This window comes from Ovis aries, chromosome 10, assembly GCF_016772045.2.
Source record: "Ovis aries strain OAR_USU_Benz2616 breed Rambouillet chromosome 10, ARS-UI_Ramb_v3.0, whole genome shotgun sequence".
In the NCBI taxonomy this organism is placed as follows: Eukaryota; Metazoa; Chordata; class Mammalia; order Artiodactyla; family Bovidae; genus Ovis; species Ovis aries.
The window spans coordinates 57,891,417-58,035,595 of record NC_056063.1 but is presented as its reverse complement, the minus strand read 5'-3'; positions in this window follow the sequence as shown (position 1 = coordinate 58,035,595).

Genomic DNA, 144,179 nt, shown 5'->3' with positions numbered 1-144,179 from the left:
AATTTTCATTTTTATCTTTTTGTATTTTAACACTGCTACAACCATGACCAAGCCAGGCTTCAGCAATACGTGAACCGTGAACTTCCAGATGTTCAAGCTGGTTTTAGAAAAGGCAGAGGAACCAGAGATCAAATTGCCAACATCCGCTGAATCATTGAAAAAGCATTAGAGCTCCAGAAAAACATCTATTTCTGCTTTATTGAATATGCCAAAGCTTTTGAGTGTGTGGATGACACAGTCAACAAACTGTGGAAAATTCTGAAAGAGATGGGAATACCAGACCACCTGACATGCCTCTTAAGAAACCTATATACAGGTCAGGAAGCAACAGTTAGAACTGGACATGGTTCCAAATAGGAAAAGGAGTAAATCAAGGCTGTATATTGTCACCCTGCTTATTTAACTTCTATGCAGAGTACATCATGAGAAACTCTGGGCTGGAAGAAGCACAAGCTGGAATCAAGATTGCCAGGAGAAATATCAATAACCTCAGATATGCAGGTGACACCACCCTTATGGCAGAAAGTGAAGAAGAACTAAAAAGCCTCTTGATGAAAGTGAAAGAAGAGAGTGAAAAAGTTGGCTTAAAGCTCAACATACCAAAAATGAAGATCATGGCATCTGGTCCCATCACTTCATGGGAAATAGATGGGGAAACAGTCAGACTTTATTTTGGGGGCTCCAAAATCACTGCCGATGGTGATTGCAGCCATGAAATTAAAAGACACTTACTCCTTGGAAGGAAAGTTATGATGAACCTAGACAGCATTTTAAAAAGCAGAGACATTATTTTGCCAACAAAGTTCCATCTAGTTAAGGCTATGGTTTTTCCAGTAGTCATGTATGGATGTGAGAGTTGGACTGTGAAGAAAGCTGAGCACCAAAGAATTGATGGTTTTGAACTGTGGTGTTGGGGAAGACTCTTGAGAGTCCTTTGGACTTCAAGGAGATTCAATCAGTCCATCCTAAAGGAGATCAGTCTTGGGTGTTCCATTGAAGGACTGATGCTAAAGCTGAAACTATAATACTTTGGCTACCTCATGTGAAGAGTTGACTCATTGGAAAAGACTGTGATGCTGGGAGGGCTTGGGGGCAGGAGGAGAAGGGGACGACAAAGGATGAGATGGCTGGATGGCATCACCTACTCAACGGACATGAGTGAGTAAACTGTGGGAGTTGGTGATGTACAGGGAGGCCTAGTGTGCTGCAATTCATTGAGTGGCAAAGAGTTGGCCATGACTGAGTGACCAAACTGAACTAAAAGAAGGTTGAGGAAAGATAAAAAGTACAAAGAAAGTGGATCAGTTATGAAATGAATAGGAAAAATAAGGAGGTACAAGAAGAAATAAAGGGAAAAGAGAAGATGAAAGAAAGAGGAAAAAGTGGAAGTCACTATGATTTATATTTGTTTAAGGGAGCTCTGGAAACGTTTTGCCTAAATACTGTTTGCATAAGTACTCAGATCTTATTTTTAAAATCTTTGCTGATATATTTGTCTATTAAAGTAAATTAGTGGAACATTATGATTCATTTCTTGCAGTATTTTGATTTGTATTTTAGTATTGATATAACGATCATTTTCCTTCTAGAGCAGTTTTCCTTCAGCAAGCTCTTTTCTTTTCTTGAGTTCTTTTAAGACTGAAAGATATTTAGTTATGACATAAACACGTATACTAAAAATTGAGGAAATAGTCTAATTCATTTAAATAATCCATTTATTTCTGAAAGTTTATTGTTGCAATTCCATTGAAGACACTTATTTTCAGCAACATTTTTTTTTAATGCTTTAAAGATATGGGTATTTTCTATAGTTGTCCCCAAATTCCATATGCTTATATATAAAAAAAATTCTTTAGAAAATAGGCTTCATATACTTAGAAAAGGCTGTTATTTCTTTTGCTTTCTTTGTATAACACAATCTTTTATAACATAGTTGTTCATATTCTTTGAACACCAGATACATGACACTTTGTTTACGTAAAGTTCTCAAGAGAAGTACTCTTAGTGAGTTCACTATCAACTGGGTGACTAGTACCAAATTAAACAAAGGAACATAGTATTTAGCATATTGTGTATACATAAACCAGTCTATCAAAATAGATGGAAAGTTGAGTCACCAGTAGTAATATGCAAGCCATCATGACTCATTTCCCATACTGAAAATATATTAAGCATAAAAGGAATGATCTCAGAAGTAATCTATAAAAATAATTGAGTAAAAAGCAAACTGAAACAGACATTCCTAATTGTTAATACATGATAATAAATGGCATAGAGAAAAATAAGAACAGGGAAAATTTTCTATCATGTGAAATACTAGGGAATTGAAATCTCCAAAAGTAAATTTTTTGCCTATATACAGGGAAAATTTATGCCTGTGTTAATTCATGGGACTCTACGTAAAATGCATTCTTAATAAGTCATTAACGTGCATTATAGGCAAGGCCAAATAAGCATCTTTCACCTTAACATATGCCCGAAGAAAGCTGAGTGCTGAAGAATTGATACTTTTGAACTGTGATGTTGGAGAAGACTCTTGCCGAGTCCCTTGGACTGCAAGGAGGTCCAACCAGTCCATTCTAAAGGAGATCAGTCCTGGGTGTTCATTGGAAGGACTGATGCTGAAGCTGAAGCTGAAACTCCAATACTTTGGCCACCTCATGCAAAGAGTTGACTCTTTGGAAAAACCCTGATGCTGGAAGGGATTGGGGGTAGGGGGAGAAGGGGACGACAGAGAATGAGATGGCTGGATGGCATCACTGACTCGATGGACATTATTTTGGGTGAACTCCAGGAGTTGGTGATGGACAGGGAGGCCTGGCATGCTGCAATTCATGGGGTCACAAGAGTCGGACACGACTGAGCAACTGAACTGAACTGAACTGAACAGCCACAATTTCTACCAAATTGTCCATTTATTTTACAGACTCTCAAACTGATAGAATATGGAAAGTGAGCTTTCTAACATACCTTCAAGATAAATATTAGATGATACTAATATGTCATTGGAAGAATGGAGAAAATAATCTAGAACAACAGACTATTCACTGAGTCATCTAAACCATTAAAAATTAAATTCTACTTTTCTTTCGAAGTAACAACTTGAGTAGGCAGATAAATCACTTCCTTTCCACTTATCTTTGTATACTGAGAAAATCTAACGGGTCCTGTCATTAGTATCGAAAGCTAGTACAGCACACAAACATCCTTCCCCAAACTCAAACAGGTCTTTTCAACAACTTTAAGCTGCATTATTAAATGACACAATCTGTAAAAGAAAATTACTTCATAATTCCTAACACTCTATATATTTTAGTTATTCCGCAGAGATTAAAAAACATTTTAATGGAATTGCTTTCTATAGTCTTGAGAATATACATGAGCTTCACGGACCAGGGACATGGACTTGGGAGTTTGTTAGAAATGCAGAATCTTAAATTCCATCTTTCAATTATTGAACAAGAATTGACATTTTAGCAAAATATGCAGGTGATTAAAGAAACACTACTTTAAATAAAGTTAAACCTAATTCTTCTGACATATATCAATCACTTCTGATAATTTCTTTCATGGGAGTTTAGTAAATGTTTAGTAAATGTTCCTAGTATGTGAAAATGTTAAGACAAAAAAAAAATCAGAATATTCATTGTAGTTAAAAAAACAAAGCAACAGTGCAAACACTTTTTAAAGCATTTTCTGAAGAAACTTTCTTATCTAATTATTTCAACTTTTAAAAAGGAAAAAGGAAATGCAATAAAACATTCAGTTCAGTTCAATTCAGTCGCTCAGTCATGTCCAACTCTTTGCGACCCCATGAATCGCAGCACACCAGGCCTCCCTGTCCATCACCATCTCCTGGAGTTTACTCAGACTCACATCCATTGAGTCCATGATGCCATCCAGCATCTCATCCTCGGTCGTCCCCTTCTCCTCCTGCCCCCAAGCCCTCCCAGCATCACAGTCTTTTTCAATGAGTCAGCTCTTCACATGAGGTGTCCAAAGTACTGGAGCTTCAGCTTTAGCATCATTCCTTCCAAAGAAATCCCAGGGTTGATCTCCTTCAGAATGGATTGGTTGGATCTCCTTGCAGTCCAAGAGACTCTCAAGAGTCTTCTCCAACACCACAGTTCAAAAGCATCAATTCTTCGGTGCTCAGCCTTCTTCACAGTCCAACTCTCATAACCATACATGACCACTGGAAAAACCATAGCCTTGACTAGAAGGACCTTAGTCAGCAAAGTCATGTCTCTGCTTTTGAATATACTATCTAGATTGGTCATAACTTTTCTTCCAAGGAGTAAATGTCTTTTAATTTCATGGCTGCAATCACCATCTGCAGTTAATCAGGTTCAAACCAGCTAAGAGTGTAACGTTAGATTCCTTGAGTCTAGACACAGCAAACTCAGTGCTTAGATGACAAACGCCAAACAGTTCTTAAAATGTACACATATGATAGACATATCACCTGGTGTTTGACAAGAAAATGAATTTAAAAGACTGGCTGATACACTACATTGTTTGATTGTCAGTTTATGGCTTCTTTTGCTAAAACTCACAAAACTGTTACAGATTTTAATATATATTATCTACTTGGGATAAAAGGTGCTGTATTTGGCAAGTGAATAATAATATCAACATTCCCAAAATGTAAGCTTTCTAAAGGAGCTGTGTAAAAATAGACATTCACTTCTACTTTTTGACAGAAAAATGTCAGCTAGATAATGTAAATTGAACAGATATTTTATTTCCAAAGTAGGTTAATCAGGAAACAATAGATTCAACATTATTAAACTACATTATTTAATGTCAATTAGCACTTGAAAGCTCTTGTATTTTTTTTTCCTCTAAAAATTTCCAGTAAAGTCATTTACTTTTCTCTCTAGGATATCCTGGTTTCTATTGGTATAAATGATCAATAATTGATAACTTCATTCCTGGAACAGTAAATTATCTACACCAGTTGTCACAAAAGAAAATAAAATCTCTCACACAAATGTACACACACGTACACACACATCTTTTTAGAATACTCTATTTATACTGCATTTGAATCATTATTTAAAAACCCAAAGTATGTGCAAATATGAATGTATATGTATTTTCTCTTAATGTTATCCATTTACTTGCCAAAGTAGATGACAGAATTCTTCAAAACTTAAATCTGAGGAAATGGAAACTGGAAGATACATATATGTAATTTTGATATAATTCCAATATACTATGAGGTGCTAATAATAGGAATACAGGATTTAAAAAATGTATATATATATATTTATTCATTTTTAATTGATTGATGACTGCTTTACACTATTGATTCAATTTCTGTCATATATCAACATGAATTAGCCATAAGTGTACATATGTCCCCTCCCTCTTGAATCTCCCTCTCATCTCCCACCCATTCCCACCCCTCTAGGTTATTACAGAGCCCCAGTTTGCGTTCCCTGAGTCATACAGCAAATTCCCACTGGCTCTCTATTTACATATGTTAGTGTATATGCACCCATGCTACTCCTCCACTCATCACACCCTCTCCCTCTTCTCCCCCACCCTTGTCCATAAGTATGTTCTCTATGTCTGCATCTCCATTTCTGCTCTGTGAACAGGTTCATCAGTACCACCCTTCTAGATTCCATATATCCATTAATATACAATATTTGTTTTTCTCTTTCTGACTTACTTCACTCTGTATAATAGGCTCTAGGTTCATCCACCTCATTGGAACTGACTCAGATGCATTCCTTCTTATGGCTGAGTAGGAATACTGCATTTTCTTTCATTTTTAACTATATTACACATAATGACCCTACATGAAAAGTCTTAGAAGTTCAATAAGTTTTAATGAACAAAAATACAAAAACACCTAGAGTAAGTAGTTAAGGCAGACAAGTTTGCCTGGGGTGGTAGAGAGAGGGACAGTAGAGAGGAATAAAAAAAGAGGTGAATCCAGGGAATTCAAAGTGGGGATGGAGTCAGAGTCCTAGGAATTAATGCTTAATTAAAGATATGAAGGGAGATTAGAAAGAAATAATGTAGCAGGAAAATAAGTGGAGAAAAGAAGCTGATATTCCTTGGTTTACACGGAAAGCTAATAAAGTCTCAAGACAAGAAACTTGTACCATCTACGTTAGGCCACAGATGCCCGCTTGAATAGCGGGGTGCCCTGCCTTTGTCTCCCTCTCACGTGGGTCTTAGAAGCTTGGGCAAATAAGTAGACAAGGAGAGCCTCTGCATTCCAAGGGATCAGCCTGAAAAAGAGAGAGAGGGGGAGGGAGAAAGAGAGAGTCGATATGGAGGAGGCTAAGCTTGTGCAAAACCCCCATAACTTTATTTTTAAAAGGTGTTTATATACCCTAAGTTTTACAAAATGGGAGATACAGAGTCATGCAGGGGCAGCAGTCCTGACCCTTTCTGTACATCTTTTTGTATACAAAAAGTCTCAGGTGATTTACATTATCTTCTGGCCAAGAGGCCTGTTAACACTTTATGGCTCTCTTCCTTAATGAATGTTAATCTCATTTCCCCTGAAGTGTTTTTCTTTAATCTGCATCACCCTCAAAGCATTAAAGTTACATCCCTATAGAACAAAGTTGCAGTGGGTTATAGCAAAGAAGGTACTTAATTCAAAGATCTATGTTGCTACTTGTTTTTTCCATATACCAACTATATCAACAAATAAAATATATGAAAATTTGGCAGCAAATATTGGCTCAACAAATGAAACCCTTAATCAGTCCTATTCTAATGATTTCGACTCCTCGGAAGCCCCTACATTCCTAGGATGTTTTAAGCTTCCTGTGCCTCTTGTGGTTGGGAGGCTGTGAGCAATCACATGCACAGTTGTAAAAGGTTCGGCAGGCAAGCTAGAAAGCCATTAGAGGGGGTTTTGGATTGAAACATTCGTATTATGCCCAGGAGACTTATTATCTAAAAGCTCTAGATTAACTTTTTCCAGAAAAAGGTGTGTGTGGGGGGGACAGCCCCCTGTTAATATCAGAAAAGTAGGCAAAACACACAATGCAGTAAGCCAGGCAGACTGGTTTTGGGGCAGATGCACGAGCAGATTCAGTGAGGCTCCCTTAAGGCCGGACTTGCCTTTGCCTGTCGGACCCCTTAACCTCAAGACCTTTGCCATGGGCAGGATTCCTCGTGCTGGCTCCCAGCATCGAGGGCTTCCCTGGTGGCTCAGTGGTAAAGAATCTGCCTGCCAATGCAGGAGACATGGGTTTGATCTCTGGTCCAGGAAGATCCCACATGTTGAGGAGCAACTGAGCCCATGTACCACAATTACTGAAGCCCATGCATCCCGGAGTCCATGCTCTGTAGTAAGAAGCCATTGCAATGAGAAGCGCATACACTGCAATTAAAGAAAACCCTGCTTAGCAACAAAGACCCAGCACAGACAATTCCAAGTTTCCTCTCATATTGGGATAAAGGAGAAACAATGTGGTCACTGCTGTAATCAATAATAATCTGTCTTGGTTCTGACATCTAGTATTTACTTTCATAATAATATGAATAAATATAGACATTAAAATTATCAGTTCAAGATTGTCAAATTATACATTTTAAATAGATACAATTTATTGCATACCAATTATACTTCAGTAAAAGTGTAGAAATGTAAATGATTATGAATTTGAGGGTGGTTTGTTCCTCAGGTTTTGACCTGACAAAGAGAAAATAAATCAGTGAATTTTTTTAAAGCAAAGTAGTTAAAGACAACAAACCCATGAAACACCAGTACTATATTAGTATTCATTTCAAATTTAATTTTACTATTCTTTATAGAAAGTCCAGTTCTTCCTAGACCTAATTTACTCTCATATTTTCTAGGTGTACTGTACCATTGATGGGAAACCCATTTGTGAAAACAGAATTTTTCAAAAATCCAGTGTCACAAAGATCAGTTGCTTTTCTTCTTTCCATTGATAAATATGCTCTTGTGGGTTTTGAAAACCAAAGTATTTGAGGTTTGTTCTAGATATATTTAACCTATAGCCATTTACATGTTTTTTAATTAAAAATTATTCAACTTTAAAAAATTAATGACCCAGGTAGGGTCATTATGTGTAATATAGTTAAGAATGGGAAAAATACAGTATTCCTATTTACTGGGACCTCACAGTATATTGGAAAGATAACAAAATCACATTATTGTTAGAAAGGAAACTCGTTGAATAATAAATACTGGAGATTTCTGAGGTCATCTAGTCCCACTGCTTCAATTTGCAGGTGTGGAAGCACCCCACCATATATTTTATTTATTTTCCTGTGTGGATTATATTGAAGAATATCATCATAGAAGGCAATTAGAGGTGATTACAAGAATGGCTGAGCAGTATTTAGAAGCTAGCCAAGATTATTCATCATTCTCAAGTCTAAAACTATATCTTATCTCTACATTAATATGTTGACTTTTTTCAAAAAAAAAAGATTTGTTGGTCCCTAATGTTTATCCCTCTTATTCCATTGTCACAAAACCCTAAGTATGACAGGGAACATGAGAACCTGGAATAATAAATCATCTCTTGTTCTCCTTTGAACCATCTCAGTCCACATAATGAAACTACAGTTAATACTTTGACTGCCTGAATCAAATAGCTGACTCATTGAAAAAGACTCTGCTGCTGGGAAAGATTGAAAGCAAAAGGGGAAGGAGGTGGCAGAGGATAAGATAGTTAGATAGCATTGCTGACTCAATGGACATGAGTTTGTGCAAACTCTGGAAAATACTGAAGGACAGGGAAGCCTGGTGCACTGCAGTCCATGGAGTGGCAAAGAGTCTGACACAACTGAACAACAACTTGGGAAGAGTGCTTCCAGGAAACTTCCTAAGAATAACTAGTATGCTCCATTTAACCCCTTCCTTTTTATTTCCCTTCCTCATCCTTGCAACCTGTAATATATATGTGGTATTTGGGGAATAAAAAAAAAATCTTGGACAATGAGTCAAGGGTCACAAGTCAAGCTTGGTTGAGAAGACAGATTTTTTTTTTTTTCCTCTGTAACAATCATGGAGCCACCATAACAACTAGATTACTCTCAGAGCTTTTATGTTGAAAAGAAATACACTTCTATGAAATATCTTGGATTTTATATCATTGTCAGCTCAACCTAACTTTAGCCAAGAGAGAATTCTGCATCTGGAAGTGGATTGCTACAAAACCTAAAAATGTTGGCATTGGCTTAGTAGAAGTGAACAAGCAATAGTCAGGGAAAAGTTGGAGACAGACTGGAAAACTGATGATCCTTTTTATGAGAGAGGAAACAACAAAACAAAACATATGATTAAGAGTGACTTGTGTCACTGTAGCAGCCAGAACATATTCCAACCAAAGTGTTATTGTGGGAAAATTACAGAAAAATGTTTAATGCTGTTGTATGTTGGCCACATTTTGGTGCTTTCAGCCAAATTCTATGAAAGAGGTAAATTCAGGCTTAATCTGGCCAGAATGTAAGATGAGAAGGTAATAGGGTAGAAAATCAAAAAGGAAGGAGTTTTCTGCCTGTGTGCTACCATCTAAAATTTCTGAATTTGATATTTTGGAGTCCTGAAGGGCTTAAGAAGCCAAAAGAAGTTAACCATGAGTGTTTCTCCCCACCCCCCCACCACCCCCACCACCACCACCCCCACCCCGCCCCTCCACAGTGTATTAGTGTTCACAACTAAGATGTTACTGTAATATACGATTTCAGACCACTGGCTTACAAGGTATTTGAAGTGTTCCTTATCTAGCCGTGTCCATGTATCAGATATACTTTAAGTATTTTCCTGAGAAGCAGAAAAAGTGGAAAAATACACAATGACATAACCTTAATACTCAGAACTACATCCACATAAACTCTTTGGATGATGCTCTTGCAAATAAAAGTTTCTGGGAAAAAGTTAAATTAGAAAAACTGTTTGATTGGAATTAATTTCCAAAAAAATTGAAAAACATGGTCTACAAAATCATATTCACTTTTTAAAGGTACATCTTCAGACTATCAAACATATTTCAGCAGGAGGAAGTCTATAAGAATGTGAAGCCAACACTGGACAACTATCCATTGTTTTTATTTGACACTGTACTGTAATTATTTTCTAATAATACTCAAGAAAGAATGCCCAGAACGAGCCGGGGTCTTAAAGGAAAATATGCAGATCAAGGGGAGGAACTCATAAAAAGACTGGATCTGACAGATGCCATATTAGATGACCAAGGAATTTATTTTGCTCCTGGGAAAGTCTTTGCACTTTCAAGCCAGTAGAATTTAACAATTTCTATAAATGCAAAGAAGAAAAGGAAAGATACCCATTTGAATGCAGAGTTCCAAAGAATAGCAAGGAGAGATAGCCTTCCTTAATGATCAATGCAAAGAAATAGAGGGAAACAATAGAGTGGGAAAGACTAGAGATCTCGTCAAAAAATTACAGATACCAAGGGAACATTGCATGCAAAGATGGACACAATTAAGGACAGAAATGGTATGGACCTAACAGAAGCAGAAGATACTAAGAAGCTGCTGCTGTTGCTGCTATTGCTTCAGTCGTGTTATGGAATTCCAGTTTAGGTATTCAAATCCTAAAAGATGATGCTGTGAAAGTGTTGCACTCAATATGCCAGCAAATTTGGAAAACTCAGCAGTGGCCACAGGACTGGAAAAGGTCAGTTTTCATTCCAGTTCCAAACAAAGGCAATGTCAAAGAATGCTACCCACGATTGCACTAATATCACACACTAACAAAGTAATGCTTGAAATTCTCCAAGCCAGGCTTCAACACTATGTGATCTGTGAAATTCTAGATGTTCAGTCCAGTTCAGTTTAGTTCAGTCGCTCAGTCGTGTCCGACTCTTTGCGACCCCATGAGTAGCAGCACACCAGGCCTCCCTGTCCATCACCAACTCCCGGAGTTCACTCAGACTCGCGTCCATGGAGTCAGTGATGCCATCCAGCCATCTCATCCTCTGTCGTCCCTTCTCCTCCTGCCCCCAATCCCTCCCAGCATCAGAGTCTTTTGTGGGCCACTAGAACTGAGACCCTCTAATATGCATTCCAGTGTTTATTTCTATTATGCAAATATTAGTCAATATTTAGATTTAAATGTCCTCAAAATCTTTCTTTCTCTGTCTTACGACTGAAATTTACAGGGAGAGATTCACATACATGTTATCACTGGATTTATTTCTCTTTTTGTAAGTTTCTGAGAAAAACTTTCAGGCAGGGGAGTGGGGACACCGTCTCATTAACTAAGTACACTGGTTCATTTTACCCTTTTAGAACCATGGAAGGCAACACCACTTAGTCACAGCGAGTGTAGGAGGAATCAGAAGTAGCAATTTGTATAAATGCCTCCTGATCTTAATATCTACCCTTGAAAAAGTTATTCAACTAGTAGTGAAACAGATCAAATTGTGAGTTACTACATCAGTTTTTTAACATTATTTTCTATTTACTTAAGTTTTTGAAATTCAGTCAAGTATAAAAGTATACACTCTTAAGATGTGTTTCTTTCTATATTTGCATGGTATAAAAGCAAGTTTCTTACATTTTTTTGTGAAGAAAACATTGCAATAAGACTTTATTCTAATAAAATTATTGGCCAAAGCAAAGGATTTAAGACTGTTTCAAATAAACTGTTGCATAAAATATTCCAATAAATCTAGGCAGGTAGTAATCAAGAATACAGATAATTTCAAGTAAATGTAAAACTGACAGCTATGTTCAGTGGCTGATAAACTATCTTCACATGCAAAAAAATAAAATAAAATAAAATTAGAAGCCTGGGGAAATGATGATATTCTTATATGAAAAATCAAAAGAATTTCACCTTCTGTAATAACCTGCTGTGAGATCAGAGCAGTGTTAAATCCATCATTTACCTTGAAAACTCTTCTAAATGTGTATTTCCTCAGCCTTTACAGTGAAAGACATAACATGTAAAATCAACAAAGGGCACACCTTCAATCCATGCCACTTTTTATCTCTTAAATTTAATTTAGTGCTTACATTAATCATTGATTCTAATCACTCTGGGCTTCCCTGGTGGATCAGGCAGTAAAGATTCTGCCTGCAATGGTGGAGACCCCGTGTTTGATCCCTGGGTTGGGAAAATCCCCTGGAGAAGAGAATGGCTACCCACTCCCACTCCTGTATTGTTACCTGGAGAATTCCATGGACAGAGGAGCCTGGCAGTCCATGGAGTCGCAACGAGTCAGACACAACAGAACAGCTGATATTTTCACTTAACCTTCTAATCATTCTAACCCTATTCTACTTTTCTTTCCAACCAAATGAGTACTGCAGTTTTCAGTTTCCCCACTGAAAATAATTCAGGTTTTCACCAGAGATAGTATTATTATTACATAAAGACATGGACCTTGGATGAAATCAAAGTACATAAATACTTATCTTGGCAGTGACTAACTGCAAACTTGCAACATTGTGTGACTCAGTTTTTTCATGTGTAAAATGAGGGCAGTCATTTGTATCTAATATATGCAATAAATAATTTTAATATTTGAAATAAATGCTTATTGAAATATAATGTACCTATAGAAAAATGTCTAAATCATAACTATCTGGCATATTTAATATTCATAATGTAAAGTCATTCATACAACCATGATTCAGGTAGAGAAATAGAATGTTACTAGCATGATAGCCACCTCAGACCTCTCATATGTCACTAACCCCTACTTCCAAAAATATCATCACTGATATGGCTGTGACATACTAATTTTTCCTACCCTTGAACTTTATACATTGATATATAGAATATGTAAATTTATGCATCAGACTTCTTGCATAACATTATCTTCAATTAATGGCTAGAAAGACTTGATATACACTTCCTTGATGGCTCAGTGGTAAAGAATCCACCTGCCAATGCAGGAGACATGAGTTCAATCCCTGGGTTGGGAAGATCCCCTGGAGAAGGAAATGGCAACCCACTTCATTATTCTTGCCTGGGAAATCCCACTGGACAGAGGAGCCTAGCAGGCTACAGTCTCTTTTTCAGTTCAGTTCAATTCAGTCGGTCATTTGTGTCCGATTCTTTGTGACCCCATGAATCGCAGCATGCCAGGCCTCCCTGTCCACCACCATCTCCTGGAGTTCACTCAGACTCATGTGTGTTGAGTTGGTGATGCCATCCAGCCATCTCATCCTCTGTCTTCCCCTTCTCCTCCTGCCCCCAAGCCCTCCCAGCATCAGGGTCTTTTCCAATGAGTCAACTCTTCACATGAGGTGGCCAAAGTACTGAAGTTTCAGCTTTAGCATCATTCCTTCCAAAGAAATCCCAGGGCTGATCTCCTTGCAGTCCAAGGGACTCTCAAGAGTCTTCTCCAACACCACAGTTCAAAAGCATCAATTCTTCAGCACTCTGGTTTCTTCACAGTCCAACTCTCACATCCATACATGACCATTGGAAAAACAATAGTTTTGACTAGATGGGCCTTTGTTGGCAAAGTAATATCTCTGCTTTTCAATATGCTATCTGGGTTGGTCATAACTTTCCTTCCAAGGAGTAAGCGTCTTTTAATTTCATGGCTGCAGTCACCATCTGCAGTGATTTTGGAGCCCCCCAAAATAAAGTCTGACACTGTTTCCACTGTTTCCCCATCTATTTTCCCATGAATTGATGGGACCAGATGCCATGATGTTAGTTTTCTGAATGTTGAACTTTAAGCCAACTTTTTGGGGGCCACAAAATAAGAGTAGGACAAAACTTGGCAATTAAACAAGACTTAATATGTATTAATTAAGAATTCCTAATTTATGTTCCTTCTATAAGTGTGCCTTGGTTATTTCTGGCCATCTGTATTCCTTTATAATTTCTCAGAATATATTTGGCTCTCCCCCTCCAAATAGCTATCATTTTTTAATTAAGAATGCATTGAATATACAGATCAACTTAACTGGCATCATTAAATATCTTCTTATTCATGAACATATATATTCTTCCCTTAAATTGGATTTTCCTTCATCTTCCTCAATGATGTTTTGTGGTTTAGTGTTAATTTTGTACTTCTATCATAAAATAGTCAGTTCATTTCAATCACTCAGTCATGTCCAACTCTTTGTGACCCCATGGACTGCAGCACACCAGGGTTTCCTGTCCATCATAAAATAGTTTCTATGGACTTGCCTGGTAGCTCAAACAGTAAAGCATCTTTCTACAATGCAGGAGACCTGGGTTCGATCCCTTGGTTTGGAAGATTCCCTGGAGAATGAAATGGCAACCCACTCCAGTACTCTTGCCTAGAAAATTCCATGGACGGAGAAGCCTGGTGTCCATGGGGTCACAAAGAGTCAGACACGACTGAGCGACTTCACTTCACTTCACATGCATTTGATCACTTTGAAAATACTATATAAATGGTATTCCTTAATTCTCTCATCCTAGATCTACCCTTTTCACCATGAAACTCACCGAGGTTCTACTTCTTATCACTAAAGTTGGTTTTGGACCTACTTAATTGTCTTTACTGTTTTCCCCAGAGAGCCTTATTATTGAATTTAAAAATCAAAGACATTAAGAAGGAAATAATAAAGATTTAACAAATGAGTTTGGTTAATTGGCATAGCTATCATGCAATCTGTTGTTTGAAAACAGTTTAAGGTATAATTTGTTAAATTAGTGTTTATATAACTACTAGTAGAAATCAGAAGCTGTAATTCTATAAATATTCAACTAAAAATAAAAAAATAAAGCCTATAAATGTGCACAGTCCAAAAACAGATCTCTTTGATTTTCAGTGTTTTTTAATGACTAATTTCATCAGTTTAATCTTCAGTCAAATATATAATGAAAACTCCAAAATAGTCCTTAATTTTCCTTATAATATTTCAGTGATTAATAACAGTAATCAGCATAAATTACTAGCATAAATTACTAAGAAATATTTGATAATATCCAAAGCTCAAAATAATGCTTAATGATATCAGAGTGGTTTATAGAGATTTGATAGAGAGGCAGAGTGAGGGAGAAAAGGGAGAGAAACAGGAAGGAGAAAGACAGGAGAAGGAAAAAGGAGAGGTTACTATTTCAAGCATTTCTTTAATATCACTGACTCATAATACCAATAGGGTTCTTTGCACATTAGGAAAGAAAATTTTCAGAAACCTGCTAATGTCAGAGTCATAGTGGGTTAAATAATAACAGATGCTAACAATTTTGCCCTCATTCAGAAAAAAAAAAAAAAGCAGAACCAAATGGTTTTATCCGAATTTGATAATTTAAATATTTCCAATACATGTTATTCTATTTTATTCTGAAAATCCTAAATCCTAACTGATTTTTCTTTAACTGTTCCCAGGCTTCCTCCTACAATAATTCTATATTTATTGTTACTCCTACTTGATAAACTGTGCTAGCTCCAAAGTGCATTTCTTTTCCATTTGTTTCAGCATTTCATGCTGTTTGTTAGTCATTAAAATTTCTCTTTTCTTTATACATATAAAAATCACTTGGGAAGCATGCATTATCATGCTTTCTAAAATAATTTTGGTAAGAAAACACCCAACTGTATTTCTAAATAGCAATTTTCAAAATAAAATTCTGTTCCCTTTAAAAAAAGTCAAGAAATTAAATACTTTGTAGATGGAAAGGTTAGAATAAATTAACCTTAGAATAAATTGCTAGAAAAAATTGTTTCATATTGTTTTAATTTGGCCAGAAAATAATACATGTGTCCTTGACATTTTCATTTGCAGTATTTACTTTGCATATGACTCCAAAGTGGGCTTCCCAGGTGGCACTAGTGGTAAAGAACACTCCTGCCAATGCAGGGGACATAAGAGATGTGGGTTTAATCCATCCATCAGGAAGATCCCCTGGAGGAGGGCATGGAAATACACTGCAGTATTCTTGCCTGGAGAATTCCCATGGACAGAGGAGCTTGGCAGGCTCCATAGGGTAGCAAAGAGTTGAAAACAACTGGAGCTACTTAGCACACGTGCATGCACGCCCATTACTCCAAAGTAAAGAGAAGAAACACCAGCGACTATTCAACCCTGGCAATAATATTTTTATCTGTTTAAATACATGAGTGAAGACAGAAATAACTTGAGAGTATTTAGAAATAACATGCCAAGAATATTTACAATAGTCAATGTAAAGAATTAATTAAGGATTATTATTATGTCCAGAATTGTCCTAGTAATCATGTAATATGATTACTTAATTAAAATGTGAATGTACTTTAGTCGACTATTTTATTTTTACTTTAGTGGCAGCAGTGAAGCCAATAGCCATGATCAGTTCATATATAAATGGGATGATTGAAAAAAAATAACAGTAATTTAAAATCAGTGTCATCTTGGCCAATATTAGACACAAGTCACTTAATGAAGACTATTTCTAAAGACATAATTGCCAAATTCACATTCATCAGATTTAATGATTTTTAAGTAATGGGATACCTTTGGCTTTTTAAAACATTTTTACTCCTTCCATGTATTGTAATACACAAACCTTTGCTTAAATCTACTTTAAACTACTAAAAATAAAAATGTTCTTCATCATATTTAGCAAAATTAAAACTAAAAGTATAATAGTATAATTGTATAGAATATACAGAATATATTGTAGTGTATTGTGTATATATATATATATGTATAAAATATATATCATATAGCATTATTTAGTACAAATGAAGATATTACATATTTTTTTCTATTTGAAAATAGTATTTGTTTGAACTCACAGTACCTGACTTGTAGTTCATTAACTTCACTATTTTGAGTATTTTTGCCTCATTTTGACAATTTTCTTAGTAGTTTGGCTGGTTGTTTAATACAAATAATGACCTTATTAAGTGCAAAACAAACCTTTCCTCATATGGAGCCAATCGCTTACACTTAGTAGTTTGTGTGTGTGTATTCTAAAGAGACTTTATCTTCCCTTTTAATTGCTTTACGAATTTCTTCTCACCTTATTTTTGTTTTCTATCTACTTGCATCTCTTATTAGTTAGAAGACAGATAATCCAACCCCTTTTGGAATTTTCCTTTTCAATTATATATTTTTCTGTTTGTTTCTTTCATTTGAGGGGCAGGTTTCACCTCTATTTATGAAAAAGCATTGAATATGTCATTGACACCTGTCATGTGACTTAAAACTCAACATTTAAAAAACGAAGATCATGGCATCTGGTCCCATCACTCAATGGCAAATAGAAGGGGAAATAATGGAAACAGTGACAGATTTCATTTCTTGGCCTCCAAAATCCCTTCAGATGGTGACTGCAGCCATGAAATTAAAAGATGCTTGCTTCTTGGAAGAAAAGCTATGACAAACCTAGACAGCATATTAAAAAGCAGAGACGTTACTTTGCCAACAAAGGTCCATGTAGTCAAAGCTATGGTTTTTCCAGTAGTCATGTATGGATGTGAGAATTGAACCATAAAGAAGGATGATCACCAAAGAATTGATGCTTTGAACTGTGGAGTTGGAAGAAACTTCTGAGAGTCACTTGGACTGTAATAGATCAAACCAGTCAATCCTAAAATAAATCAACCCTGAATATTTGCTGGCGACTAATGCTGAAGCTGAAGCTCCTATATCTTGGCCACCAGATGTGAAGAAGCTACTTATTGGAGAAGACCTTGATTCTGGGAAAGATAGAAGGCAGGAAGAGAATGGGAATACAGAGGATGAGATGGTTGGTTAGCATCACCAACTCAATGGACATGAGTTTGAGCAAACTCCAAAAGATGGTGAAGGACAGGGAACCCTGGCATGCTGCAGTCTATGGGGTCGCAAAGCAACCAAACAACAGCAACAACATTGAATGTGTCTTCCAAATTTATATGGAATTTTTTAAACAATAATCTTTTACTGTTGAGCATTTCTTCTACTAGCTCACTTTCCTCATTTATGGATGTATATTATTACAAAATCTTTCTGAGATGAAAATTAGTGTTTATTGGAATAGTTGCCCATAATGTTGTTTTAAAATATAGAAATAAAATGTATCAGTTCAGTTCAGTCGCTCAGTTGTGTCCGACTCCTTGTGACCCCATGAATCTCAACATGCCAGGCCTCCTTGTCCACCACCGACTCTTAGAGTTCACCCAAACTCACATCCATTGAGTCAGTGATGCCATCCAGCTGTCTCATTTTCTGTCGTCCCCTTCTCCTCCTACTCCCAATCCCTCCCAGCATCAGGGTCTTTTCCAATAAGTCAGCTCTTTGCATGAGGTGACCAGAGTATTGGAGTTTCAGCTTCAGCAACAGTCCTTCCAATGAACATCCAGAACTGACCTCCTTTCGGATGGACTGGTTGGATCTCCTTGCAGTCCAAGGGACTCTCAAGAGTCTTCTCCAACACCACAGTTCAAAAGCATCAATTCTTTGGTGCTCAGCTTTCTTCCCAGTCCAACTCTCACATCCAAACATTACCACTGGAAAAACCATAGCCTTGACTAGACGGACCTTTGTAGGCAAAGTAATGTCTCTGCTTTTTAATATGCTATCTAGGTTGGTCATAACTTTTCTTCCAATAAAATTTATAACTCCCTCTAAACCTGTTATTTATTATTTTCATACTTCTTCAAGTATGTTTTCAGTGTTGCTGGTTGATTCATATCTAAGAAAGCATTAATAAGAAAAGCTTACTGGGAATTACATGAGCAAGACTGTTTATATTCAGAATGAATGATAGGATGACCATAAAGGTAATTAATCATTATTTTGTAGGATACTGACTTAGATAATGACAGTCCTTAATATTAAACCCATGCATAAGTCATCATTTCTACCACCTATTGCATCCATAGGTATAATTCATAAGATCTTCAATGTCAAAGATGGTATCTGGAAAAGCCATCAGGTCAAGTAGTTCACTAATTTTCATATGCAGTAAATGCTTTTCGGGTATTGATATGTGATACAAAAGATACAACTTGAATTATTATTACTATAGATATACCAGTGAAACTCTTTCCTAGGCCTCTAAAAATACCATTTATTTCCCAATTTCTCTCATTCTTGATTATTGGCACACAGGCCAAACCATTTGGATATGCCCATGATTCCATGTATGTCTTTACTTTGAAGAATCTTTAAACACAAAACATACAACCACACATATTGCTCAAAGAACACCAAAATCTTTTAGGGCCATGTATGAATAGAACTATAGATTTTTTCCTAGCCAGGATAATAACATCTTCTTCCTAAACAAAGGTTAAGATTATTAGCAGCCGCTTGTGAGATTGATATTTCCTAATCTTAGGCTTCCTCAGTGTGACAAAAGAAACCCACTATATTCACAACATCTACCTTAGCCTACCTCTGTATTACTGCCAAGGGATTTTGAGGAAGAAAGGAATGGCTGTTGTGGACACATACCTCAGATATGAGTAATAAAAGCCTTTGTCTCTGAACCAGGAGTCTTCTGTCAAAATCTATGAAATTGTGACAGGATCACTTAAGTTCAAAGTAGGAAAAAATCTTATTTAGCTTATCTTTTCCAATATTTCTGATTTGTATTCATATCTCTGGGCCAGAAACATACATGATCATGCCATTATAATAGAAATAAATTTTTTAGTTTGAAGTTTTTCTTTTTCTTTTAATCGAGCTTTACCAATCCTTTGAAATAAATCACCCAAGGTAGGCAAAAAGACAATTCAAAAATATTTTCATATTTCATTTAAAAGCACTTTTTAGTGTTAATATGAGGATAATGAAATTAGTGGCTGTGTAAGTATGTATGTGAAAGTGTTTGAGAGGAAAATACAGAAATTCAAAAAGTGTTTGGACTGTGAGGCATCATATCAATTATTGGGAATAAGTTAATAACTCACTATATTAAGTAAAATCATAAATTACTGAATGGCATTTAAACAAAAGTTTTCCTTCAACTGGTATAAAAAGAGTCTCTTTAGTATATAGAATTGTGGCATTATTGTTTTTACACTGGAATGAACAGAAAAGTAGTTTCAGATATACAAGAGCTCCCAAGAGTTTGGCCTAGAACTGTTACTGAAAATATCACTTTTTGCTAAGTGATAAAAAGCCTCTTGATGAAAGTGAAAGAAGAGAGTGAAAAAGTTGGCTTAAAGATCAACATTCAGAAAACTAAGATAATGGCATCTGGTCCCATCACTTCATGTGAAATAGATGGGGAAACAGTGGAAACAGTGTCAGACTTTTTGGGGGGGGGGCTCCAAAATCACTGCAGAATGTGACTTCAGCCATGAAACTAAAAGACGCTTACTCCTTGGAAGAAAGTTATGACGAACCTAGATAGCATATTCAAAAGCAGAGACATTACTTTGCCAGCAAAGGTCCGTCTAGTCAAAACTATGGTTTTTCCAGTGGTCATGTATGGATGTGAGAGTTGGAGAGCGAAGAAAGCTGAGCGCCGAAGAATTGATGCTTTTGAACTGTGGTTTTGGAGAAGACTCTTGAGGGTCCCTTGGACTGCAAGGAGATCCAACCAGTCCATTCTGAAGGAGATCAGCCCTGGGATTTCTTTGGAGGGAATGATGCTAAAGCTGAAACTCCAGTACTTTGGCCACCTCATGAGAAGAGTTGACTCATTGGAAAAACTCTGATGCTGGGACGGTTTGGGGGCAGGAGGAGAAGGGGATGACAGAGGATGAGATGGCTGGATGGCATCACTGACTCAATGGATGCGAGTCTGAGTGAACTCCAGGAGTTGGTGATGGACAGGGAGGCCTGGCGTGCTGCGATTCATGGGGTTGCAAAGAGTCAAACACGACTGAGCGACTTAACTGAACTGAAGCATAGTAATGTTAAACAATTATTAAAAATACTAAAAATAGCCTAATGAGGTTTAGAAATCATTATGTTTAAACATTCCAACAAATTATATGCTGATAACTTTAAATCACATTTCTAATATGGAAACATTTTAAAACAATAGTAACAATTTTCTATAGTTCTAAACTAGTATGTCTGTGTGCTTAGTTGTGTTCCACTCTTTGTGACTCCATGGACTGTAGCCACCAGTCTCGTCAGTCCAGGGATTTCCCAGGCAAGAACCCTGTAGTGGGTAGCCGTTTCCTTCTCCAGGGGATCTTCCCAACCCAGGAATTGAACCCACGTCTCCTGGGTCTACACAGCAGACCAGGTAAGGTGCTCTTTACCACAGAGCTATCTGAGAATCTCTCAAAAATAGTAATAAATATCAAATGTATAATTTCACTTACTAACTATATGTAAAATGAGTAACCTACACACCCAGGTGAGCATGATGATAGAAAAATGATTGTCACATCTTGAGAATCTGGGCAGGATGATATTCAGCATTTTAGAGAGCTCTGGAATTCAGCAACAGTGGATGTGGATGATGCTACACATTCTGTTTCTCACTTAGAGCCAGACATCCTGGACTGTAGTGAAGTGGGCCTTAAGAAGCATCACTAGGAACAAAGCTAGAGCAGGTGATGGAATTCCACTTGAGCTATTCAAACTCCTAAAATATGATGCTGTTAAAGTGATGCATTCAATATGCCAGTAAATTTGGGAAACTCAACAGTGGCCACAGGACTGGAAAATGTCAGTTTTCATTCCAAAAGCCAAAGAAAGGCAATACCAAAGAATGTTCAAATTACTGCACAATTGCCCTCATTTCACATGCTAGAAATGGAGAAGGCAATGGCACTCCACTCCAGTATTCTTACCTGGAAAATCCCATGGATGGAGGAGTCTGGTGGGCTGCAGTCCATGGGGTTGTTAAGAGTCAGACACGACTGAGTGACTTCACTTTCACTTTTCACTTTCATGCATTGGAGGAGGAAATGGCAACCCACTCCATTGTTCTTGCCTGGAGAATCCCAGGGATGGGGGAGCCTGGTGGGAGTCGCACAGAATCGGACACAACTGAAGTGACTTAGCAGCATAGCAGCAGCACATGCTAGCAAAGTAACACTCAACCTTCTTCAAGCCAGGCTTCAACATTATGTAAACCTAGAGCTTCCTGATGTTTAAGATGCATTTAGAAAAGGTAGAGGAACCAGAGGTTAAATTGAAAACATCCATTGGATCATAGAAAAAGCAAGAGAGTTCCAGAAAAACATCTGCATCTGTTTTATCGACTATGCCAAAGCCATTGACTGTGTGGATCACAACAAACTAAAGTGAACTACACATTCTGTTAGTGTATAACCTGGCAATTAATTTCATGACTCTGAGAATTGGTGTCCTAATATATAAAATTAAAATAATAAAAGTTTATGCTCCACTTTTTATACAGTTCATTTCAGTTCAGTCACTCAGTCATGTCTGACTCTTTACAACCCCATGGACTGCAGCACACCAAGCCTCCCTGTCCTGTCCATCACCAACTCCCAGAGTTTACTCAGACTCATATCCATCGAGTTGTGATGTCATCCAACCATCTCATCCTCTGTCATCCCTTCCTCCTCCCACCTTCAATCTTTCCCAGCATCAGGATCTTTTCAAAGGAGTCAGTTCTTCACATCAGGTGGCCAAAGCATTGGAGTTTCAGCTTCAGCATCAGTCCTTCCAATAAATATTCAGGACTGATTTCCTTTAGGATAGATGGTTTTGATCTCCTTGCTGTCCAAGGGACTCTCAAGAGGCTTCTCCAACACCACAATTCAAAAGCATCAACTCTTTGGCACTCAGCTTTCTTTGCAGTCCAACTCTTACATCCATACATGACTATTAGAAAAAGCATAGCTTTGACTACATGGACCTTTATTGGCAAATTATAATGTCTCTGCTTTTTAATATGCTGTCTAGTTTGTCTAACATTTCTTCCAAGGAGCAAGAGTCTTTTACTTTCATGGCTGTAGTCACCATCTGCAGTGATTTTGGTAGTGCCCCAAAATGAAGCTTGTCACTATTTCCACTGTTTCCCCATCTATTTTCCATGAAATGATGGGACCAGATGCCATAATACCTTGATCAAATAAGATAATGGATACAGACTCTTCCATATGTTTTGTTTATTTTAGGTTTATAATAAATATATTTTTGTACCATAATTACCTTATACATTTCATCTTCTCTTATTTGTTCATGAACTGCTAAGACACAGAGACATGATCCTGTTCTGTCCTGCAACTCTCTAATATCTAGCACATTCCATGTGTATAATTGATCTTTTTGACAGATCTTATTTTTTAAAACCATGCTGAGAATTCTCATTGAACTTTTAGAGTTAGGTATAAGCAGTTTGTATAGAATCATTTACTTATTTATTACATCAGGCTGAGCAAAATTGCATCATATATGTTTTTAACAATTGCTATGGATAGCATACCTACATTCCTTTCCAAAAGACATAGGCTTAGTATTTATAGTGAAAGTTGCTCAGTCGTGTCTGACTCTTTGCAGCCCGTGGACTGTAGCCCACCAGGCTCCTCCGTCCATGGGATTCTCCAGGCAAGAATACTGGAGTGGGTTGCCATTTCCTTCTCCAGGGGATCTTCCTGACCCAGGCATTGAATCCAGGTCTCCCGCATTGCAGGCAGACGTTTTAACCTCTGAGCCACCAGGGAAGCTTAATACTTAATTATGTCCCTAATCAAGTATTTCAGTTCCTTTACAGGGTTTTCTCATCTGCAATATGAAGATGAACATTTCTATATTTTTGAGTTCTGGATGGGATTAAATTGAAAGAAGTAAAATGTGTCAACCTTTGATATGATGAGAAAAAACATAGATTCTAAATGTCTTAATTAGTAATAACTGTATGATAACAAATAGCACATTTCAAGGGATAATTGACCATAGAACCCTGAGAAAACATGTGATAAAGTTTCCTTACAAATTAGGTTTTTATTTAGAACAAAGAAGAAAACAGAAAATTAAACTAAAAAAGATTGATAATTTTTAAGATAATTAAAAGAAATTGACTTAGCTATAGTTAAGGAAATGGAAACCCACTCCAGTTTTCTTGCCTGGAAAATCCCATGGATGGAGAAGCTCGGTAGGCTATAGTCCATCGGGTTGCAAAGAATTGGACATGACTGAGTGACTTCACTTCACAGTATTTACTATTTAAAAATTCCCAAATCCTTGTTATTTAAATGTAAAGTGAAATGAAAGTCATTCACTGGTGTCTGATTCTTTGTGACCCCATTGACTATAGCCCACCAGGGTCCTCTGTCCATGGAATTCTCCAGGCAAGAATATTGGAGTAGGTAGTCAGTCCCTTCTCCAGGGATCTTCCCAACCCAGGGATGGAACCCTGGTCTCCCACATTGCAGGTGGATTCTTTATCATCTGAGCCACCAGGGAAGCCCATTTAAATGTAAATGGAACACTAAAGATCATGACAGACATGGCATGGTGTGCTCATTGGCTAAATACTTTACATTAATCAATAACAAATGGAACTATCACTTTCTATAGGATAAGTAAAACTACAATAAGATGGTTTCTCTAAAAATAAACTGTAAAATTTTGATTACAGGAACCTAGAATGTAGCTCAAATATGAAATATGAAACATGAAATAAGCAGTTCCTTAAGGAATAGGTTAGTGCCCTTAAGAGTTGTTGAAGATGCTACGTATATAGCTGTTGATGTAAATATAAATCAATTATAGAGATTTATATATCAAATTTTGACTATTATATGACTATATTACAACTCACATTTAGGAAGACCTTGGCCTCAAAATTAATTTTAAGATTAGCTTCGAATGAGTAAAGAGCATTTTGTATTGTACAGAAAAGGTTTAACTTTATCTGAACACTGTGATCCTAGAAAATAGTGAAAGTTAAGAAATCTCCCCACCTTTAGTGCCCCAGAAAATGGGTTACTACAATAACCAGCATTCCTATGTAACTTTGACAAGATTCATGGATGATCCCTTGTTTACCTATGATTATACAGTTGACCTAAAACAAATAGACTGCCTGATATATTTCTTCAGCAAGGACAGGTTTATTTGGAATCAGCTGCTGCTGCTGCTGCTAAGTCACTTCAGCCATGTCTGACTCTGTGTGACTCAATAGATGGCAGCTCACCAGGCTTCCCCATCCCTGGGATTTTCCAGGCAAGAGTACTGGAGTGGGTTGCCATTGCCTTCTCCGATTTGGAATCAGCATAGAATTACAATTCATGATCCACAGCTATGAAGTACCACATGCAAGTCCCACACTTCAAGGAAAGGAGAACAGTTTTACAGAGGGATAGAGGATGGAGGGAGGCCTGTAGTAAAGAGAGTCCATATATTTTCAATTGGATAAATCCTTGCCAGGAAAGAAGTCTCTTCTACCAGTTAAGCTTTGCTACTGTCTCAGAATACGAGAGATTCCCCTTCTAGTCTCTACCTCTATTGGTTTGAGGTATCTGTGATATGGGCTATATACCCAACTGAATTCAGAGTTCCAAAGAATAGCAAGGAAAGGTAAGAAAGCCTTTTTCAAAGAACAGTGCAAAGAAGTAGAGGAAAACAACAGAATGGGAAAGACTAGAGATCTCTGCAAGAAAATTGGAGATATCAAGGGAATATTCCATGCCAGTATGGGCAACATAAAGAACAGAAAGGGTTTGGACCTAAGAAGAGACTAAAAAGATGTGGCAAGAATACACAGATGAAATATAGAAAAAAGTAAAAAAAAAAAAAAGTCTTAATGACCAGGATAACCTTGATGGTGACATCACTCACCAAGAGCAAGACATCCTGGAGTGTGGAGCCAAGTGGGCATTCTGAAGCACTACTACAAGCAAAGCCAGTGGATGTAATTCCAGCTGAGCTATTTGAAATCCTAAAAGATGATGCTGTGAAAGTGCTGTGTTCAATATGTCAACAAATTTGGAAAATTCAGCAGTGGCCAGAGGACTGGAAAAGGTCAGTTTTCATTCCAATCCCAAAGAAGTGTAGTGCCAAAGAATGTTCAAATACCAGGGCTGAGCTAATTTTGCATGCTAGTAAGGTTATGATCAAAATCCTTCAGGCTTGGCTGCAGCACTATGTGAACCGAGAACTACTAGATGTTAAAACCGGATTTAGAAAAGGTGGAGGAATGAGGGATAAAACTGCCAAAATCCGTTGGATAATAGAGAAAGCAAGGGAATTCAAGAAAAAGTATCTACTTCTGTTTCACTGACTATGCTGAACCTTTTGTGTGGGTGACAACAAACTGGAAAATTCTACAAGAGATGGGAATACCAGACCACCTTACCTGTCTCCTGAGATACCTGTTTGCAGGTCAAGAAGCAACTATTAGAATCAGACATGGAACAATGGACTGGTTCCAAACTGGGAAAGGAGAACAGCAAGCCTGGATATTATCACCTGCTTATTTAACTTATACGCAGAGTATATCATGTGAAATGCCAGGCTGGATGAATCACAAGCTGGAATCAAGATTGTTGGGAGAAATATCAATAACCTCAGATATGCAGATGATACCACCCTTATGGCAGAAAGCAAAGAGGAATTTAAAAGCCTCTTGATGAGGGTGAAAGGGGAGAATGAAAAAGCTGGCTTAAAACTCAACATTACAAAATCTAAGATCATGGCATCCAGTCCCATCACTTCATGACAAATAAAAGGGAAAAAAGTAGAAGCAGTCAGATTTTATTTTCTTGGGTTCCAACATCACTGTGGACAGTGACTGCAAACATGAAATTAAAAGACACTTGCTCCTTGGGAGGAAAGCTGTGACCAACCTAGACAGCATATTAAAATGCAAAGACATCACTTTGTCAGTGAAGGTTCATATAGTCAAAGCTGTGGTTTTTCCAATAGTCATGTATGGCTGAGAGTTGGGCCTTACAGAAGGCTGAGTGCTAAAGAATTGATGCTTTCAAAGTATGGTGCTATAGAAGACTCTTGAGTATCCTGGGCAGCAAGGAGATCAAACCAGTTAATCCTAAAGGAAATCAAACTGAATATTCATTGGAAGGACTGATGCTGAAGCTGAAACTCTAATGTTTTGCCCATGTGATAGGCAGAGCGGACTCACTGGAAAAGACTGATTCTGGGAAAGATTCAAGGTAAAACGAGAAGAGGTTTGCAGAGGATGAGATGGTTAGATAACATCATCGACTCAATGGAAATGAATTTAAGCAAATTCTTGGGTAATAGTGAAGGACAGGGAAGTCTGGCATGCTTTAGTCAAAGGGGTCACAGAGTCAGGCACAACTTAGCTACTGAACAGCAAACAATGATCTGTTAGTTTTTTACAGTGCCAAACACAGACTTTTCCTATCCCCATTCTTTATCTCATAACTAATTAGTTAAACTGCTTGTTACTGTTGATCATTTGGCTTTGGCATACTCTTAGCCTAAGCTAGCATGTAGGGCTTCCCTGGTGATTCAGCCAGTAAAGAATCTGCCTGCAGTGCCAGAGATTGGGGTTTGATCCCTGAATCAGGAAGATACCCTGCAGAAGGGAATGGCTACCCACTCTAGTTTTCTTGCCTGGAGAATTCCATGGACAGAGGAGCCTGGTGGGCTGCAGTCCATTGGGTCACAAAGAGTCAGACATGACTGAGTGACTAACACTTTGGTCACTTCAGTCCTTCCTTAAGGAGCCTTACTAAAAAAGGGGGAGCCTCAGGTTAAAACATCTTAGATCTACTATCTTTTCACACAATTTTTTCATCCCACTTATTCACACTTATAATCTCATATACTTCTCTAATTTTATATTCTTACTTCTACTCTCTAATCTTATATTCTTCTCTCTATAAAAGAAAAGCCTTTTGAGAATGACCTCAGCAAAATGGCCAAATAAGACATCCCTGACATGAATTCCTCCTGCAACAACCCTAATTTGGCACCAATCCAAGTGATTTCATGGGATCTGTGGCTTCCAGATACACATATGTATAATCCAGATAAATTTCTTTGCTGTTGTTGTTCAGTCACTAAGTGCTGTTCGACTCTGTGACACCATGGGCTGCTCTGTCCTTCACTTTGTCCCATACTTTGCTCAGATTCAGGTCCACAGAATCAGTGATGTCATCTAACCATCTTATCTTTATTTTCTGCAGCTCCCTGTTCTCTTTCCTTTCAATCTTTCCCAGCATTAGGATCTTTTCCAGTGAGTTGTCTCTTCACATCAGATGGACAAAGTATTAGAGCTTCAGCCTCAGCGTCAGTTTTTCCAATCAATATTCAGGGTTGATGTCCTTTTTAAAAATTATTTTACTATATTTTACTGTTCAATACTGTATTGGTTTTGCCATACATCAACATGAATCCGCCACGGGATTCATCCGCCACGTGTTCCCAATCCTGAAGGCCCTCCCACCTCCCTCCCCATACCATCTCACTGGGTCATCCCAGTGCACCAGCCCCAAGCATCCTGTTTCCTGCATTGAATCTATTGACTAGTTTGCTCCTCCAATTCAAAAGTGTCAATTCATCAGTGATCAGTTCTTTATGGTTCCCTTCTCACGCCCATGCATGACCACTGGAAAAAATGTAGCTTTTGACTGTAGTATATATAGAGAGTCAAATTTCTACTAGGTATTCTCTTCCCCCCCCCGCATGGGTACAGTCTGAAATGTAAAAAACTGGCAATGGTAGAAAAAATGAAGGATGTTTAAAACTGAGTTAATTTGAACATCAGAGCGAATGCATAGCCTATCTAGTATAGGGGTAGGTGTATTATGGCCCATAGTCAAAGTCTGTTTTACTGCGTGTTTTTGCCAAATAAGTTATTTTGCTTCACAGCTGTTATTATTCATCTACAGCTAGTTCTGTGTTGTAAGAGTAGATTTGAGTAGTTACAACAGAGATAGTACATCCCAGAAAGACTGAAATATTTATTGTCTGAAACTTTATAGAAAACAATTGCTGACCTCTGGTCTACTTTAATAGAAATCAGCAAATATTTCTACCAGATTTTGAGGAAAAATGAATCAACCAAAAATTAAAGGGAAACATTATATGTAGTTGGAAAAACAAATTTCTACACCCAAGCTATAATTAGGCCACAAGCGTTCTATGGGTGAATTCTACTAAACCAACAAGTAACAGCAAATTAATTATATTATACACAGTATTATATTTCCAAGAGTGTGATGCAAAAGATAATATTATACAACACTAGTATGACCTAAAATTATATTTGAGCAAAAATATCACAAAAGTTTAAAGTCTCAGTTAAAAAAAAGAACAGATCCTAAAATCTTACATCAAATATTAGAAAATGAAATCCAGTAGAATATTAAAATCATAACCAATTGCAAATTTGGTTAATTTTGGCAAACAAGATCAGTTCAGTAACTGAAAGATTAATTATAGGTGCACTTTTTTAAGGAACATTTTCTATGTTTTCTTACCTGAAGTTTACTTTATTATTTTAGGAAGAAAATTGGCTTTATTCAATCCAGCCAAACTGATTGAATAAATCTAATGTAATCTATGTAGTGAAGTCAAAGTGGGGAGATACAGAAGCCAAGATACCATTCTTCCATGGATATTTTCCCAGAAATATCTGGGTGAGAGACTTCCCTTTAAGAAACACTAATATATACAAAATAGTTAACTAAATAAGAGCTTGGGCTTCCCAGCTGGCTCTGTGGTAAAATATCCACCTGCCATTGCAGGAGATGCAGGAGACACAGGTCTGATACCTAGGTTGAGAAGGTCTCCTGGAGGAGGAAATGGCAGCCCCCTACAATATTCTTGCCTGAAAAATTCTGCAGGCAAAACCTGGCAGGCTACAGTCCATGGGCTCACAAATAATGGAACATGACTGAGTGACTGAGCACACACAGTATGAACTTATGCTATAGCACAGGAAACTCTACTCAGTACTCCATAATGACCTATACATGAAAAGAATCTAAAAAAGTGTGGGACCATATATGTATATAGCTGATTCATTTTACTGTACACCTAAAATTAATACAGTATTATAAATCAACTATATTCCATTTTTTAAGTTAAAAAAAATAAGACAAATAGAGATAGCACTTTACCAAGGGCTTCAAAATCTTGGTCACTGACTAGGAATTATTTGTTGTTGTTAAGTGACTATTTCTTTATGACCCCATGGACTGCAGTATGCCAGGCTTCCCTGTCCTTCACCATCTCCCAGAGTTTGCTCAAAAACATGCTCATTGAGTCGACCATGCCATCCAACCATCCCTGTTCTGTCACCCCCTTTTCTTTCTTCCCTTAATCTTCCCAGCATCAGGGTTTTTTCCAGTGAATAGGCTCTTTGCATCAGGTGTCCAAAGAACTGGAGCTTGAGCTTCAGCTTCTGTATCAGACCTTCCAGGGTTAATTTCCTTTAGTATGTACTGGTTTGATCTCTTTGTTGCCCAAGGGATTCTCGAGAGTCTTCTCCAACACCACAGTTGGATAGTATCAATTCTTTGATCCTCACCATTATGGCCCAACTCTCACATCCATACTTCTGTACTGGAAAACCCATAACTTTGATTATACAGACCTTTGTTGGCAAAGTGATGTCTCTACTTTTCAATATGCTGTCTAGATTAGTCTAGGTTTGTGGGCTTCCTTGGTGGCTCAGATGGTAAAGAATCTGCCTGCATTTCAGGAAACCCAAGTTCATTGCCTTGGTTGGGAAGATCCCCTGGAGAATGGAATGGCTACCTGCTCCAGCATTCTTGCCTGGACAATTCCATGGGCGGAGGAGCCTGGCCAGTTATAGTCCATAGGTTTGCAAAGAGTTGGGTATGGCTGAATGACTAACACACACACTAGGAACTACTGGGTAAAGAAATTTTATTCATTCACTTTAACAGAGTAGGAAATTTATTGCAATATATATTACCTACATACATATATGATGTAAATATGATCATATGAAAGTGAAAATGTTAGTCACTCAATCGTGTTCAACTCTCTGAGACCCCATGGAGTGTAAATCACCAGGCTCCTTTGTCCATGGAATTCTCCAGGCAAGAATTCTGGAATGGGTAGCGATTCCTTTTTCTAGGGGACCTTACCAACCCAGGAACCAATCCCAGTCTCCTGCATTACAGATTCTTTACTGTCAGAGCCATGAGGGAAGCCCATGATGATATACTTTTATATAATAAAACTTAAATAGAGGAAAAGAGAAAAGATTAAGCATTATTTAGTTAAAATTTCTTTAAGCACAATCTCAGCACACATAGAGAAGTCAGGACATACTCATAAAATATCATTAAGTACTAAATATCCTGCATGGTGATTTTTCCAGATCTTATCCCCAATTCATTTCCTCCACTCTCTTACTATACCCTAATTTTCTAAACAAAGTTTGTTAAACTTCAAATTTCAGCCCTATTTCTCCAATATTCTGTCCATGATTAATATAAAGTAAGTCCTCCCCATACCTTCTGATCTGAGAAGGATTCTTACAACAAAACTTAAATTAAATACTGTGCCCTGTGTATGTGTATGTATGTGTATGTGTGTGGGTGTGTACAAAAGGTCACATATTTTTCTTTTACCTTTATCTCATACTTGAATTTTTAAACATGTGCTGTATATGAGCTTCAGGTTTGTTGTGTCCCTTTTACAAATGATAAGTACTGCATAATTTTAAAATCCATATTTATCACTTTATATAATTAATAAATATCTTATTATATAAGGTTGGACTGCAAGGAGATCCAACCAGTCCATTCTGAAGGAGATCAGCCCTGGGATTTCTTTGGAAGGAATGATGCTAAAGCTGAAACTCCAGTACTTTGGCCACCTCATGCGAAGAGTTGACTCATTGGAAAAGACTTTGATGCTGGGAGGGATTGGAGGCAGGAGAGGGGGACGACCGAGGATGAGATGGCTGGATGTCATCACTGACTCGATGGACGTGAGTCTGAGTGAACTCCGGGAGTTGGTGATGGACAGGGAGGCCTGGCATGCTGCGATTCATGGGGTCGCAGAGTAGGACATGACTGAGTGACTGAACTGAACTGAACTGAAGGTATGATTTATATTGCTCTAGTGTTCCATGGTGGGATACCCAAAGATATATTAGAGAACTTTTGCTCTATATATTTACTCCTTGTATTTTTCTAATGATAAAATGAGGGGATATATAAAATTATATTCTTAGAAAATATAGAGCTGCATAACATTATATGCTACTACTATTACTGCTTGCTCTTTAGACATTGACTTCCAAATGCAGTTGTAAGTATGAGAGTAGTAAAAAAATGGATTCATAACATCAAACTGGTTAATTCATTTTGCTTATTTTAAAAGATAACCTAGTTTTCCAAATTAGTGTAATTTTGTTTTCTATTTTATTTATTTGTTTATTTGGTAAATGTGTGGACAAATAAAGAGTTTGACATATTCTTGGAATGAACATAAGTAGATATTATATATATTTATTTAAAATCTATATGTCAGACCTTTTATGTTTAGTTATTGCTTTAAGATCCACTCTAGTGAGTAAATTAATTTACCTGTATTTCAATTTTTCTTTCTAAATATATCAACACTGAATAGGCCAGCTTATTACTAGTATTATTATTATGTGAAGTCAGAAAAGTAAAAGGATACAATGATATGAAGATCCAAATCCACTACTAATGTTTTAAGTGCAGTAATTAAACAAATGACAGGCATCAATTTAATTATAGTTGATAAAAGCACAGGATCCTACACTGTAATAATTTTCAGCACTGTTGGTTTATGACACTTTTGTGTATCTATTATAGCAAAAAATAATTTCCAAGTGTGTATTTCTAGAGCAACAGCTTATGCACTTCTCCAGGAAGTGAGCTGAGTAGATTCTAATGAGCTGTAAAACAGAATCCTTGCTGTAACTAATTTGTACTTAAGAATCGTTTCAGGGAAAAAAAAGATTCTTCATTTATGATATAATTGCATCTAAAATTCAAGGATAATTGAATTTCATAAAACTCAACACTGATAAGTTACCAAAATATTTTTTGTAACCCCATGTTAACCACATGATTCACATTCAGTAGGTAACAGAAAAAAATCATACTATGCCCAGATAGTTTCTTTTGTTTCCATATTTCATCAAAAGGTCTATGATGGCAAAAATCATTATAATTAGGCCATCAATTACAGTGCATAGGCTGGCATTATGAATAAATTAAAAAGCTATGCCTACCCCCCCAAAAAAAAATACTGATAGCATGATATTTCAAGGACCCAAAAATGATGTAATTTGACCTAAAATCACTTTTTTTTGGTAATGATCTTATTAAATATTACTACTATAATCATGCTGGCTTTGTAAAACAAAGTTTCTGTTAATTTTTTGTGTCCTTGTAAATTTTGTGTTATCATGTTGCTCTTTCTTAAATGCATGTGATAGTATATTCAACAGGGCCTGAAGTTTCCTTTGTGGAAATAGTTTCAATTAAAAATTTAATTTCTTCAATAAATATGGGACTATATCTATTTTATATTTTATTAGTTTTTTTCACTGTCTTCAGTTTTATCTAAAATGTCAAACGTATCATCATAATGCTGTACATGAAATACTGTTAGAGGATCTTATTTCATAAAGTCATTCAAGAAATACTTATCAGGGGTTTGAATGGGGATAATAATTCTCTGTTTAGTCTTGATTTCTCACTTAAACCCACTTAAAGTCTGGTGAGAGAACACATTTTCATTATTTTAGCCTAATTTTTGGTATTTATTTGTTAAGGCTTATTTTATGGGCTAGAGAATGGTCACTTTGTGAATTGTTCCATACACACTTCAGTAAATACGTATCAAGCTCTTCTGTAATGTGCTGGGAGCCAGCACGGGAGATCCCATCCATGACAAGGTCATGTGGAGAGGCCTGATGGGCAAGGCGAGTCAGGCCTCAAGGTTCCCCCTGGAATTTCCTGAGCATGTAGGCCAAAAACCAGAATCTGCCTGCCTTATTGTACTGTGCTTTTCCACTCTTCTGACACTCTGGAATAAGTCAACTCAGGGCTTCAGTCTTCCGCATTTGAAAGGAATGTTTCAGTTCAAACCCCTTCTGATAACTCTCTAACTTGCCTAACAAGTTCCCCCGGACTTTTACAGCTTGTGAATTGCTTACAGCCTCCAAAGGCGAGAGGCACAACGCTTAAAGCATCTTAAAGATATAGAGCCTTTTCTAAAGAGCTAAAAATCATATTGGTGACAGATTTCACTGTTGACTCAATGATTGCTGCCAGGCCTCCATCCATATTCTTTATCTTTTTAGGCACTGGGGAGGATATTAATCAATGTAATTGGGGTATGGAAAAGGTATATAGTAGTTTTGATGTTAGCAACACTAAACTTTTGAGTTAATTGCTTTTCTTTTGTTATAAATCACTGTACTCCTTTTACTTGTTATAAATTGCTGTATCTTTGCTATGTAAGAATGTAACTTTATTTAGTGCTTTCTGAGAGCGGCACCAGACTTTGAAAAGAACAACACAAATAAGTCTTCTGGTTAACAAACCTTATCAGAAAAGGACTGTAAAATGTTAATTGGCCCTTTTGGCCAGAAGATGATGTAAATCACCTAAAACTTGTGTACACAACTAGGTATGCAGAGAGAAAAGGCTGGTTTTGATAAGAGTCTGGGCTACTAATGCTGCATAATTTTGTATTACCCATTGATCTCTATGTACAATCAAAAAGGTATAAAAGGCATTTCTAGACAATTGAGGCTGGGCCAGCCATTGGAAGGACTCGTTTCCCCCGTGTCTCTTCTTTACTCTATTTTCTGGCTGAATTCCCATCTGGGGCATGGAGGCTCGCCATATCTACTTTCTTGCCCCAGCTTTTAAGTTCCTTGAGAGAGAGAGCCCAAGGTGGGGCATTCTCCGATATTTAAACAGGTGCCAGTGGCCTAACGTAGATGGTGCAAACTTCTTGTCTCGAAGTTTTATTAGTTTTCCACGTAAACCAAGTTATTCAGCCTCTTTTCTCCACTAAATTTTCCTACTACACTATTTCTTCCTAATCTATTCTTATATAAACAAATAAATAATGTTTTTCTTCACCTACTCCATCTCCCCTTCAAATCACCCTGGATCCACCGGGGCTGGACCCTGGGAGTAACGTTTAACATGCATTCTTTAGATTGATCCTGTGAATCATGTTTATCAAATGTACATGTTTTTGGTTGTCAGTTTACATATACTACAACTTACTGAAAGTGACTTATTAATGTCTCATGGTAGTTTGTGTGAGTTTATTTTTCTCCTAGATCTCTTAATTTTTTTTTTTTGCATAATTAGATATGTTATCTCATGGGACTCAGTGGTAAAGAATCCTCTTGTCAATGCAGGAGATGCAGAAGACTCCAGTTCGATATCTGGGTCAAGAAGATTCCCTGGAGAAGGAAATGGCAATCCACTCCAGTATTCTTGCCTGGATAATTCCATGGACAGAAGAGCCTGGTGGACTATAGTCCATGGTGTCACTAAAGAGTCGGACATGGCTGAGCAACTAAACAACAACAAATATATATTTTTAGTTATTGAAACTGTGTCCTATAGAGTTGAAAAAAAACTCATCCCGAAAACACAGCCCATAGGATTAACAGAAACTTGTGACTAAGAGAAATTCTTGAGCTTGCCTTACAGAACAACAGAGAAGGAAACAGCTTGTTAAAAATCCCTCAGTTTGTAAGACAACAAAACTGATCGAAACCTAATAGAACTATATTCTGAGCATATATCCCATGAAGAAGCACCCATGCAGTGAAGCAACTATCTCACTTTTGTCCTGCCTCCAGTCACCTTCCTTTGCCCCTCTTACCACCCTGTACTTTTCACCCATAAATATCCCAAGCACCTCATCTTCAAGATCAAAAGATTTGTTTTCTGATTTCCTTTCTTGGCTGCTTTATGAATGATGAACTTTTCACTGCTGCAAACCTCAGTACCTCAGTGTTTGGCTTGCTGTATGTCAGACAAGTAAACCTGCTCAGTAGTCATATTACTTTACTAGAGCCGAATCAGCTTGCTTTTGGTTAGTTTCGTTTTATGTTTTGTTTTTTTTTTTTTTCCATTTTTCTTTTCAGCTATCTATACTTATATTAGTGCTTCGATATGATATTCTGAGTACCTTTCTATTTATAGCATCTCATTTAAAATTATCTTGGAACATCCCTGGCAGTCTAGTGGTAAGACTGTATTTTCACTGCAGGGGCTGAAGGTTCAATACCTGGTCTGGGAACTAAGATCTAAGGTGCCACTGGGCATGGCTCCCCAAAATTAAAAAAGTATCTTTTTCTTAATCCTCATTTCTGTCCCTCAGTGTTTATAAGATGATGATTTTTGTAGTTGATTTGTATTTTATCTATTATTTTCATTGCTTTAAATCCACCCATATGGGAAACTGCAATTCTCTTCCTGTCTCTCTTTAGTCTACATCTAATGTTCCAATAAAATATCTATTCTCTCTTGTTACCAGTGACCTCCAATTTTTCACACCAAAGGGTATTCATTTAAATCTCATGAAGTTTGACTGTTCACCACTATTTGTAACAATTATTATCTTTTCTTCACCACTATTTGTAACAATTATTATCTTTCCTTCATGAAAACTTCTCTTTTGGTTTTCAGAACATCCTGATCTCATAGTTTTGTTTCTATAATTGGGTCACTATTCAGTTAATTTTATTCATTTTTTTTCACAATTCTACAAATCTCCTTCAGATCAATCAAAAAAAAAAAAAAACTATGCTTATGATGATTATGTTTACTAATGTTGCTTCATGCTAAGTCACTTCAGTAGTGTCTGACTCTTTGTGACCGTATGAACTGTAGCTTGCCACACTCCTCTATCCATGGGATTCTCCAGACAAAAACACTGGAGTGGGTTGCCATGCCCTCCTCCAGGGGATCTTCCCAACCCAAAGATAATACCCGTGGCTTCTGCATTGCAGGCAAATTCTTTTTTTTTTTTTAATATAAATTTATTTATTTTAATTGGAGGTTAATTACTTTACAATATTGTATTGGTTTTGCCATACATCAACAAGTATCTGTCACAGGTATACGCGTGTTCCCCATCCTGAACCCCTCTCCCTCCTCCCTCCCCGTACCATCCCTCTGGGTTGTCTCAGTGCACCAGCCCCAAGCACCCAGTATCTTGCATTGAACCTGCACTGGCGACTCGTTTCATATATGATATTATAAATGTTTCAATGCCATTCTCCCAAACCATCCCACCCTCTACCTCTCCCACAGAGTCCAAAAGATACACAGATGTATAGAACAGTCTTTTGGACTCTGCAGGCAAATTCTTTACTGCTGAGCCACCAGGGAAGCCCTTACTATGGTTATATGCTTAATGTTAGACTATAGTCACATGGATGATAATAAGGGCCCTGGCTGTTTGTATACCACTGTCTATCAGTGTCAACTGAATAATAAATATTGTATTACATTCCACACTGACAATATTTAAATGAAAGTATTCTACCTCAGATCATCTAACTAATTTGATAAGACCATCAAATCATTAAATGTCATCAGATTATAAATTACATGTTAAATTAAACAAAACCTATGGATAAAATTCTACCTACAACATTTGATAATTCCATAATATTACACCTTTTATGTAATCAAGAACAAAGGGGAAACCAGGGAAGAAATAAAAGATGAAATAAGAGCTAACCTGAAAAGAACATATAAAGCAGTTTACATAAAGCATTGAAGGGAGAGGAATGAGGGACACATGCATATTTTTAATCCATTTTTTGCCCCTAAATTATGTCTTGATCAAGGAAACATTTAAAAATCTGAAAAAAGAAGAATGGCTTTAATTTGTAATGTTAGTATACAGATTGTATCAGATTAGGTGATGGAATCACTAAGTTTTCTTTTTAAGGGATTTCATTATGATGTGAAAGGGAGCTATCCAAAGATAGAATGTTGATTCATAATGAAAAAAAAAAACACAGATATAATTTTAGGTCTTACTTGAATATTTGAAGGAATATATGATCCCACTGCTGTTTTGCTTTTTCAGAATACTTCCAAACACAGGTTTCAGGAAAATTCAGAAATTAGAACAAATCTCTTGTGTTTAGAAGTATTCAGAAGTTATTTAAATTCACGTATCCTAAATATAAAAATGAAAACCCTTCAGAAATAACTAGTAAACAAAATATTTAAATGAAATAGGAGTTACAAATAATAAACTTGAAGAAATCATAGTGAAAGCTATATATATATATATATATATATATATATGCTTTTCATTCATTTATTTTAACAATATTTTCAATTAAATATTCTTATTCTTCTTCTCATTTTGCTTGTCCTCTCATACATATTCATCTCATAAGTTTGCTGTAAATATTTAAGGATATTAATTAAGTCTGACTAGTAAGTTCACCTTTGTTTATACCTAACATTTTTTAATGTATTTATTTTTTAATTGAAGGATAATTGCTTTACAAAATTTTGTTGGGTTCTGCCAAACATCAGCATGAATCAGCCATAGGTAGGTATATAGGTATATAAGTATATATAGGTATATATGTAGGTATACATAGATCCCCTCCCTCTTGAACCTCCCTCCCAACCCTCTAGGTTGTTACACAGCCCTGGTTTGAGTCCCCTGAGTCATACAGCAAATTCCCATTGGCTATCTATTTTACATATGGTAATGTAAGTTTCCATGTTACTCTCTCCATACATCCCACACTCTCCTTCCTCTCTGATCCCATGTCCATAAGTTTGTTTTCTATGTCTGTGCCTCCATTGCTGCCCTACAGATAATTTCATCAGTACCATATTTCTAGATTTCATATATATGCATTAGTAAACAATATTTGTTTTTCTTTTTCTGACTTATTTCACTCTATATAACAGGCTCTAGGTTCAAACACCTCATTAGAACTGACTCAAATATGTCCCTTTGTACAGCTGAGTAATATTCCATTGTGTATAGGTACCACAACCCCTATATCCATTCATCTGCCAGTAGACATCTAGGTTGCTTCCATGGTCTAGTTAGTCTAAATAGTGCTGCAATGAACAATGGGGTACAGATATTATCATTAATTTCCATCTCACTTACGTTTATGTTTGCTTGCAAAATACTTAAGAGAGGAAGTCCCAATTATACTAACAGTAGTAATGGATGATAGAATTTGCTCTAGAAATGACACTTTTTCAGTTGTTATGAGCTTATTTATTTTATAAACATTAAGGCTTGAATCTTTTTGGAAGTTAATAGTTACATTCAATGCACACACAAATAAATGTAAAACAAAATGTAGCTTAAAAAATGTTTTTACACAAAATATGTTTGTAGAACAAGATATGGAAAGGAAATCACTGGACTTGGGTTGTGAAGATATACATTCTAAGATCATATGACGTGAAAAGTGTTGGTTGCTTAGTCATGTCCGACTATTTGCAACCCCATGTTAGCCTGCCAGGCTCCTCTGTTCTTGGAATTCTCCATGCAAGAATACTGTGATAAGTTGGCACTCCCTTCTCCAGGGGGTCTTCCCAAGCCAGGGATTGAACCTGGATCTCCCATATTGCAGGCAGATTCTTTACCATTGGAGCCACCAGGAAATATGCTGCATATTTATTTTCATGACCTTTAATAATATGTTTAACCTTGAAGAGTCTTAGTGTTCTAAGTTTTGACCGGAACCAGAAGGTAGGACTAATCTCATTGCCTAATATTTCACAAATCATAAAGTCCTCATGAATTCTGTTCGCAGTTACACACTTCAGATTGAGTGCCCTTATCCTCTTGAAATTTAGTAACAGTTCAGACAGCATGCTGCCTTGAGAGAGATAATAATCGAAAGAAAAGAGAAAGCCTGCATGTACAAATCCAGGCAGAGTTATTATAAGAAACTCTTAAAAAAGGGGAGGGGGGCAAAGCATACTTCTAATGTTCTAGTGATCTCTCATGTTGAAAGATGTGTTAGATACCTTAAATAGCTATCAAGTCTAAAGTAAAGCTGCTCCAGAGCTAAGCATATTCTTCATATGTGGCAATCCCAGACATCTTGTTTTGTTTTTCTGTGTTTTTGCACTTAGTGACCAGAAAATAGCCTCCAATTTCACTGCATTTGAATGTGTGTGTTTTTTTCTCTCTTCCTTTTCTAGCTGATACACAGGATCTACTACTTTCCCAAGAAGTATCTTCAACCCTTTCCATGATAGACGAAATGAAAAGATTCAAGAGATCTGGATAATCCCATGGACGGTGGAGCCTGGTAGGCTGCGGTCTATAGGGTGGCGACTGAGCAACTTCACTTTCACTTTTTACTTTCCTGCATTGGAGAAGGAAACGGCAACCCACTCCAGTGTTCCTGCCTGGAGAATCCCAGGGACGGGGGAGCCTGATGGGCAGCCGTCTATGGGGTCGGACACGACTGAAGCAACTTAGCAGCAGCAGCAGCAGTGAATTTAAAACTACGAAGTGTTACATAGGTTCTGAATATCATCTGAAGGCCCAGACAGGGAATATAGTAGAATATATCTCAGGACATGTTGTGAAGATGAAGGTATCAGATTGTTTTAACTGAGGTCCTTCATGATGTGAACTCTGATATTTCAATAAGCAAATTTACAGTATTATCTGGGTAAAGGCTTATGTATAGAATATTGTTAAATACTGAGTGAAAGAGGCACTGCTAAGTGTTAAACTGCCATTTATCTCTTAAACTCACAGAAATACTTATTCTCCAGTATCTCCTGTAGTTTAGAGGAACTATATAATGAGATTGGGCAAAAGAATGGGAACAGTGGTACCTGGGTCACTTATAGATCCTGCTTACCTTGTGCTCTGTCCCTTGAAGTTTTTAAACTAGAAGCAAAGGACTCCTGTGACAGAGCCGCATAACAAGAGGACCTTGCCTCCCTGAGAAATTGCCTGAAAGATCCGACCCACCTACTTTCACTGTGATATTAGTGAGAAACGTATGCAATGACAGATTTCCTCTTCACTTTAAAATAAGCATGGTAAAGAGAAACTGAACTATTAAAATATCTATGAAATATGGCTATCAAAATTTAGACCACTAGAAGGAAACCCAAATTGCATTTCTGTACTAATAATGACTAAGCCAAAGCCTTTGACTGTGTGGATCACAATAAACTGCAGAAAATTCTGAGAGAGATGGGAATACCAGACCCCCTGACCTGCCTCTTAAGAAATCTATATGCAGGTCAGGAAGCAACAGTTAGAACTGGACATGGAACAACACACTGGTTCCAAATAGGAAAAGGAGTGCATCAAGGCTGTCTATTGTCACCCTGCTTATTTAACTTCTATGCAGAGTACATCATGAGAAACGCTGGACTGGAAGAAACACAAGCTGGAATCACCATTGCTGGGAGAAATATCAATAACCTCAGATATGCAGATGATACCAACCTTATGGCAGAAAGGGAAGAGGAACTAAAAAGCCTCTTGATGAAGGTGAAAGAGGAGAGTGAAAAAGTTGGCTTAAAGCTCAACATTCAGAAAACGAAGATCATGGCATCTGATCCCATCACTTCATGGGAAATAGATGGGGAAACAGTGGAAACGATGTCAGACTTTATTTTTTGGGGCTCCAAAATCACTGCAGATGGTGATTGCAGCCGTGAAATTAAAAGATGCTTACTCCTTGGAAGGAAAGCTATGATCAACCTAGATAGCATATTCAAAAGCAGAGACATTACTTTGCCGACTAAGGTCTGTCTAGTCAAGGCTATGGTTTTTCCAGTAGTCAGGTATGGATGTGAGAGTTGGACTGTGAAGAAGGCTGAGCACCGAAGAATTGGTGCTTTTGAACTGTTGTGTTGGAGAAGACTCTTTGAGAGTCCCTTGGACTGCAAGGAGATCCAACCAGTCCATTCTGAAGGAGATCAGCCCTTGGATTTCTTTGGAAGGAATGATGCTGAAGCTGAAACTTCAGTACTTTGGCCACCTCATGCAAAGAGTTGACTCATTGGAAAAGACTCTGATGCTTGGAGGCCTTGGGGGCAGGTGGAGAAGGGGATTACAGAGGATGAGATGGCTGGATGGCATCACTGACTTGATGGACATGAATCTGATTGAACCCCTGGAGTTGGTGATGGACAGGGAGGCCTGGCGTGCTGCGATTCATGGGGTCGCGAAGAGTCGGACACGACTGAGTGACTAAACTGAACTGAACTGAACTAAAAATGTGACACAGGTGGTCAAGAATCCACCTGCCAATGCAGGAGATGCAAGATACATGGGTTCTATCTCTGGATCAGAAAGATCCCCATGAGAAGGAAAAGACAACCCACTCCAGTATTCCCGTCTGGAGAATCCCATGGAAGAAGAGCCTGGCAGGCTACAGTCCTTGGGGTTGCAAAGAGTCGGACAGAACTGAGCATGCACACTCCGACACTAATAATGAAGCAATCTCTATATAATGATGCTCCACACCTTCAGGTGGAGAAATATATTTTGTACCATTTTTATTTTCATTTTTAAATATAATAATACCAGCCCCTCCTGTACCTTTTACTTTTTCAACTGCACTTGTTATTCCCCCTGCTGCTGCTGCTGCTGCTAAGTTGCTTCAGTCATGTTCGACTCTGTGTGACCCCATAGACGGTAGCCTACGAGGCTCCCCCATCCCTGGGATTCTCCAGGCGAGAACACTGGAGTGGGTTGCCATTTCCTTCTCCAGTGCATGAAAGTGAAAAGTGAAAGTGAAGTCGCTCAGTCATGTCAGACTCTTAGCGACCCCATGGACTGCAGCCTACCAGGCTCCTCCACCCATGGGATTTACCAGGCAAGAGTACTGGAGTGGGGTGCCATTGCCTTCTCCATTTATTCCCCCTAGGGTCCTTCAATACTTTTCTCTTCACTGTCACATCAACATCTGTTCTCAGAATAGTGTTCTGTAATTTTTATTTAGATATTAGATGTATTCTGCTTTAAATTTTGTGATAAAGAAAAAAATAGCTATACTTCCTTGCCAATGTAACATAATGTTCTTGTAAAATATATTTTTGGTTTCCATTGTAAAGGGTGGAAATATATGACTCCCACCAGTATTCTTGCCTGGAGAATCCTGTGGATGGTAGAGCCTGGTGGGCTGCTGTCCACAGGGTCACACAAAGTCGGACATGACTGAAGCGACTTAGCATGCATGCATATAATAAGTGAGTATTATATACTTAGCAGAGTTGTCATACAGTTGTTTGCTACTTGGCACTGGTCAAATTTCAGTGCACCACAAATGACAAACTGCCACCTATTTTCCAATTCCTTTTGTAATTTTCTAATGTCAAACATTTAATACGGACCCTTTTTTGGTAATGTTTATACTTTGTCAGCAGGGGAAAAAAGCCTTATGAATTTCATACTGTTCAATATACATAACTATCAAATGTATCATTTTGGCCTCAAAGGACAACTCATTTGACAACTCAGTTGTCAAAGTACAACTGATATGAGAAAGCAAACTTTGTAAACCCATTATGAGGTCTAAACAATCTTAGGTTCAGCTTGTGTGTGATGAACAGTTGCTATGTAACACAATGAAGGAAGGTACAGTTCTAGCAATCATTTACAGGGTAGCCCATCCAGCCCCTGTTGCCCCTGCTACTTCTTGTCAGCCATTTTTCCACAGTGCAGCTAAATATGGATGTCTTCCCATGTTTATTATCTGAAAATATCTTTCAAGTATTCTCAAAGTAGAAATGGAAATCCTTACATAATACATAACCCCAGCATAATCTGCTTGCTATTGATTTCTCAGCAGCCTCTCTTAGCCTCTCTCCATACAGCAACCAAACCTGCATTTTCATCATCAACAACCATTTTGGGGCTTTCCTGGTACTCAGACGGTAAAGAATCTGCCTGCAATGCAGGAGACCCGTGTTTGATTCCTGGATCAGGACGATTTCCTGGAGATGGGAATGGCAAACCACTCCATTAGTTTTATCTGGAGAAGTCCATGGACAGAGGAGCCTGGTGGGCTACAGTCCATGGGTCCTGGGATCTTAAAGAGTCTCCCAAGACAGAACAACTAACACTTTCACTTTCAGCCATTATTAGAAGTCTTTTTTTTTTCATTTTGTTTGTCTTCTTTTTAAAAACTTTTTCTTTTACCTCTGGCCATTCAGATTCACTGATTTTTTAATGCCATCAATGTAGAAATTAATTTCTCAGATAATCTGGAATCTCCTTCTGATTTTAGAATATGGTATGGTCCCCACCCATAACTTTATTCTTTCTCATACTCATCCTATTTATGTTTCATTATCTTTCTTATTCACTCACCATGTTTTTTCAACATTTACTGTTCATTCGTATGTTAAATGCATCTGTGTGTATGTGTGTGTGCACCAGAGACAGAGAGAGAGGGAAAGAGTACAAGAGGACTATAAGAATTAAATGAACTTTGGGGCAAGAGAAAAAGAGTCAAAACTTGAGACAGCTGTATCTCAGTACACAATAACAAAAATAGCTCTATTTTTACCTAAGAATTAATTTATTATTAATTTATAAATGCTATGAATCAAATATCAATATGTTTCTCTGTGCAAGATAAAAAATACAAAATCAAAATTTTGCCTATATTAGTAAAAATATTTTGAAAAGGAAATCTTTCATCAATTCTTATTGATTATTAACATTATTATATGTAAAAAATTATACTACTATTTATTTATACAACGTTTTAGCCTGATTTTATTGTTTGAATGTTTTAAATAAAAATTTCATTTTTGTTTCTGAAAGGATATAAGGCATCACATATAAGAAAAGGAAGAAAGATAAGGAGAAAGTAAAATGCAAGTTAAAAAAATTCAAGTCATTTTATATGAAATATATGCATCAAATGGATTTATAGGTTATTTGATTTTTTTCAATTATCATCACTGCCTGAATGACACACATTTCATGTCAAGAAAATAAAAGATTAACTGTTATTTGAGAAAATTGAAGATTCAAAAATGATTGATACAATATTTAGGATCTTACACGTTCAATTAAATTACTCTATTATTTTGCATAGTTTAGTCAATACATAGTTTTTTTGGCTATTTAAAAGAGGTTTTGCAGCACCCAGGGGATGTTTTTGTGTGTTACTCACTCAACTGTGTCCGACTCTTTTCTACTCCACGGACTGTAGTTCACCATGGTCTTCTGTCCATGGGATACTCCAGGCAAGAATACTGGAGTGGGTTGCCATTTCCTTCTCCAAGGGCTCTTCCCAACCCAGGGATTGAGCCCAGGTCTCCTGTATTTTCAGGCAGATTCTTTACTAGGGAAGGATCTTATGCCATCAGGGAAGGGAATGTTTTTGTTAAATCAAAAACACTTATCTTGTGTTTACTGAAATGTTAATATTCATCGCAACTCTGGCAGCTGAAATTTGCCATTTTGTTAAAGGTAAGTGACATGAAATTATTTAAACTTATAAGAACAATAATTTATGCAGTAAATTGTTTTGTTTAGGTGGAGTGGATTTAATAATGTAGAAGTAAGAAACAGCTGAATTCCCACTATTAGTAATTGGTCTTTCACAGACCAAATAACATGGGTTTAATTTAACCTCCAGATAACTCATTGTTTTCATGTTTACATATGAAATTTTATCAATGAAAACTGTTCCTATAAGATAAGATGAAATGCACTTCAGTTGATTTGAACTGAAGCCTGCATGATCATTTATATTTACTCATCTAGCTATATTTAGCAATTTTTAGCAATTTTAATATAGATGTATTATTCTGGTAAAATAAGTTATGAACAGAACATTCTCTTTTTAGAGCTCATTTGGAGTATTACTTTCAGTGATTTTTTTTTTATAGTCATGTTAAGTAAATCCCTTGGATTGAATTTAGCAGTGATGTATTTCCCTAAATAAATGATTGACTGTATACCTAATACCAACTTTATCTTCATTTTCTGCCAATTAATCCAGTGATCTTGATAATTCCCATAGCTTTAAGTATCATGCTTTTTTACATTTGTAAAGTATTTAATTTGTTAATATTGCTTTGCAATATTATAATGTAAAAAACTAGTGCAATATCTGAATGATTTTAAACTTATTCTAATTCATATTTTCCCACATTAAAATAGTGTGATTTTGCATGAGAATTTCTTATCTTTTGTCAAGGATATTCTATATCTTGCTCCCATGGTTAAAATAAGTGAAAGTGATTCTTTTCAAGATTGAAGCGGGTGGTTATGTGAATAAGAGGTTAATATTTAAAAGCAGAGAAAACACTATGAATCCTTAGGTTACTAGAATAATGAATAATCATATTTTCCCTTCCTTTTAATAGCCACTTATGATCACAGTTACTGAGAGATCTAAAGCTAAGAATGAATATTGTATAGAGGGAAAAGTTTAGCAATAAATAAGTGGGGTAAAGCCTGGAAATGATGTGGAAGACAGGGACTTGTCTTAGGACTAAAGGCCGAGTTTATATTTGATGGAAACGTTCAAAAAAAAAAAAAAAGGGAAGAAGAATGAGACAGGGGTAACTATGTATTGTTTATATATAGTTACTATCACAGAGAATGTTGTAGGTGGGAAGAGAGTACCTGTAACAGGGATAAATTTAGGGCATTTGTTCAGCAGTATGTGAAACCAAAAGCTTTCAGATTTACAAGCTGGGTTTCAAAGAGGCAGAGGAAACAGAGGTAAAATTGCCAGTGTTCACTGGATCACAGAGAAAGCAAAGGAGTTCCAGGAAAATGTCTATTTCTGCCTCACTGACTATGCAAAAACCTTTGACTGTGTTGGTCACAACAAATTTTCAGTTCAGTTCAGTTCAGTCGCTCAGTCGTGTCCAACAAATTTTGGAAAATTCTTAAAAAGATGGGATTACTAGGCCACTTTACCTGTCTCCTAAGAAACTTGTATGCAGATCAAGAAACAACAGTTAGAACTAGACGTGGAAAAACAGGCTGGGAAATTTGTACTCCTTTCAAAATTGGGAAAGGAGTACAAGACTGTATATTGTCACTCTGCTTATTAATTTTTACTCAGAGTACATCATGCCAAGTGTCTAGCTGGATGAATCACAGGCTGGAATCAAGATTGCCAGGAGAAATATCAGCAACCTCAGATATGCAGATGATATCACTTTAAATGCAGGACGTGAAGAGGCACAAAAGAGCTTCTTGGCGAGGGTGAAAGAGGAATGTGAAATGCTGGATAAAACTCAGCATTCATAAAAACTCAAAAAAGTAAAAATAAAGCTTATCTTAGGTAAAAAAAATAAATAAATAACAAAAACTAAGATCATGGTATCTGGTCCCATCAGTTCATGGCAAATGGAAGGGGAAAAAGCAGAAACAGTGAAGAGCTTTATTTTCTTGGGTTCCAAAATCACTGTGGACAGTAACTGCAGCCCTGAAATTGAAAGATGCTTGCTCCCATGGACTGTATAGTTCATGGGGTCCACTTTCACTTTCACTGCTCCCTGGAAGGAAAGCTAAGACAAACCCAGACAGCATATTGAAAAACAAAAACATCACTTTGCCAACAAAGATCCAGAGAGTCAAAGCTATGGTTTTTCCAGTAGTCACATACAAATGTGATAGAATTGATACTTTCTAATTGTGGTGCTGGAGAAGACTCTTGAGAGTCCCTTGAAAGTATGTTCGCGTGCACATGCACCGCGGGTGTGTTTGTGTGTGTGTGTGTGTGTGTGTGTGAGTCGCTCAGTCGTGTCCGACTCTTTACAATCCCATGGACTGTAGCCTGCCAGGCTCCTCTATCCTTGGGATTATCTTTCCGTGGGATTCTCCAGACAAGGATACTGGACTGGATTGCCATCGAGAGTATGTGTAACATATCAATTAAGGCATTTGTTCTCCCTGTCTATGTCTCTCCCTTTCTCTCTCGCTCCCTTCCCCATCTTCCCCACTCCTCTCCTTTCTTTCTCTCTTTTGGCTATCAGCTGTTTTCTATCTGATCTAGCAAATTTAATCCAACAATAAGGAAAGAAGACAGTAAGTCAGGTTGGAGAGCTAAGACCTGATAATTGAGGCAGTTGAATCAGATATAGAATCAAGTATATTTGCATGAACACAGTGCATATAGGGTAATGAGGTGCTTGCTCAGAGTATGGAAAATGAAATAAAGACCTAAAAAAGTCCTTGAAGTTCAAATATAAAAGCCCAGGAAATCATTCCATTTTGCTGGAGTAATTAGTTTTATTTACTCCTTTTACTAGTTATCTCATCTTCATGAATACAGCTTTCAGAAAAATAAATGTGGATTCCTTATTATTGGCTGGGAAGTACATAGGACTTTTGAACTGATTGTGTTAATAATGCTACAATGATTATCTTGCTGTCACAGCACCTGTATTCTGGTCTTTCTTTTCTCAGGTAACAGAGACAGCTTTTACTGAAAATAAAGCTGCTAGTTTTATATTATATACTTTTTATTTTGTATAAATATAACCCAGAAAGCATGGTGAGCTTATTATATGTTATTATTCATATCTGTGTTTCTAGTGATTAAAGTTTGTGATTGAAATACAAGAATGTTTCAAAGAATAGTAGAAACCCAAGATAGGCTTATCCCATTTCAAAGCACATACAATTTATAACACTTTCAATGCAGGGAACTTTTGAGAATGAACTTATACTACTCTTGGTCTTACTAAAACAGCTGGTATCATTTGAGGATCACTTTATTAAAATGGCTTCCATCTTTAAAGTAAGTAAAATGCATTATTACTCTCCCATATTTATGATATTATCTGAACAAATTTGATCTAGAGGCTTTCACTTAGGGTTGCCAAATAAAATACAAAAAGCCTAATTAGATTTGAGCTTCAATATAGCAAATGCATTTTATATGAGTATGCCCCAAATATTGCATGAGTATGTTTCTGCTAAAACAAAAAATACTTGTTGAATATCTGAAACTCAAATTTAACTGAGTGCCTTGTATTTTTATTTGCTTAACCTGGCAACTTTATTACAATAAATCTCTAGAAAATAGTCTGGGTAGATCTAATTTGCATTCGGATGGAATGGGAACAAGGAGTATTCAATGGCATTTTGACTGCCTTTCTTGAGGGTTTATATCATTAACATTTATAGAGTACCTCGTGGAAAAGGAAAATTGAAAACTCGTAACACTGAAATTTTCCTCACTGAAAATTCAATTCTTCCATAAATACTTCAATTAATTTATTATTATATTTTCTGAATTAGTGCATTTTCATTAATGCAAAACATATTAGGTTTTATTATGACTAAAAGTTGCCAAAGTTAGTGAATATTTACAAACATTTTTATATGCATATTATAAAATATCCCCCAGCAAGGAAATGGGTATGTTAATTATCTGAATTATTATATTTCTTAATTACATAGCATAAATCAAGCAGGGTCAATAACATGTTAACCAATTTTTTTATCATAAAGCTCTGGAGTGGTCATGCCCATGTAGTTCCATTAGGGTTACCAAACTGGTCAAAGTAATACAAATTCATTTATGAGAATAGAAGAATTGCTTTTAAAAACTTTGAAGAACATAGATATTTTAATATTAAAAAATAAAGAATAAAGTCACAGGATTTTATGTGATATATTTCATCCTGTCCATGGGGTCACAAAAAGTCAGACACAACTGAATGATTAACACTTTAACGTTCAGTTCAGTTCAGTTCAGTCGCTCAGTCGTGTCCGACTCTTTGCGACCCCATGAATAGCAGCACACGAGGCCTCCCTGTTCATCACCATCTCCTGGAGTTCACTCAGACACACGTCCATCGAGTCTGTGATGCCATCCAGCCATCTTATCCTCGGTCGTCCCCTTCTCCTCCTATCCCCAAACCCTCCCAACATCAGAGTCTTTTCCAATGAGTCAACTCTTCACATGAGGTGGCCAAAGTACTGGAGTTTCAGCTTTAGCATCATTCCTTCCAAAGAAATCTCAGGGCTGATCTCCTTCAGAATGGACTGGTTGGATCTCCTTGCAGCCCAAGGGAATCTCAAGAGTCTTCTCCAACACCATAGTTCAAAAGCATCAGTTCTTCAGCGCTCATCCTTCTTCACAGTCCAACTCTCACATCCATACATGACCACTGGAAAAAACATAGCCTTGCCTAGATGGACCTTAGTCAGCAAAGTAATGTCTCTGCTTTTGAATATACTATCTAGGTTGGTCATAACTTTTCTTCCAAGGAGTAAGCGTCTTTTAATTTCATGGCTGCAGTCACCATCTGCAGTGAGTTTGGAGCCCAAGAAAATAAAGTCTGACATTGTTTCCACTGTTTCCCCATCTATTTCCCAGAAGTGATGGGACCGGCTGCCATGATCTTCGTTTTCTGAATGTTGAGCTTTAAGCCAACTTTTTCACTCTTCTCTTTCACCTTCATCAAAGGCTTTTTAGCTCCTTTTCACTTTCTGCCATAAGGGTGGTGTCATCTGCATATCTGAGGTTACTGATATTTCTCCCAGCAATCTTGATTCCAGCTTGTGTTTCTTCCAGTCCAGAGTTTCTCATGATGTACTCTGCATAGAAGTTAAATAAGCAGGGTGACAATAGACAGCCTTGATGCACTCCTTTTCCTATTTGGAACCAGTCTGTTGTTCCATGTCCAGTTCTAACTGTTGCTTCCTGATCTGCATACAGATTTCTCAAGAGGCAGGTCTGCTGGTCTGGTATTCCCAACGCTTTCAGAATTTTCCTTAGCTTATTGTGATCTACACAGTCAAAGGCTTTGGCATAGTCAATAAAGCAGAAATAGTTGTTTTTCTGGAACTCTTTTGCTTTTTCCATGATCCAGTGGATGTTGGCAATTTGATCTCTGGTTCCTCTGCCTTTTCTAAAACCAGATTGAATATCAGGATGTTCACGGTTAATGTATTGCTGAAGGCTGGCTTGCAGAATTTTGAGGAGTGCTTTACTAGCATGTGAGATGAGTGCAATTGTGTGGTAGTTTGAGCTTTCTTTGGCATTGCCTTTCTTTGGAATTGGAGTGAAAACTGACATTTCCAGTCCTGTGGCCACTGCTGAGTTTTCCAAACTTGCTGGCATATTGAGTGCAGCACTTTCACAGCATCATCTTTCAGGATTTGAAACAGCTCCACTGGAATTCCATCACCTCCACTAGCTTTGTTTGTAGTGATGCTTACCAAGGCCCACCTGACTTCACTTTCTAAGATGTCTGGCTCTAGATTAGTGATCACATCATCATGATTATCTGGGTCGTGAAGATCTTTTTTGTACAGTTCTTCCGTGTATTCTTGCCACCTCTTCTTAATATCTTCTGCTTCTGTTAGGTCCAGACTACTTCTGTCCTTTATCGAGCCCATATTTGCATGAAATGTTTCTTTGGTATCTCTAAATTCTTAAAGAGATCTCTAGTCTTTCCCATTCTGTTCTTTTCTTCTATTTCTTTGCATTGATCCCTGAAGAAGGCTTTCTTATCTCTTCTTTCTATTCTTTGGAACTCTGCATTCAGATGCTTATATCTTTCCTTTTCTCCTTTGCTTTTTGCCTCTCTTCTTTTGACAGCTATTTGTAAGGCCTCCCCAGACAGCCATTTTGCTTTTTTGCTTTTCCATGGGGATGATCTTGATCCCTGTCTCCTGTACAATGTTACGAACCTCATTCCATAGTTCATCAGGCCCTCTGTCTATCAGATCTAGTCCCATAAATCTATTTCTCACTTCCACTGTATAATCATAATGGATTTGATTTAGGTCGTACCTGAATGGTCTAGCGGTTTTCCCTAGTTTCTTCAATTTAAGTCTGAATTTGGCAATAAGGAGTTCATGATCTGAGCCACAGTCAGCTCCTGGTCTTGTTTTTGTTGCCTGTATAGAGCTTCTCCATCTTTGGCTGCATAGAATATAATCAATCTGATTTTGGTGTTGACCATCTGGTGATGTCCATGTGTAGAGTCTTCTCTTGTGTTGTTGGAAGAGGGTGTTTGCTGTGACCAGTGTGTTTTCTTGGCAAAACTCTGTTAGTCTTTGCGCTGCTTCATTCCACATTCCCAGGCCAAATTTGCCTGGTACTCCAGGTGTTTCTTGACTTCCTACTTTTGCATTCCAATCCCCTATAATGAAAAGGACATCTTTTTTGGGTGTTAGTTCTAAAAGGTCTTGTAGGTCTTCATAAAACCATTCAACTTCAGCTTCTTCACTGCTGCTGGATGGGGCATAGACTTGGATAACTGTGATATTGAATGGTTTGCCTTGGAAACGAACAGAGATCATTCCATAGTTTTTGAGATTGCATCCAAGTACTGCATTTCAGACTCTTCTGTTGACCATGATGGCTACTCCATTTCTTCTGAGGGATTTCTGCCCGCAGTAGTAGATATAATGGTCATCTGAGTTAAATTCACCCATTCCAGTCCATTTTAGTTCACTGATTCCTACAATGTCGACGTTCACCCTTGCCATCTCTTGTTTGACCACTTCCAATTTGCCTTGATTCATGGACCTGACATTTCAGGTTCCTATGCAATATAGCTCTTTATAGCATCAGACCTTGCTTCTATCAGCAGTCACATCCACAACTGGGTATTGTTTTTGCTTTGGCTCCATCCATTCATTCTTTCTGGAGTTATTTCTCCACTCATCTCCAGTAGCATATTGGACACCTAATGACCTGGGGAGTTCCTCTTTTGGTATCCTATCATTTTGCCTTTTCATACTGTTCATGGGGCTCTCAAGGCAAGAATATTGAAGTGGTTTGCCATTCCCTTCTCCAGTAGACCATGCTCTGTCAACCTTAACATTGGTTTATGGTATTTCTTAAAAAGACTATTGAAATATAATGTGTACATAAAATTGTGAATAAAATGAAACATTTCACCAAAGATATCATGTGAATAGCTCAAATAAAAAGGGAATCAAGAAAAGCTATGGCTGAGGTAGAGAGTGTATTAAAAAGCAGAGACATCATTTTGCTGACAAAGTTTCATATAGTCAAATCTATGCTTTCCCAGGAGTCATGTATAGGTGTAGGAATTGGACATTTAAGAAGGATGAGCATCAAAGAATTGATGGTTTTGAACTGTGGTGCTAGAGAAAACTCTTGAGATCTTCGTGGACAGCTAGGAGATCGAACCAGTCAATCCTAAAGGAAATCAACCCTGAGTATTCACTGGAAGGACTGATGCTAAAGCTGAAGCTCTGGTACTTTGGCCACTTGATACAAAAATCTCACTCACTGGAAAAGATCCTGATGCTGCAAAAGATTGTGGGCAAGAGGAGAAGGAGGCAACAGAGGATGAGATGGTTGAATGGCATCAATGACTTAATTGATATGAGTTGAGCAAATTCAGGGAGATAGTGAAGGACAGGAAAGCCTGGCATGCTGCAGTTCATGGAATTGCAGAGTCAGACTCGATTTAGATAAACAACAACAAGAACAAACTGTAGCTTGAATAGTTCATAAAATCACAAGGTTGACAAATAAAACCATGAAAATACATACAGCAAAGAATTTTGCTTCCACTGCTGTTTACTCATGCTACCTCTCTGTAAGTTTAGCAGATTTATTTATGTTTTTCACAAGTGTTTTTATGCAAATATATGAACACACATACTCTCTCCTTTCATATATTGAAAGTAGTTTTTTTTGTTGTTACACTTCTTAATTTTTTAACTTAATATATCTTGGAGAGTTTGAGAGAAGGATGAAATCACTCCTTCTAAAATTACTTGGCAATATTTTCTTCTCCCAAGTTCAGACCACTCACTCAGTCATGTCTGACTCTTTACAACACCATGGAATGCAGCATGCCAGGCTTCCCTGTCCATCACCAACTCCCAGAGCATGCTCAAACTCATGTCCTTTGAGTCAGTGATGCCATCCAAACATCTCATCCTCTGTCATCCCCTTCTTCTCCCGCCTTCAATCTTTCCCAGAATCAGGGTCTTTGCCAATGAGTCAGTTCTTCATATCAGGTGGCCAGAGTATTGGGGTTTTAGCTTTAGTATCCATCCTTCCAATGAATATTCAGACTTATTTCCTTCAGGCTTGACTGACTGGATCTCCTTGCTGTCCAAGGGACTCTCAAGAGTCTTCTCCAACACCACAGTTCAAAACCATCAATTCTTTGGCACTCAGCTTTCTTTATAGTCCAACTCTCACATCTATACATGAGTACTGGAAAAACCATAGCTTTGACTAAATGGACATTTGTTGGCAAAGTAATGTCTCTGCTTTTAATATGCTGTCTAGGTTGGTCTTAGCTTTTCTTCCAAGGAGCAAGTGTCTTTTCATTCCATGGCCATAGCACTCACCATCTGCAGTGATTTTTGAGCCCAAGAAAGTAAATTCTCTCACTGTTTCTATTGTTTCCCCATCTATTTGCCATGAAGTGATGGGGTGCATGCCATGATCTTAGTTTTTTGAATGTTGAGTTTTAAGCCAGCTTTTCCACTCTCCTCTTTTACTTTCATCACGTGGCTCTTTAGTTCTTCACTTTCTGCCATAAGGGTGGTGTCATCTGCATATCTGAGGCTATTGATATTTCTCCCAGCAGTCTTGATTCTAGCTTGTGCTTCATCCAGCCCAGTATTTGGCATAATGTGTTCTGCATATAAGTTAAATAAGCAGGGTAACAATATACAGCCTTGATGTCCTCCTTTCCCAATTTGGAACCAGTCTGTTGTTCCTTATCTGGTTCTAACTGTTGCTTCTTGACCTGCATACAGATTTCTCAGGAGACAGGTCAGGTAGTCTGGTATTCCCATCTCTTTAAGAATTTTTTACAGTTTTCTGTGATCCACACAATTTAAGGCTTTGGCATAGTCAATAAAGCAGAAGTAGATATTTTTCTGGAACTCTGTTGCTTATTCAGTGATCCAGTGGATGTTGGCATTTTGATCTCTGGTTCTTCTGCCTTTTCTAATCCAGCTTGAACATCTGGAAATTCACGGTTCACATACTGTTGAAGCCTGGCTTGGGCAATTTTGAGCATTACTTTGCCAGTGTGTGAAATGAGTGCAGTAGTTCAGTAGTTTGAACATTCTTTGGCATTACCTTAGTTTGATACATATTGGTAATTTCTCTCTTGTCTCAGGGCTCTTCTGATTTTCTTGTTTCAGAGATTGTCTTATTTCTGCATATAAACAGTTTGCTGCATACTGTATACATATAACATATACATGTATTTTCTGCATGTTTAGTAATGTAGGGTTTTTATGTTTCCAGTAAGTTCTATAAACTGATAGTCACTCAATAGGTTACTTATTAAAGTAAAAGTGCTCTTTAAATTCCAATAAAATTTGAACAGAATCAGTAGATTAATCATTAAACTCCTTTAAAAACAGACTGCTAATGCTAAATGTTTGTGATTAGCAGATAAATATCTAACAGATATTTATTTACCTATAAAATGATATGTGTACTTGAGAAAAATCACTTGTTTTATTTCAAACTTGTTTATGCTAGTAGTACTTGATATTTAATTACAAAATATTCATATGAATTTTAAAGTGTATTGCCAAGAGAAAAACACATTTTGGAAAGACATGATAAAAACCAGGCATAAAATACTTTGAAAAAGCAAAGTTGCTGTATGTATGTCCATGTGTGTATTTTAAGTTTTTAATACTTCAATGTAATGTGTAATATTTTAAAGTTATATTTTAAATGAAATGTTGAGAAGGTTTAAGTTAAATTTTATGATCCTCACTTTAAACAATATTTTCAATCAGCAAATAATCAGTCCCAAATGCTTTGGGAAAAAAAAAAAAAAAAAACAAACAAAGACTGTCCAGGATAGAAAGAAAAGTTATTGAATGCAATACTTTCTTTCCTATTTGAGATTTTTCCTATTAAAGCTCATCCTTTTTAGCCACCAAAATGCAGATCACTAGTAGATTCTGTATGTGCATGCTAAGTTGCTTCAGTCATGTCTGTCTCTTTGAGACCCCAGGTTAGTATGGCATTAAAAATTTAAATGTGAGTTAATTGAAGTCCATGACCTACTTACCATGTTACATCATTGGCAAATCATCAAGAAATGTAAATTCCAAAGCATTCTATAGAAAATGTAGTTTATGTCCTAGATTCCCCAGAAAGTAAATACAAAAATCTTTGACAATCCTTTTCATAGTAAAACTATTTGACAAAATCATTTGTCTTAATTGTATATAAAATCAGTGCATCATTGCATAATACAAAATAATTTATGATGTTGATGGTTGCATAATACCTTTGACCTGTTTATAGCCTTTCTTCCTACTCTCTAACAAAATTACTTCTCAGATTGCCTCTTCCACAAGGAGAGTTAGAGATTAACATAAAGCATGCCCTTTAAAAGAAAAATGATGTTTTTCCTTTATATTTCTGAATATCTCTAATGCTAAGGAAACAAAAATAGCAGAATATAAGAAACTATCTTTTCCAACCATCTGCCAGATACATAATGTCAGACGTAATGAGATAATTCTCAGTACAGTTATCGATCTCATTCCTGAATGTGCTTATTCTTTTTAAATTCACAGAAAAGAGTCAAAAACAGATATATAGACAGAGATATTGGTGGACAATATAAGGAAAGAAAGAAATGATAATTACAATTACAATTTTAGGGAGTTTAAAATGGTCACTACTTACATAGGACACTATATGAAATGCATCTGGACTCTTAATGTTTAAGTTTCTGTTCAATTGATTTACATTATTACAAATAAAATCTCTAGATTTATACTAATTCATCACAAGAAAATGTCATAGGCAGTTCCTCTTAATCTAATGAAATTTCACAGGCATGATCAAAATAGAGAAAAGCACAGGAAGCAAACTAATTATAATGACATGTCAATACATTTTACCATTAGTTTTTGCAGTCGTTGTTAACATTATGCTTCTGTATTTAAATATTTTAGTGTAGTACTTAAAGTGCAGTTGTTTCAATTAATTGATAGGACAACTAGAGCAGGACAACCACAGGATTTCCAAGGTAAGCATTTTCCTTTCAACCTTTACAAAAGAATTTAAAAGTGAAATTGTAAAAAATCTCAACCTTTACAAAAATCATATGGTGGCTCAGTCAGTAAAGAGTTTGCCTGAAATATGGGCGACCCAGGTTCAATCCCTGGGTCAGGAAGATCCCGTGGAGAAGAAAATGACAACCCACTCCAGTATTCTTGCCTGGAGAATCCCATGTACAGAGGAGCCTGGTGGGCTATAGTCCACAGGGTCACAAAGAGTAGGACACAACTGAGTAACTAACACTTTACAAAAGAAATCGCTAAATGTGTTTTATGAAGCTTATCTACTAATTGGTATGTCTTTAATCTTCTTTCAAACTAAGTTGCTTTGTTTACAGTAGGGTTCTTAATTTGAACCGTAACTTGTTATATGAATCTGTGGGATAGGGGTCTTTCCTGATGGCTCAGATGGTAAAGAATCCACTTGCAATGTGGGAGGCCTGGGTTCAATACCTGGGTTAGGAAGATCCCCTGGAGGAGGGTATGGCAATCCACTCCAGTATTCTTGCCTGGAGAATCCTCATGTACAGAGGAGCCTTGTGGGCTACAGTCCGTGGGGTTGCAAGTTCCTTTGCTGACAGAAGAGTTATTAAATTGAACTGTAGTTCAGTTATATGAATCGATGTGATAAAATGTCATAAAATTACGCAAACATCTTAGGAAAATTAAGTGAAACTCTTCATTCAGCTCTGACATTTAAGGAGCTTAGAAGCCATCATCCTTAAAATAGCAACAACAGAAAATAACTAAAAATCAATAAACTTTCTTATGTCCACCAAAAACTGATGTTTGAAGGCAAGCTGCCATCCCCAGATCTGAAGAATCAGGTACAATCATGTTTTCAAGGGATGAAGGCTAGGAGAACTACACAGCTCATTTCCTCGATTAGTGTACCGCCAACATGACTATCAACTGCCTATGTTCACTTGTTTTGTTTTGGAGAAAAAGTACACAGGCACACACACACACAGTTTATTACAAAGAAGGAAAGAACATGTAACTAAAGATATTATTAAAGCAACAATTAAAATGCACCCTTCATATTTTATTTATGTTTTCTGTTAATAAAACAGCTTATTCATAAGCATTTATGTGATATTAGTATGCATATAATCAGGTTAAATGATGTTGAATATTATAAATATATATATAGTTGATTATATAGAATGTACTTTCTTCATAAGAATAGAGTTCTGAAATGTCTTTCGAAAATTCAAAACATTTCTGGTACCTAGAAAAGACCGATCACAAAAATAGAGAGTATGTGGAACATATTCAAGATGATACATATCATAGTAAAGTAGCTTTAAAAATACCTATTAAATGTTAGAAAAATATGGCAAAATAATAGAAATGAAATGGATTTTTGCTTCCTAGAAATATTATTCAAAAGTGTCTTTTGTTATGTGCTGCATATACTTGGTAAATGCTTAATGTCAATGTCAATTTGGTACCATATCACCACATCATGCCACATATATATGTAGATGTAGAGACACAAAATCTCCCATGAAATAATATTCTGATGCATACTTTACTCAGATTTGCTTTAAAATAATAATTTTATTTAATTAATTTTTTGAGCATATCCTCCTTTTCTGCCACTGAGTTTTTGTTTTGTTTGTTGTTGTTTGTTTTTTGGCCACACTGCATAGCATGCAGTAAATATCTTACTTCTCTGACCATTGATCAAACTTGTGCCCCTTGCATTGAAGCATGGAGTCCTAACCCCTGAACTGTCAGGGAATTCCCCTGGTTTTTGAGACGAAGAAAATGACTATAACAAAGCACGTCATTAAAGGCAGTGTAATCTTGTGATGAAATTTCAGTCTCCTGGATTATAATAAATCTATTTTTAGAAAATGAATTATGTAAAAATTGAAGATTTGATGGACTGTAATACATATATCAATGACTCTTGGAGCTTTTTAGTTTAGAACATTGTTAAAGTTCCTAAGTTGAATACCTTTGCCAGAGACTAATTTGACATGCTTAATCTCTGATTTGCACATTGAAGAGCAGGAAGAAATTTATTTACCAAAGAAAACTTGAATTTAAATGATAAAAGCAGGCATCTCTAAAAATCAATATATTCAACTTTTTAAAAAATGGAAAACACTTAAGCATGCAGATGTAATAAAATATTTCTTGTGGGCTTCCTTGTTGTTGTTTTTTTTTAAATTCAAAACTGAGTTCTCACAAAATGCAAATGAGAAAATAGGAAGAATCTGAAAAAACAATAAACATTAATTTTAATGATTAAATTAAAACATTATTTTAAAAATTCAGTCAGTATAGTTCTGTTGCTCAGTCATATCCAAAAATTTGTGACCCCATGAACAGCAGCACAGCAGGCTTTCCTGTCCATCACCAATTCCCAGAGCTTGCTCAAACTCATGTCCATTGATTAAGTGATGCCATCCAACCACCTAATCCTATGTCGTCCCCTTCTCCTCCTGCCTTCAAACTTTTGCAGTATCAGGGTCTTGCCAGAGAATCAGTTCTTCACCTCAGGAGGCCAAAGTATTGGAGTTTCAGCTTCAGCATCAGTCCTTCCAATGAATATTCAGGACTGATTTCCTTTAGGATTGACTGGTTGGATCTCCATGCAGTCCAAGGGACTCTCAAGAATCTTCTCCAACATCATAGTTCAAAAGCATCAATTCTTCAGTGCTCAGGTTTCTTTTTTTTTTAAATATAAATTTATTTATTTTAATTGGAGGTTAATTACTTTACAATATTGTATTGGTTTTGCCGTACATCAACATGAATCCGCCACAGGTATACACGTGTCCTCCATCCTGAACCCCCATCCCTCCTGCCTCCCTATACCATCCCTCTGGGTCGTCTCATACATGACTACTGGAAAAACCATAGCTTTGACTAGATGGACCTTTGTTAGCAAAGTAATGTCTCTGTTTTTAATATGCTTTCTAGGTTTGCCATAGCTTTTCTTCCAAGAAGCAAGCGTCTTTTCATCTGCAGTCACCACCTGCAGTGATTTTGGAGCCCAAAAAAGTAGAGTTTCTCATTGTTTCTATTGTTTCCCCATCTATTTACCATGAAGTGATGGGACCAGATGCCATGATCTTAGTTTTCTGAATGTTGAGCTTTAAGCCAACTTTTTCAGTCTCTTCTTTCATTTTCATCAAAAGGCTTCTTCACTTTCTACCATAAGGGTGGTGTCATCTCCATAACTGAGGTTGTTTATATTTCTACCAGAAATCTTGATTCCAGCTTATGTTTCATCCAGTCCAGCATTTAGCATGATATATTCTCTATAATATTTAAATAAACAGGGTGACAATATGCAGCCTTGACCTACTCCTTTCCCAATTTGGAACCAGTCTGTTGTTCCATGTCCAGTTCTAACTGTTGCTTCTTGACCTGCATACAGATTTCTCAGGAGGCAGGTCAGGTGATCTGGTATTCCCATCTTTTTAAGAAATTTTCACAGTTTGTTGTAGTCCACCCAGTCAATTCTTTGGCATAGTCAGTAAAACAAAAGTAGATGTTTTTTCCTGGAACTCTCTCACTTTTTCTATGATCCAGCAGATGTTGGCAATTTGATCTCTGATTCCTCTGCCTTTTCTAAATCTAGCTTAATATCTAAAAGTTCATGGTTCATGTATTGCTAAAGCCTGGTTTGGAGAATTTTGAGCATTACTTTGCTAATGTGTGAGATAAGTACAATTATGTGGTAGTTTCAAAATTGTGTGACATTGCCTTTCTTTGGGATTGGAATCAAAACTGATCTTTTGCAGTCCTGTGGACACTGCCAAGTTTTCAAAATTTGCTGGCATATTGAGTGCAGCACTTTGATGGCATTATCTCTTAGGATTTGAAATAGCTCAGCTGGTAGCCCATCACTAATTTTGTTTATAGTTCAGTTCATTTCAGTTCAGTCGCTCAGTCCTGTCCGACTCTGCGACTCCATGAATCACAGCACGCCAGGCCTCTCTATCCATCCCAACTCTCGGAGTTCACCCAAACTTATGTGCATCGAGTCGGTGATGCCATCCAGCCATCTCATCTTCTGTCCTCCCCTTCTTTTGTTCCCAATCCCTCCCAGCATCAGAGTCTTTTCCAATGAGTCAATTCTTCGCATGAGGTGGCCAAAGTATTGGAGCTTCAGCTTCAGCATCAGTCCTTCCAATGAACACCAAGGACTGGTCTCCTTTAGGATAGACTGTTGGATCTCCTTGCAGTCCAAGGGGCTCACAAGAGTCTTCTCCAGCACCACAGTTCAAGAGCATCAATTCTTCGGTGCTCAGCTTTCTTCCCAGTGCAACTCTCACATCCATACATGACCACTGGAAAAGCCATAGCCTTGACTAGACGGACCTTTGTTGGCAAAGTAAATGTCAGTTCATAGTGATACTTCCTAAATCATTATCATTAAATTGAGGTCCACAGTTGATGTCACTCTGTGCCGTGGGCCAGTGTGAGGAACTCCGCCCATGGCAAAGGTCATGAGGAAGGAGGCTTGGCATAACGCAAAGGCATGATCAAGCCTCAGGAGACCCCCTGTTCCCAAGCATCCAACCCCAAAACCAAAGTCTATTTCATGCTCTCACCTACACCTCTGACTTTATGGGGGGCTCTTCCCCATAACCATTTCTCTCGGAGAAGGAGTTAACTTGCAGCTTCAGTTAATAAAAATTCCTGTGTGTGACAAGAGTGTTTCAACTTAGAAATTCCTCTGGACGTCCTCTAGCCTCCCTATCAGGTTCGTCCGGCCACATGTGATTGTTTAGAGCCTCCCAACCTTGAGAAGCATGAGACGCTTTAAAACTTTCTAAATACAGACTCTTTTGAGAGGTTAGAAAATTATTAGTATAGTATAGTGGGTTGTTTAGAAATTATATTGGTGAAGAGTTTTTTCATTTGTCCTGCCAATAATTACTGCTAATTCCCTGCCCCAGGTGTGACAAGGGTGTCTCAGGTCAAACCTCTCTGCTGACAGACTAGCTTGTGTGACAACCTCTCAACCATAAACAGCACAGAGAGTTTGGAGTATTAGCATAGAGCTTTTCTCATTGTTGAGTCAATGATTGCTGCCAGGCCTCCATATCCTTAGGCATCTGGGAATATATTAATCAATGTATTTGGAATATAGAAAAGGATATATAGTAGTTTTTGATGTTAGCAATACTAGACTTTTTGAGTTAATGAATTTTCTCTTTTGTTATAGATCACTGTACTTTGTTATAAATCAGTGTCCTTGCTATGTAAAAATGTAACTTTATCACTATCTTAAGACTAAATATATCTTAAGGGGAACATTGGTGAAGGGTTTACATTTGTTGAGCCAGTATTTGCTGCTAAATCTCCATATTCCTTGCCCTCATAATGAATATACCTAGCATATAGGAAAAATAAGTATTAACCTTTAAGATTAATCATGTTAAATCTTAGGCTAAGTAAATTCCTTTCTTAGTTGTAATCCACTACACCTTCACCCTATAGGAACGCAACTTTATTTGGAGGGTGGAGCTTGGTTTAAGAAAAAACTGTATAATTTTATATGAAGCACCTGATTGTGACAAGGGTCAGGTCTGCTGACCCCCACGTGAACCCCACAATACTTCCTAAATCATTATCATTAAATTGAGGTCCACAGTTGATGTCGCTCAGTGCCGGGGGCCAGCGTGAGGAACTCCGCCCATGGCAAAGGTCATGAGGAAGGAGGCTTGGCATACGCAAAGGCATGATCAAGCCTTTGTATAACATTCATCCCTATGTATAACAAAATGTATATAAACAAACCTGAAAAATAAAGAAATCGGATCAGTTTCTTGAAAGACTGATTCCCCCGAGTCGTTTCTTTCTTGCTCCCCATTTTCCTGGCTGAATTCCCATCTGGTACGAGGGTACGCACCAAGCCTACTAACTTTCCTGGGGCTTCTAAGAGCGGACCAGGGAGGCCTCAGTGCCTCCTCTCCTTCGGGAAAATGGAAAAACGCCTGTGGCCTACGTAGGTGGTGATTGGTATTCCACGTAAACCAAGTTATTCAGCCTCTTTTTCTCCACTAATATTCCATACTACACTATCCGTTTCCAATCTCTCTCTATATCTGTAATTAAGCTTTTTCCTAGGATGCCGATTCCATCCCCACCTTCGAATCACCCTGGATCCACTGGGGCTGGACCCCGGCAACTCAGGGTCACAATCACCTCTCTTGGAGCCTTCTCATTGTCTTAAACCATCAGGAATGCACTTCTTGTTTATTAAATCATTGCAATGAGTGAAGTTATACCTCTGAGCATTTGCCCCAAAGAAAGGAAATTTAGAGCTCGTGTAGGATTTGCAGGGAGGCTTGGGATAGTCATCACTTAAAGGAAACAGTGTTTGGACGGACTCAAGCAAAACCTGATCCAGAGAAAAGGGTCAGCATTATATATGGTCTGCAAGTTGACTGAGGGTTCTGTTTCCTTCAAGATGTCAAAACTGAGATTGATGTGTGGCCCTGTGGCCTGAAAGCAGAAGTTTACCTCCGCTGTAAATCAAAACTGTTTGACTGTGCCAAAGGGACTCAGATCCTCTAGGCATGGAGGTAGTTCATTCTCCCCTACAGAATTTCAAATAGCAAAGTTTTTGGTTGTCTAGGATTTTACAGGACAGTGTTCCACAGTAGGGAAGAAAGCAGTAGTCTGTCTCAGAGAAAGAGATCGTTGTGACATTTTACAGTTATGGTGCACCCTGCAGGGAAATATTGTTCCTTGTCAACTTTGCAACCAGTGTTTGCTCTGCCTTTTATTCTGATCTGATGAATGGCAGGGCATTGTTTTACAATTCAGGGAACTTTCTACTTTGTCGAAAGGAATACCTTAATGTCCTTCCAGATCCATCTGTGGAACTAAAGAGGAATAGATTTCTGAATTAAAGTATAATAATGTCTTCTAACCTGCTTGGCATGTGTGACTAAAAGCAGGGAAGTGTGAAAAACATACCTGCAGCTAAAATATAAAGCATTTATTAACGAATTTTTAAATAAAGTATACATAATAAAAAAAGATATTAAATGGCAGAAAGCTATGCACATAAATAACAATATATGAGACATTTTAAAGAGAAATACTTAAACTTAACATGAGTATACCATGATAATATAGTGATAGGCAATTGCAGTTAAATTTACAAGAAGGGCAGAAATCAGGAAGCAGTGGAATGATACCAAACGCATATTCTTAATTTTTTCACCTATATCACACTGGACAGGGATTATGCTAAATATCAAAATGACTTGGTTATGATATCTAATTATTGCTTATAATTTACTGAGTAAATGTCTAAAAGCTCTCATAAGTCAATGTTAATGCCAAATCAAGATAAAAAAATAAATTAATTTACTCATATTTAGACTTCTGACTTAAAATTCTGATAATTTCAAGAGTTGTGGCACATGTGGAGCTATCACATTTTATATACATTTCTGGTTAGAGTGTAAAATAATGAAACTGCTTCGGGAATTTGTGTTATATAAATTTAAATATACAGCTATCCTTTGGTCTTAGACTTTTACTCCTAAGAATATACTTGAAAGAAACTCTTACATTTAAAACATAAAGTATGTGAAAAAATATTTATAGCAGATGTATTCACAATGTTGAAAATATGAGAAACAGCTGAAATGCCCAATAATGGATGAGAGCACAAAAACAGCATAATACATTAATCTGAGAAATATTATAGAACACTGTATTCCTTGCTGTTCTTCACACTAGTACTTTTACGTTAGAGCATCTGTATATTCAGTTCCTTCTATACAGAAAAATATTTTTCCAGATATCCATTTGGGTTAATTCCTTACTTCTTTTAGGTTTCTCCTCTGTTGTCACTTCATTAACGAGGTATCCATAAAAATCTAATATTTCAAGCATTTTCAAAAATTGTGCTTTACATTTTTACTAATTTCCCTTACAGAACTTTCTCTATCTTACCTACATGTCTATTTATTTGTCATATAGCTGAGAAGGTCACAGATTTCTTCTGCTCATTGTTATATTTTCAGAACAGATAATAGCCCAAAACAAATAAGATGTTTAATTCCTTTTTTTTGAATAAATGAATGATTAAGGAATATTGGATGAATTAAATACACTATGCTATTCATTCAGTAAAGATTATATTGTTTCCATTAAGTACACGAAGGCACAAAAAAGTATATGATAAATCTTAAACAATATAAAATGTAAAGGGAATGGAAGAAATAAAAAGTTGTTGCAAGGAAAATAAAAGCAAAAAAGCTGAATTAAATTCATTTTGTAGAGAAGACAAAGTAAAATTCCTAAGATGAGAAAGTAAATGATATGGAACTAGTATATACACATATATACACCTAAATTAGAAAACAGATAAGTAAATGATAGGTAGATAGGTGTTGTTGTTGTTTACTTATTAAGTCACATCTAACTCTTTTGTGATCCCATGGATTATAGCCCTGCCAGGATCCTCTATCCATAGTATTTCTTGGGCAAGAATACTGGAGTGGGTTGCTATTTCCTTCTCCAAGGTAGATAGGTAAACAGATGGATAGGTAGAATTTGGGTGAGATTATGGCAGAAAGTGAAGAGGAACTAAAAAGTCTCTTGATGAAAGTGAAAGTAGAAAGTGAAAAAGTTGGCTTAAAACTCAACATTCAGAAAACGAAGATCATGGCCTCCAGTCCCATCACTTCATGGGAAATAGATGGGGAAACAGTGGAAATAGTGTCAGACTTTATTTTGGGGGACTCCAAAATCACTGCAGATGGTGATTGCAGCCATGAAATTAAAAGACGCTTACTCCTTGGAAGAAAAGTTATGACCAACCTGGATAGCATATTGAAAAGAAGAGACATTACTTTGCCAACAAAGATCCGTCTAGTCAAGGCTATGGTTTTTCCTGTGGTCATATATGGATGTGAGAGTTGGACTGTGAAGAAGGCTGAGCACTGAAGAATTGATGCTTTTGAACTGTGGTGTTGGAGAAGACTCTTGAGAGTCCCTTGGACTGCAAGGAGATCCAACCAGTCCATTCTGAAGGAGATCAGCCCTGGGATTACTTTGGAAGGACTGATGCTCAAGGTGAAACTCCAGTACTCTGGCCACCTCATGCGAAGAGTTGATTCATTGGAAAAGACTCTGATGTTGGGAGGGCTTGGGGGCAGGAGGAGAAGGGGACAACAGAGGATGAGATGGCTGGATGGCATCACGGACTCGATGGACGTGAGTCTGAGTGAACTCCGGGAGTTGGTGATGGACAGAGAGGCCAGGCATGCTGCGATTCATGGGGTCGCAAAGAGTCAGACAGGACTGAGAGACTTAACTGAACTGAAAAAGCTGAATTGAGTATACTGAAGATAAAGGGCCCTTCTTAAAGAAATATATAAATATATATATAATCCACAAAAATATATAAAATCTAGAGATAGTAAAGGAAAATAATGATTTTTTTTCTTCATAGCAATAGGTAATATTCCTTGGAGAATCACTACAAAAATATGTGTAATAAAAATTGTTTAATTTTATTTACAGTACGTGTTATCAAAAAGATTACTGTTTTCATTATATATAAAATCTACAATGTGCCAGTTACAAAAGTATTAGTAACACAATAGAATACGCAGAAAGGAAAATATAAATGTCTCATTAGCATATAGAAAGACGAATCATGTCAAAGAAAATTGCATGCAGTGCAGAATTTTTTTTTCAGTTTGTATGGAAAAATCTAAATATTTTCTATAATATTGTGTTTTTAAGTGTTTAATCTTGTGGGTTATTACCCACTGTTGAGGAGGATGGTAAATTGCCAGGTTAAAAAACAGACACACACACAAATTTAAACATTATCACATTATATATTATTAAAGAAAAACTTTCTAAAAGGGTGGACTATGCAGACAATAAGATTTAAAGGACATGACAAAGCATTTTATTAATATCTTAATACTTCTGAACAAATATTCCAAAACAGTTCTATAAAAATATAGCTTTCAATAATCATTTAAAACCGAAGGAATATTATAAATAATCAAACCATTGTTTAAAAAAACCAAGAAACATCTACAAAGGATATACCATATTCAAGTCAGTTTTGTAAGCTAATCTGAGCTAATATTTAAGAGATTATTCCACCAATGCCATGATTTGAGAATTATATTTTTTCAAATGTTAGATTTAATAAGTTCAAATATTAAGAGATATATACTTAAAAACTATATTTAGATGCTATGCACATATGCAGATTTTTTTTTTTCTTCAGTGGAAATTGCAATTGATCTACCCTCCCTACTTTGGCTACCTGATGCAGAGAGATGACTCATTGGAAAAGACCCTGATGTTGGGAAAGATTGAGAGCAGGAGAAGAGAGAAACAGGGAGTGAGACAGTTGGATAACATAACAGACTCAATGGACATGACTTTGAGCAAACTTCAGGAGATAGTGAAGATCAGGCCTGGTGTGCTACAGTCCCTGAGGTTGCAAAGAGTTGGACACTATTTAGTGACTGAACAATAACAACCTTACCTTCAACTTTCAAACCCTATTGGGTTTATTAATTGGCCCATTAGCAGGAATTGTTCAGTCACCAAGTCATGTCCGATTCTTTGCAACCCCATGGATTGTAGTATGCCAGGCTTTCCTGTTCCTCACTGGCATATTAACAGGGGAGTGATTGCTATAATCACTTTGTATTATAAAAGACTTTATTTTCTTGGGCTCCGAAATCACTGCAGATGGTGACTGCAGCCATGAAATGAAAAGACACTTGCTCCTTGGGAGAAAAGTTATAACCAACCTAGACAGCATATTAAAAAGCAGAGACATTATTTTGCCAACAAAGATCCATCTAGTCAAAGCTATGGTTTTTCCAGTAGTCATGTATGGATGTGAGAGTTGGATTATAAAGAAAGCTGAGCACCAAAGAATTGATGCTTTTGAACTGTGGTTTTGGAGAAGACTCTTGAGAGTTCCTTGAACTGCGAGGAGATCCAACCAGTCCATTCTAAAGGAAACCATTTCTGGGTGTTCATTGGAAGGACTGATGAAGCTGAAACTCCAATACTTTGGCCACCGGATGCAAAGAACTGACTCTTTTGAAAAGACCCTGATGCTGGTTAAAATTGAAGGTGGGAGAAGTGGATGACAGAGGATCAGATTGTTGGATGGCATCACCGACTTGATGAACATGAGTTTGAGTAGGCTCCGGGAGTTGGTGATGGACAGGAAAGCCTGGAATGCTGAGCGACTGAACTGAACTGAACTGTTTACTAGAAATGGCAAATGACTTTTACATTCAAAGGATAAAGTTATAAATGAATAATATAAAATTATAAGGTTTTTATTTCATATAATCATTATTTATCATGGATATACCTGACTTGTTAATATAAGCTAATTTTTTTATAATAAAGAAAGTTGAAGTAGACTAAGAGGTTCACATTTGTCATTACTGATCAATATTTCACTTAACAGAACAAATTTTTCTTGAACTTACTTTTAAACACTAAATGGCCCATTATCTTAGTATGATGTTGAGTACATTAAAGGTTACCAAAAATCACCCCCCAAAATACTAAATGCATTCCAATGTGCATGTTTCATAACAATATGCATAATTTGATATTCCAGGTATATATATATATCAATTTTACTTTTGTTCTATTTGAAAAATATATATATATATATAACCTATACCTTATAACACTACCAATTCAAGTAGCTAAATATAGCTTTTCTATTAAAATTCCTAGGTACCCATCCTGCCCTGACCTTTGCTCTTTCTCCTTGAAGTGAATTGTAACTGCAGCTTAAAGACTATTGGCATGCTTTCCATGTTTGACCCCTGACTCATCCATTGCTGTACGGGAATTAGGTTTCCAAACTACATCAGCAAGGGTCATACCTGGGCAGGAAAGAACAAATTGGGAACAACTCCTTTCTAATGAAACTATAACACCAAACAAGTCTGAAACAGAGGTTACCCTGTAAGGGAGAAATGACTCAAATAGCAATAAAAATAAAACTGTTAATCAAATGCTACAATCTTACATGGAGCTTCAGTGCTCAGAGAAATGATCATGTCTTATCTTTACATATTAAGTAAGACTTTTATAAATTTATGAATTATTTTCTTTATTGCTAGCTTTCCTTTACTATATGATCTGAAATATATATATTTTCCAGGATACACTAATTTCCCATATATTCAACTATTAAATATTTAGTATTTCCTAACCCAGGTGGTGCTAGTGGTAAAGTACCCGCCTGCCAATGTAGGAGACATGAGACATGAGTTTGATACATGTGTTGGGAAGATTCCCTGGAAGAGGGCATTGCAACATACTCCAGTATTCTTGACTGGAGAATCCCATAGACAGAGAAATCTGGAGGGCTGCAGTCCATAGGGTCGCAAAGAGTTGGAAACAACTGAAGCAATTTAGCACACATGCATGGGAAATACGTTATATGAAGTATTATGTTTACATTGCTGCCCTAACTCCAAATTCCAAGCAAACTCATGTTCATAAAAAACACATATACCAATACGTGCATACAAATAAACACATATAATCACACTATTTTCAACATGCCCAAATTATACCTATTTTTAAGACCCTGAAGAAAAAAAATTGTCTTTATTTGGGTATTTTTTTAAAAATTCCTGTGTCTAGCCCTTAAGTTGGGCTTGCTATTTTTTCTTTTTTACATGGTCTACTACAATAACTTTTTAACTGCCTGTCTTATAAACTGATTTTTTTTTCCTATGAGTTTGCCTTTTATTTCACACTGTGCATGACATATATTAGTCACACTTCAATGTGATGAACAAATATATCTAATTCTTTCAGTGTAAGTATATACTATAATGAGGAAGAAAATATGTTATCCCAATAATATTTATAGATAACATAAATTAGAATACATTTGGGATAGGCTAAGTCATTCAAAAACAGTTAAGTTATAATGAGAAATTTTTACAGGAACTTAATTTTTGAATTACATTAAAAAAAAAAAAGAAACTAGCTATTCAAGAGACATATGTTCCAAGGAGAATGCTAAAGAGATTTAGGAAACTGTGACAGATGAAAGAATATGCAAAGTTCTGAATTTTAAGATGTCACATTCCCTTTGAAAATGTAAAGGTAAATTTGAGGACTTCAAAGTATTGAAATGAATCTACACAGCAGGCTCTCTAATATTTGCTGAGAGTAAACATTCTAAAAGAGATGAGAATACCAGACCATGGTCAGGAAGCAACAGTTAGAACTGGACATGGAACAACAGACTGGTTCCAAATAGAAATAGGAGTATGTCAAGGTTGTATATTGTCATCCTGCTTATTTAACTTCTATGCAGAGTACATCATGAGAAACACTGCACTGGATGAAGCACAAGCTGGAATCAAGATTACTGGGAGAAATATCAATAATCTCAGAAATGCAGATGACACCACCTTTATGGCAGAAAGTGAAGAACTGAGGAACCTCTTGATGAAAGTGAAAGAAGAGAGTGAAAAAGTTGGCTTAAAGCTCAACATTCAGAAAACTAAGATCATGCCATCTGGTCCCTCATTTCAAGGAAAATAAATGGGGAAAGAGTGGAAACAGTGGCTGACTTTATTTTTCTGGGTTCCAAAATCACTGCAGATGGTGGCTGCAGCCATGAAATTAAAAGACGCTTGCTCCTTGGAAGGAAAATTATGACCAACCTAGACAGCATATTAAAAGGCAGAGACATTACTTTGCCAACAAAGGTCCATCTGGTCAAAGATACGTTTTTTTCAGTAGTCACGTATGGATGTGAGGGTTGGACTATAAAGAAAGCTGAGTGGAGAAGAATTGATGCTTTTGAACTGTGGTGTTGGAGAGACTCTTGAGAGTCCTTTGGACTGCAAGGAGATCCAACCAGTCCATTCTAAAGGAGATCAGTACTAAACATTCATTGGAAGGACTAATGCTAAAGCTGAAATTCCAATACTTTGGCCACCTGATGTGAAGGACTGACTCATTTGAAAAGACCCTGATGCTGGGAAAGATTGAGGGCAGAAGGAGAAGGGGACAACAGAGGATGAGATGACTGGATGGCATCATCAACTCAATGGACACGAGTTTGAGTAAACTCTGGATGTTGGCGATGGACAGGGAGGCCTGATTTGCTGTGGTTCATGGGGTCACAAAGAGTCAGACATGACTGAGTGACAGAACTGAACAGACATTAGCAGGATTTATCATGAAGAAAACATTGGGTTAAAATATTTTACTCCTTTTCTGCAATTACTATGTGTTTTGTTTTGTTTTGGTAAAGATTGTATTGTTGCTGTGTTATTTATATGAAAATATAACTCAGAAAAATTAAAAAACTGCAGATAGGCAAAAGAAGACTTCTTAAAATTATTATTCTCAGATAATATTTGATCTCTCAGATAAAACACAATCAGCATGTTTTCTTCCTACTCTGAGTGTTTTGCCTGACATTTTTATACCCTTGCACAAACATATAGAGGAACATTTGTAGCTTGCACAGTTGGGAAATTACTAAGAAATTACTAGTACAGATGCATGTGTATTTATATTCATATGTTTATGCCTTATGTTAACATGTGTGTAAAAGCAGCCAAATAATATAGCACCAATGACACAAGAGTCCAGAGGCAGAGGTGACACTAAATAGAGTTATTTGCTCAATCATGTCTGACTCTTTGCACCTCATGGACTAACCCGTGGCTCCTCTGTCCAAGGGATTCTACAGGCAAGAATACTGGAGTGGATTGCCACTTTCTTCTTCAGGGGATCTTCCCAACCCGGGGACTGAACCAGGGTCTCAGGCCTTGGAGGCAGTTTCTTTACCATGTGAACCGCCAGGGAAGCCCTTGACTTTAAATAGATAAATACAGTTTACATTTAGAGAACTATATGGAACAACTTTAGTTTGCGAAAGGATGTTGAAATGCTGAGGATTGCTGGAATTTTATTTAGACTTTGAATTAAAGATCAAGCTACAGTTTCTACCTGGGATTCTTAGTTATATGTGTGAGAATAAAAGTCTGGGTATAGCACTTCATGGGTGCACAATTAGTCTGTTCTATAAGAAATATAATAATTAAAATATTTATAAAGGTGATTTTGTATTATATTTTGATGCCAGATATTTAAAGTAAAATAATTTAAGAAAACAAACTTGCATTTATGGACTTCATAAAATATTCATTAATACTCTTAAACTATACATTATTTCAAGTGATCTGCACAATAACCCTGCAAGTTTGAAACAGTATCTTCTATTAATAATACTACAGGTGAAGAAAATGATATTAAGGATGTTTTCAGTTGTTTTAGCTAATATAGAAAGTAATTCTAGGGACAATACAGATCAGAAGTTCTGAAGTCAAAAGTTTATTTGATTGTAGAACTTACAATCAAATATAATTATAAAGAACATTAATGAAAATGAAATTAAATATGCATAGTATCATATATAAGATTAATATTTTATTTAATAGGCATCATTAATCAAAAAAATGAATTTCATTGTATTGCTATAATATATATATATATATTTAAAACAGTAGTAGAGAAGAAAAGGAAAATAATTTTTATTAAAAAGAAATCAAAACAAAGAGTAACCTCGAAATTTATATTACCATATGTAAAATAGATAGCCAACGGGAATATGCTGTATGGCTTAGGAAACTCAAACGGGGTCTCTGTATCAACCTAGAGTGGTGGGATGGGGAGGGAGATGGCAGAGAGGTTTAAAACGGAGGGGAATACCTATGGCTCATTCAATAACCTCAGATAGGCAGATGACACCACCCTTATGGCAGAAAATGAAGAGGAACTAAAGAGCTTCTTGATGAAAGTGAAATAGGAGAGTGAAAAAGTTGGCTTAAAGCTCAACATTCAGAAAAGGAAGATCATGGCATCTAGTTCCATCACTTCATGGGAAATAGATGGGGAAACAGTGGAAACAGTGTCAGACTTTATTTTATTGGGCTCTAAAATCACTGCAGATGGTGATTGCAGCCATGAAATTAAAAGACACTTACTCCTTGGAAGGAAAGTTATGACCAACCTGGATAACATATTAAAAAACAGAGACATTACTTTGCCAACAAAGGTCCATCTAGTCAAGGCTATGGTTTTTCCTGTGGTCATGTATGGATGTGAGAGTTGGACTGTGAAGAACGCTGAGCACCGAAGAATTGATGCTTTTGAACTGTGGTGTTGGAGAAGACTCTTGAGAGTCCCTTGGACTGCAAGGAGATGCAACCAGTCCTTCCTAAAGGAGACCAGTCTTGGGTGTTCATTGGAAGGACTGATGCTAAAGCTGAAACTCCAGTACTTTGGCCACCCCATGCGAAGAGTTGACTCACTGGAAAAGACCCTGATTCTGGGAGGGATTGGGGGCAGGAGAAAAAGGGGATGACAGAGGATGAGATAGCTAGATGGCATCACTGACTCAGTATACATGAGTATGGGCAAACTCTAGGAGTTGTTGATGGGCAGGGAGCCCTGGCGTGCTGCGATTCATGGGGTCTCAAAGAGTTGGACATGACTGAGCGACTGAACTGAACTGAACTGATTGATTCATGTTGAGGTTTGACAGAAGGCAGCAAAATTCTGTAAAGCAATTATCCTTCCAAAAAAAAATTAATTTAAAAAAATATAAGAAAAAGATAGATGAATGATACCAGGCAGAAAATATCGGGATTTATTTTTGTAGCCAGCTGTACTAGTGATACTGGAAGTCAACATTCTATGGTCTTTCTAAAAGTCCAGGACTTTGGTCTGATATTAGTGTTGTAATTCTGCAGTACTAGCATTTTTTTTCTGATTGGCATTTGCTTGGCATATTTTTTTCCATGCTCTAATTTTAATCTTTTGCTAATTTTAAAAAGGCATTTCTCTTGTGAGTAGTAAATAGTTGGATTTTGTTTTTCTACCCATTTTTCATTCTCTGTGTTTTAGTGAGTTTTTTTAAAATAAATATTTGATTAATCTCTGCCAAAAATACAACAATAATACTTATAAATCACTTAACAAATACCAAAGCAATAGATACAATAGGACTTCCACTTGTAATAATAGTGAAATAAGCAGTTCAGGAGATTAAAAACAACTGAAGAGAACTATGCAGCTGAACATCAGAAGAAAGCATTCTGATGTTTTCTGAGGTATAGTAACATAATGAATATTGCTACAAATGCTATGCCAGTGAGATCAGGAGAGACACAGGTATTTTTACTGTCATTTGTTCTATTCTAAGTTGTGATAAGAAATCCAAGGACCTGCAATAGGCAAATCAATAAAGTAATGTCTGTAAGGACTAGAAAAAAAAATTATCTATCAATGATATGTTTGTGTTCATAGAAAATACAAAAAAGTATATAAACTACTGTAGTCTATAAATAACTAAAAATAACTGACCTCAGCACAGTTTCTGAGTACAATCACATACATATAATCAGTTCCATTTTTTATATACCATCCTCAAGTATTAGTTCAGTTGTTCAGTCATGTCTGACTCTTTGTGACCTTGTGGACTGCAGCACACCAGGCTTCCCTGTCCATCGCCAGCTCCCAGAGCATACTCAAATTCATATCCATTGAGCCGGGGATGCCATCCAACTATCTCATCCTCTGTTGTCCCCTTCTCCTCCTGCCTTCAATCTTTTCCAGAATTGGAGTCTTTTCCAATGAGTCACTTCTTCTCATCAGGTGGCCAAAGTACTGGAGTTTCAACTTCAGCATAAGTCCTTCCAATGAATATTCAGTGCTAATTTCCTTTATGATTGACTGTTTTGATCTCCTTGCAGTCCAAGGGACTCCCAAGAGTCTTCTCCAAAACCCCAACATCGCAGTTCAAAAGCATCAGTTCTTCACTTTCATCAAGCATCTCCCCTCGATGAAAGTGAAAGAGGAGACTGAAAAATTTGGCTTAAAACTCAGCATTCAGAAAACTAAAATCATGGCATCTGGTCCCATCACTTCATGGCAAATAGATGAGGAAACAATGGAAACAGTGATAGACTATTTTGGGGGGCTCCAAAATCACTGCAGATGGTGACTGCAACCATGAAATTAAAAGATGCTTGCTCCTTGGAAGAAAAGCTATGACCAACCTAGACAGCATATTAAAAAGCAGAGACATTACTTTGCCAACAAAGGTCTGTCTAGTCAAGGCTATAGTTTTTCTAGTTGTCACGTATAGATATGAGAGTTGGACTATAAACAAAGCTGAGTGCTGAAGATTTGATGCTTTTGAACTGTGGTGTTGGACAATTATTATTAAATAACATTTTTTAAAAAAGGATATTTTCAATCTCTTAGGAATAAATGTAACAAATGCAAGACAAAATTTATATGGATAAAATGTGGAACATTTTATAATATAAATATTATTTATAATATAAATATGATTAAATAGCATAAATATTACTTACATTTAAATTTTAAAAGCCATCAGTCAATAAAGTGACAGATCATGTTTATGGATCAAATGAATCAATATCTTAATAATGTCAATTCTCCACAAACTCTGTGTATTTTCTCTAGGCATCCATTCACCTTGAAAATAACCACTAATTGTGTCATTAGCAATAGCTTCTTTTTTTCAAGCTGATATTTAAAATCATATAGGCATACAAAGTTCTAAGGATATCTAAAACCAATCCTATAGAAACAGAATAAGAGGCATTAGATCAGCTATGTAATATTACTCTTTTACCATTTGCCATTTTTTTATGTCCTGGCTAATAAGTCTTTTCATACCCCAGGTCATAAAGCTAATTTTTAAATATATTATACTCTAGGGACTTTATTATTTCATCTTTCACATTTAGATCTGCAGTTCTCCTGAGACTGACTTTGTGTATTCTAGTGATATGTGGGCCATTTCTTTTCTTTCCTCATATGAATATCAAACTGACTTTGTAACAGTTTTGAAAATAACATTTTTTACTCCATTGCTCTGCAAGAGTATCTATATATGCTATGTCTTATACCATTATGGGCGTTTTTGTTTTTTTTTTTCCCCAATGTCCTTTGTTTGGCCCATTTATCTAGTTTTACACTAATACCATGATATCTTAATTAAATGTATTTTAAAACTACTTTCACTTTAAAACTACAATGTGAAAGGTGAATAATAAAGTACATAGAGTATGACACATTAAAAATATACCTTCCTGACTTTGTGTATGAAAAGACATTAGCCAGAACATAAAAAATTAATTGTAAAGGAAAAGATTAATAAACTGTATTACATTAAAATTAAGATTCCATTAAGATAATGAAAGCCAAGTCATAATGTCAGAGATTATATTTACTATATATAAAACTAACAAAATGGAAAACATAAAAAATAGAAATATGAGCAAGAAATGTTAACAGGCCCTTCATAACATATATATTAAAATGGCTAAAAGAGGGTATTCAATTTAACAATTAATCAACAAATGCAAATTAAAAACACAGTGTGATACTACTAAACATTCATCACAGTGGCTAAAATTAAAAATATTGATCCATGTGTTGACAACGCTATGAAGCAATGGAGACTAACAGTGCTTTTCAGGTCAAAAGTCAGTCAGTGGGAATGAACATGTTAAGAAATATTAGGTTGGTACAAAAGTAATTGTGGTTTTTGCATTGTTGAAATTTGCCTTGTGATGTTAGAATACATTCTAAATGAATGCTATGCATGGATGTGAGAGCTGGACTATAAAGAAGCCTTGGTGCCTAAGAATTGATGCTTTTGAACTGTGGTGGTGGAGAAGACTCTTGAGGGCCTGTTGGACTGCGAGAAGATCAAACCAGTCAGTGCTTAAAAAAAACAACCATGAATATTCCTTGGAAGGACTGATGCTGAAGCTGAAGCTCCAATACTTTGACCATCTGATACAAAGAACCGACTCATTAGAAAAGATGCTGATGCTACAGAAGACTAGAGCAGGAGGAAAAGTGGACTACAGAGAATGAGATGGTTGGATGGTATCATTGACTCAATGGACATGAGTTTGAGCAGACTCTGGGACATAGCAAATGATAGGGAAGCCTGGCGTGCTGCAGTTCATGGGGTCTCAAAAAGTAGGACACGACTGAGCAACTGAATGACAACAAATTTAATGTGCATTTCTTCCTTTATGGTTTTGTTGTTGTTGTTGTTGTTGTTAATGACATCACTTGCTCCTTATTTTATATTTATTTATTTTATTCGCTATGGAAATGATGTTAGACAAAAAGAAGAATCCAGTGATTTTCTTATTTGAGTTCAGAATCTGTCATAAAGCAACAGTAACATCAACAATGCATTTGTCCCAGGAACATACAGTGCAGTGGTGGTTCAAGACATTTTGCAAAGGAGACAAGAGCCTTAAAGATGAAGCATGTAGTGGCCAGTTATCAGAAGTTGACAATGATCAATTGAGAAGACCACTGAAGTTGATCCTCTTAAAACTACATGAGAAGTTGCAGAAGAACTCTACATCAAACATTATGTCCTCATTCAGCATTTGAAGGAAACTGGAAAGATGAAAAAGTTTGATAAATGGGTGCCTCATGTTGTTGTTGTTCAGTCGAGTCTGACTCTTTGTGACCCCAGGAACTGAAAAATGCCAGGCTTCCCTATCCTTCACCAACTCCCAGACCTTGCTCAAACTCATGTCCATTGAGACCGTGATGCCATTCAACCATCTCTTCCTCTGTCGTCCCCTTTTCCTCCTGCTTTCAGTCTTTCCCAGCATTAAGGTATTTTTTAATGATTCGGCCCTTCGCATCAGGTGGCCAAAATATAGGAGCTTCAGCTTCAGCCTTAGTCCTTCCATTAAAAATTCAGGATTGATTTTCTTTAGGATTGACAGGTTTGATCTCCTTACAGTCCAAGGGACTCAAGTTTTATCCAACACCACAGTTCAAAAGCATCAATTCTTTAGTGCGCAGCCTTCTTTATGGTCCAGCTCTCACATCCATACAGGACTACTGGGAAAATCATAGCTTTGACTAGACAGAGATTTATTACAAAGTAATGTCTCTGCTTTTTAATACACAGTCTAGATTGATCATAGCTTTTCTTCCAAGGGGCAAGTGTATTTTAATTTTATAGTTGCAGTTACAATCTGCAATGATTTTGGAGCCCAGGAAAATAAAGTCTGTCACTGATTCCCCTTCTATTACCATGATGAACAAATGGGACTGGATGTCGTGATCTTCATATTTTGAATCTTAAGTTTTAAGCCAGCTTTTTCACTCTCTTCTTTCACTTTCATCAAGAGGCTCTAGTTCCTCTTGACTTTCTGCCATAAGGGTGATGTCATCTGCATATCTGAGGTTATTGATATTTCTCACAGCAATCTTGATTCCAGCTTGTGCTTCATCCAGCCTGGCATTTCACATGATGTGCTCTGCATATACTTCAAAGATATAATGTATGTGCAGTGAATGTACGTTTATAAAGGTATAAAGCAGGGTGATGATATACAGCCTTGACTACTCCTTTCCCATTTTGGAACAAGTCCATTGTCTCATGTCCAGTTCTAACTGTTGCTTCTTGACCTGCATACACGTTTCTCAGGAGGTAGGTAAGGTGGTCAGGTATTCCATCTCTTTAAGAATTTTCCGTAGCTTGTTGTGATCTACACAGTAAAAGGCTTTAGCATAGTCAATGAAGCAAATGCTTTTCTGGAATTCTCTTGCTTTTTCTATGATCCAGTGGAAGCTGGCAATTTATTCTTTGGTTCCTCTGCCTTTCCTTAATCCAGATTGAACTTTTGGAAGTTCTCTTTTCATGTGCTGTTGAAGTGTTTCTTGGAGATTTTTGAGCAATACTTTGCTAGCATGGGAAATGAGTGCAATTGTGTGGTAGTTTGAACATTCTTTGACATTGCTTTTCTTTGAGATTGGAATGAAAACTGACCTTTTTTAGTCCTGTGGCCACTGTTGACTTTTCCAAATTTGCTGGCATATTTTGCCTCATGAGATGACTGCAAGTCAAAAAACAATAATCATTTTGAAGTGTCATCTTCTCTTATTCTACACAACATTGGACCATTTCTCAATTGAATTGGTGCAGCAGGAAGTGAATTTTATATGACAACTGGTGATAACCAGCTCAGTGGTTGGACAGAGAAGAAGCTCTAAAGCACTTCCCAAAGCCAAAATTGCACCAAGAAAGGTGCAATGGTCTTGTTTGGTGGTCTGCTGCCTGTCTGATCCACCATAGCCTTCTGAATCGTGGCAAAACCATTTCATCTGAGAAGTATGCACATCAAATCAGTGACATGAACCAAAAACTGGAAAGCATTGATCAAAAGAAAGGACTCAATTCTTCATATGAACACCCGATCACATATCACATAGCCAGTGCTTTAATAGTTGAACAAATTGGGCTATGAAGCTTTGTCTCGTCCACCGTATTCAGTTGGCCTTTTCCCAGCCAGCTACCACTTCATGCATCTGGACTATGTTTTGCAGGGATAATGCTTCCACAACCAGCAGGAGGGAGAAAATGCTTTCCAAGAGTCCACTGAACTCCAAAACATGGATTTTTATGCTACAGGAATAAGCAGACTTATTTCTCATTGGCAAAAATGTGTTGATTATAATGGTTTCTATTTTGATTAATAAAGATGTGTCTGAGCCTATTTATAATGAGTTAAAATTCACAGTCTGAAACAGTAATTACATTTGCACTAACCTAATAGTTTGGGATTTTCTATTAACAGTGGAAAAATCTACACACTCTATCAGATCAATGATGCTTATACATGAATATCCTACAGAAATTCATACATGGGCATGTGCACTAAGATATATGTGGCTATGGGTCTCAGGAACATTTGTTATTTCCTCAAAGTGGAAATCACCCAAGTTGTCATTAATTTAGAAAAAGTAAACAGATTGCAGTATACACCTATTGTTGGGTAATTATTATGAAAATAAAACTGCAAAAGGGGAAAACAATTTAATAAACATACATTTCATCAAAAGGGAAAAAAGTATAAATCAACAATTATATCCAAATTTTAAAAACTGTAAAATTTTAGTCCTGGGAATGCACTGCATCCAACAAAGTCTTAATGAAAAGGAACACATTCATGATTCTAAATGTGTTTAAATTATGGCTAATTTGAAGCTGAGGAAGAAAAAAAAAAAAACGTTTGAAGTGCTCATGCTGTTCTATTTTTTAACCTGGGTTACAACAGTGTTTGCTTTCATATAAATCTTTGAGCAACATTGTTATTCTTTGTTGTTCATTCTATTTTTGCTGTACTAACACAACAATGCTAAAATAACTGAAGAATAACATAAAAAGGACAATTAACACATATGGGTATCATTTGTATTATGAAAAAAGACCATATTGTCATTAAATTAATTCATTTTAGTTCAAATTAAATAATGGGGTTCTCATAAACACATAACTGAAAAACTTTGTTCATTTATATACTCCTTTGCCCCAGTAATAGATTTCAGTTTTCATGACTTCTTCTCAGTATAAATAATTCTGTTTCTAAAAAAGAATCACTTGAATATAGCTTTTATCAATTTTTTTTCTTGTTGTTGTTCTGGACAAAATGGTTGTTTCTCTCAAGTAATGGCATAAAGTTACATATTGAATTCAGAAGCATTGGTTAATATTATCACAACGGATGACGTCTCATATCCAAAAAGTGTTAAAGTCAAAATAGGAAGATAAAGTATCTTATCAAGAATATGTTAATATAGAAACAAAAGAGCATTTTAATCAGTAACCATCATTCTGTCCCTTTATTACAACTCACTCAGTTGCTAAGAGTCAAGAACACAATCCTGTCAACTGCAATAAAATTTACATCTGATTTTTCATTCATTTTCCATGCCAGACAGGAAAACTTCTTTATTCACTCAATTATCAGATAGTTCATTGGACAGTACTAGTAAGAACTACATGACCCACACATGAATTTATGTGAGAATTTTCTTTCAGTTTGCTAGTGATTTTTGTAGACAAGAAGCTACTGTCTAGGAAAAGATAGAGTGTCTAGTGACATGATTAAAATTTTTCCTGCACTTCGAAGCAATATGGAGACCAGAAATACACAAACCATCAAGCAAGTGCTATTAATGTAAATGTATCAAGACATGTATTTTCAGGAATTATTGGGCAAAGGAAACTTGAATCATCTATAGAAGACAATGAGGGAAATCCAGCTGAAAATGACTGTTTTCATCTTTCTTTCTGATATTTTCCAAATTATATTACCATTAATATTCCAAATTTAGGAGAATAAATCAGATTTGGCCTCAGTCAATTGTGGCAAGTCAATATGTTTATTCCTAAGATTTTCCTAAATTTTGGGCTTCCCAGGTGGCTCAGATGGTAAAGCATTTGTCTGCAGTGCAGTTGACGCAGGTTTGATACCTGGGATGAGAAGATCCCCTGGAGAAGAGAATGACTACCTACTCCAGTATTCTTGCCTGGAGAATTCCATGGACAGAGGAGCCTGATGGGTTATAGTCCATGGGGTCACAGTTTAATAAAATAGCAAACAGTCATTTTTAATCAAAGGAGTAAAAAGTTTTAATAAATATCAATTATTAAAAGTTATGCTAACCTAAGAGAAGTAACCTACAAAAACTTACACAAAACACAGTTTTTAGATGCAAAGAATAAAAATTGTGAAACTTTGTGGATGACATACTTGTCTCTAGGGAAAAATAATAATAATGGTCAGGCAATTTTTTTAAAAAAAGCATTTCAACAAGTTTTACTAGATAAATTATTGACTCAATGTCAGTACTAAAATGAGGAGATGATCTAAAAAATTGCCTGAGATTTTTTCCTGTTTTCTTGTTGGTGTTTTTTTCTTTTTGAAGAAACCATGTTAGAAATTTTAGCTGAGAAATTATACAGGTGTAACAAATGTATTAATACATTAGGTATATTGATATTGGAAGACAGCTAAGAAAATGTAGAAGACATTTTTCTATAATGCAAAAATGTTATTTGAAAAAAAGCTAAAAGAAGTCCTAAATAAATGGTGATATATCTTATCTATGAATTATAAAAATATGAATACTCTTTGAATTTATTTTTATATTGAATACAATTCCCATAACAGACCTAAAAGGATTACTCATAAAGAAGTAAAAATTTCATATGAAGATTCATAGTATAAAAATAAAGGAAAGTAGCTGTGAAGGTAACCTTAAGCAATACATTCTACCTGGTTATAGAGGATATCAGGATATATTACAAATAAATAGTAGTTATGACAAAGAAATATTGCTTAGAATAAATCAATATGTAAGGAGATTGAACAGATTATGAACACAGCTATGCACATGTAGAAAGTTTATATTTAAAAGAATTGGCATTTCATACTAATGGAGAAATACAGAGCTATATGATGTTATTAGAACACATAGAAACACATATGGTTAAAATATAAACTATTTTCTATTTCAAATCATTTGCAAAACCAAATTGAAAATAAATCAACAAAAAATCAAAGAGCTACATATGAGAAACAAAACATTGTAATGTTGATATATAAGATAACTTTTTACCCCAATAAAATTAAACAACTCAAAATTCATAGTCAAACAAAAATTTGCATAACTCAAAAACTAATATCAGTATAGCAAAACTAAGACGTTCTGAATAATAAAATTCTTTGCATAAAGTAATGCCTGCCCAGAGATATATAAAGTCATATGAAATTTTAACATGTAGAAAATAAAATAATCTTTATACATATAGAAGAGAAAGATACATAATCTAATAGAATAGGCATTACCTATGCAAAGGCATTTTTCAGAAGAAATAATTCAAATACTGCATACATTTTAATTTTTGAATAAAATACAGGAGCACATTATGGAAAAAACAATGCAGTACATAGCCACTTTTGTCTAAAAAGAACTCACAGACTGCAATTTCTTAAGGAACTTGGCCAAAAAGCTTTTCTGAAGATTTCTTTGTGAGACAGACTTCAAGAAGAGGAAACTTTTATCTGTGTGCTGGTAGCTGATGATGTGAGAGACTGAGAGGTTAACACAACACTCTCTCTGGCTGATGTACTAAGATTTGCTGTGAACTAATGATTGCTCTTTGTCTGTTAGCTCTGCTTCTTCTTTTAAAACAAATCATCCTATCAAAGCAAATTCAGTTTGTCATCTTAGGAGATCCCCTTCATTTGTAACCTGAGAAGTCAAGTGAGATCTTTGTATTTGTGTGATGTTTTTGTAACAGAGGCTTCTGAGAGATTGACATAGGGCTTTTATCAAGTAGGAACATATTCGATCTCTTTTTTTCCCTTTTAAAGTTTTTCTTTTTAAATTTTCTTTCTTTCCCCGTTTCCCCCTCCTTTTCTACCTCCCTCTCTCCTTCCCTCCCATCTTTCTTTCTCCCTTTCTTTTTTCCTTTCCTCTTTTTTTCTTTTCTCTCCTCTTTTTCACATAACATGTTTTAGACTGGAGTGCCTGGTTTGAAATATAGTAAGTCCCCTACACAGGAATCGGTTCCATTCTGAGATTGCATTCATAAGTCCAGCTTGTTCATAAATCCAACAAAATTAACCTGAATACCCAAATAACACAATCAGCTATACAGTACTGTACTGTAATAGGTTTGTAATACATTTCACATAAAAATAATATATAAAAAATACAAAAAAATTTTAAAAATCATCATGTTTAATCTTACAGTGCAGTACCTTGAAAAGTATATTAGTACAGTATAACAGCTGGCATACAGGGCCTGGCATCGATGAACAGGCAAGAAGAGTTACTGACCAAAGGAGGGAGAGGAGCTGGGAGATGGTAGTACTGAAAGATCATCAGCCTTAGGAAATGGAGAGCAAAGTGAAATTTCGCTCACACCTGATGTTGATGAAACAAACATATTTGCTTCTTTTAAAGTTCACAACTTGAAGGTTTGTATGTAGGGAAGCTACAGTATTGATCATTGTAAAGGCTGGAACAGTACATTCAGGTTTCCAAGAGATTTCTAAGAGTTAAGGACATCTTTGATCATAAGTGGAAAAAAGAGTCCTTACCCTGTTCATGGCATTCCTGATGTTTCTGTAAGCCTTTGACGCTCTTATTCACTAATCTAGAAATATAGCCTAGAATAGATCTGAACCTGCAACAGGGCTGTAAATACATGAACTTAGACTAATCAGGAATCAATCCAGCAACCATATAAAAATAGCAACAACAACAACAACAACAAAGGAAACAAACAATAACAACAACGAAATTAAAACACTTTCAAAGCCAGGTCAGAGTTGCAATAATGTTTCTTACTGCACCTAGAATTAAAACATGCCAGTTAAGTATTTTATATTTGAAGCTATTTCAATAATAACATGATTTTAGAACTTTTGACTGTATAAAGATTATAAGAAATATTACTTTTGTAATAAAATAGACACAGGGATGGGAATTTCCTGATGGCTCAGTGGGTAAAGGATCGACCTGAGATGTGGGAGACACAGATTCAATCCCTGGGTCGGGAAGATTCCCTGAAGGAGGAAATGGTAACCCACTCCAGTATTCTCACCTGAAAATGCCATGGACAGAGAAATCTGTGTGGTACAATCCACTGGGTCACAAACAGTCAGATATTACTGAGAGACTAAGCACAGGGCACACTCTGACAGGCACACACAGAGATGGGTATAGATATTCCTTTATCAGACTCCACTGGTTACAATACACATGACCTTAGGAATGTTAAATTAAATGCAATTATTAGATAGATATAGGGTAGTTTATAGAATTGATGGAGAAATAGAAAAGGTCATGTACATGATAACTTCTGTGATGTCAGATAGGACCCCATGGTTTGTTATTTTTGAACAGATACCAGAAAATACACAAGCACACATACACACAAAACAAGAAAAATACTTCAGTATGAACTTCTTTCCGCCCATAGAATGTTTTATAAAAGATTCAACTGCCAGAAGAAATGTTAGTCTGGCTTAAAGTAAAATCCCTTAACTATCACTGATTGAGTCCCATCGGAAACAGAATAACTGGAAGTGAGAGCTTGCCTCTAATGAGAATGTGAGGCACTGTTGCCGTACATGGCACGGTATTTTCCCACAAGCAAAGTCAACAAATATCTGCTGTCTCACTCATGAATTGCCACTAACTGTAGCATCGGCATATTCTCACTTCCACACATAATTTCACAATATGTCCACTAAGCATTATTTATTGTTATTCTAATATGCTATCTAAGCCAAGTAAGACATAAATAGAGAATAATTTTAATGTTATAGGCAAGTAAGATTTGTAAATGTGTATAAAAATCATATACATAAATATAAAGTAAATGTAGCTGTGCAGAAAATGCTTGAGTAAAGGAGTAATCATAATAGGTGAGATAGATATGAATGTTCTTGAGCATGTGGGAAAACAAATTATTTTAAAATTACGCTTGCTTTCCTAAATTTGTATTTCTTACTCTCTTAAAATTATATGCCAATATTTAACAGAGTTGAAAATGTCAAATTATTCAGCTAAATATAAAATATTATATTTGTACTTAGAAGAAACACAGTCAATTCATGCCTTTTCCATTTAATAGTTATATTCCCAATAGAATATTACTTAAAGTCTCTGAATTTTTCTCCTAAAGAGTAAAAGAAAGATAATAAAGCCTATCTACAATATTTTTTGAGTAGAAATGAAAAGCTCACAGTGAAATTGATTTCAATGCTTTAGAAATTATTAAATGGTATGTGTTAATAAAAATTTGAAGTAATATTCAAGACTGGAAGGTGAAATTTGAGTTCATTTTAAGTTGATGTTAAGATAATCTTAGGAGTAGGAGTTGAGGGTGAGAATTATGATTATAATCCTTTTCACATTCAAATGAAAACAGCATATACCTTTTTTGAAAAACGCTTAAATATATAAATTTAAAAATCTCTTTATCATTATATAAGTTGAATAAGATGTTTTATACTATTGCTTTATAATTTGATTCAATTCTCTTTGATAGATAAAAGCTTACATTTTAAATACCATCAAATTAATTTAATATTTCAAACATCTGGTGAGTCAGAAAGAGCTCAAATTGGTATTGCACCGACCAAATGCAAGATACAGTTCTAGATATTTGAGAACAAAAGAAAACAAGACAGAAAGGAAAACCTTGTCTTGGATATTTTATTTCAGGGGAAGGGAATCAGGTGGGCATAATGAACAACAAATGTTAAAGTAAAAGATATATAATTCATGTAGTTTCTAAATATAAAATTGGAAGGGGGTAAAAAGATCAGCATTCCTGTAGTAAATGGTTGGGATTTTAAACACAGTCGTCATGATAGCAGTTAGGGGGACAAAAGGAGTTGGCAGGAAGTGATCCACTGATATTTAGATGAAAGATGTGGGTGGCACAGTGACTGTAGTGCAATGCCCCTGAAATAAAAAGAACCATCAGTGGTTTATAACAAGGGCAGGGGTGTCAAATAAGCAGGAAAAGTTCTTCTGATTTGAATGAAAAACATCCTCAGCTCAGAGTGATATCTGAGGCCCCTATATATCTTGAACTAACTTTTTCAAAGAAGTAGGCTCTCCAGTTTACCTGGTGTGTTGGTGACCATTAAGAAAAAGAACATAATGGAGAAGGCAGTAAGACATATACTCAGTAATCAGAATGCTGGGGAAAGGAAGGAATATCTTTATTTTAGTGAAAAGAACCTGAACACTCAGAAATGAAAGTAATTTGCCCAAGATTACTTGGCTAGTCAGTAGGTTGAAACCTTAACACTTTTTCATCTCATTTGAGATGCTTCATTTGTCATTGGAGATACAAATTTAAACAGCACACTCATTTTTTTCTTTTTGTTATTGTTCTTCAAAACGTGGTTTGAAATCTAGTAACCATAAAGTTGCTTTCATGGCTCAGTGGTAAAGAATCTGCCTGCCAATGCAGAAGATGCATGAGACACAGGTTCGATCCCTGGATTGGGAAGATCCCTTAGAGAAGGAAATGACAAGCCTCTCCAGTATACTTGCCTGGAGAATTTCATGGACAGAGGAGCCTGGTGGGCTACAGTCCAAGGGGTCACAAAAGAGTCAGATGTGGCTTAGCAACTAAACAACAGGAACAACTACAAACTTAGGTGTGCGTTTAATAATGGGGTGTGAGGGAGACAACTGAACATGGTTAAGTAGATTTAAAAAGAAGCGAGAGGGATAAAAAGAGATCAAAAGTATAAGCAAGATTTAACATTCAAGAGCCAAAAGATGAGTTTTATAGGAGAGGAGCCACAATCCTCAATAGTCATCGGTTTATATTTTTATGTCAGATACAAAAGCAGAGACAGGTAACGAACAAGAATAAATGTCACAGGGGTTGAGCCATCTTTCTAATACAAATAGATGAATTTTTGTTACCACTGAGAAACTAAACATACCAGATTAAAAAAAATTTTTTTTGAACAATAAAAGGTGATTCTTGTGTTAAAGCACTAGCAAGCTAATGTAGATTAATCAATATTTCAGAACTCTAAGTAAAGAAGACATGAAAATATAGGTTGAACCTTAAAGCTGATTGTGAACAAGGAAATATTGTCAAGCTGACTTGAGCATTATGCAGGAAACAACAGACATGGCCTTTGGTCACTGTCAGCAGAGAATTAAATAGGAGATGCTCCCCCAGTAAAACTGGAACCAAGAGGCTAAATCCTAAGTTTAAGGATGATTAAGAGCTAAACATTCCCTATTTCCACAGATCCAGTAACCTACAACAGAAATTCTATTTTTTAACAGTAAGCACAGGAGGACTAAAACCAAACATAATGCCTGAGAAGCTGAAATGACTAGCCTGGCCTCAACCACGTTGTGGTCCAAATTCACAGTAAATAGATAAATTCAAAACAATCTCAGATAGAGATTAAATTTTAAAATGGCATGATCTGTTAGCAGCTGAGGTGACAAGCAGGGAAGAAAGTAAATCATCTCTGGAAGCATGTACCATCAACATAATCCCAAACTATATCTTTATGACACTGTTACATCAGTGTCCCTGAGGGAAAGATTTTGGGGCTTCCTGTTTTGCCATCTTGCTGTCATCATTCAGAGTTATTTGGTTTTTACTGGTGTGTGGTTGTTCAGTCACTAAGTCATATGCAACTTATTGCAACCCCAAGGACTGCAGCATGTCAGGCTCCTTTGTCTTCCACTATCTCCCAGAGTTTGCTCAAATTCATGTCCATTGAGTCAGTGATGCTATCTAACCATCTCATTGTCTGCTGCCCCCACCTCTTTTTGCCTTCCCTCTTTCCCAACATCTAAGTCTTTTCCATTGAGTCAGTTCTTCAATCAGGTGGCTGAAGCATTGGAGCTTGAGATTCAGCATCAGTCTTAACAATGGATATTCAGGGTTGATTTCCTTTAGGATTGACTGGTTTCATCTCCTTGCAGTCCAAGGGACTTTCAAAAGAGTGCTCTATATTGCCACTCTTCAAAAGTATTAATTCTTCCATGCTCAGCCTTCTTTATAATCCAACTCTCACATAGCTCTGACCGTATGGACCTTTGCCAGCAAAGTCATGTCTCTGCTTTTTAATACTCTGTCCAGATTTGTCTGTGCTTCTCTTCCAAGGAACAAGTGTCTTTCAATTTCATAGCTGCAGTCACCAGGTTTTGTTTTTGCTGATTGTATAGAGCTCTTCTATCTTCAGCTGCAAAGAATATAACCAATCTGATTTCAGTACAGACCATTTGGTGATGTCCATGTGTAGCATCATCTCTTGTCTTTCTTGGAAAAGAATATTTGCAATGATAAGCATTTTCCTTGACAAGACTCTGTTAGCCTTTACCCTACTTCATTTTGTACTCCAAGGCCAAACTTGCAAGTTATTTTGGATATCTCTTGACTTCCTACTTTTGCATTCTAATCCTCTGTGATGAAAAGGACACTTTTTTTTTTTTTTAATGTTAGTTCTAGATGATGTTGTCAGAGAAGGCAATGGCACCCCACTCCAGTACTCTTGCCTGGAAAATCCCATGGACGGAGGAGCCTGGTGGGCTGCAGTCCATGGGATCGTGAAGATTCGGACACGACTGAGCAACTTCACTTTCACTTTTCACTTTCATGCATTGGAGAAGGAAATGGCAACCCACTCCAGTTTTCTTGCCTGGAGAATCCCAGGGACGGCGGAGCCTGGTGGGCTGCCATCTATGGTGTTGCACAGAGTCGGACAGGACTGAAGTGACTTAGCAGTGGTAGCAGCAGCAGAAGGTGTTGTAGGTCTTCATAGAACTGGTTAATTTCAGCTTCTTTAGCATCAGGTGTGTGATAAAATCTATGAGCTATTCTGTGTACTATTTCATTTTATGATTATTCCATAAGAACGAGTCAGTATGCTTAACTTTGTGTAAAAATAATATGATTTAGGCTCAACAGCTTTTCTTATGAAAGACTAGAATTTTGGTATATGCTAGGAATAGAATTAGTATACATGATCAGTTTTTAATAAAAACCTTCAGCATTTTGTCTCTAATAAACTTCCTTGGATATTATTTCCATTTTTCTTAGAGGCTGTTTGAATTTTTTATATTAATTTATATGAGTCTTTTATATAATTCATTCTTGGTTCATAAACTCTAGGAAGACATATGGCAAGGTGAAAGATGTTAATTTCTAAGAACTTATTATGCCCATAGGAGACAATAGATCTTCCTTGTGTATGTATGCTTGGTCACTCAGCCATGTCTGACTCTTTACTCCATAGACTGTGTGTAGGCTGCCAAGTTCTTCTGTCCATAGAATGTTCCAAGCAAGAATATTGGAACAAGTCTCCATTCATACACCAGGGGATCTTCCTGACCCAGCAATCAAAACTGGGTCTCCTATGTCTCCTGCATTTACACACAGGTTCTTTACCACTGCACTACCTGCCTTAGTAACTACTAATCTCAATTTGGGAGGAAAATCTTAATAAAATTGTGTTTTTGCTAAGCCTTCAGATCCTCATTCAAGAATCAAAATAATTTCTACTGATAAGAAGTGGTTATGTAATGAAAATCTGAGGTTTGAAAAGATCAGTACAATCACATAAATAGCAATGAGGTTACCATGAAAAGGCACCTTTTAGATAAGAGTTACATTATATCTGCTTTTTTTTTTTTTACTTTATTTTTTTATTGAAGGATAATTGCTTTACAGAATTTTGTTGTTTTCTGTCAAACTTCAACATGAATCAGCCATAGGTATACATGTATCCCCTCCCTTTTGAAGTTCCATCCCATCTCCCACCCCTCTAGATTGATATAGAGCCCCTGTTTGAGTTTCCTGAGCCATATAGCAAATTTCCTTTGGCCATCTCTTTTACATATGGTAATATAAGTTTCTATGTTACCTTTACATACATTTCCCTCTCTCCTCCCCTCTCCCCATGTCCATAAGTCTATTCTCTACATCTGTTTCTCCATTGCTGCCCTGTAGATAAATTCTTCAGGACTATTTTTCTAGATTCCGTATATATGTGTTAGAATACAATATTTCTCTTTCTCTTTTTGACTCACTTCACCCTGTATAATAGGTTCTAGGTTCATCTGCCTCATTAGAACTGACTCAAATGTGTTCCTTTTTATGGCTGAGTAATATTCCATTGTGTATATGTACCACTACTTCTTTATCTGTTCATCTGTTGATGGACATCTAGGTTGCTTCCATGTTCTAGCTATTGTAAATGTGCTGCAATGAACAATGGGATACATGCGCCTTTTTCAATTTGGGTTCCTCAAGGTATATAGTGGAGTAGAAGGACTTGCACTCATCTTCTGCAAGAATTCCAAAATTACAACTCGCTGCTGAACAACTGCCAACAGGAGAATGTTGGATCCTACCAGAAAAAGATACTCATGTCCAAATGTAAAGGAGAAGCCCCAGCAAGATGGTAGGAGGGGCAAAATCACGTTTAGAATCAAACCCCATACTGGCCAGAGATGCTCAGAGGGCTCAAACAAATCTTGTGCACACTAGGACCCAGAAACCCCACAGAGACTGAGACATAACTGTGTTTGAGTGTCTCCTGTGGAGGAGGTGGTGGTCAGCAGTGGCCTGCTGCAGGGGCAGGGGCTCTGGGTGCAGCACACCTGGGTATGGCGTAAGCCCTCTTGGAGGAGGTCACCATTAGCCTCATCATAGAGCCCCCAGAAATTACACAGGACTGAGGAAACAGACTCTTTGGAGGGCACAAACAAAACCTTGTGTGAACCAGGACCCAGGAGAAAGGAGCAGTGACCTGATAAGAGATTGACACAGACTTTTCTATGAGACTCCTGGAGACAAGTATCTCCTTTTCTATGAGTCTCCAGGAGTCTCTGGTGGAGGCATGTGTTGGCAGTTGCTTGCTGCAGGGTTGGGGCCACTGAGTGTAACAGTGCATGCATAGGACCTTTTGAAGGAGTTAACCATTATCTTCACTACCTCCACCATAGTTTGGCCTCAGGTCAAACAACGGGGGCACAGAGCCCTGCCCATCAACAGAAATTAGAGTAAAGATTTACTGAGCATGGCTCCACCCACCAGAACAAGACTCAGCTTCCCCCTCAGTCAGTATCTCTTATCAGGAAGCTTCCATAAGCCTTTTATCCTTTAATCTTTATCTATCACAGGGCAGACAGAATGAAAACCACAATCACAGAAAACTAACCACACTGATCACATGGACCGCAGCCTAACCTACTCAATGAAACTATGAGCCGTGCCTGGTATGGCCTCCCAGGATGAACTGGTAATGGTAGAGAGTTCCGGCAAAACATGATCCACTGGAGAGTTCAGTTCAGTTAAGTTCAGTCGCTCAGTCTTGTCCGACTCTTTGAGACCCCATGAATCACAGCACGCCAGGCCTCCCTGTCCATCACCAACTCCCGGAGTTCACTCAGACTCACGTCCATCGAGTCAGTGATGCCATCTAGCCATCTCATCCTCTGTCATCCCTTTCTTCGGTCCCCAATCCCTCCCAGCATCAGAGTCTTTTCCAGTGAGTCAACTTTTCGCATAAGGTGGCCAAAGTACTGGGGTTTCAGCTTTAGCATCATTCCTTCCAAAGAAATCCCAGGGTTGATCTCCTTCAGAATGGACTGGTTGGATCTCCTTGCAGTCCAAGGGACTCTCAAGAGTCTTCTCCAACACCACAGTTCAAATGCATCAATTCTTTGGCACTCAGCCTTCTTCATAGTCCAACTCTCACATCCATACATGACCACTGGAAAAACCATAGCCTTGCCTAGATGGACCTTAGTCGGCAAAGTAATGTCTGCTTTTGAATATGATATCTAGGTTGGTCATAACTTTTTTTCCAAGGAGTAAGCGTCTTTTAATTTCAGGGCTGCAGTCACCATCTGCAGTAATTTTGGAGCCAAAAAAATAAAGTCTGACACTGTTTCCCCATCTATTTCCCATGAAGTGATGGGACCGGATGCCATGATCTTCATTTTCTGAATGTTGAGCTTTAAGCCAACTTGTTCACTCTCCTCTTTCACTTTCATCAAGAGGCTTTTTAGTTTCTATTCACTTTCTGCCATAAGGGTGGTGTCATCTGCATATCTGAGCTTATTGATATTTCTCCTGGCAAACTTGATTCCAGCTTGTGTTTCTTCCAGTCCAGCATTTGTCATGATGTACTCTGCATTTAAGTTAAATAAGCAGGGTGACAATATACAGCCTTGACATACTCCTTTTCCTATTTGGAATCAGCCTGTTGTTCCATGTCCAGTTCTAACTGGTGCTTCTTGACCTGCATACAGATTTCTCAAAAGGCAGGTCAGGTGGTCTGGTGTTCCCACCTCTCTCAGAATTTTCCACAGTTTATTGTAATCCACACAGTCAAAGGCAAACAACTTCAGTATTCTTGCCTTGAGGACCCCATGGTCAGTATGAAAAGGCAAAAAGATAGGACACTGAAAGAGGAACTCCCCAGGTCGGTAGGTGCCCAATATGCTACTGGAGATTGGTGGAGAAATAACCCCAGAAAAAATGAAGAGACAGAGCCAAAGAAAAACAACAGTCAATTGTTGATGTGACTGGTGACAGAAATAAAATCCAATTTTGTAAAGAGAAATATTGCATAGTAACGTAGAATGTTACTTCTGTGAATCAAAGTAAATTGGAAGTGGTCAAACAGGAGATGGCAAGAGTGAACATTGACATTTTAGAAATCAATAAACTAAAATGAACTGAAATGGGTGAATTTAACTCAGATGACCATTATATCTACTACTGTGGGGAGGAATCCCTCAGAAGAAATGTGGTAGCCATCATAGTCAACAAAAGAGTCCAAAATGCAGTACTTGGATGCAATCTCAAAAATGATAGAATGCTCTCTGTTCATTTCCAAGGCAAACCATTCAATATCATGGTAATCTAAGCCTACGTCCTTACCAGTAATGCTGAAGAAACTGAAGTTGAATGGTTCTATGAAGACCTACAAGACCTTCTAGAATTAACATCCCAAAAAGATGTCCTTTTCATTATAGGGGACTTCAGTGCAAAAGTAAGAAGTCAAGAGATACCTGAAGTACCAGGCAAATTTGGCCTTGGAGTAGAAAATAAAGCAGGGCAAAGGCTAACAGAGATTTGTTAAGACAATGCACTGGTCATAGCAAACACCCTCTTCCAACAACGCAAGAGAAGACTCTGCACATGGACATCAATAAGATGGTCAATACCAAAATCAGACTGATCATATTCTTTGCAGCCTAAGATAGAGAAGCCCTATACAGTCAGTAGAAAGAAGACTGGGTGCTGACTGTGGCTCAGATCATGAACTCATTGCCAAATTCAGGCTTAAACTGAAGAAAGTAGGGAAAACCACTAGAAAATTCTGGTATGATCTAAATGAAATACCTTACAATTATACAGTGAAAGTGACAAATAGATTCAAGGGATTATATCTGATAGACAGAGTGCATGTCTCAGGTTTCCCAGCATCCAGTCCAATCACTTCATGGCAAATAGGTGGGGAAACATTAGAAACAATGAGAGACTTTATTTTGGGGGGATCCAAAATCACTGCAGATGGTAACTGCAGCAATGAAATTAAAAGATGCTTGCTCCTTGGAAGAAAAGCTATGATCAACCTACACAGCATATTAAAAAGCAAAGACATTACTTTACCAACAAAGGTCCGTCTAGTCAAAGCTATGGTTTTTCCAGTGGTCTTGTATGGATGTGAGAGTTGGAGTATAAAGAAAGCTGAGCACCGAAGAATTGAAGCTTTTGAATTGTGATGTTGGAGAAGACTCTTGAGAGTCCCTTGGACAGAAAGGAGATCCAACGAGTCCTTCCTAAAGGAAATCAGTCCTGAATATTCATTGGAAGGACTGATGATGAAGCTGAAACTCCAATACTTTGGCCACCTTATGCGAAGAACTGACTCACTAGTAAAGACCCTGATGCTGGGAAAGATTGAAGGTGGGAGTAAAAAGGGATGGGACGACAGAGGATGAGATGGTTGGATGGCATCTCTGACTCATAGGAAATGAGTTTGTGTAAGCTCCAGGAGTTGGTGAAGTACAGGGAGTGCTGCAATCCACGGGGTCGCAAAGAGTCGGACAGGACTGAGCAACTGAATTGAACAGGTTATATGTCTAGGAGTGGGATTGCTGGGTCATATGCTGGTTTTATTTCTAGTTTTTTAAGGAATCTCCATACCGTCTTCCATAGTGGCTGTATCAATTTCCATTCCCACCGGCAGTGCAAGAGCGTTCCCCTTTCTCCACACCCTCTCCAGAATTTATTGTTTGTAGACTGTTTGATGATGGCCATTCTGATCATTGTGGGGTGATATGTCATTGTGGTTTTGAGAGTCAATTTCTAGGCAGGTTGATAAGAATTCCAGGGGTCCCCCAGGGGACAGGAGTCTGGGGTTCTTGAGGAGGAGATAGGGGTCTGGAATTCTCAAGGAGGAGGAAAGAACAGACATACTTTGTTTTTTCTTCTTCTTCTCTACATTCCTTAGTCTTAGTCATATAAAAAATCTTTTTCTTTAAACCCAGAATTTATGATTACACAACAAACAGCTCAGTTTAAACTCTGTACTAGGGATTATAAAACAACAATGTATCCTGGTTGAGAACAGTTTCTCCTTCTCAAAAACCTTCTGACTAATCCTGATATATTAGAATGTATATTATGGGATTGGGTCCGGTAGGATCTTTTTATTGTTAAGTTCTCATCCTGTTCAGAGAAGACAATAGCAACCCACTCCAGTACTCTTGCCTGGAAAATCTCATAGACAGAGGAGCCTGGTGGGCTGCAGTCTATGGGGTTGCTAAGAGTTGGACACGACTGAGCGACTTCACTTTCACTTTTCACTTTCATGCATTGGAGAAGGAAATGGCAACCCACTCCATTGTTCTTGCCTGGAGAATCCTGGGGACGGGGGAGCCTGGTGGGCTGCCGTCTATGTGGTCGCACAGAGTCGGACACGACTGAAGTGACTCAGCAGCAGCAGCAGCAGCAGCCTAAATGTAAATGTAAATTGTGGGAGTGGGTCTGGTAAAACTTTTACAACCTTGAGACAATCTTTTGATTTAGTGTAATAACTAATTTTAAAAGTGCATAATTCATTTGCTAAAGACTAGTAAAGAGGGCAGTCTCCATCCTCCTTCTGATATCTATGTCAGAAGCTTTCTTTATTGTTTTTTCACTTCATTAAAACTCTGCTGCACAAAAGCTCTTGAGGAATCAAACCTGGTCGCTGGTCCTGAAGCTAAATCTTGTATGGAAATCACGAATCTGACATCCTTTACCATAAGCTATCATTTTGATTTGCATTTCTCTAATAATGAGCAATGTTGAACATCTTTTCATGTTTGTTAGCCATCTGTAGGTCTTCTTTGGAGAAATGTCTGTTTAGGTCTTCTTCCCACTGTTTGATTGCGTTGTTTGTTTTTCTGGCATTGAGTTGTATGAGCTGCCTGTATATTTTGGAAATTATCCTTTGTCAGTTGTTTCACTTGCTATTCTTTTTTCCCATTCTGAGGGTTGTCTTTTCACCTTGCTTATAGTTTCCTTTGCTGTGCAAAACTTTTTAAGTTTAATCAGGTCCCATTGTTTACTTTTGCTTTTATTTCTGTTATTCTAGGATGTGGGTCCTAGAGGATTTTGCTTTGATTTATGTTATCGAGTATTCTGCCTATGTTTTCCACTAAGAGTTTTCTGATCTTACATGTAGGTCTGTAACCCATTTTGAGTTTATATTTATGTATGATGTTAGGAAGTGTTTTAATTTCATTTTTTTACATGAAGCTGTCCATTTATCCCATCACCATTTATTGAAGAGGCTGTCTTTGCCCCATTGTATTTTCTTGCATCCTTTGTCAAAAATAAGTTACCCATAGGTGCGTGGATTTATTTCTGAGCTTTCTATCTTGTTCCATTGGTCTATATTTCTGTTTTTTACCAGTACCATACTTTCTTGATGACTGTAGCTTTGTAGTATAATCTGAAGTCAGGAAGGTTGATTCCTCCAGCTGCATTCTTCTTTCTCAAGACTGCTTTGACTATTTTCAGTCTTTTGTGTTTGCATATGAATTGTGAAATTTTTCGTTCTAGTTCTGTGAAAAATATCATTGGTAAGTTGATAGGGATCACATTGAATCTGTAGATTGTTGTTTGGTAGTGTAGACATTTTCACAATATTGATTCTTTCTACCCAAGAACATGGAATATCTCTCCATCTGTTTATGTCATCTTTGATTTCTTTCATTAGTGTCTTATAATTTTCTGTGTACAGTTCTTTTGTCTCCTTAGGTAAGTTTATTTTTAGATATTTAATACTTTTTGTTGCAATGGGATTGATTCCTTAATTTCTCTTTCTGATTTTTCATTATTAGTATATAGAAATGCAAGGATTTTGTATCTTTCAACTTTGCTAAATTCAACTTTACTAATTTTGTTGATTAGCTCTAGTAATTTTCTGATACTATCTTTAGGGTTTTCTGCGTACAGTATCATGTGATCTGCAAACAGTGAAAGCTTTATTCTTCTTTTCCAATCTGGATTCCTTTTGTTTCTTTTTTTATCTCTGATAGCTGAAGTTAAGACTTCCAGAACTATGTTGACTAAGAGAGGTGAAAGCGGCTGCCCTTGTCTTGTTCCTGATCTTAGGGGATATGCTTTCAGTTTTTCATCATTGAGAGTAATTCTTGCTGTAGACTTATCATATATGGTCTTTACTATTTTTTGAAGAGTTTTAATCATAAATGGGTGATGAGTTTTGTCAAAGACTTTTTCTGTATCTATTGAGATGATCATATGGTTTTAAATCTTTCAGTTTATTAATATGGTTTATCATATTGATTGATTTGCATATATTGAAGAATCCTTGCATTCCTGGAATAAACAGCAACTTGATCATGGTGTATGAGCTTTTTGATGTGTTGCTGAATTCTCTTTGCTAAAATTTTTGTTTAGGATTTTTGCTTCTAAGTTCATCAGTGATATTGGCTGGTAGTTTTCTTTTTTTGTGTTCTCTTTGTCTGGTTTTGGTATCTGGGTGATGGTGGCCTTGTATTAAAGAAAGGGAGATAAAGAAGATTTATATACATTAAAGATTAACTGCAAGGGGAAAAGAACAGTAGGAAAAGCAAACAAAGGAATAATGTAGAACAAATAATAGATTTAAAAATTAAAATTAAAAAATGAGAAAATAAAGAAAACTCCACAGAACTGCAAAAGCCTAACTTAAAGGCAGAGGTTTGTAACAACAATGAAAAATGTGACTGAGTAAAAAATAAAAGCTCATAAGCTTAATTAGATTTCATAGTGTCAATAAAATCGACAACTACAACAGAAGTGGGGGAAAGAAAAAAATAATCTAAAAGAATCTACATTACAAGTCAAAACATAGGAATAATAACTGTTTTTCTTGAGTCATTGCTGTCAGAGTCCTTTCCCTCGCTAGGAGTCACAGTCCACCTCACCTTCCTAGAATGCCCTCCAACACTGTGCTGATCTCTGGACCTGCTGCGGGGGCAACTCAGATTCTAATCTTGTCCCACTTCTGTGTGTTCTTGCCTCCAATGTCTACAGCCATCAGAACTAGTGTGTTTTCTTTGGTGGGAGTTCTCAATGACCTTTTATATTTTCCATAGACACAGAGTCTGCTTAGTTGATCATGTGGGTTTAATCTGCAGCTTGTACAGCTGATGGGAAGGTTTTGAGTCTTCTTCCTTAGCCACACTGCCCCTGGGTTTCCACTGTGGATTTATTTCCACCTCTGCATGTGAGTTATCCACTAGGATTTGCTCCTGAGGCCGCCTTGGAGGCCTTGGGTTTGACCCTTTGAGGGCCAGGTGTGGAAGTGGTGCAGCTGTTTGGGTCGCAGGGGTTCTGGCAGCACCAGATACTCAGGGAAGTTGGCGGCTAGGGCAGCAGAAAATATAGAGCTTTAGAAGGTTATGGCAATCAATATTGGCCAATATGCCCCAGTATTCTTGCCTGGAGAACCCCTGTTCCTGACAAAGAAGCCTGGCAGGCCATAATCTACAGGGTCTCAAAGAGTCAGACACTACCAAAGCAGCATTGAATGCTTGGATGCAAGACATTTTTGCCTGTGGCAACTCTGCCCCAGGGAGAGTTGAGCATGAAGGTGGCACAGCAGCTTGGCTTGCAGGGACCTTAGTGGCTCCAAGTGTGCAGGGACACAGACTGCCTCTGCTGCAGGAGTTATGGCCCTATCAGAGCCTTTTTTCGAGCCTCTTGTAGCTGGCAATCACAAGGCCTCTTTGGCCAGTATTTCTCTGTAGCTTCACCCATTCAGGCAATTAAAGGGCTCCTTTGCCTGAGGTCTTCTCTGTTGTCCAGCATGTCAGGCACGTAGAGTGGCCCCCTGGCTGGGGTCCTGCTCTGTAGATCGGGGCATCAGGCGCTTAAAGGGGCACCCTGGGTGGGGTCCTGCTCTGTAATTCAGTGCGTCAGGGTTTGATGGGCTAGCTTCTCTATTGTTCAGCTGTCCAAGCTGGCATGTGGGAAGAGAGAGAGGCTATGGTGATGGCTCCACCCTCTATAGGTGACTCAGCAGCATCACCTTGCTTCCATGGCTGCCTGGCTTTCCTCCACAGGCATTTCCCACCACAATCTTCTCCCTCACATCCCCTCAATCCATCTCTCCACAATCAACAGCAGCCCTTGCCCTGGGATTGCTCCACAATCCCTAAACTCCAGCTCCCAGCCACTGAGCCTTCCAGGAGACGTTCATCCCTGTCCGAGGTATGTACAACTGTGGCAAGGACTATCTGATTCTCCTTCGATTTAGGCTGCCACAGATCAGCTGTTTCACTCTCAGCCTTAACTATTTCTCCTCTGACTCAGACAATTGCCCTGATATGGGGATGAGACCCCTGTTTCAGTTCCCCCACTGGCCGAGAGCAGGTCCAGTCCTACTAACACTCCTGTTTTCACCCCTAGTTCCTTTGTCTTACCAGGTTTTTCATGGGTCTATATGTTCTTTTCCTCTGGTCATGTACTCCTGTCCTGCTTTCAGCTGGTGTTCTGCATGCACTTACTTCTGTGTCTGAAGGTGTGTTCCTGATGTAACCAAGGGGAGAGATGTACTCCACATCTACTCCCCCACCATCTTTTTCTCCCCTAGATATGATTTTTACTAAATGTAAGCAAGTATTTTTGTACTGTTCATTCTCCAAAGTGCCATGTTTATTTTTTTTAATTTAAAACATTCTTTATTGCTAAATTATCTTTTTACTACCATGTAAATTAATTCTTATAGAGGAAGGAGAAGTGCAGATTTATTCTCACTGTCTGCTCAGAAGCCATGATGATAAATAAGATTTAGGAAAACAAAAAGTGGTTGGGGTAATATAAATAAGAATATGATAGTCATCCATCTAGATTATATGTCCGGCTGTTTAGAATCTGCTATACATTTTTTCCACAACAATTTCCCATGCTTTTTTCCTAAAGATAATTAGGTATAATACTATCAAGACTATGTCTTCATCAAGATTCCCTTAGAAATTTATCCTTTTGCAACTAAATTTTATAAATCAATTTTACCATAGCATTCTTTAATTCTTTAGTTCTTATCATTACTCAAGTCTGAGGTGATAAAACCAAAGTGGAAAAAGAATGGGGCATACTTGCTTAGAAAGAATGCTACTGCTTCTTTGTTTTAAATTGCTCCAATAAAGAATGAATTGGCACTTTATAGTCATTTAATTAGGAAAAGAGTATTTTATTTTTATCTCTTATATCACAACTTACAACACAGTGACTTTAATAGTTCTGCTCACTTAATTATGTCAACAATTAAGAGACTGTTAAACTCTAAGCTATAACTTGTCTTGTTGAATTTGATTCATTTTACTGGCGTACTTATATCTCAATTGATTCCTATAAGTATTTGAATATAAACAATGTTATAATAAAGTGATATAAATGCTCTTAGTTTGATTAGATAGGCTGTGATTTACTTTAAAATTAAGAGTTAAACTGTGATATGTAACTTAAATATACTATTTAACTCTATTTATGTCATACTATTTTTTGATGATTCAGAATTATTACATGTGAATTCTGTGTCTGGCATTTATGAACACAATGCCCTGAGGTATTTTCTTAATCTCTTTAAACCACAATGCCATTGTTATCTAAGATAAGATTCATTACACAATAGGAACTACTGCTTAAAATTGTGTTACAGATTAATGAGATTAAATCACATTCATGAGATAAAATCCATTAAATGCTTATCATTGACTAATTAGTGAAAGTTAACTCTAATTATATTATTTTTTCTTTCTCTTTTCCCATTATATGTTAGTCCCCTTGCATAAAGACTGTCTTTCTATCAGTCACTAAATAAGGTATTTTCTCAAAGTTTGGCTCTCAGTGCTTCTCACTGTATATCCTTGCCCTTGGAAATCTTATCCACATACACCTACAATCAATCTTTCTATATTTATGATGCACCTGAATATGAATTTCAATATATATCATTTCTGTAATTCTACTTCAGTATTTCCAAATAAGTAGGTAATATTATTATATGAGTCTTTTAATACAGTTCAACATTCAGTTCAGTTCAGTCGCTCAGTTGTGTCCGACTCTTTGCGACCCCATGAATCGCAGCATGCCAGGCCTCCCTGTCCATCAACATCTCACGGAGTTCACTCAGACTCACCTCCATCAAGTCCGTGATGCCATCCAGCCATCTAATCCTCAGTCATCCCCTTCTCCTCCTGCCCCCAATCCCTCCCAGCATCAGAGTCTTTTCCAGTGAGTCAACTCTGAATGCAGAGTTCAAAAGAACAACAAAAAGAGATAAGAAAGCCTTCTTCAGTGATCAATGCAAAGAAATAGAGGAAAACAACAGAATGGGAAAGACTAGAGATCTCTTCAAGAAAATTAGAGATGTCAAGGGAACATTTCATGCAAAGATGGGCTCGATAAAGGACAGAAATGGTATAGGCCTAACAGAAGCAGAAGATATTAAGAAGAGGTGGCAAGAATACACAGAAGAACCGTACAAAAAAGATCTTCACAACCCAGATAATCATGATGATGTGATCACTCATCTAGAGCCAGACATCTTGGAATGTGAAGTCAAGTGGGCCTTAGAAAGCATCACTATGAACAAAACTAGTGGAGGTGATGGAATTCCAGTTGAGCTGTTTCAAATCCTGAAAGATGATGCTGTGAAAGTGCTGCACTCAATATGCCAACAAATTTGGAAAACTCAGCAGTGGCCACAGGACTGGAAAAGGTCAGTTTTCATTCCAATCCCAAAGAAAGGCAATGTCAAACAATGCTCAAACTACCGCACAATTGCACTCATCTCACATGCTAGTAAAGTAATGCTCAAAATTCTCCAAGCCAGGCTTCAGCAATACATGAACCCTGAACTCCCTGACGTTCAAGCTGGTTTTAGAAAAGGCAGAGGAACCAGAGATCAAATTGCCAACATCCGCTGGATCATGGAAAAAGCAAGAGTTCCAGAAAAACATCTATTTCTGCTTTATTGACTATGCCAAAGCCTTTGACTGTGTGGATCACAACAAACTGTGGAAAATTCTGAAAGTGATGGGAATACCAGACCACCTAACCTGCCTCTTGAGAAATCTGTATGCAGGTCAGGAAGCAACAGTTAGAACTGGACATGGGACAACAGACTGGTTCCAAATAGGAAAATGAGTATGTCAAGGCTGTATATTGTCACCCTACTTATTTAACTTCTATGCAGAGTACACCATGAGAAACTCTGGACTGGAAAAAACACAAGCTGGAATCACGATTGCCGGGAGAAATAGCAATAACCTCAGATATGCAGATGACACCACCCTTATGGCAGAAAGTGAAAAGGAACTCAGAAGCCTCCTGATGAAAGTGAAAGAGGAGAGTGAAAAGTTGGCTTAAAGCTGAACATTCAGAAAACGAAGATCATGGCATCTGGTCCCATCACTTCATGGGAAATAGATGGGGAAACAGTAGAAACAGTGTCAGACAGCTCAACATTGGCTTGAAAAAAAATATTCATCTATAAATGATTTATATGAGCAGTTTTTTGTTAATCTTTTCCTCCAACGTGTTATTTATTTTTAAAAATTATTTATTTTTGGCTGTTCTGGGTCTCCGTTGCTTTTGGGCTTTTCTCAAGTTGTGGCAAGCAAGGGTGGTGTGGGCTTCTCATGGCGCCTTCTCTTGTTGAGGAGAATGTGCTCTAGGATACCTGGGCTTCAGTAGTTATGGCACATGGGTTCAGTAGTTGTGATTCCCAGGCTTTAGAGCACAGGCTCAATAGTTGTGGCAAACGGACTTAGTTGCTCCCAGGCATACGGGGTCTTCTTGGAACAGGGATCAGACATATGTCTCCTGCATTACCAGGCAGATTCTTTACCACTGAGCCACCAGGGAAGCCCTATAATAGCATTCTTCAGTCAAGGTGTTATTGGTCATCTATTGTTATAGAGATGTCATTGTTGATGCTTCCTACTTCTTCATTTTTCTATATCTGATCATTCACCAAACACAGATTGAAACACATAAATGTTTATTAAATATACTCATATTTCTTAAACTTTTATGTACTCTCATATTTAAACATTTCATCTTTTCCCATTAAGACTGCTACTATTGCCTTCTTACTGATATCTCCACATGCACTCAACCTTTAGACCCCACTTCATCATTCCCAATATTAAAGTCAAAGAGATCTTAGTAAAATGTCTGTATAATAGTAACAACCCTCTGCCAAATATCCTTCTATCTGTTTTTACTGGGAAAGAATTGATAGAGTATGAATTTGAGAATACAGGCATGAGCCCGATTTGTCTATTAACAATACTTGACACTCAGAAAAGCTACATTTGCCAACATTTTTTACTACTTACTAAAAATAAGGCACTGAATGAAGCGTACAATAGGCATTATCTCAATTAGCGCTCACAAGAATTCCTTGAGATTACCAATAATCTTAATTATTATCATTTTAACAGTAAAGAAACTAAGATACTAATATTAAACAAAATGGTCAAGCTATTATGTATAGAAAAACCTAAAAATTGTTAGAACTAATAAACAAATTCAGTAAAGTTACCAGATACAAAATCAGCATACGTGTGTTTCCATACACTGACAACAAACTGCCTGTAAAGGAAATTAAGGAAACAGTCTCACTTACAATATCACCAAAAATATAAAATACTTATGAATAAAGTGAACTGAGGTGTTGGAATAGTTATATACTACAAATAATCCCATCATGTTTGACAACATGGATGAACCTGTAGGACGTTAAGGTAAGTGAAGTAAAGCAGTCACTGAAAGACTGCATGATTCCACATATATGATACATCTAAAATGATCAAACTGATAGATTCAGAGTAGGGTGGTGGTTATATGGGCTGGGGTAGTGGGCAAGAAATAGAGAGTTACAAATCAATGGACATGGAGTTTCAGTTCAATAAGACTAATTTTAGAGAGCTGTGAGGTGTGCCTATATTCAATAATAATTTTGTTCCCATAAAATTTGTTAAGAAGATAGATACAGTGTTGTTTTCTGATCAGAATGAAATAAATTTAAAAAATTGGTCAAATCTCTTCATTAATGAGTAATGTAGCACAATGTCTAGCTGTTGTATTTGTTTTTAACCCTGCTATTTTTGCAGAAGAATGCTTACAGTAGGGAAATTGTTACATGCAAATGTGAGTGGATTGACTTTACTTCATAAATATTATTTGATCAAATAAGTGGAAGTTCTAAATAGAGAATATATAGAAAATAACTGCCATACTTTAGCCAAGAAAAAAACACACATAAAATTCTTACTGTCTGTTTAGTGAAATAAGAAACATTTCAGAAATTAAAGCTAGTGTGGTGAGACAAGCTATGGCTAGATGGCCCATCAGTGTCTAGGAACTGAATGTAAGATTTAAGGTCTGGAGTTTTTAGTCAAACAGGAATAGATGATAACTCTTTATTGTCTTTAATCTCTGGGAGGTGGAACTAAGCATAAGAGTGGAAATGTTTATCTCCAAATGAGCACAAGATTTTTAAAAAGAAAAAAAATCATGCTATCTAACCACAGTCATACACACACATACAAACATACTCTCTTGACAGAATACCATATCTTTTGTTAAACTGTGTTTCTAACTGAGGCCAAAGGTAAATAATCCTTAAGAACTTGTCATAAGTTTTATTTATACTTCAATGAAAAGTTAAAACAAAACAGAAAAAAATTTTCATCATGAAGTGTTTGAAGGGCTTCCTTGTAAGAGCTTTAGCTAAAAGTATATTTATATGCATTAAAAATTAGAAACCACATGGGGAAATGAACTGACATGGGAGAGGTGTTCTACATACTAAAACTATAGGTCAGCCTTAAATAAATAATTATTACTGGTGTCATTGGAATTCAGTATCTGTGAAGTGAAGTGAAGTCACTCAGTCATGTCCGACTCTTTGCGATCCCATGGACTGTAGCCTACCAGGCTCCTCCATCCATGGGATTTTCCAGGCAAGAACACTGGAGTCTCTGTGATCAACAGGTAATTAGAAGGTAGAGCATGATGGAATTTAATAAGGTAAAGAAATAGTCAGTAATAATTTCCATTTTCTGATCTGACTAATGAGATGGATAGCGATACCATCTACCAAGCTAAAAATGCAAAAGAAGACATTAGGTAAAATCTGCGTATTCAGATTGATTGGCACACTGGATTTGGAGACACCAGTGTCGAATTGATTGTCTTAATCATCCTGAGCTGCGATAACAAAATACCATTGACTGAGTGACAAACTACATTCTCACAGGTTTGGAATTAGGAAATTGAAGACTATAGTGCCAGCTGGTTTGATTGCTATAAAGGCTGTTTTTCTAGTGTGCTGATGGCTGTCCTCTTGCTGTGTCCTCACATTGTTCTTTCGTGTGTGCATGGTTGGGGGAGAGAGAGAGAAACAGGAGAGAGAAAGGGAGGCCTCTGATGTTCCTCCTTTGTGAGCACTAATCCCTTTATGAAACTATTATTGTAATGGCTTCATCTAATCCTAATTGGAGAAGGAAATGGCAACCCACTCCAATATTCTTGACTGGGAAATCCGAGGGATAGAGGAGCCTGGTGGGCTACAGTCCATGGGGTCGCAAAAGGGTAGGACATGACTGAGCAACTGAAAGCAGCAAAACAAGAAGCACACTATCAAATATCAATCCTAAAACTTATTAAGCCAATCAACTCTAATGTTACAGAAAACTGTAATTACTTTTACACATTTATGTGTCTAAACTATGTTACTATTTTCATATTTTCACATATATATTAACTTATTATCTTCTGTAAAAGGTTAATAGAGGATACAAAGAAAGATGGCATGCCTTGGTGGATCTGTTTAGCTCTGGTAACAGAACAACCAAATGAAAAATATCTAGTGTACACTTGGATAATGGAGTCTGGAGTCTATAAAAAGAATCTCTGAAGTTTATTTTACTGGCCCATTTTATGGGTGAAAATATAAAGAACTAGAGACTTAAGGCAATTGTCCATGTCAAGGGGTTGGAGAATGTCAGAGGCAGTATTTAAATATCTAACTTTTCTGATTTCAAAGTCTGCATAATCAAACACTATCTATTGATAAAACCAAATAGAAGTTTTCAATATTCATTTTTCAATGAAAAATAACTTGATTTAACCTACATATCCCTCAATTCATATTTTATTTCCTTTTTGTAATGTAAAGAAATGTGGAATCTCAGGCACAAGCTATCATAAATTGCATTTATTTTATTAATCTATAATATTTCATTGCATGACACTTACAAAATTATTCTAAAATAAACTCTTTTTACTTTCTGACATCATGCATTTAAAGTGTTTATCCCATTCATCTCTTCTTTAATTTCCCTATTAAAGTTCATTTTGTTAAAAATCAAATGCATACAAATACTTTGAATATGTGTAAGATCATCAAATAATACATAAGACACAATCTCAGCAGAATAAGTTTGATTTGCTTTAGTGTATAACACTCACCAAATATTAAAAAGTCCTAGGAGCTAAAAATCACCATTTTCAAATAGTTAAATTTATTTCTGACATTTGGAACTTTAAAACTCTGAGAAAGAAGTCAGATATTCACAGAGCAGCAATTAACACCATAATAAAATTTCATATTTAATAAAATATTTAAGTAATTTTGAGAGCCATAGATTTATCATTTCAGTTTATAGGTATTTATTTCTCTTTTTTACGTTTTGGTGACTATTGTATTCTATCTTCTTGATGTGGACTTATGTTGAAGTCACCTTTGTATTTGTTATTTTAATAACAGATGAAGAAACATGATCATCTAATTTAGGAAAAAGTTACTTGGCACGCCTGAAAACTAGATAATTGAATTTCCCAGATAGAATTAAATAGTGTCATAATAGCTTCATGTTCAACTTCTCTAATCACATATATTTTAAAATTAGGATCCATATCACTTAACTTTTATTCAAGGAAAAAAAGGGGGGGAAAGGAATGTGTTCTTCCTGTTGTAGTAAATATCTCAAGTAGAATAAATGAATTGCAAATTAATTACAAAATAATAATATGTCATCAAATGATAATTTAAGGGTTGTAAGGCTTTTAAAAAATTAAAGCAAAGTAAGAAAGGCATATGGACTTCCCAGGTAGCACTAGTGGTGAAGAATCCACCTACCAACGCAGGAGGGGCTTCCCAGGTGGCTCAGTAGGTAGAAACCTGCCTGCAATTCAGGAGCATGTGAGATATGGGTTTGATTCCTGGGTTGGGAAGATCCCATGGAGGAGGGCATGGGCAACCTTCTCCAGTATTCTTGCCTGGAGAATCCCATGGACAAAGGAGCAGGCTACAGTTCATAGGGTTGCAAAGAGTCAGACAGGACTGAAGCAACTTAGCAAACATCCACACATGCAAGAAAGGCATATTTAAATACTTAATATGTCAAATTTAGCATGGGGCTTTATTTAAAATATTTCACTTGAAACATATTGCTTCCATTTCTTCTTTCCATATGCACTTTGGATATATACAGTACTATGTGAACATTGATTTAATTAAGCAGATAATTTTGAACAGCTGAGTCACAAACAGATATTTGGGAAGAAAAATGAACAACAGAGAGTTTAGTGTGTCAGATTATAAATCAACTTGAACTTTTTTCCCTTTGAAAGTTCTCCCAATTTCTTGTTCAAAGCTAAGATATAAGGTAAATAGCTGTAATTATTGTTCAGAAAAATATATCACTATCGATGCCTACCAACTAAATAGCACATCCCCTACCAAGAACTTACTGCAATACAAGGTAAACATAAGATATTGATGAAACTACAAAATTTGAAAAACTATTGTCCTTAGACAATGCAAAATCAAAGGAAAATTACAGATATGATAATGTTTATATGTTATTCTGAAGAATTACATTTAAGAGGATAATTGGAGAATCCAGTTTTACTTTACTTTTTTTTTTTTTTTTTAGCTGAACCAATGCTAATTCTTATTTCAGAGGCAGAGGCACAGATGAAAGAAGATAGAAGCCGAACAATAATTTGACTCATTAAGTGATTCTTGTTCTCCCTATACTAAGCCTCAGTAGGAAAAAATAAAAATAAAAAGCAAAAATAGGATGATAAGTGAAAATTTACTTTGTAAAATAATGTATTAAAATACATTTTGTTGCATTTGCAGTAGTTTACTGATGCATTTCTATTTGTATATGCTTTATAGAGACTCACTCAAAGTGTTTCATGTTGGAGATTTACTTTAAATTATATATGAAGTTGTTTCATTATTTACAGAAATGCAATCCAGGCAAATGATTTTCTATAGGAGACTTAGACACTTTGAAGGAGATACCATTTACCAGAACACTTGTCAGGTTTGCCTGTTTACTATCACAACACACATATTCATTCTCTAAAAATTAGATTAAAATTACTAAATGTTCATAATTACAGAATATTTTATAAAATGTTATTTTCCATTTTGTCTTGTTCACTGTTGTAATTTGGAGGTTGGCAGGTAGTATCAATTTAAAGTATGTGTTAAATAAATGGACATATAAGGCATATGACCTCCATTTGTTGTATAAACCTACATTCTATTAAATAGGACAAAATAAAATTAGTCCTTCAGTTACCATTCTCAAAATAGTTTTATCTGTGCTTTTATTCACGTTAAGCCTATGTAACAAGACACACACAGACACACACACACACAAACACAATCTACACAATGATAAATTTTAAACTCTTTTAATACAATACAAAATCAACTAAATTGAAGATATATCACATGATGTATCTAAAAATATGAAATCATTAGGTTCATAAAAATAAAAAAGAAAGAAGAAAATGATTCATATAAGTGACAAGGGCAGACATTTTGATGAGATCATTGTTACTACAGGATCAAATAAAAAGTTTCCTAAAACTAAAATAACATTATTTTTAGATTTAGAGGGGAAAAAATAGATGACAAAAATATACCCTTACCAAAAGAAGCAAAATTAAAACTAAATACTGAAGCTGTCTAAACAAGAGGAATCTTTTGCAAGAAAACAACTAATATCTACATGCATTTTAGTAGAGAAATTTTGGATGGACTAAAGGTAGGTTAAAAAACACCCTTTAAGGGAGCAAAAGAAGTGTGCAGGATATAATCAGATTGATTATATTCTTTGCAGTTCAGATGGAGAAGCTTATACAGTCAGCAAAAACAAGACCAGGAGCTGACTATGGATCAGCCCATGAACCCCTTGTTGCAAAATTCAGATTTAAATTTAAGAAAGTAGGTAAACCACTAGGCCATTCATGTGTGAGCTAAATCAAATCCCTTACAATTATACAGTGGAAGTGACAAATAGATTCAAGAGATTAGATCTGATAGACAGGGTGCCTGAAAAGCTGTAGACAGAGGTTCATAATATTGTACAGGGGGTGGTGATCAAAACCATCCCCCAAAAAAAGAAATGCAAAAAGGCAAATGGTTGAGGAGACCTTACAAATAGCTGAGAAAAGAAGAGAGGAGAAAGGCAAAGGAGAAAAGATATGCCCATCTGAATTCAGAGTTCCAAAGAATAGCAAGGAGAGATAAGAAAACCTTCCTAACTAATCAATGCAAAGAAATAGAGGAAAACAATAGAATGTGAAAGGCTAGAGATCTCTGCAAGAAAATCAGAGATAACAAGGGAACATTTCATACAAAGATGGGCCCAATAAAGTACAGAAATAGTATGGACCTAAGGCAATGGCACCCCACTCCGATACTCTTGCCTGGAAAATGCTATGGATGGAGGAGCCTGGTAGGCTGCAGTCCATGGGGTCGGGAAGAGTCGGACACAACTGAGCGACTTCACTTTCACTTTTCACTTTCAAGCATTGGAGAAGGAAATGGCAACCCACTCCAGTCTTCTTGCCTGGAGAATCCCAGGGATGGTGGAGCCTGGTGGGCTGCCGTCTTTGGGGTCACACAGAGTTGGACACGACTGAAGTGACTTCGCAACAAAAGAAGCAGAAGATATTAAGAAGAGGTGAGAAGTATACACAGAAGAGCTATTAAAAAAAAAAAAAAGAAGATCTTCATAACCCAGATAGCCATGATGGTGGGATCACTCACCTAGAGCCAGTCATCTGGGAGTACTAAGTCAAGGGGGCCTTAGGAAGCATTACTACAAATAAAGTTAGTGATGGTGATGGAATTCTAGCTTAATGTTTCAAATCCTAAAAGGTGATGCTGTGAAAGTGCTGCACTCAATATGCCAGTAAATTTGGAAAACTCAGCAGTGACCACAGGACTGGAAAAGATCAGTTTTCACTCCAATCCCAAAGACAGGCAATGCCAAAAAGAATGTTAAAACTAGCACAATTGCACTCATCTCACATGCTAGCAAAGTAACGCTCAAAATTCTCCAAGCTAGGCTTCAAGAGTACGTGAACCGAGAACTTCCAAATGTTCAAGCCAGATTTAGAAAAGGTAGAGGAGCCAGAGATCAAATTGCCAACATCTGTTGAATTATAGAAAAAGTAAGAGAATTCCAGGAAAAAAAAAATCTACTTCTGCTTCAATGACTATGCTAAAGCCTTTGACTGTGTGGATCACAACAAAGTGTGGAAAATTCTTAAAGAGATAGGAATACCAGACCACCTTACCTGCCTCCTGAGAAATCTGCATGCAGGTCCAGAATCAACAGTCAGAACTGGACATGGAACAATGAACTGGTTCAAAATTGGGAAAGAAGTACATCAGGTTGTATATTGTCACCCTGCTTATTTAACTTATATGCAGAGTACATCACGCAAAATATGGGCTGAATGAAGCACCAGCTGGAATGAAGATTGCTGGGAGAGATATCAATAACCTCAGATATGCATATGACACCACCCTTATGGGCAGAAGTGAAGAGGAACTAAAGAGCCTCTTGATGAAAGTGAAAGAGGAGAATGAAAAAGTTGGTTTAAAGCTCAACATTCAAAAAGCTAAGATCATGTCATCAGGTCTCATCACTTCATGGTATAATGCTCTACCTAAATATTCTTAGCTAACCCATCATAATATATATCAATTTTACCTCCAAAATAGTGTTTACAGTTACTACTACATAGTTATTACTGAGAAATTTTAAATATATTGACAATATTATAATTTGCTTCCAATTAAAATAAATAAATTTAAAAAATAAAAATGTTAAATAACTTACCAAAGGAGTTACAATGAAAATTAGAAAGTATTTTTAATGGGATGAAAAACAAAACTCTACAGGACATCAAAATATGATACAGCTACCATTGTACTAAGAGGAAAATGCATATCTTTAAAAATTAGTATTAAGACTTCTAATCAATAACTTAACTTTCTAAATTATCATACTAGAAAAAAGTACATATACATACATTAATGTGTTACAAAATATGGAAAAAATTGATGGACTCTTAAATTTGACAATATATAATTTACTGACATTGTAAATGTGGTTCAGTATCCGTGAGATAAATAATGAATAAAATATAAGGTATATAACTCAGTTTTTTTTGTTTTATTGTTGTTTACTTACTTTTAATTTACCTTTGGAATTGCATACACTTCCCATAAATAATGGGCTTCTCTGATGGCTCAGATGGTAAAAGAGTCTGCCTGCAATGTAGGAGACCCTGGTTAGATTCCTGGGTCGGGAAGATCCCCTGGAGAAGGAAATGGCAATTCACTCCAGCACTCTTGCCTGGAGAATACCATGGACGGAGGAGCCTGATAGGCTACAGTCCATGGGGTTGCAAAGAGTCGGACACGACTGAGCAACTTCACTTTCTTTATCATACATAACAAAGACATATCATTGAGAATTTAAAATCCATAGATGTCTAATAAATAAATAAATAAATAAAATGTATATATGTCAAACATCTGAAATTTCTTTAGTGTTATTATTATGTCTTAATAACTGCTAGCTTTGAATCAGTTTCTGTGTGATAGGCAATTTAAAACCATGGGAACATACTGATGAACCAAACACATCATAGAACTCTATAGGATGCCATATGGAAATTCTTTCAAACCATGTCATTGAAAAATCTTAAATATATACGAAAGAATAGTGATACAGAAAATAACAGCAGTTTCATGCTTATGTGCCACCTATTCACCATACAAAACTTCACACAAACTAAATTAAGGTAGATTTGTGGATGATTTTATACTATTTTGTATATTTTTCTGCTCTTTGCCCCTAATTTGTTTATAAATGTGTTTTTATAGTAAGGAAAGGACTGAGTATGCATATACACATACTTGTTTATATATGACAAAAATATATATATATGTTTCCTAGCATATTATACAGTGTCTCAAGAGTTCAAAGTAATATTCTTGCTAGTGCAGAAGTTCATAGTAATAAAATATAAATATATGTAATTAGAAATTGGTTTCCTGAAACACTCAAGCTTAATCATAGTTCATAGCTGAACCACAGCACATGAATTTATGCATACAATGTCACTTTCTGATTGTGCTATGACATATTTTATTCCCATGCTTAAAACTAATGGTATAACAAAATAAGCTTCTGTACTGTTGGTTTGAAACCTTGGTTTTTAAAGCTTTTATGTTTCCTGTATATTTTTGAGATTAGTTGTTTGTCAGTTGCTTCATTTGCTATTATTTTCTCCCATTCAGAAGGCTGTCTTTTCACCTTGCTTATATTTTCCTTTGTTGTGCAGAAGCTTTTAATTTTAATTAGATCCCATTTGTTTACTTTTGCTTTTATTTCCAGAATTCTGGGAGGTGGATCATAGAGGATCCTGCTGTGATTTATGTCTGAGAGTGTTTTGCCTATGTTCTCCTCTAGGAGTTTTATAGTTTCTGATCTTACATTTAGATCTTTAATCCATTTTGAGTTTATTTTTGTGTGCGGTGTTAGAAAGTGATCTAGTTTCATTCTTTTACAAGTGGTTGACCAGTTTTCCCAGCACCACTTGTTAAAGAGATTGTCTTTACTCCATTGTATATTCTTGCCTCCTTTGTCAAAGATAAGGTGTCCATATGTGTGTGGATTTATCTCTGGGCTTTCTATTTTGTTCCATTGATCTATATGTCTGTCTTTGTGCCAGTACCATACTGTCTTGATGACCATGGCTTTGTAGTAGAGCCTGAAGTCAGGCAAGTTGATTCCTCCAGTTCCATTCTTCTTTCTCAAGATTGCTTTGGCTATTCGAGGTTTTTGTATTTCCATACAAATCTTGAAATTATTTGTTCTAGTTCTGTGAAAAATGTGGCTGGTAGCTTGATAGGGATTGCATTGAATTTGTAAATTGCTTTGGGTAGTATACTCATTTTCACTATATTGATTCTTCCAATCCATGAACATGGTATATTTCTCCATCTATTAGTGTCCTCTTTGATTTCTTTCATCAGTGTTTTATAGTTTTCTGCAACTTCTGCAGCTCAACTCCAGAAAAATAAACGACCCAATCAAAAAATGGGCCAAAGAACTAAATAGACATTTCTCCAAAGAAGACATACGGATGGCTAACAAACACATGAAAAGATGCTCAACATCACTCATTATTAGAGAAATGCAAATCAAAACCACAATGAGGTACCACTTCACACCAGTCAGAATGGCTGCGATCCAAAAATCTGCAAGCAATAAATGCTGGCGAGGGTGTGGAGAAAAGGGAACCCTCCTACACTGTTGGTGGGAATGCAAACTAGTACAGCCACTATGGAGAACAGTGTGGAGATTCCTTAAAAAATTGCAAATAGAACTACCTTATGACCCAGCAATCCCACTTCTGGGCATACACACCGAGAAACCAGAATTGAAAGAGACACATGTACCCCAATGTTCATCGCAGCACTGTTTATAATAGCCAGGACATGGAAACAACCTAGATGTCCATCAGCAGATGAATGGATAAGCAAGCTGTGGTACATATACACAATGGAGTATTACTCAGCCGTTAAAAAGAATTCATTTGAATCAGTTCTGATGAGATGGATGAAACTGGAGCCGATTATACAGAGTGAAGTAAGCCAGAAAGAAAAACACCAATACAGTATACTAACACATATATATGGAATTTAGGAAGATGGCAATGACGACCCTGTATGCAAGACAGGGAAAGAGACACAGATGTGTATAATGGACTTTTGGACTCAGAGGGAGAGGAGAGGGTGGGATGATTTGAGAGAATGACATTCTAACATGTATACTATCATTTGAATTGAATCGCCAATCTATGTCTGACGCAGGATGCAGCATGCTTGGGGCTGGTTCATGGGGATGACCCAGAAAGATGTTATGGGGAGGGAGGTGGGAGGGGGGTTCATGTTTGGGAATGCATGTAAGAATTAAAGATTTTAAAATTTAAAAAATAAAAAACTATTAAAAAAAAATTACATTAAAAAAAAAATAAATAAAGCTTTTATGTTTCCTGTGTGTGTGTATGTGTGTGTGTGTGTGTGAGTGTGTTAGCCACTCATCATGTCCAGCTCTTTGCAACCCATGGGCTATAGCTTACCAGGCTCCTCTGTCCATGGAATTCTCCAGGCAAGAATACTGGAGCGGCTTGCATTTTCCTTCTCTGGGGGATCTTCTCGACTCAGGGATCAAACCTGAATCTCCTACTCTGCAGGCAGATTCTTTACTGTCTGAGCCATAAAGGAAGTTCATTATATTTCCTAGAAATATTCAATTATCCCTCCACAAACACAACTATTTCTGTATTTCTAAAACTATATTATTGTGTGTGTGTGTGAAGTCGCTCAGTTGTGTCCGACTCTTTGCGACCCTGTGGACTGTAGCCCTCCAGGCTCCTCTGTCCATGGGATTTTCCAGGCAAGAATGCTAGAGTGGGTTGCCATTTCCTTCTCCAGGGGATCTTCCCAACCCAGGGATCTAACCCAGGTCTCCTGCTTTGCAGGCAGATGCTTTATCCTCTGAGCCACCAGGGAAGCCTACTGTATTATTAAAAATATGTTTATTGTAAATTGATAAATAATATGATTATTTATATAGATTGATTAAAGAAAGATCTATATACTTTTTTAAAATCATATTTTCAAGGAAAGTGTAGCAATACATAACTATATTTATGTATTTTCTGTACTCTTCATATTGTGACCAAATGCTTTCAATGTTTTATTTTTAGAATCAAAATGAATGAATCTCAATTAAAAATGAAACCAAAATTCAGAGAGTAATATAAATAATGAAATATTATTTTAAATGGTCATGTATTCCATTCAATATTAAAACAACATTATATTAAGCCTCATTGCTTAATTCAATTACATATAAACTTAAATTTGTAAAGAACTGAGAACTTACATCAATAACATATATTTTGATTATTTTGTGTTTGAATTGAGTCTCCCTATAATATCTGAGATTAAAAACAAAGAGATGGTAATTGAGCAAAGATAATGGGAAAGAGAAAAAGTTTTAAGTGGCAAAATATGTAGATAACTGCTTTCCACTTCTTTCCTGAAGTTGTAAATGAAGCTATTTGCTGACAGGTACAGGCTAAGCAGTGAGGTCAGAAACTTTCAGAGAGAAAGAGTTAAAAACTCCCTTGGGCAGAAATAGCTAACAAAGAAAATGCAGAAAAGAAGAGAAAGTTCATTTTAGAGCATGGCAATATAAATGTATTTGTTTCCAAGATAAAATGGGAAAGTTTTTGTAAGTGGGTTACTAAGATTTCAGGGATAGAAGTCAACAGTGATAGCTTTCACAGTAGGGAAACAAGCCACAAACTGAAACAAAAACTAACTAGAACTTAAAACCTGTTTACAACTTGCACCAACAACAAGAAATTGTGTTTGGCAACATGGGGAACCAGGGCAAGGGTCAGAGGAGTAAGTTTGATGTTGAGGGGGGATTTCCATATATCTATCTACTTTATTTTATTTCTTTTACATTTATTATGGCAACCCACTGCAGTATTCTCGCCTGGAGAATCCCAGGGACGGGGGAGCCTGATGGGCTGCCGTCTATGGGGTCGCACAGAGTCGGACACGACTGAAGCGACTTAGCTGCATTCCTTTATGTGCAATCCAAACGCTTGCTGTGTTGAAGAGAATGTTTTTGATAACTTACAATTATTTAAAAGAGGCAACTGATATCTTAAGAATGATTATTCTCCCTCTGAGCCCTGTTACGTCCTTTTTTTGCATCTATTTTCCATGTATTGCTGAGCGCCGAAGAATTGTTGCTTTTGAACTGTGGTGTTGGAGAAGACTCTTGAGAGTCCCTTGGACTGCAAGGAGATCCAACCGGTCCATTCTGAAGGAGATCAGCCCTGGGATTTCTTTGGAAGGAATGATGCTAAAGCTGAAACTCCAGTACTTTGGCCACCCCATGTGAAGAGTTGACTCATTGGAAAAGACTCTGATGCTGGGAGGGACTGGGGGCAGGAGGAGAAGGGGACGACAGAGGATGAGATGGCTGGATGGCATCACTAACTCGATGGACATGAATCTGAGTGAACTCCGGGAGTTGGTGATGGACAGGGAGGCCTGGTGTGCTGCGATTCATGGGGTTGCAAAGAGTCGGACATGACTGAGCGACTGAACTGAACTGAACCATGTATTGCAAGAATCATTGATACATATTCACTGACTTTACTTTCTATTTCTAAATGATATTCTCCTTACAGATAATAACCACATCCTCTATACAATTATAATCATAAAATAGTGACAATATTAATGAAACATCATTGTGGAATAGCAGTTTCCACTTAATGAACACCTGCCATGCCAAGTTACTTTTACTTGTCCTCTAAACTTACAGCACCATCTCTTGCTTAGGTTTAGAAAAGTGCTCCTTTAAAGTCTAGAGAGAAATTGTAAATTAAAAAGACAAGGAAAAGATGGAAAATATACTTATTGCTTCTGTATTTTAAAGTCATACTTTTTATAAAATAGTATCAAGTTCATGTGTCATTGATTTCACCCATACATCTCTTAGCTCCTGTGTAAAATAGGGTTACCTTATAATTGGACTAGTTTAGCACTATGCTTTATCCCCAGGGAAGGCTGAAACTCTGAAGCTGATCCTTGGCCAAAAACAGGATAAAATATGCAGCTTAAAGTTCAGAAACCATTTGGAGAGAGCCAAGGCTACCTTGTCTACATTGCTTAGGAATGTATTGTTTTATACTTTATACCTGTTTTATCTGGCTATACAAACACTTGGTTATAAAAGGGGTAAAAGATATCACTGCAAATTTTTGCCTGGGCCCCCTTGAAAGCAAAATTTCTTGCATGTATCTTTTGGATTCATAAAAATGAAACATCTTTTATGTCTGAGAAAGAAGCCTGAGTGCCTGCACCTGGAATTCTCAGACCCTCATTGATTTCCTGATCATACTTTCTGCTGCTGTACAAAAAACCTTATGTCAGTACACATAGGAGACTTCTGAGTGTTTTTGATTATCTAATCCTGTGTAAATGGTACAGCTCCCAAAGTCTGCTTTTTCTGGATATTGATGTATATTCAGGATAGTAACATATGTTACTAAAATTGGGCAACAATTCTGGTTCTTGAACAATTGCCTGAGTTTTAAAAAATATTTATTTATTTGTTTGGCTTTATCCAGTCTTACTGGCAGCAGGAAGGATTTTCTGTTGAGGCACACAGACTTCAAAGCATGCGGAGGTTTGTGATTGTGGTGTACTGGCTCAGTTTCCCTGTGGCATATGGGATCTTAGTTCCTGGATCAGGGATCAAATCCATGTCCCCTGCACTGGAAGGTGGATTCTGAAACACTGGACCACCAGGAAAGTCCTCTGACTGAAATTTTTGATGACATAATATACTACCCAGATCCATCTTGGCCTCTACTTATGGAACAACAAATTCAAGCTAAAAAGTCTGATAGGTAGGCTAAGTCTTCATAAAATGTCCTTGAGATCATGTCAGGCATAGATTTAGTCAATGTACTGTATGTGCTAAATCAGTTTAGTTGTGTTTGACTCTGTGACCTGACCATAGCCCACCAGGCTCCTTTGTTCATGGATTCTCCAGGCAAGAATATTGGAGTGGGTTGCCATGCTCTCCTTCAGAGAATCTTCCCAGCCCAGGAATTGAACCTGCATCTCTTACATCTCTTGCATTGGCAGGAAGGTTCTTTATCACTAGTGCCACATGGGAAGCCCCTGACTTATCCAATACTAAAAATTAAATATGTTTGCACAAAAGATTTTCACTGTTACCAATAAAGTATTAGCACTGAAATGCCACTATTTTGATATACACTGGCAACCCCTCCATTTTTATAAATGAGTTAATTTTGTTTTAGGGCTATTTGGCATCTTTTAACTTCTTAAGTTTTTGACAAAGTGAATAATTGTTACATTTTTAAAATATTATGTAATTGTATTGATGTAAATGATCTTAAAATATGATCATATGCTATTTTCTTTAAGTACTACATGTCATAATAAACATTGCTTTAGTATGTAAACAATATTTCATACATGTTTCCTAAAATACTGTTTTCTGAAAATTATTTTAGTTAACACTACCATTTTTTTTAAGCCAAAAGTTTAGCTTTCAACACTGAATTAATCATACCATGGATACTTGGCTTCTATGATAGTAGATTGGTTTAAGGAAATTTTGGGCCACTATGCCACTATGGTTGAAGCCAATTTAAATATGAATTACTTTTTTGAGCATATAAAACTGTACTGGGTCAGAAAGTAACTTTTACCTTATCAATCATACTTGTCTCTCTTGTTCAATATTTTTTCAGTTTTATACTGTAATAATAAAACTGACTGCAAATAAGGAACACTGTCTTTACATATTATTTTTAGATTCAACACCATTGAAAATTTTACTCTTATCTCTCATAAAGATGAGTGGCAAATATAAACATCTCAAATTATTTGTGATACAAAGAGAAATTGAATTCCACTAATTATTTCAAAATTTCATTAGATTTCTGAAAGGCAATGGTTAGAACACATTTAAATCAGCTTACCATGCACTCTGGAGTGCAAAGTCAAGTGGGCCTTAGGAAGCAGTTCTACAAACAAAGCTAGTGGAGGAGGCAGAATTTCAGCTGAGCTATTTCAAATCTAAAAGATGATGCTGTGAAAGTGCTGCACTAAATATGCCAATAAATTTGGAAGCATGCTACACTCCATGGAGTCTCAAGGAGTAGGATACAACTGAGTGGCTGAACAATGGAACAGCACATGCATTTAGATAGGATATTTACACAGAAAAAAAAAAAAAAACACAACTTGAAAAGTAAAATTTTACACCAAATATCTTTTGCTTGTCCCAAAGATGTAAGTAATGGGATTTATGGTAGATTCTGGTATGTGCTCATTTTCTATATTTGAGATTTGTTTTGCCTTACTTTACATTTTTGACTTAAATTATGTTCATTATTATCATTACTATTGTTGTTAGTGTTTTTAGGAGAAGATTGGGTAAGAGTATTTGGACCAGTGCTGTTTGCCTATGTGTGGTAAGAAGGAAAAGTTAAGCTCGCAGAGCCTGAAACCTCATGAATGATGGAAGAGGGAGAAAGAGTAGACTGATGTGCAGGCTTTACAGGCCACAAGTCTGGAAGAGTTGCTACAGATGAGGAAAGAAGTGACACATGAGGAACTGCCTGATATTTACCAGCAATCATGAGCATTTGTGTTTTTTTTTAGTATTAACTAGATTTACAAAAACATGTCCTTTTCATTATAGGGGACTGGAATGCAAAAGTAGGAAGTCAAGAAACATCTGGAGTAACAGGCAAATTTGGCCTTGGAGTACAGAATGAAGCAGGGCAAAGGCTAAGAGAGTTTTGCCAGGAGAATGCACTGGTTATAGCAAATACTCTCTTCCAACAACTAAAGAGAAGTCTCTACACACAGGCATCACTAGATGGTCAACACCAAAATCAGACTGATTATATTCTTTGCAGCCAAAGATGGAGAAGCTCTATACAGTCAGCAAAAACAAGCCTGGGAGCTGACTGTGGCTCATTCATGAATTCCTTATTTCCAAATTCAGACTTAAAATGAAGAAAGTAGGGAAGACCACTAGATCATTCAGATGTGATCTAAATCAAAACCCTTATGATTATATAGTGGAAGTGAGAAATAGACTTAAGGGACTAGATCTGATAGACAGAGTACCTGATGAACAATGGACTGAGGTCCGTGACATTGTACAGGAGACAAGGATCAAGACCATCCTCATGGAAGAGAAATGCAAAAAAGCAAAATGGCTGTCTGAGGAGGTCTTACAAATACCTGTGAAAAGAAGAGAAGTGAAAAGCAAAGGAGAAAAGGAAAGATATAAGCATCTGAATACAGAATTCCAAAGAATAGCGATGAGAGATGAGAAAGACTTCCTCAGCGATCAATGCAAAGAAATAGAGGAAAACAACAGAATGGAAAAGACTAGAGATCTCTTCAAGAAAATTAGAGATACCAAGGGAACATTTCATGCAAAGATGAGCTCAATAAAGGACAGAAATATTAAGGACCTAACAGAAGCAGAAGATATTAAGAAGAGGTGGCAAGAACACAGAAGAACTGTACAAAGAAGACCTTCACGACCCTGATAATCACAGTGGCGTGATCACTTACCTAGAGCCAGACATCCTGGAATGGGAAGTCAAGTGGGCCTTAGAAAGCATCACTACAAACAAAGCTAATGGAGGTGATGGAATTCCAGTTGAGCTGTTTCAAATCCTGGAAGTTGATGCTGTGAATGTGCTGCACTCAATATGTCAGCAAATTTGGAAAACTCAGCAGTGGCCACAACATTGGAAAAGTTTAGTATTCATTCCAATTCCAAAGAAATGAAATGCCAAAGAATGCTCAAACTGCCACACGGTTGCACTCATCTCACATGCTAGTAAAGTAATGCTTAAAATTCTCCAAGCCAGGCTTCAGCAATACATGAACCATGAACTTCCAAATGTTCAAGCTGGTTTTAGAAAAGGCAGAGGAGCCAGAGATCAAATTGTCAACATCTGCTGGATCATCAAAAAAACAAGAGAGTTCCAGAAAAACATCTGCATCTGCATTATTGACTATGCCAAAGCCTTTGACTGTGTGGATCACAATAAACTGTAGAAAATTCTGAAAGAGATGGGAATACCAGATCACCTGACCTGCCTCTTGAGAAACCTATATGGAGGTCAGGAAGCAGCAGTTAGAACTGGATATGGAACAACAGACTGCTTCCAAATAGGAAAAGGAGTATGTGAAGACTGTATATTGTCACCCTGGTTATTTAACATATATGCAGAGTACATCATGAGAAACACTGGGCTGGAAGAGGCACAAGCTGGAATCAAGATTGCAGGGAGAAATATCAATAACCTCAGATATGCAGATGACACCACTCATATGGTAGAAAGTGAAGAAGAACTAAAAAGCCTCTTGATGAAAGTGAAAGAGGAGAGTGAAAAAGTTGGCTTAAAACTCAACATTCAGAAAATGAATATCATGGCATCTGGTCCTATCACTTCATGGGAAATAAGTGGGGAAACAGTGTCGGACTTTATTTTTTTGGGGCTCCAAAACCACTGCAGATGGTGATTGCAGCCATGAAATTAAAAGACGCTTACTCCTTGGAAGGAAATTTATCACCAACCTAGATAGCATATTCAAAAGCAGAGACATTACTTTGCCAACAAAGGTCCATCTAGTCAAGCCTATTTTTTTTCCAGTAGTCTTGTATGGATGTGAGAGTTGGACTGTGAAGAAAGACGAGCACCAAAGAATTGATGGTTTTGAACTGTGGTGTTGGAGAAGACTCTTGAGAGTCCCTTGTACTGCAAGGAGATCCAAACATTCCTTTCTAAAGGAAACCAGTCCTGGGTGTTTGTTGGAAGGATTGATGCTGACGCTGAAGCTCCAATACTTTGGCCACCACATGCGAAGAGCTGACTCATTGGAAAAGACCCTGATGCTGGGAGGGATTGAGGGCAGGAGGAGAAGGGGACAACAGAGGATGAGCTGGCTGGATTGCATCACCGACTTGAAGGACATGAGTTTGAGTAAACTCCAGGAGTTGGTGATGGACAGGGAGGCCTGACATGCTGCAATTCATGGGGTTGTAAAGAGTCAGACAGGACTGACCAACTGAACTGAACTGAACTGAACTGAGACTTATAGAGTTATATATTTATATGGAGTTTCCTCTTTTGTTCTGTATTGCACTTGGCCGGCCAACTGGTCTCCATTTCTTTGCCTAGAAGTATTGATCTATATACACGAACTATGAAGCAAAACACTCCATAAAGTATTCTGCATTTTGGTAAAAATTTTACTCTATAGCTGTCTGCTGATAGAAGTGTCTCCACTGAAAAGGAATAAAAGCTCAAATATGCTTTTTGTCCATAATCATTTTTCTTGACGTAGATGTTGGTAGAGGACAGAAAATTCATTATCTTGTTCTCACCTACATTTGGCAAACTCTGAGTACAGCATCCTGGACTCAATTATGATTATTTTTAAATGTCTAAATAGATAAATATATTTACAAATTTCTAAGTATTTTATTTTATGGTAAGTGAAGTCGTTCAGTCGTGGCTGACTCTTTGTGACTCTGTGGACTGTAGCCCACCAAGCTCCTCCGTCCATGGGGTTCTCCAGGCAAGAATACTGGAATGGGTTGCCATTTCCTTCTCCAGAGGATCTTCCCGATCCAGGAATCAAACCCACGTCTCCCGCGTTGCAGGCAGATGCTTTAACCTCTGAGCCACCAAGGAAGCCCTTTTTTATGGTAAATGTTGATAGTATTACCATCAAAAAGCAACAGCATTTGGTATTCTGAATAATTTTTGAAATTATAAAGGTACTATGAGACCAATCAGTTTAAGGATCACTGTCATAGTATCCCTTTGTAAACTGAAGCATGATGCCTCCTTCACTATAAGCATCTCAAGGAACGTGAATTTGAGCAAACTCCAGGTGATAGTGAAGGGCAGGGAAGCCTGGCATGCTGCAGTCTATGGGGTCACAAAGAGTCGTACAAGACTTAGTGACTGAATAACAACAACGAGGAAAATTGGACTTTTTTTTAAACGTAGTTTGGACATAATTATTTTATTTAGGCATTTTCCTTTAAAATTATATAACAGTGACGATTACTCTTGTTGCTGTTGTTTTTGTTAAGATTGACTTTTTATAATTTCTCAGGTTAGAACTGCCTTCAGTGTAGTAGTAGTAGTAGTTGCTAAGTCATGTCCAACTCTGCGACCACATGGGCGCTGGCCCACCAGGCTCCTCTGTCCAAAGAATTATCCAGGCAAGAATAATGGAGTGGGTACCACTCCCTTCTCCAGGGTATCTTCCTGACCCATGGATAGAACCCGGGTCTCCTGCGTTGCGAGGCAAATTTTTTACCATCTGAGCCATGAGGGAAGCCCTTCCTTCTTTAGCTAGATATAAGGCAGCAGTTTGTGATTTGGTGAAGATGGATCTACTGTCTCCACAATCTGCTTGAAAAAGCTGTCTGGCTTCACGAATATAGAGACCAATGTTAACACTTCAGATGAAGAGATCAATTAAGATTCATTCATTCTTCATTCCATTTCTTTACCATGGCAGAAAAATCTCCAGAGAATAAATGCAACTCTTTCCCTGTCTTAGCAAGAGAAGACTTGTTCAAAGTATTGGCTTCTCCCCTGTGAACAATTTAGCAATTTGTACAAACATTGATCCCTTACCCCAACTGGGAATTTGACAAGCTTTGCGTCTTTGTCCCTTTCTACTTTCACTTCAATTTAGTAAATCCTTTGAGGCTTTGTAACAGCAGACATCCAAGTCATGGTATTGTTTGGGGATTTTCTATGTTGTGTTAGCTCTGGATTTTCTTTCAGCTAACTAAAAATATTTAAAATAGTAGAGTGAACAAACCTGAAGTTAAAACTAATGTCAGTTATCTGGACTCTGACACTAATCAAAACAGCGAAGTTTTTTCCTGTTAGTAAAGTTTCATTTCAATATAAAAGTAAAGATCTTTACCTACTGACCTACTGATTTTTTCATAAAAAGACTTTCTATTTTAAGAGCAGTGTGAAGTGCCCTGAAAAATTAAGAGGGAGGTACAGACTTCCCGCGTTCCTGTGTAGACTCTGCTCCTGAAAAATGCAGAGCATCCCCCATTATCGACATCCCCCACAGAGTGATACCTTTGTTACAACTGATGAACCTACATTGACACATCATCATATTGCCTAAAGTCCACAGTTTATGCTACAGTTCACTCTTGGTTTTCCACATTCTAAGGCTTTGAAGAAATGTGTAATGATATGCATCCATCAAAGTGCCATGTGTTTTCACTATTCTAAAAATCCTCTATGTTCCAGTTTTTTATTCCTACCTTTTTAACTGTTTCCTAAGTTTTGCCTTTCCAGAATGTCATATAGTTGGAATCATGCCATATGTTGCCTCTTCAGATTGCCTTCTTTCACTTAGTAATATGCGTTTAAAGATCCTCCATGTCTTTTGATGGTTTGATATCGCATTTCATTTTTGTACTAAATACTATTGCATTGGCAGAAAGTGAAGAAAAACCAAACAGCTTGATGAATGTGAAAGAGGAGAGTGAAAAAGCTGGCTTAAAACTCAACATTCAAAAAGTGAAGATCATGGCATCCAGTCCCATAACTTCATAGAAAATAGGGAAACAATGGAAACAGTGACAGACCTTCTTTCCTTGGGCTCCAAAATCACTGCAGATGGTGACTGTAGCCATGAAATTAATGGACACTTGCTCCTTGGAAGAAAAGTTCTGACTAACCTAGACAGCAAATTAAAAAGCAGAGACATTACTTCGCTGACAAAGGTCCATCTAGTCAAAGCTAAGGTTTTTCCAGTAGTCATGTATGGATGTGAGGCTTGGACCATAAAGAAGACTGAGCACCAAAAAGTTGATGCTTTGAACTGTGGTGTTGGAGAAGACTGTTGAGAGGCTCTTGGACAGTGAGGGGATCCAACCAGTTAATCCCACAGGAAATCAATCCTGAATAGTCATCAGAAGGACTGATGCTGAAGGTGAAGCTCTGATACTTTGGCCGCCTGATGCATAGAGCTGATTCATTAGAGAAAACCTAATGCTGGGGAAGATTGAAGGCAGGAGAAGAATGGGATGAGAGAGAACAAGACAGTTTGATGGCATCACTGGCTCGATGGACATGAGTTTGAGCAAGCTCCAAGAGTTGGTAATGGACAGGGAAGCCCGGCATGCTGCAGTCCATGGGATCTCAAAGAGTTGGAAATGACTGGGTGACTGAACAACAACACTATTGCATTGGAATTTGTGACAGTTTATTTATATACATCTTATTGCTTCCAAGTGATGGAAATTTAGAATAAAGCTTCTAAAAGAAATCCATCAGCAGGGTTTTATATGGATATAAGTTTTCAACTCTTTGGAGTAAATGCCAAATAGAGTGATTGCTGGATCATACTCCTTCCCTAGTGGTTCAGTGTCAAAGAATCCACTTTTGATGTGGGAGACAGAGAAGACATAGGTTCTATCCCTGGGTCGGGAAGATCCCCTGAGGAGGGATTTGCTACCCACTTCAGTGTTCTTGCCTGAAGGAACACATGCACAGAGGAGCCTGGAGGGCTACAGTCCATAGAGTCACAAAGAGTTGGATATGAATGAAGCAACTTAGCAAGAATGCACAAGGTAAGAGTATCTTTAGATTTGTAAAACACCGAACGACCTTCCAAAATGTCTGCAATATTATGCTTTCCCACAAGCACTGAATGAAAGTTCCTGCTGCTCCATGTATTTTCCAGCATTTGCTGTTGTCAGTGTTGTGGTTTTGGTGACAGTGGGAAGCGATGTCTCCTTTTAATTTAGATCTCCTTGATGACATTGGTGGACCATCTTTTTACATGTTTATTTGCTCTCTCTGTATCTTCTTTGGTGAGGTCTCTGTTACAGTCTTTTTTTTTTTTTTTAAATCAAGCTGTGTCCTTCCTTGAGTTTTAAGAGTTCTTCATTTATTTTAGATAACTGTTCCTTATCAGATGGATCTTTTGCAGATATTTTCTCCCAAGCTGTTCCAAGCTGATAAGTCTGTAGCTTGTCTTCTCATTCTCTTGACAATGTTTTTCACAGAAGAGAAATTGTAATTTTAAGGACATCTAACTTATCAGTTCTTTATTTCAAGAATCCTGCCTTTGCTGTTTTATCCAAAAAGCCATAGCCAAACCCAAGGTCATCTAGGTTTCTTCTTAGTTATCTTGTAGGAGTCATCTAATTATTTCCATCAGAATAAACCTTTAATATTTTCTTGTATGTATAACCCTACAAATTCTCTCTTTTTAGGGAATTAGAAATGAGGGAAGGTGCTAAAATTCAATGATAGTAGAGGGACTGTCTCCATCTTCTACTATTTTCTCATGTTTCTCTGACAAAAATAAAGTCTGTTGGTGAGAGAAGATTTTTTTGTTACTGTAGTCCGTTTCCAGTCTACTTGGGGGATTTCAACTCTTCAGAAAGCTCTTCAAATCCTTCACTCACCTTTAGTAGCTAAAAATTTAGAGTAATCAACATATATAGAAATGAGTCTCTGAGTATTAAAAGAACTGTGACATACTTAGGAACACTTCTGAAACTCTGATTGACTACTTAAATGTTCTCTTGTGAACTCACTGCCTGATGATATAAAACCATGATCTTGTGGCATATCTGTGCCTATGTACAGATAGACACTTCTGTATCTGATATACAGATATCTGTACAGATATATAGATATACATCTTCAACAAACTCTATGTCCATGTAACATGCATTGGTTTACAATACTTAAAAATACTATATATGCTTCTTTGTTTTATAAATAAATCTCTCCTCATGTTGGTTTGTGTGTGTGTTTCTATTCTAAAGTAATTTTTGCAGTTATAAGTCTATATTAGTTCTTCATTTTTTGTATAGAGGAGAAATAATATCTGTAATTTCAAAATATTTTTTAAACAATAGGGACTTGATGACATCTGTCACACTCAAGCCTCAAAACTTGAAATTTGACTAATAAAGGAGTAATTTTTAAGGATTTTATGATGTAGTTTTATGATGACTTTCCATAATTTTTTATATTTACAAGTTTTCTGATAAACATGTGTGTATTACACTAGTGAAATAAATGATGAGAAAGCTTCCACTTCCATGAAGGAAGATAAATAATTCCAAGCCCTATTTACACAAAGGCCCTCCAAATTAAATCATCACTTATGCTGTTAGTGGGCACAGAGTTGTTGTTAAGCTGGGATTTGATTTACATTATCCCAGACAACAAAATAAGCCATAGAGAATCATGACTGAATCATCTTAGCTCCATGATTTGATATGGGTATTTGGAAAATAACTAATTTTTCTTGGCAACAATAATTCCAAATTTATAAAATAGTTGTGAGAATTTTATAAGGTAATGTATGGAAATTACTTAGCCTTGTATATGACACTTAAGTAATTTCTCAAAAACAATAGCATCGATAGAGAAAAGGAAAAGTAGTACATTTTGGAAAAGTCCATGGAAATGATTAAAAAAAAATAAACTTGTTGAAACAACTAGGAAATTCTACATCTTAATCAAGTGATAGGAAGAAAAACAAGAATTAACAAAATGTTTAATTTTCCATCATTACACAAGAATATTCTCTCCACACACAAAGAATAGAAATGTAACAAAGGCATAAATTTGAAACTTGTCAGATTATTTTTCAGCTATGTTTTTAAATTTTTAGTTTATTTGAATTTTAAAGGAATGAAAGTCTTTTAAAAGATATTTAAGATGAAGGATTTATTTATGACTCAGGGAACTCAAACTGGGACTCTAGCAATCTAGAGGGATGGGATGGGAAGGGAGATAGGAGGGAGGTTCCAGAGGGAGGGGACATGTGTATATCTATGGCTGATTCTTGTTGATGTTTGATAGAAAACAACAAAATTCTATAAAGCAGTTATCCTTCAATTAAAAAATAATTAAAACTTTAAAAAGATATTTAAGATGAAGGAAGCACTTTTGCATATTTTCTTATTAGTTTAGCTTACTCATGTCTAAGTTATTAGGGTATTTTTGTCATCGAATTATTCAGAGCATGCTTCGGGAAAATATAAATGGAGAAGAACATAAATAATGAAAAAAAATAGAGGAGAAAAGCAAACACTTATAAAGATTTTACCTATGAATGTATGTATCAGTTATGTATATATGTATCATTTCAACCAGTTCTCATAGCAACCATTTGTATGGGAAAAACTTAACCCTCCACTTAGAGGTGAAGAAAGTATGGAAAAGAGAGTTAAGTTAACCATCGGTATGAACACATGTGTAGTCACACAAAGTTAACATTTATACATTAGCAATTGGAGAATAAATACCATAGGAACTATGAAGAATCTCAAAAGGAGGGGATTAGAGAAAAGTACTCATGTCATTTCAAGAGCTAATTTAGTCAGATGAATATACTGGCAAGCATTTTCAAAAATGTGAACCAACTGAGTTGCTAGAATAGTCAGTAGCCTTATTTCAGAATGCAGGGCTTTTACAAGCCCTGTACATGTCTTACTTTAGAACAAATGGTGGGTCAGTAAAAACTGATATTAGTGGAATTTGGACTAAGTCTCTAATCCTAATTGGGCTGAGTACAAGCTTTCTGTTTTGTGGAAAATGGTATAGTTTGTTTTACAAGTTACAGTTTCTATCAAATTCTCAGTTCTACCCTCACAAACCAAATTCTAACAGGACTCACTTTTTTTAAACTTTATCAGATAAATAAAACTACTTTTTAAAACTAATTATAAAAAAGAGATAGAGGCAAGTTATATCACCTATGTGAATGCAAACAATTAAGAGAGGTTGAGTTGGTTTTGAAAGCAGAAGTTATCATTTCTATTCTAAGCTGGTGATTACTGTGTTCTGTGAACTTTAATAATAAGTGGAATCATGGTATAAGGAAGTTGTGTTGGGAAGCAAAAATGTATGTATGTGTGTGTATTATGCTTGACTTAAATTTTGTAAAATTTAACCAATTTTATAAAATTTAAAAATTGTAAAATTGCTTTAAAACAAAGAAACTATAATGCTCCCATTAAAAGGCCCACTTGCTTTTAGTCCTTATCTTACTTAGTTATTTTGCTGTATAATCTCTTTGAGCATTTGTCAGCTTAACACAAATATATTAATATTTATTGTGCTGAGAGTACTTTCTCTAAAGTTTGGATGAGCTTTCACTGAGAGTTTTGACTATAACAAATAATTCCTAAAATAACTCAATTATTGAATTGTGTAATACAACTTTGTATTTTAGTCTAATTAAAACAGTGTTGGGCAACAACTGAGATAAAAACAAATTCATTTAAAATTATGATAATTTTAGGGAAGAAACAGAAGTAGACTACTTTACTATTTCATACAATATTCCATTTTGGAACTCTGTTTTAAAATATAACCCTAAATATAAAGTGGCTTACACAAACTATAGATATACATTGAAAGTACTGCAACTTTTAAAAAGTTTCCAGTATTATCACATGAGTTTCTCAAAGTCAACACTTTCATTATAGTATTTATTTCAGTTGTTATTCTTTGCAAATGCTATCTTAGAAACTCTATAAGTCATATATCTATATATGTATCTATATCTATCTATTTTGCCATACTCAATGTTTAAGCGATTTATTTAGTTTTAAAATTAAAAATTAAATGGAAACATTTATTTTATAATAAAAGCACTTAAGGGGTTATTAAATATAAAGCTAGTTAATTTTTTCCTATATTGAACATAATTAATGTATAATGTTTACCCTATTATTCTACTGCTATGGATTTATCTTCAAACTTCTATTACAACACAGAGTGATGATATATTTTACATATCAACTCAAGACACACATCAGTTCAGTCACTCAGTCATGTCCGACTCTTTGCAACCTCATGAATCACAACACTCCAGGCCTCTCTGTCCATCACCAACTCCCGGAGTTCACTCAGACTCACGTCCATCGAGTCGGTGATGCCATCCAACCATCTCATCCTTTGCCGTCCCCTTCTCCTCCGGCCCCCAATGTCTCCCAACATCAGAGTCTTTTCCAATGAGTTAACTCTTCGCATGAGGTGGCCAAAGTACTGGAGTTTCAGCTTTAGCATCTTTCCTTCCAAAGAAATCCCAGGGCTGATCTCCTTCAGAATGGATTGGTTGGATCTCCTTGCAGTCCAAGGGACTCTCAAGAGTCTTCTCCAGCACCACAGTTCAAAAGCATCAATTCTTTGGTGCTCAGCGTTCTTCACAGTCCAACTCTCACATCCATACATGACCACAGGAAAAACCATAGCCTCGACTAAACAGACGTCGGTTGGCAAAGTAATGTCTCTGCTTTTGAATATGCTATCTAGGTTGGTCATAACTTTTCTTCCAAGGAATAAGCATCTTTTAATTTTCTGGCTGCAATCACCATCTGCAGTGATTTTGGAGCCCCCCAAAATAAAGTCTGACACTGTTTCCACTGTTTCCCCATCTATTTCCCATGAAGTGATGGGACCTCATGGCATGATCTTCGTTTTCTGAATGTTAAGCTTTAAGCCAACTTTTTCACTCTCCTCTTTCACTTTCATCAAGAGGCTTTTTAGCTCCTCTTCACTTTCTGCCATAAGGGTGGTGTCATCTGCATATCTGAGGTTGATATTTCTCCCAGCAATCGTGATTCCAGCTTGTGTTTCTTCCAGTCCAACGTTTCTCATGATGTACTCTGCATAGAAGTTAAATAAGCAGGGTGACAATATACAGCCTTGAACTACTCCTTTTCCTATTTGGAACCAGTCTGTTGTCCCATATTCAGTTCTAACTGTTGCTTCCTGACCTGCATACAGATTTCTCAAGAGGCAGGTCAGGTGGTCTGGCATTCCCATCTCTTTCAGAATTTTCCACAGCTTATTGTGATCCACACAGTCAAAGGCTTTGGCATAGTCAATAAAGCATATATAGATGTTTTTCTGGAACTCTCTTGCTCTTTCCATGATCCAGCGGATGTTGGCAATTTGATCTCTGGTTCCTCTGCCTTTTCTAAAACCAGCTTGAACATCTGGAAGTTCATGGTTCACATATTGCTGAAGCCTGGCTTGGAGAATTTTGAGCATTACTTTAGTAGCATGTGAGATGAGTGCAACTGTGCGGAAGCTTGAGCATTCTTTGGGATTGCCTTTCTTTGGGATTGGAATGAAAACTGACCTTTTGCAGTCCTGGGACACTGCTGAGTTTTCCAAATGTGCTGGCATATTGAGTACAACACTTTCACAGCATCATCTTTCAGCCATTTCCTTCTCCAGTGGACCACATTCTGTCAGATCTCTCCACCATGACCCGCCCATCTTGGTGGCCCCACAGGGCATGGCTTAGTTTCATTGAGTTAGACACGGCTGTGGTCCTAGTGTGATTAGATTGACTAGATTTCTGTGAGTATGGTTTCAGTGTGTCTGCCCTCTGATGCCCTCTTGCAATACCTACCATTTTACCTGGGTTTCTCTTACCTTGGGCGTGGGGTATCTCTTCACTGCTGCTCCACCAAAGCACAGCAGCTGCTCCTTACCTTGGATGAGGGGTATCTTGTCCCGCCGCCCTTCCTGACCTTCAGCGTGGGGTGGCGCCTCTAGGCCCTCCTGCGTCCGGGCAGCCACCACTCCTTGGACTTGGGGTTGCTCCTCCCAGGCGCCTCCCCTGGCCTCAGGCATGGCGTTGCTCCTGGCCACTGCCTCTGGCCTCAGGCGCTGCCCCTGGCCTTGGACGCAGGGTGGCTCCTCTCAGCCACCGCCCCTGGCCTCGGACTCAGGGTGGCTCCTCCCGGCCGTTGCCCCTGACCTCGGATACGGGGTAGCTCCTCTCAGCCATTCCTGCACCGTCGCAGCCTGGCACTCTAGGCTGCTGTCCCTGAATTCAGACGTGGGCTAGGTCTCGGCCGCGCTTAGTGTGCCGGCTGCCGCCACCGCCGCCTGTGCTTAGTGCCTCCTTATTTAGTCAAAACGTAGAAACAACTCCAATCCCCATCAATTGATAAATGCATGAAACCAAATATTCTGTACAATGGGATATTATTCTGAAATAACCTAGAACCTATTATACCGGGTGAAGTAAGTCAGAAAGATAAAGATAAATATTGTATTCTAATGCACATGAATGGAATCTAGAAAAATAGTACTGAAGAATTTATTTATAGGGCAGTAGTGGAGAAATAGACATATAGAATAGACCTATGGACATAGGGAGAGGTGAGGAGAGGATAAGATATATGGAAAGAGTAACATGGAAACTTACACTACCATATATAAAATAGATAGCCAATGGGAATTTGCTGTATGGCTCAGGAAACTCAAACAGGGGCTCTCTATCAACCTAGAGAGGTGGGATGGGAAGGGAGATGGGAGGGAAGAAAAAAGGAAAAAAAAAAAAGGATAAAATAGTGATACATGTTTTAACTTGAAGGAGCCTTAAAACCGTTATGTTCAATGAAAGAAGTCTGTCATAAGCAGTCATATATATATACTGGTATATATGCCTAATATAAAATAAGCTTATAAGTATGTCTGCATATGTGTGAGTATACTTCAGAAGACCACGTTTTAATTATATAAGCATTGACTTTTATAGGGATGTTTACTCAGAGATTTAAAATTATACTATATGTGCCAGAGGCAAACATGAACTACATATGTTCCTTTTGAGAGTATATTCATAACATTTGAAATTTTATAAATTTCTTTGTGTATAGTTCATGTTTTGACAAAAAGTATATGGTCCATATGGTAAAAGAAATAATACAAGCAAGCATCAGAATTCTGAAACAATTTCATATTCCAGTTTCCCTGAGTTTTTTATTATACATGGGCTATGCTCTGTCACTGGATTCAACCAGTGTGGTCGGTGGAAGAAAACTTGGTTTCTTGTATGTTCAAATCATAAGCTCCAAGCAGGATTTCATACTCCAAGCAGGATTTTATAGCATTTGATCAGGCTAGTTTGACAAAATAGGTTAGGCACATTGAAAACTCTTAGTTAAAAAAGCTGTGTCTGGGAGTTGCCGGGGGAGTTTAAGTTTTTAAACAACACATAATAATTCCTACTGACCTTATCTTGGCCAAGAGTCAACAGACATCTAACTATCCCCAGAGAAAATACAGAGTTTTTTCAGTCTATCTGTAAATCAACTCTATCTACTAAACATAACAGCTAGTCATATGTGGTTATTGAATACTTGACATGTGGCTTTTGGAAGTGTAGAATTAAATATTATTTACTATATATTTAAATTACTATAAAATTACACAGCCACATGTAGCTAATGAGTACAGTCCTGGACAGCACAGATCTGATTATTTACAATATCCCTGGTGGCTCAGGTGGTAAAGAATCTACCTGCGATGAGGGAAACCTGGGTCCAATCCCTGGGTCGGCAAGATCCCCTGGAGAAGAAGTGGAAACCCTCTCCAGTATTCTTGCCTGGGACTTCCATGCACACAGACGCCTGGAGGCCTACAGTCACGGGGTCACAAAGAGTTGGACATGACTGAGTGACTTTCACTTTAACTAATGGCCATATAAATAAACTACACATACAAACAGAATAAGTACATCTGTAGAACCCAAAATGTTTTATTGTATTATTTAAATTTGGGTATGAAGAATAATGTCCAACTAACAATTCATAATTCATAATGGTCCCAATAAAAGCTGTGTATGTATCAGCTGCTGTTACATGAGTTTTTCCTATTTAAAGAGAATTATATTGTATTATTTTTAATTATTGAAGATTACATCTGAAAACACTGATTTTTTTTTCCACATTTGGAATGGGTCATAAATTTGGTTATGCCTTACTTGCTTAAAGATAGCCTTATTTGAAAATGTATGCATGAATGCTATGCTAAGTCACTTCAGCTGTCTCTGACTCTTTGACCCTAAGGCTTGTAACTCACCAGACTCCTCTGTGCATGGGATTCTCCAGGCAAGAATACTGGAGTGGGTTGCCGTTTCTCCCTCCAGGGGATCTTCCCAACCCAGGGATTGAACACATGTTTCCTATGTCTCCTGAATTGGCAGGGGAGTTCTTTACCACTAGTGCCAAAATTTCTAAGAATAGATTCTAAGATGTGAATCCATTTTATTCTACATAGCTTATTCTCTGACAGCTTGGCTCATTTTTTTTTAATTGTAAATTATTTGTAATCCTTTTTTTTTTTTGCACTATTTATAGAACAGAAAAAAAAAAAGATAACAGCCAAAATATTAATAAACTCTAAGAAGAATGGGTTATGGTGGAGACATATGACAAATGTGGTCCACTGGGAAAGGGAATGGCAAGCCACTTCAGTGTTCTTGCCTTGAGAACCCCATGAACAGTATGAAAAGGCAGAAATATAGGATACTGAAACATGATCTCCTCAGGTCAGTAGGTGCCCAATATGCTACTAGAGATCAGTGGAGAAATAACTACGGAAAGACTGAAGAGACAAAGCAAAAGAAAAAACAACACCCAGTTGTGGATGTGACTGGTGATGGAAGTAAGGTCTGATGCTGTGAAAAGCAATACTGTGTAGGAACCTGGAATGTTAGGTCCATGGATCAAGGCAAATTGGAAGTGGTCAAACAGGACATGGCAAGAGTGAACATTGACATTCTAGGAATCAGCAAACTAAAATGGACAGAAATGGGTGAATTTAAATCAGATGACCATTATATCTACTAATGCAGGCAGGAATGTTTTAGAAGAAATGGAGTAGCCATCGTGGTCAACAAAAGAGTCTGAAATGCAGTACTTGGATGCAATTTCAAAAATGACAGAATGATCTGTTCATTTCCAAGCCAAACCATTCAATATCACAGTAATTCAAGCCTATGCCTCAATCAGTAATGCTGAAGAAGCTGAAGTTGAATGGTTCTATGAAGACCTACAAGAACTTCTAGAACTAACACCCCCCAAAAGATTTCCTTTTCATTATAGGGAACTGGAATGCAAAAGTAGGAAGTCAAGAAACACCTGGAGTAACAGGCGAATTTGGCCTTGGAGTACAGAATGAAGCAGGGCAAAGGCTAATAGAGTTTTGCCAAGAGAACGCACTGGTCATAGCAAACACCTTCTTCCAAAAACACAAGAGAAGACTGTACATGTAGACATCACCAGATGGTCATCACCAAAATCAGATTGATTATATTCTTTGCAGCCAAAGATGGAGAAGCTCTATACAGTCAGCAAAAACAAGACCTGGAGCTGACTGTGGCTCAGATCATGAACACCTTATTGCCAAATTCAGACTTAAATTGAAGAAAGTGGGAAAAACCACTAGACCATTCAGGTGTGTCCTAAATCAAATCCCTTATGATTATACAGTGGAAGTGAGAAATAAATTTAAGGGCCTAGATCTGATAGACAGAGTGCCTCATGAACTATGGAATGAGGTTCATGACATTGTACAGAGGACAGAGATCAAGACTGTCCCCATGGAAAAGAAATGCAAAAAAGCAAAATGGCTGTCTGAGCAGGCCTTACAAATAGCTGTGTAAAGAAGAGAAGTGAAAAGCAAAGGAGAAAAGGAAATATATAAGCATCTGAATGCAGAGTTTCAAAGAAGAGCAAGGAGAGATAAGAAAGCATTCCTCAGCGATCAGTGCAAAGAAATAGAGGAAAACAACAGAATGGGAAAGGCTAGAGATCTCTTCAAGAAAATTAGAGATACCAAGGGAACATTTCATGCAAAGATGGGCTTGATAAAGGACAGAAATGGCATGGACCTAACATAAGCAGAAGATATTAAGAAGAGGTGGCAAGAATACACAGAAGACCATTCAGGGATTACCTAAATCAGATCACTTATGATTATACAATGGAAGTGACAGATAGATTCAAGGGATTAGATCTGATAGACATAGTGCCTGAAGAGCTATAGACAGAGGTTTGTGACATTGTATAGGAGGCAGTGATCAAGACCATCCCCAAGAAAAATAAATGGAAAAAGGCAAAATGATTATCTGAGGAGGCCTTACAAATAGCTGTGAAAAGAAGAGATGTGAAAGGCAAAAGAGAAAAGGAAAGATATATCCATTTGAATGCAAAGTTTCAAAGAATAGGAAAGAGAGATAAGAAAGCCTTCCTCAGTCATCAATGCAAAGAAATAGAGGCAAACAATAGAAAGGGAAAGACTAGATATCTCTTCAAGAAAATTAGAGATACCAAGGGAATATTTCATGCAAAGATGGGAACAATAAAGGACAGAAACAGTATGGACCTAACAGAAGCAGAAGATATTAAAAAGAGATGGCAAGAATACACAGAAGACCTAAACAGAAAAGATCTTCATGACCCTGATAATCACAAATGTGTGATGACTCACCTAGATCCAGACATCCTGGAATGGGATCAAGTGGGCCTTAAGAAGTATCACTACGAAAAAAGCCAGTGGAGGTGATGGAATTCCAGTTGAAGTATTTCAAATCCTAAAAGATGATGCTGTGAAAGTCCTGCACTCAATATGCCAGCAAATGTGGAAAACTCAGCAGTGGCCACAGGACTGTAAAAGGTCAGTTTTCACTCCAGTCCCAAAGAAAGGCAATGCCAAAGAATGTTCAAACTACAGTACAATTTCACTCATCTCACATGCTAGCAAAGTGATGCTCAAAATTCTCCAAGTCAGGCTTCAACAGTACGTAAAACATGAACTTCCAGGTGTTCACGCTGGATTTAGAAAAGGCAGAGAAGCCAGAGATCAATTTGCCACATCTGTTGGATCATAGAAAAAGCAAGAGAGTTCTAGATGAACATCTACTTCTGCTTTATTGACTAAGCTAAAGGCTTTGACTGTGTGGATCACAACAAACTGTAGAAAATTCTAAACGAGGTGGGAATACCAGACCACCTGATGTGCCTCTCGAGAAATCTGCATGCAGATGAAGAAGTAGATGTTAGAACTGGACATGGAACAACAAACTTGTTCCAAATCATGAAAAGAGTATGTCAAGGCTGTATATTATTTAACATATTTAACCTGTTTATTTAACTTATATGCAGAGTACATCATGAGAAATGCTGGGCTGGATTAAGCACAAGCTGGAATCAAGATTGCCGGGGGAATTATCAACAGCCTCAGATATGCAGATGACACCACACTTATGGCAAAAAGCAAAGAAGAACAAAAGAGCCTCTTGATGAAAGTGAAAGGGGAGAGTGAAAAAGTTTGCTTAAAACTCAACATTCAGAAAACTAAGATTTTGACATCTGATCCCATCATTTCATGTCACATAGATGGAGGAAACAATGAAAACAGTGAAAGACTTTATTTTGAGGGGCTCCAAAATCACTGCGGATGGTGACTACAGCCATGAAATTAAAAGACGCTTACTCCTTAGAAGAAAAGTTATGACCAACCTAGGCAGCATATTGTAAAGCAGAGACATTACTTTGACAACAAATGTCTGTCTAGTCAAAGCTATGGTTTTTCCAGTGGTCATGTATGGATGTGAGATTTGGACTGTAAAGAAAGCTCTTTAAGTGACTTTTGAGAGTCCCTGGACAGCAAGGAGATCCAAGCATCAATCCTAAAGCAAATCAGTCCTGAATATTCATTGCAAGGACTGATGCTGAAGCTGAAACTTTAGCCACCTGATGTGAAGAACTGACTCATTGGAAAAGGCGCTCATGCTGGGAAAGATTGAAGGCAGGAGGAAGAGGGGATGAAAGAGGATGAGATGGTTGGATGACTTCACCGATTCAATGGACATAACTCTGAGTAAACTCCGTGAGAATGTGATGGATAAGAGGCCTGATGTCCTGCAGTCCTTGGGGTCACAAAGTGCCGGACATGACTGAGTGAATGAACAGAAATGAACTGATTGTCACATGAGGTCTAAAGAATTTCAGTTTACGAAACATTCGGGCACAAATTTGTTTTGCAATTCTGTTTAAGTTTGTAGTCCTTTCAGTTCAGTTCAGTTCAGTTGCTCACTTGTGTCCGACTCTTTGCGACCCCATGCACTACAGCATGCCAGGCCTACCTGTACATCACCAGCTCCTGGAGTTCACCCAAATTCATGACCATTGAGTCGGTGATGCAATCCAGCCATCTCATCCTCTGTCGTCCCCTTCTCCTCCTGCCCCCAATCCCTCCCAGTATCAGAGCCTTTTCCAATGAGTCAACTCTTCGCATGAAGTGGCCAAAGTATTGGAGTTTCAGCTTTAGCATCAGTCCTTCCTATGGATAGTCAGGACTGGTCTCCTTTAGAATGGAATGGTTGGCTCTCCTTACAGTCAAAGGGACTCTCAAGAGTCTTCTCTAACAACACAGTTCAAAAGCATCAATACTTTGGTACTCAGCTTTCTTCACAGTCCAACTCTCACATCCATACATGACCAAAGGAAAAACCATAGCCTTGACTAGACGGACCTGTGTTGGCAAAGTAATATCTCTGTTTTGAATATGCTATCTAGTTGGCTGTAACTTTCCTCCAGGGAGTAAGTGTCTTTTATTTTCATGGCTGCAATCACCATCTGCAGTGATTTTGAGGCCAAAAAAAATAAAGTCTGACACTGTTTCCACTGTTTCCCCATCTATTTCCCATGAAGTGATGAGACCAGATGCCATGATCTTCGTTTTTTGAATGTTGAGCTTTAAGCCAACCTTTTCACTCTCCACTTTCACTTTCATCTAGAGGCTTTTTAGTTCCTTTTCACTTTCTTCCATAAGGGTGGTGTCATCTGCATATCTGAGGTTATTGATATTTCTCCTGGCTATCTTGATTCCAGCTTGTGCTTCTTTCAACCCAGCGTTTCTCATGATGTACTCTGCATAGAAGTTAAATAAGCAGGGTGACAATAGATAGTCTTGATGTACTCCTTTTCCTATTTAGAACCAGTCTGTTTTTCCATGTTCAGTTCTAACTGTTGCTTCCTGACCTGCATACAGATTTCTCAAGAGGCAGGTTAGGTGGTCTGGTATTTCCATCTCTTTCAGAATTTTCAACAGTTTATTGTGATCTACACAGTCAAAGGCTTTGGCATAGTCAATAAAGCAGAAATAGATGTTTTTCAGGAACTCTCTTCCTTTATCCATGATCCAGTGTTCCTCTGCCTTCTCTAAAAACAGCTTGAACATCTGGAAGTTCACAGTTCACATATTGCTGAAGCCTGGCTTGGAGAATTTTGAGCATTACTTTACTAGCATGTGAAATGAGTGCAATTGTGTGGTAGTTTGAGCATTGTTTGGCATTGCCTTTCTTTGGGATTGGAATGACAACTCACCTTTTCCAGTCCTGTGGCCACTGCTGAGTTTTCCAAATTTGCTGGAATATTGAGTGCAGTACTTCACAGCATCAACTTCAAGGATTTGAAATAGCTCAACTGGAATTCCATCACTTCCATTAGCTTTGTTTGTAGTGATGCTTTCTAAGGCCCACTTCACTTCACATTCCAGAATGTCTTGCTCTGGGTAAGTGATCACACCACTGTGATTATCTTGGTCATGAAGCTCTTTTTTGTACTGTTCTTCTGTGTATTTTTGCCATTTCTTAATATTTTCTGCTTTTTAGGTCCATATCATTTCTGTCCTTTATTGAGCCCATCTTTGCATGAAATGTTCCCTTGGTATCTCTAATTTTCTTGAAGGGATCTCTAGTCTTTTCCTTTCTGTTGTTTTCCTCTATTTCTTTGCATTGTTTGCTGAGGCAGGATTTCTTGTCTCTCCTTGCTCTTCCCTGGAACTCTGCATTCAGTTGATTATATCTTTTCTTTTCTCCTTTGCTTTTAACTTCTCTTCTTTTCACAGCTATTTGTAAGGCCTCCCCACACAGCCATTTTGCTCTTTTGCATTTCTTTTCCATGGGGATTGTCTTGTCCCTGTCTCCTGTACAATGTCACGAACCTCATTCCATAGTTCATCAGGCACTCTATCTATCAGATCTAGTCCCTTAAATCTATTTCAGACTTCCACTGTATAATAATAAGGGATTTGATTTAGGTCATACCTGAATGGTCTAGTGGTCTTCCCTACTCTCTTCAATTTAAGTCTGAATTTGGAAATAAGGAGTTCATGATCTGAGCCACAGTCTGCTCCCAGTCTTGTTTTTGCTGACTGTACAGAGCTTCTCCATGTTTGGCTGCAAAGAATCAATCTGATTTTGGGGTTGACCATCTGTGATGTTCATGTGTAGGGTCTTGTGTTGGAAGAGGATGTTTGCTATGACCAGTGCGTTCTCTTGACAAAACTCTATTAGCCTTTGCCCTGCTTCATTCTGTATTCCAAGGCCAAATTTGCCTGTTACACCAGGTGTTTCTTGACTTCCTACTTTTGCATTCCGTCTCCTGGTTTGGCTTGGAAATGAACAGAGATCATTCTGTCGTTTTTGAGATTGCATCCAAGTACTGCATTTTGAACTCTTTTGTTGACCATGATGACTACTCCATTTCTTCTAAGGGATTCCTGCCCGCAGTAGTAGATATAATGGTCATCTGAGTTAAATTCACCCATTCCAGTCCATTTTAGTTCACTGATTCCTAGAATGTTCACGTTCACTCTTGCCGTCTTCTCTTTGAATGCTTCCAATTTGCTTTGATTCATGGATCTAACATTCTAGGTTCCTACCTTTCAAAACTGAAATTTGAACCTTATTCAACATATCACCAGGTTGAGCCAATGTAACAATCTATTTATTGTTAAGCAACTCTAGTTTAAATAACTGTGAGAGTTAGTTTTTATGGATGAAAATTTCATGGTGGTTTTAATTAAAATTCTCAAACCATTTTTTCATCAGTATCAGTATTATCAAAGGCATTGCTAAAATCAAGTTAATATTATCAATTAAATGAGTATTATACCAAATTGAATTTATATTCTATATACACTTATATTCTTTTTTGAGTCATTCAGTTCAGTTCATTCAGTTGCTCAGTCGTGTCCGACTCTTTGCGACCCCGTGAATTGCAGCACGCCAGGCCTCCCTGTCCATCACCATCTCCCGGAGTTCATTCAGAGTCACATCCATCGAGTCTGTGACGCCATCCAGCCATCTCATCCTGGGTCGTCCCCTTCTCCTCCTGCCCTCAATCCCTCCAAGCATCAGAGTCTTTTCCAATGAGTTAACTCTTCGCATGAGGTGGCCAAAGTACTGGAGTTTGAGCTTCAGCATCATTCCTTCCAAGGAAATCCCAGGGTTGATCTCCTTCAGAATGGGCTGGTTGGATCTCCTTGCAGTCCAAGAGACTCTCAAGAGTCTTCTCCAACACCACAGTTCAAATACATCAATTCTTTGGCACTCAGCCTTCTTCACAGTCCAACTCTCACATCCATACATGACCACAGGAAAAACCATAGCCTTGACTAGACGGACCTTAATCGGCAAAGTAATGTCTCTGCTTTTGAATATACTATCTGGGTTGGTCATAACTTTTCTTCCAAGGAGTAAGCGTCTTTTAATTTCATGGCTGCAGTCACAATCTGCAATGATCTTGGAGCCCCCAAAAATAAAGTCTGACACTGTTTCTACTGTTTCCCCATCTATTTCCCATGAAGTGATGGGACTGGATGCCATGATCTTCATTTTCTGAATATCGAGCTTTAAGCCAACCTTTTCAGTCTCCTCTTTGGAATTTATAATATTAATAGCACTTCTAACAAAAATAGCTTCCTTTCATCTACAAAATGCTGTCACGGATTATGTTTAAAATTGAAAGGAGAAAAGCTTTCAGTTAATGCCAGATTCCAGTCCTAGTTCAACATAGTTGTACCTTTTCTTATACTTCCTTAGGATCATACTATATGGGTAGTAGGCAACCCCAAAGAAACTTTAGTTAATGCTTCCCATAGGCACTGGTGGTGGATATTGGAGCTGTTTCGAATAGTAATTTACCCCCAAACTGACACTATTTTCTGTATGTCAGTCATTCTTTATCTTGATTACCCCTCTACACACACAGACACACAGACACACACACACACAACTTGCTTTTGCATGCAAATTATCTTCCAGAGTCAAATGAATCTTTGGTAGGTCATCATTTACAAGCAGCTGAGTGTTGAAGATAGGGTTGATAACTTTGCATTCTATAATTGTGAGTAAATGCAGCTCTGGATTTCAAAAATTTTAATAGTGCTTTTAGCCTGTTATTTACATGGCTAAGTGCTTTTGAAATTGTTTTGAATTTATCAGGTGTCAGAAAACACTGCACGAATAATGAGGGGCATATTTGAAAAGTGCATTAAACATCACTGGCAGCTATCATCACCTTATCAATGATAAATAATAAAAATATTCCTAACCCTATAATACATAATAAAAGTCAAAGAAAATTATTTTAAAAGCTAAAATAATGAGTTTTAAAATGATAGTATAATGAAAAAAAATAATGGTAGTCAAGCAGTGGATAAACACAAATGAAAATAAAAATAAAATTAACATGTAGCACAGATAATTATTTTATTCAGCCAATTCAGTAAAAATATGTTCCTCATTAGTATTTTATATTTAAATCAATTCCTTTCTATCTCTTTTATTAGTATGGATTTTAGATGAGTATAAAAAAGAATTTTTTTTTTTTTTGCTAATACTATATTAGGTTTCATTGAAAACACTCTTTAATATAGCTACATTAATAAATCAAGTTACTAAGGTTGGGTCTTTTCTAATATTTAAGTTCTAATTTATCTTAAAAATGTATTCTCCCTAAAATTATGATTTTGGAATAGTTTTCTTTTTTAATTAGAAAATGCATACAATTTACATTCAATAATTTATGTTCTCTTTGTGACTATGATTTTGTTGCTCGCTATCATTATCTGAATAACTGTGGTCTGATTAACAAGGTCCATAGAGAAAAAAACAGTGATTGTGTTGGTTAATGGTATGTGTCAGTTTTGCTAGGCCACATCCAGATATTAGATCAAATCCTGTTCTAGTTATTTATATGAAAGAAGTTTTAAATGATGTTAACTTAAATCAGTAAACTGAGTAAAGCAGATTGCCCTCCATAATGTGGGTGGACCTCATCCAATCTGCTGAAGGCCTTAAAAAAAAAAAGACCTCTCTGGACAAAGAGGAAATTCTGCCAGAGGCCCACCTTTGGACTCAAACTGAAATTCTTACCTGGGTTCTCCAATCTAGTGTCCAACCTATAGATTTTTGACTTGGCAAGTCATGATATCGTGCAAGTCATGATATTGTGCAAGCCAATTCCTTAAAACAGAACTCAATGAATATATGAAGTGCAAGTGGCTTTGGAATTGAGGGATTGATAGAGGCTAGAATTTTGAGGTGAATGTTAGGGAAGAAAAAAATTAGATTTCCTTAAAGAGTCTCTTGATAGAAATATGGATGTTAAAGACACATCTGGTGAGGCTTTAGGTGGAAAGAATAACATAATTTTGGACACTGGGGCAAATGTAGTTCTTATTAAATGGCAAATAATTGATATTCTGGAGCTAGTACCAGAGATCACTTTTTCACCAAAAAGACTTATCTGTAGGGCAGGACAACTTTGTTTACTAAATATCTTGTCTTTTCACTTTCCTGTAAGTTGTCTTCCCCTACATTGAAGGCCCAGACCCCTATCACTTTGCTAAGCCTCAACCATCTGGCAGCCTTTAGAATTTCATATCTGTGTTGATCTTGTGTACAAACAAATGTATATGCATAATTAATTTTTATCCCATTAATCTTTTTTATATTACAAGGGTATCTCAGCTAAGAACCTAGACAGAAGAAAAAAAATATTTTTTCTCTATACTACATTTAATTCACAATTCTTCTACAAATAAATTTCTGCTTCCTCTCTGACAGTCCTTTGAATTTTTGTGTTACTAAACATGCCATAATTTGTAGTAGCTAATAAATTTTTGAGTTTGTATTGTACAGTTTCATCTCTTTCTCTCTCCCTTCTTATATAAGGTTTACAAATCCTTAAGGAATAGAAAGCCTATCTATATTTTTGTAGCATTTATGCTCAGTCACTTCAGTCATGCCTGACTCTGAACAAGCCTATGGACTGTAGCCTGCCAGGCTCCTCTGTCCGTGGGATTCTCTAAGGCTCTTAAGAATACTGGAGTGGGTTTGATCCCGACCCAGGGATCAAAGCCATGGCATCTCTTGTGTCTTCTGCAGCAAAGGCACATTCTTCACCGCTGAGCCACCCAGGAAGCCCATATCTTTGTAAATCTAGTGTCAAGTCATCTATTGGAATTCATCTTTTAAGACCTTTCATTTTACATTACTAACTTCTCAGCATTCGATTAATATCATAGTAAATTGTTTATCCTTTAAAGGATCACAAAGTTTATCTGTAAACAATTAAGCTCACATAAGCTTTCATAAAGCTTTATCCCACAAACAAAATCTTAAGGAGATCAGGGAGCCCTTTGTAAATGGGGTTATTGTGATCTAAGGCTTGGAGGATCAATAGCTGAGGAA